This window comes from Battus philenor, unplaced genomic scaffold (genome assembly GCF_028537555.1).
Source record: "Battus philenor isolate CCGP_79_NKW_IND1 unplaced genomic scaffold, ilBatPhil1.0.hap1 SCAF_20, whole genome shotgun sequence".
NCBI lineage: Eukaryota > Metazoa > Arthropoda > Insecta > Lepidoptera > Papilionidae > Battus > Battus philenor.
Genome location: NW_027181683.1, coordinates 4322718 through 4466896, shown reverse-complemented (window position 1 = coordinate 4466896; position 144179 = coordinate 4322718). Strand labels below are relative to the sequence as shown.

Below are 144179 nucleotides of genomic sequence, written 5' to 3'. Positions count from 1 at the left end.
AGCAATAAAATTCTTACTTATTTACTTAATAAAGATAGTGATAGTAGTGACTCTCGCCCACTTGAAATTGAACGCATTGTCCCTGAGATCACTTTTTATACAAGCTGCTTGAAGAAAACTACCCGCCTTGGAAATACCGATTTGTTCGATTTTTTTGTGATTCTATATTACTTACGTATAACTTTATACAAGTCAATATTATATATCAACTGTCCTGGTTTCATTACATCAAAGTAGAATACAATGTCCCATAGATATGTACTTTAATATATGAACAAATTTTCTTACTTATTAATTAAAATTTAATACTTAATTATAGTAGATATATCATAATGTTTTAACATTATGGGCGTTCAAACTTACGTTTTAAGATCTTAAAAATGTTATACTAATTTTCCTTGGTTTAAATAGTTGAACGCAAGTATTTTCAACAATTTATTCGAAATTACTGAAGAGTCCATTAGCGAATAATCCCAATTCTCTTACTCCGTTATGTATTTCAAATACCCGTAAATGTCAGTCGTCTTGTGTAAACTAAATCTTAAGTAAAATATACTAAATCTTAGTAAATATTTGTTTAGAGTAAAATAGATCATGGTTAAATTTTAATTATATTCAGAATTTGTAAGATTTCGCATGCGAGGTTCCTCCTAAAACTATTTGTTCTATGTCTTATTTCTAATAAGCATTAACGTAATGAGAATTAAAACCAGTTTTAAAACAATATGTTGCTTACACGACAATTTTTATTTAACTTTATTATGAAAGACAATGTCCCCATCTAGTTATTATTGATTTACAATACTTTTCTTTTCTTTTACAATCTTTGCATATCATATTATATCTTTTAATGTAATAGTTCACGAGTTGAGTAGTTGAGTGTAGACCAAATAAATAAAATTAAAATAAAAAATATCTGTTCGATGTTAGAATATTATTTACAAAATAAGCAGTTATAAACACAAACCCATAGTATATGTTATTTTGTACAGAAAACGCTAACGCTTTTTATGACAAATTAACAGGTAATTATTATTCACTAAAGTACAATAGGGTATATAATTATTACCTCGTTTCAAAATCATAAAATATAAAATGTTATATCTCCTATAGCTTTGTAACTGTGTTTAACTTTATTTATTAATTTTTATGATTATCTACTTTGGATCATTTGTAGTGGTCACTTAAATGCGTCATGACAGAATAGATCAATTTGTTAGAAATTAGAATCAAATAAGGTTACTCTATATTGAAATTCCTAAAATAAAACTACGAAGTATTTAAACGAGTAGTGATCTCTTAAAAGTCCACAACAAAAGAAATTTTTTTACAATCTTTTTTCACATGTCCTTCATAAAATAAATCAAACAAGTTGTTTATTGAAATTCTAAATATCTTTATTCGAGTAGGCATATTTTTTGCCACGCACAACTCTTCCATTGATCGGAAGAGACCGTTACATGTAATTGTTAACATGTTGATGATTATTGTTTTTAACAAATTTATTTGGTCTTCGAAATACATGGTGATGTTGTCGTTTCAGCTCGTAGACGCCCACAATACCATAATAGTCACGCTTGTCAGGCGGGTTGACGGTCGCAGTGTGGTATTATGGGATACAGGGAACGCTGATGCCCACCGCCTGAAAACTTATTTGTGAGCAGAGGCAATCGTAAATAATTAATGCACAAAGTGTTAATTATATAAGATTGAATCCTGAGAATCGAACTTGCGACCTAAGATCGCAAATATCAATCTTTACCGTAGTCACTACTGCTGGTGCAAGGTGTATATACCAGAATTTTTGAGATGTTAAGAGTTTTGGTATTATTAAGTATTCCAACACGTTACTATAACACATGTGTAAAATAAAGTATCGGTTGGATTCGTAATCTATTTTGATTTTTCTATTTTTAGTTCTAGTTATTTTATTTTCATTGTACTTACATACCACCTAGTCTAGCCATAAATTCTGTTACTGGCTGTTTACATAATATATACATTTAAAAATATATTAATTTGAATTTCGAACATGAGCTTCACGATAAAATTAGACTTCTTTTCTGCTATTATTGTATATTTTTTGTTTAGAAATTATTTGTTTTGAAAATGGAGTGAGGAGGCGTTGAAGAGAATAGGATTGCAGTAATTGCATTGTACGAAGTAGGTAAGGAGCCAGCCGACATTTTTGATGCATAAATAGAATAGTTAGGGATTAGCTGAATGTTTGTGTATGATACACACTTGAAAATCGTAAGAATAAATGTTAAGGAGTTATGTGTCTGTCATTTCTTACATTAATTTAATAGTGTCGTAAATGTATGCGTGCCACGTATACTCAGATGTCAATGACATTGGGCATAATGACTTTCGACTAACATGATGATCATTTCGTGTTATGGAAGATTTTCAAAATCATTTTATATTATATAATCTCTGTTTTGTTTTTAATCACCACTTAAATAATGATAACATAGTAACTTATATTACAAAACCTAATTACCTTACAATTATTTCGTACTCCTTACTTAACATATCTACTTTTTTTTTAAATATTTTATGTTTACAACCATAACTAATGTCATTTGCGTCTATGGCACCACGACCCTTTCCTGACCAGCTTGTTCTTAACAATACGCTTGCAAAAAAAGCATCATCATAGATGTTCGAATCTGCTAGAAGATGTAGCTATAACAAGTAGGTATTTACACTAATGAATCGTCAATTATTTCAACATTATAAAAAGGTTTGTCAGTGTTGACAGTCCGTAAAATAAATAAATTCCATCGGAATGCTGATCTGCTGAGAGGACATGCCAGAAATTCAACAGTTTTTCAACAGGCTTAAATAAAATATTAAGGATTTTGACAACTTTTTGATTGGTGAACAATTTTAACGAAAAAAATCGTTTGCAACAGACTTGAGATTGAAGATTGCTAAGCGATGCCTGCCTTAAACGGAAGAGCTATTGTCGCAACAATCACGCCGTTACAAGCATCCGGCACGGGGTCAGTGTTTACCGGCGCAGTATGGCCGATCCTTTCCGCTCCAAAAGGATTCGCGCTTCCCAACATTTTGTAACAAAATTAATACTCGTATATGTTTTTTGCAATGAAGGATACCCCGATAATCATATAATAGTATTAACCAATCGTGTCTAGGTCCGGCCCCTTCGAGCCTCCTCGTCCCTCCTGAGCCGAGGTTCTCTTTTGAGACCCCTGCTATCAATCAAATGAAACATCAACTTAAACGAATTAAGATCTCGGCGACTTCCTTAGAAAACATTTTTGATGATTCAGTAGACGCATTTAGAAAAGAATTACACTCTATAGTAATATATGAAGTCATTTAATTTATTTTTTCTATCGTTTTTATGACAGCAAAGTAGAATCAAGTACCATGAAATAATATTCCAAAGAAAAAAATCACGTATCAATCAAAAAAATGAAATGTAAAAGGTAATTTAGTATTACGGGTGATGTAAATAATGTATTGGCCCCAATAATCCCCCTTGTGTTTAGATACTGTACAGAGATGTAGGCAAAATGCCTTCAGCCTCTTTTATTTTTGTCAAATACACTAAGAAGCATAATTGAGATTTTAAATGACAATCAACTATCGCATCCATCATTTATAATGTGGCGTGTACCTCAACGTATGCTATTCAATTAACAATGTGAAATCAGTTTAAGCAACATACATTTGAATAACATAGATTAAATCAGTGATTTAAAAGATATATCACAAATGATGATCGTTAATTTCATTTAATATTCCATTTTCTAATTTTATTATTCATTGTCACTCTGATATCGAAACTTTTTGTTAATACAGCAATGCAGCCTGTACAATTATTAGTGTTGATTAGTTTGAAAAACGATAACAATTTTATATTCCAGAATTATTCAGTCTAAAATAAATGTATGTATTTAAATATGGATCTCTGATTGTAATCTAAGAAATAAAATTAAATTTGCTGTACTAGCTATAAGCCTTCATAAAGTATCTTAGTCGTTCTTAAGTCCGTGAATACGATTCTATAACAACCTACTAAACGTGGCAGCAATGTCATCTTTTTTTTTAATTCAAGAATTTTATTAAAGAATATTAAAGAAACTTATTTAAGCTGTGTGAGTTAGCTCGGCCAGATATATTACTCTATTTCAAAGTGTGTTTACGATAAAGAAGTTTGGATTTGAATAGTTCTGATTTTAAGGAGAAAAATAATAAAAAAAAATTGTTAATATAAATTATTTAAAAAAAAATTTACAAACATGTCTGATTTTTTTTCTGTTGGTTCAGCTCAGTTGGTGGCTCGTTATGAACTAACATAAACCTAATTTTAAGCTGACGATATTTGTAATGATATTATAAAATAAAAGCTTTTTTTGACATTGACTTTGCCTTTGACTAAACCATCTCCTTAGCCTTAGCTTTAGTCATTTTGTGACATTAATATTTACTTAAACACTAGTTATATTTCAAATACCTTGGTCGCTGGATCAGGTCAAATAATGATATTACTTCACTCAGATATTGCAAAGACTTACCTTAATGTAATAATATTAGCTTTATATTGATATCATTTTGTAATAACTAATTCACGCTTTTGAAAAAACGCTTTTGAGGCATCTCTGACATCTGTATTTTACGTTCTCCAATCCTTACAGGAATGTTTGCCTGGTGAACTAGAAATCGCCACCTAGGTGAGGTACCTATATTTGTAACGTTTCTATCAGCAGGAATCTTTTAAAACTAATAAAAATATTAAGAATTATTATATATCATAATTGCTTCACACATTTAATAATTTTTTTCCGTTTACTTGATTTGGCTCGCATTTAATTACATTAACTATGAATTAAAATCCCATTTATGACAAGTATCTTGCATAATAAAAAGGCATAATTCTTGATATAAATTATAGTTGCGAGTAAACACATTTTACGGGAATTATAGCGCACATGAAATCTATAGGTAATGTTTTTGTTTAAATATTTAATAAAGACATTTGGATGAACCTGGAATATGATTCTTATATTTATCGATATAGGACCTAGATTTGTATGCGTATCGAAAAGCTGTATATAAAACATTTACTTGAAAATGTTAGCTATAGTGTTAGTTGCTGTAAGGCACTTTGAATTGATTTCGTAAATTGTCTTAGTCTCTTTTTATCCAACAATTGCGTTACTAAAAAAAAGCTTAACGCAAATCCGGACGGTGCTGAAGTGTGACAGTCATTGGGTACCGTAATCAGCCCGCTTTGGGCTATCTGGAACAAGGTCGTCCATCGAGTCGACCTCTGAGATTGGCATTAAACACTCGGCGCGTCAATAGTTCAGCGTTGCCAAATATAAACCGATCAACAGTGTTACGGAAGCCGAATGACCATATTTTTCGGGTATTAATTTTTGTTCATCGTCTTAACTTCAGCTACAGGATGTGCGGCGCAGCTGGACATAGCTTACTCCAAATATTTCCTATAACACCATCATGAGAGTGGATGTCCTGCATAGTGGGTGCAGGTTCGTGGTCTCCACTCCCAAACCTTAAGGCCCTTTCGGTGATCTGTTCTACACGTCATGTGACCTGGCCACTGCGAATTCAATTTCCTTATCCACTGGACCATGTTAGTTAATTTTGTTCGTCTATGAATCACCTCATTCCTGGTTTGATCTTCAGCTTAGCCATCTCAACGGCTCGTTGAGGGGCTGTCAACGTGCTAATAAGACACATCGGTTGTAGACTTTCGTCTTAAGGAACTGAGAAGGATATAGATACAAGAGGATTTTTTGTAGATTCTTGAACGCAGCCTATTCATTTACGGACATTTTACACAAAATCAAGTGACTGTAGTGAAACATTAAAAATGTTGATGGAATTCTGGTTTAAAAACTCAATGTTCATGAGGTTATCTCCTAGCTAACTGATTATTATATACAATTTTAGAATCCTTAGTTGCGTATATCATATAATATTTAATGTATACTTACGAATAGTCTTCGCAAACGTATTATTTTGATAGTCAAACATTTCTTTAATATCACCGCTATTTATTATGTAGACATTAGTGGAAGAAAATATAGACAATCCTTCTTTTAATATCTCGTAAGGACTGTATTAAAAAAGAATCCCGTTTTTGTCTTGATCTACACTGTTATTACCTTTTTTACCATTAAAAGTTTCTGCGGGTTTCAGATAGAAGAGCGTAGACGGTGCTTAACCTCAACCATGATATACATTACTTAGCTCGAAGTCACTATCTCACGTACTTTGGGTCGGTTTGTAACATCGTATCCTGTCATCAAACCCTCGCTTTAAAAAGCAATTGCTCCATTTCTATTATCCAAGATTACACTCCTTATCGAGCTTCGCTGTAAAATCGAATTACAATTGAGGACATCCGCAGGAGGTCCACAAGGTCACCGATGTACCTTGTAGAATTGCTCGTCAGAAGAGAGCAATGAGCAAGAGCACATCTGTCGCGCAACCGGTGATCGTTGGGGCAGAAACTTCCTCCAATGGCGACCACGACCCATAGACGCTACGTGGGTAGGCTCCTATACATAGTCCGAGGAAGTCCTTTGGCTTGCAGTAGACGTTTAACGGCTGATTTCATAATAATAGTAATGATCCTCCTTTTCTAACCATCACTTCCAAGAATACCATCATTTCTAACACCTGAAACTCCTTTCATTTCACAACATTCGAAAACAAGAAGAGTTGAGATTTTATTTTTGTATAAGAAATAAAGAACTCAAATAAGGGCCAATATTCATTAATCATAGTTCATTGACATCGTCTTTGTTTGCAAATTTTTGCAAACATTGTGCGAACGGTGTAAGGGTTAAAGTTGAATGAATTGTTGCCGGATTTGACAGCAGGTTCTTCCTTGTTTGCATTTGACCCTTGTACCCGAGTCAATTCCTTTCCCGTTTACAAAATATTTACATACTCATTTCTTTATTACTCACAAATTGTTTAATGATTAATGGTTTTTCCATAACCAATAAAAAATACATAATAAGTAAGTACATATTTTTTAATGCCGTGGTAAATAAAAATAATTTTCGTTTAAATTATTTAAAAAAGAGCACCGATTAGTTTTTAAAATGTGTAAATTAAAAATGGTAAGATTTATACAAAAATTTTCCATGACCATTTCGGTATAATGTAATGGTAAAAAAATAAGAATCCTTTCTAGCGAAGCAACTCTTTGACCTTAGTATCGATAGCTAAAAGAAACTAAAATAAACATTTTTAGAAATGCATTGGGCGAAGTAGAGATGTAGGTGACGTCTCTTTCCATCTTTCTAAGAGATGAGACCTAAATCTACACACGTAATAAACTGATATTCACCATTATTTCGAAAGAAACGAAAGTTATACAAGACATAGATATAGTAACCGGCATTTGTTTTGACATTTCGGGAGTATTAACATTTTATAAATACCATCAGATGCATCTACTTTAGCCGTCGTTTTAGGCCATAGACATCCCCTGTGAGGCATATGCCTTACACCAAAATATCTGAAGGAGGATATACCACCATAACCTATATGCTTGTCAGGCGAGTTGGTGATCATACTGAGGTATTATGGTATTGAGAAGACGCTCTTGCCCCTCCTCTGGTAACTTGTGAGCAGTGGCAATTCTACATAATTAATGCATAAAGCGTAAATTATATAACATTGAATCAAGGGAATTGAACCCGTGACCAATGATCACAAATCTTATTCCTCTGTCCCTGGGACTACTGATCATCTATTCTATTTATATATACATTAAAACGCACAAACGATTGATTGACACATTTATAACATTTTCCAATCTTTAACCAGAAACAAAAAAATCTTTTATGGTTTTAACGATGACTCTAGGGATAAATGTAAGAATAACAGCAAGAGTAAAATAAAGTGGTATGAGTCGAGCGAAACCTAGTGATTTTTTTTACTTAGTGTTTAAAACTTGCCTTGATTGTGAGCCAGCTACTATCACGCTCGTTGTATGTTGAAGGTCAGTAGTCCGTGCCCTTATTTTGCAAGTACGAATGCAATGAATCGTAAAAGGAAAACCAGTTTATTGAATTCAATCCATGCTTATGTATTAATTATGTTTTGTAACTGAGAAACTATTTTATAGAACAACGTCTTTGTACAATTATATGATTCACTGTAACTGTAAATTAGTTATATTGTATCTATGCTATAAGTATTTAAACTTAGAGTTTAAGTTCTTGTTCTTGTATCTATATTAAGAAATTAATAAAAAATACAATTGTTTTCTAGACGTGGTGATAATTTTACGAAATAACTATCATCATTATCATTTCATCCGTAAGTCATCTACACCTGGAATAGGTTTCTTTTAGATTCCAATAGGACCGGTTTGTATCGCGAAGAACACGTGACCGCTGGGACCTTAAGGGTCTGAACTCTGATACATATCCACAAGTCTACCCACCTTGTGGATTTTCTAAGTCTACCTTGTTACAGATCATCGAAACGCTGGATGCCATTTACTACCGGCCTTATTGGAAATTGTTATTGTGCAGGTAAATCCTGTTAAAATCCTGGTAAAAATCTTGTTATAAATATTTTAGTAGAATGTAAGTAAATTCTCATATGTATGTATATATTTTTACATGTAATATATATATAGATGTATATATTTTTACATATATATATATATACAAATTGATTTTTACATATTTTGTATATCAATCGATAAAACGTTACAGTTTGATCAGTTGGTATAAAGGCTAGTTTAAACCAACACGATGTAATCCGTTTGTTTTTTCGCTAATAAATCAATGACGCCAAATGAATAATCTATATTGGTTGCTAAAACCAGCCCAAGGCAAGAAGACAATACCAGAAGATTATTAAGATAATAAGAAAATAATCAATAACAAATCTGATTTTATTACAATTTCGTACCAAATTATCTTTTGCCTTTAATTTAGTTTTAAATACGGAAAGCCAGAGAAATACACATAAGTTATTCTTGACTCCTAGAGACATTGCAACATATCATTATAGATTCCTAACGACAAATGTACACCAAAGACGATTTTGACTTGCAAAGATATATCGACAAGACAATCTTGAAACAATGAGATGTAGCGGCAGGAGATTCATGACTTCTACATTTTTAAGACAATATTATTGACACTTCGAACGTAGCGATCAGACATACTTGATCCTCGATACGAAGCGGCTTCATGACTCCTGGAAATTAAATGACAGCAATATTTACCCTTGGAACAAAGCATCAAAACAATTCTGACTGCTCCAGACAGCGAGACGAAGATCTTCAAGAGATAATGACTATACACGTGTTAATTCTTCGTAAATGTTTTAGGTTATTATAATTACTAAGCTTTTAGTGCACTACGTCTTATTATACTGACACAATTATTAATATCAAAAGTGCAACGATTAAGGCCATTGGGAAGAGTCAAGTCGCGTGACCGCTAATTTTGTAGAAAGTAGGTTATGCGTTATATAAGTTACAATTTGTAGGTAAGTAGGAAAATAATAACAAGGCACGAGCCAACTACCCCGCTTTTATCCCTCATGCGTGCATGTGATGCCTCCGTCGCTTCTCGGTGATCAAGTGTGACAAACAGCGTCACCGCTCCCAGCTTTGCATACACCGGGTTTACGTAACGCGTTGTGAAAGTTGCGTGTTCATTTGCCAACCTAAATGAGGTAATAGCGTTAAGCAAAAATCGTTTCTACTGCTCGCGAAATAAATCTCCGTTTAGGTTCGCATCTGTGTAAATTACGCCAGCGCCGAATCGTAGACGGTCTAAATCAAACTGCAGAATTGTCATCGATATAGACGTGTGAATGTGCATGTGTGGAAACTAAATACACAATACAGAGCTTATTATTTACGGTGACTCCTTTAAAAAATTAAAACAATTATTATTCGGGGACGGGTTAATGAGGATAGGTTTGCTTTATAAACATAATCTGTACATTCAAATATACTACTTAAAGATATATGTGATGTATTCTCAATTTAACAACTATAAAAGAAATGTGTAATTTACTTCATTCTTCTATAGCAATGATTACATTTAAAGTTATAGGAAACAGATATCCATTCAGTTTTTTTAGGTTTTTCTTCCATTATCTATGTTCTCCTTACAGTCTTTTAGTAATTTTGCTTCCTAGGTAACCGTTTTCATTATTTTAATAATTGTGAATCGGTAAGTTAGATGATTGTTATAGTTTAATGGTAAATTTTAAATGTGAATATTGTTCTTCGTTAAATAAAACTAGTATCAAATATATAATAAAATTCATAAAATATACCTTAGACGTGAAGAATGTAATTATGTAATAATAATTAATAATCGATAAAATATAAATTAACTATGAACTTACAACGATTATGAAACTATAACGAGGTCGTCTGAACCAATTAGACCTACGAATAACAATGAGTAATTCCGCTTCCATTTACAGAAGCTATAGCCGTTTTGTAAGTGTCTCTTAAACCAAAACATGTAGTCTTTTTTGTGCCAGCAAGTGACGATATGAGAGAGCAACTACCTGATGGTAAGCTGTATCTAAGACATTAAAGTCCACAAGGCTATATTTATTTAAGGCTACGTACAAGTGCGAACTAAACAGTTGCGTAGCACGAAGGCGTTGTGACTGTGACATGACAGTACAACTCATTTAGGCAGTTATTTCCCAAGATAGACTCTCGAAGATAAACACAATATTCCTTATTCACATACGATGGGCGTATGAAGTATATCTTTTGAATCTATGATACTTACCTAGACAGGCTGTTACAAACGAGAATGCCTTCTAGTTACTCATTCAGTTTCGCAATTTGACTAAGACGCACGTACTAAGTAGTAAGATTGATGGATTACACGTTTTCTTACAACGTTTTATATTTTACATCTTTTTGTTTAATATGCCTCTCGAGTATATATTTGCTTTCATATATGTAATTCAAACTTGTATTGAGCACATTTTAAACACATTTTATTTGAATGCTAATGATTTTTTTGTGTTTTGTTTTAAATTACTTTCCTAGAAGGAAATAACTTAAATTTCCTGCATGTTAATAGTTTTTATTTGCATAAGATTGTTTATAGTGACGTCTTGTCATAATAATGACGAAAGATGAAGTCATGAGAACATATAACAGCACAGCCGAGGGACTTCAAGACTAAGTCTTGTTTTTGGGGGTATATAATAGACTAATAATGTCTATTTATAAATTTTATTTTATGATAATTTTCAATTTCTCTATGTAAATCGATAAAAATATATTTTTTAAAATTGATCGAACTTATATCATTATTTAAGTATATTGTCCGATGTATCTAACAAGACAACAAGAAATTTAATTATTCTTATCACTAATTTTTACACTAAAAATGTAACTTGTTAATATGCTAAATAAAAACATATTTAACAGACTTCAATTGGATCTGGGTATAAGATCGACGTTTAATCTTTATATTAAAAAGGTCTTTAATTTTCAATAAATCGAAAGTTTTATGCGTTAAGAATACTCGGAATCATTATATAAAAATTACATGTGACGTCGTCAATAGCGCTGCAGCGACTTTATTGCCAATTAATTTTACATTTAGGAGCAATGACGTACCTTATCGGAACACAAAGAGAAGTTTTACCTTCGATTATATAGTTTTTCATTGCACGTTCCACGAATTTCAAAAGGGATTCGATAGGTAATTACTCAATATTATATAGGATCCCTTAAAACATTTAAATAGTACATTATTCTGAAAAATAGACTTAAGAGGCACTTTTTTAATAAAGGCTTTTATTGATAATATAACTACAGGCTCATGGCTATTATTTAGTTTAAGTAAAAATTAATTCTAGTGAAATAATAGTATAGTTTAATAATAATAGTCTGGTAAAAATACTTCTCTGGTTTCTGTTAGATGTCGGCGCTGTTAGCTTTGTAGGGCTGTTACAGCTTCGTCGATCACAGGGCTAAAAATTTAAGTATATATTATAAGAACGCTTGTTTTCGACAAAAAAGCCGTGTGTTTCGTATATACTGTTAATTATACAGGATAATTGGTTATAGACTGTCAATTAATGCGTTTTCAAAACTCAGATTACTACATCTTAAACAACTATTGTTTACTAGAAATTATTGGCCTGTCTTATTGTGATAGAAAAAATAAATTAATGTAATATATTTCAGTGTGACTACTTTATATAGAGTAATTGATAGTAGGTGTAAAATTTTTGAAGCTTTTTACCGAAAAATGAGCATATGTACATACCATTTAAAGCTTTTTCACCAAGCCTATATGTGTAAAAACATTATGTTTGAACTTCTCAGTATATGGACAGACAGCTTTATTTTATTTTTTATACATATAGCAGTATTCGTCTTTGTTACTACTTTGTTACAAAAACCCCAATTACTTTTTAATCGACTGAATCTGTGTCAATTACGAAATAAAGAACTAGACATAAATGGATATTATCTAGCGCAGTATTTTAATGGTAAATGAAGATGTGTTATAACCTTATAATGATTTATACTGTTGGGACTTAGAAAGAGAGGGAATGTTGGTGATCTTTTAGATTTTGTTCACGAGGCCTATTTGCTTACGACCTTTTACTTAAACGTTCGTCAACAATAATGGTGTGTAAATACATGGTTCATTTGCCAGAAAAAGCTTTAAAGATTTTAGCCCTATTACCTAACAACCCGTGTAAAGGAAATGATTTAAAGCTAAACTTGCAATACAAGTCGCTTATAACTTTACAATAGTTGATGAAGAAAAAGTCCCAATTCAAATTTCGAAAACAATTTTTCTTACTTTATTATATTTATCTTATTTATTCTGTTATTATAAATAACATATATTTTTTCTGAAACAATGTACATAATTGATTTTAGATAAGATCTACCATATAATATTTGACAACAAATAAGTTATAAATTTACCCTTTAAAAGTATTGACATTATTTCCAGTCAACCTGTATAAATGGCACAAAGATAGATCCTTTGTTAGTAACTTATAAACAGTTTTATGATATATTTATCATAAAGAATATCGTATGTATTTATTTACATTTATTTATTTTATCTGATTTTTTTACTTTACTGTTAAATAATCAGGTAAAATAGACAAAAAATAAGTACGAAATGCGGTCTTATTGTACAACATCAATTTCTTTCAGACAAAATTGGATGGATTTGGTTTATAAGGAAATATAGAATAAACATATAGAAATCCTAGCTCTAGCGGTTTGTCAATGAAGTGTTTCGTATAATAATATTTTCTGAACGTAAGTCATTTAGCTTTGATGGATATACTTACCTTATACAGTTACCAATATTGGTTAAGTGAAGACTTTTGAATTATAATCACATATAGCAGCTACCGATGCGTATCGAGTGCAGTGTTGCACAACCAATGTCGTATAGCAGTAGGTAATCGTTATTTTTTTTCAACCGGACAAATATCCGGGTTACCCAGTTACTTGTTCGTCGATCAGTGTAATAAAAATCAGCGGCTTAACTTACGTGAAATTAATGTCTTTTCGTAACGTAAAATTTACTTATAACTATCAACACTTATGTCATACATAATGATGAGAATTTTAGCGGTCGTTTCAATATCGCAGAAGACCTTGGTTAAGTCAGCTCAGTCGTTATAAAGCATAAAATTTTGTTGTAACATTTGTATGCGTTGAATGAGTTCCGACTGGATTAATGTCAAAGTTCCTTCCGTCATCGTGCTACACCTTAATTCCGAGGTTTGAGAGCTCATTTATAATTTAGCGTCGTCATCATCATTTTAGTCGCAAGACTTCCATTGCTAAGCATAAACCTCCCCCATAAATTTCCAAAAAGACCGGTTATCATCCGACGACTTCCTTAACAAAGTCGGTGTTTTCCGCTTCAGAACTTGCCTTGTAATCATATATGTATATACATATATATATACATATGTATATACACACAATGTGCGTCACCTGCATTTACATTTAAAAAGCTTAAACTATTCGAAAGAAGCATTCTGACCATGATTACGAAACCAGATATGACTGACTTATCCAAAGGCCATGTACACCAGTAAATTAATTTTGTATTTCGAAGCTCATTCCTTTACTTAGGACAAATCGACGTATGCTCCAAGGAGGTAACGTACCAAGTTCTTCGTTCCATATTTTCTTTTGAATATACAAAAAAAGGTCCAGAATCAAGGTTTACGTATATATGAGGAATATCTTCACGCAGATCAAGTTGGTTGTGCAATAGTTAAAACGTGAAAGGTACACAAACCCGTTTCATGGAAAGTGACCGCAGTTGCCAAAACTTCGAAAATGAGAACACAAGGTACTTCGCAAAATAAACATAATCGCTATGATTTTATACACAGTCCTTATATAGACACTACAAGACACATACAGATATATATATATATATATATATATATATATATATATATATATATATATATATATATATACATATAAATATATATATATATGTAAATGAAACCATCTTTCTCTTGTCTACGCTATAACTAAAGAACCACTTTACCGATTTTGCTAATTTTTAATCTTCCTTTAATTTCTAGAGGGTTCTTATGGCAAGAAATCTTTTTCACCAGATTGGGAGGTAGCCACGTTCTGAACACCACCGAAAAGAAATCTACGTTTGAGTTTTCACTTCAGCTACGTTTAACATTCTGACTCGGGGATGCTAGAATAGCCAGAACCTCGGTCGTAATCTGGTTCTATAGTCAGATTATAAAATTACCGGCCGTAACCATGCGAAACTTAGACCGTCGATCTCAACATCAGGATCGAAATTTAGATGACATAGAAAAACAAAAACAAGTTTTCTGTGCATAAAATTAAAAAATATTAGGTAAATAAAGTAAAGAACATTAACTTTTGAAAAGGACGAATCTATGCGATGCTCTAATTTTTCAATGAAGGCTAAATGTAAGCGGGCGTGTCACTTAGGTCATAACAAAGGCGACAGATGGAACATAGGTGGTCAGGACCAAGAGGTACCAGTCCAAGAAGACGACCCGAGGCTATATGAGTAGAAAAAATTGTAGGGAGCGCAATTAAAAGTTGCCTAAGTATTGCTTAAGATAGAAAAACGAGGCTTTCACCTAAACAGGATCCACAAATTAATTTAAAACAATAATTAACATTGAATTTAATAAAAAGTAAAATAAGAATCAAACTCGTTAATTTATAATATTAATAATATATATCGTTTATTTGTCGTATTGTTGTCATATGTGTAAAATTAAATTAAGGCTTTAATATTGTTATTATTATTTTAGAGCGTACAGCCAGATTGATCGTATAATTCTCTAGAAAAGAGTAGGTATGAGAGCGTAAACAAGTTTCTAAGTTTGCGTTTACTTTATCATCTCGTAGTAAATTAAAATGCATGCTTAGTGCTTACATCTCGTTAGACTTCTATTCTTGGTTGAGACGGTACAGGTTAAACGAGTTCCAGTAAACGCAATCTACTAACTGGTATCAGTTATATAGTACGAAAACAACTTCGGAGCCAATCGAAGACCACATAATCTTTTTAATTTTTTTTATTTCGATACGTCTTCACTTTTTGCTCGTGTAGCGACCGGACTTTATTAATATACGAGGATATAAAAGGAAAATTTAATGCAAATTTAAATGGACGTATACAGTATTTTTTGTAACTAAAATTGGCATGAGTTGTACATGTTTTTTAATCTTATATGCAAGGTTATGGTATAGGTATAATTTAATAGATTAACATTAATTAGAATTAAATAAGTTTTAGGAAGTCAAAATTTGTGTTATCTGTATTTGTGCGGTCATATAAACTGACGAACCTAACTTTCCGAAATAATTTTTTTTACATCATTATTTTTCTTTGATAATTTTTTTGTTGTCGTCTCAGCCCATAAACAAACACTGCAAGGAATAAGTCTCCCTCAAACATAATTAGAGGGGGATATACCATAATCACCACGCTAGGTAAGCGGGTGAGCATCCGCAGTTTGGTAATATGGTATGAAGACGACGCTGCTGCGCATCCTCTGGAAGCTTGTATGTGTAATAGCAATCTTATGTAATTAATGCACAAAGTATGAATCATGGGAGTCGAAACCTTTACCACTTGGCTACCACCCTCAATTATTTCTTACATAAGATTATTTATTAATCCTAAGAGTATAATTTTGAATAATAAGACACAAAAAAGTCTATATTACACAATAATAAACTACAAAGCGTGATCGTCTTAGCGGACTGACAACATAATCGAGGATGCTTCCATCACGGCATGCTATATGACAACCAGTCAAGGAAACCTGCGGCTAGATAATTTAAAATTACTCGTATATATTTATTACGTTAGTCGTTTTTTTTCATGCATACGCGTATGTATAACATTATGAAATTATTTTTTATTAAGCTTAGGTCTAAGGCTAACGTATATTTACGCTTTTAATACTAATAAGGGTAGACAGCAATCGGTTATCGAGATCTGAACAGCACAGTTAATTACATTAATTTTACTATTTATAAAAATACGTAGAAAATCAGTTACAATGCATTACTATATATCGCATAAATATTTTAGTAACGTTTTCTGTTATCAGCACTTTATTTTCAGTCTCTTGTTCATTTCTATAGAACGAACCCATTACGAAACGCTGTGACGGAATCGACAAGAAGCTCTTTCCATACTATCCTATCCTCTCATACGCTTTCCTCAGGCAGTAGTAATAGAGTCCAAGCATTGACTTGGTCAGACCAATGAGTAGGTGATCGTTCACGTTATCTGTTACCGTCCATTTTCCGTACAAATAAAAATTTGTCAAAGTTATCTGATTGGCTGCGATGTAGCCAAAATAGATATAATGGGCACCATAAGGTCCATTTAGACTTCTTACTTACGAGCTTTTTCGATAGCATCGTTATGAAGTTAGCCATAAGTTTCTCCCTCCATCTACGTTTTGTTTCCTTAATACGGTATGTTTTACACATGGATGTATTTAGTTACTTTAAATTTTTATATTTGTATTTTATTTAAAACAGTATTTTTAAACACTATCGCGGGTTTTTCTAAAATATATTTTTGATTATCCTTTCTATAATTTATGACCATCTTATATACAGACCATATTATAACTTTGAGACGGCTCATTCGATATTATAACATGACCTCTGATAATGTCAGAAGAACTGTATTTTATTAATTATCATTCACAATATTATTAGAGAATTTCGTAAAACATGTTAAAAAATTCGAACGTAATTAAGCAAACGACCTTGAAACCGTCAAGTGACCTGTTCAACCGTTTATGTGTACAACATACAATCAACTTGAGTTTTTATGAAAACGAGAAGTTTAATAATATTGTGGCCAATATGGTAACTTTAAGATAGTATATAAATGTTTACAACTTATGTATAATGATAATATTGTATTAGAGCTTAATAAACTTCCATCATTTCAAGACAATGGCTGCTGTTAGGTATAGGATATTAGCTGGCACAATCAGCGAGCTATACAAAAGAAATGTGCGCATCCAGTGCCTTCTGACGATCTTACAAGGTTGTCTGTTTGCATTACTCAAGTTTGGATTGTGGTGAGACTTAATAACACACGGCAAAAACTACAATGTCTTTTATAATTAAATGGACACCGTTAAAGTAAAGACCATTGCGAAATTGTATATTTAAAAATCCTGAGCACATCCTCAATATAACAAATAGGAGGGTTCGACGCACTTTCGTATCGTCTCTGTAAAGATAGACACCTACGAAAATTCATAAGAAGCTATATTCAATTAACAATTGGACTTTATCTTAATTGCATTTTAATTATAATAAATTTTTTAAACGCAATTTATCTAATAAATTAGATTTCGATGTGATTGAACAGGTAATCTATTTGAATGTTGGGTCGATATTAGCCGTTTTATTATATAAATGACGCGAAACAGCCCCTTGTTATGTATTTATTTCGAGCGATGAATCAAATGTCAAAGTGTATTTTGATATTCTAAGCTAAATACCATTCATAACAACGTCATATAGTATCTAGAAAAGCATACTAATACTGGGTCCTCGAGGATAAGGAAAACAAAATCTGGTTATCCAGGGCTTTAGAAAAGCGATGGACGTTGAACGGCTGAAGTGAAAGAAATCAATACGTGTAGATAGTATATCGGTGGAAATAGAAAGTTAAAAATAATGTCTTAAATTCATTATTATCCACATAAATAGGCTAAACCTTAACCTTATAGGGCCTGTATGATGTTTTGAAACATAATAAACTTATAGTATAGGCTATGTAGCAAATCTCATATTACATTCATGAACAGTAATACTGTTACAGTTACTGTATTTTTCCGAATGTATTGGAGATAAAGGTTCATTCAATTTCTATTAATTTGCTACAAAATATATTTGAAATGCACTAATATATGAAGTTTAAACCAATTTCGCAAATATTGGAATTGCCATTTAATAATTAATATATAAAAATATTCTATTTATTTAAATCAATTAAATAAAAAATAATATTTATTACATTTAAAAAAAAGATTATTTTTATATGACTACGAATTATTATTATTAGACTTCATCGTTAATAATTATACAGAACGAGATATAATCGTTGTAGCTAGTAACGTTTAATTTTCCTATATAATTTTTCTTTCGTTGCAGGACCGGCGCACACGCATGCCAACGCTCCCATTGCCTCAGTCTACGTCAGAACGCCGCACGGAGGGGACGTGGCGCTCCATGTTCCCTTAATTTCACAAATTATAAACAAAAACTAAATGGAACGGCACTAGTGAAATAAGTGTTGTGATTGTGTGTGACGTGCCAGTGTGTGGTGTGTTAATTTTCTAAATTAATTTAATAATAAATATATTGACAGTTTAAAATGCAGGGCCGCGACAAACTATACGCGAAGCTCACCAGCGCATTCCTCAGAAAGTGGTGTAAGTATAATATTTTTTTCATTGTTATCTTTAAATGTTTTTAATTCGGCTTAACTTCTACATCACCTCGATAATTAGGATTACGTCGTGTTACAGCAAGTTTAACCCAAGTAGCTTTCTCTTTTTTATTCGAGTAACCGTGTTTATCATATTAAATGAAGGGCAACGGAAATATTTCTCGTTTGCGAACAGTGCTAATTTAGTAATTTCATATGATATTATTTTACCTACTTACTAAGTAATAAATACAAATAGTTAAAAGGCTATAAACTGTTCTTATGTGACAAATTTAGAATAAATGTTTTTAAAAAGCTACGTTCCATGAAGTTTGTAATGATAAACGTTTGAAATAAAAATTAGCGTAATTAATTACAATATATCAAGAAGCTAATATTTGTTAAGAAAATAAAAGTACGCGATTGTAAACAGGATTCTCAGGAAAAACATATAATTTATAGCACGAAATAAAAATTATAATCTTTACAAATCGAAGATTCAACCTTCAATTTTAAATCTTATAGCTTAGAGTTACAATTTAAATTGAAGCTTATTTTTTGTGCATTGCTGTAACTCTAGACTTTTATCTATTCTTTAAATCTATTTTCTAGGAAATGCATATGATTTCATAAATACATAAATTTTACATGAAGTTCATATAAAGGTGTAAAACATTATTTACAATAGATCAAGATTAAAATGTACAATAATGTAAATTTTGTTTAAATAAAGATTTAATGTGCTGGGGTTTCCCACCTTTCTACATTTTCACTTCTTATATTGCCATAAGATTATATTAATAGATATTCAAATCTCCGAATGATTATAAGTTATTAAAGTTTCAAACAGGCTGAAATTTACATACTATCCATATAGCAGCTTTATACAGAAGATTATATTAAAATACATAATTAATACGATAAAAATATATTTTAATCTGTTTATAAAGATTAAAACTAATTGCCCAGTGATAAATAACAAAAAGTACAAGAAATTAACTCAAAACGTAATTAACTTCTGCAAAACTATTCAGGTTAATTCTACGAAATAAATTTGACTATTTCAATGTAATTCCAACAAAAAAATCTATATTAATTTCCTTTTACGATCTAATGAAACGATTTATTAATCACCGTTAATTAATATGCGGCTATAACAAGCCATACTCTGGTAACAAATTTAGCTCTTTATATGTATTACTTTTTTATTCATTGCGACTAAATAAATTAATAATACAATAAGTTACTGTTATAACTAAATTATCATTAATACAGAATATTGGGTATACGCCATGTAAATACTAGAACGAAAAACTAAATATTTGTACTTTAAATTTTATAGGTAAATCTTTTAATGAATAATTATAGGCTTTTACAATGGATGATTTATTTTGGACCTCGGAAAATGTTCAAAAAAGCGTTTATTACTAAATTTAAAAATGTTAGAGAACATTTGTGTGCGTCATGATCATTTCAGCCATAGGATGTTCACCTCTGGTAATAGGGCTCAACTATAGCTTTCCAAGGTAGGCAGCGTCTATGAGCGAGCATTCTACGCTGCGCTTGGCTTGTGTTTCCATGGCCTCTACTCCAGAATCTTAAGGCCTTATTATAATATAAATGATATCATAAAAGATAAGCAGCACCTTTAAGGAATAATGTTCTCTTCCAGTCGATCTCAATGATAATTAAATATGTAAATTTTAATTCTTTTAAAAATTGTATAGCACTACTGAACTTCCCTTTCCTGTTCTTCTCACGTTTGAGGTTTTTTATTTTCCGAATAAGTAGTAAAATCATTTTGACGACAAAAAGAACGAAATCTAACTCTATATATAATAGATAAATAATATTACGTAACTGTTTTGAGGGAAACGCACTTTAGCATTTATAGTTTCGAGTCAAATTCAATAATCTCCTTGAGAATAAAACCACGCTATGTATTTCCGAATATCACAAGCCTATCTAAAATCATTAAAATGTCATTTGGTTGTCGAATGTATTAAAATAAATAGATACAAAGAATATAAAAATATCTGGTCAAATTTTGTTAAATAATCAATTCAAATATTTTTAACGATTACTTGACCGCTTTAGACTAGCAACTCGTCTGATGACACTTTTAGTGACCTGAGTATAATTCTTGGGAAATAAGGAAGCCGGCAGATTGTTTCATACTGAGGGTATGCAGATCAGAAACGCTTATTACTCCTCCAAGGAAACTAAACAGTGTAACTGGAATGGTCAATGTAAGGGTGGACTACCGATGACGAATATTCATTATGCGACGAATAGGAAATCCCGTTCTGTTAAAAAACTCACTTATTAGACTCAAATTTAATGTTGAATATTTTGCGTATTTACATCATCGTCATATTTTCAGCCCTAGAACGTCCATAGCTGGACATAAGCCTTTTCTATAGATTTCATATAAGACCGGTTGGAAGCGGTCTGCATCCTGCATTTTCCTTAACAAAGTTATCTGTTTACCTTGTGGGTTTTACGCTGCGGTCATTGGTCCCTAGTCTCCATTATCGTTAAGAATCCTGTCCCCAGCGACCGCCATGAGACCTGCCTACTGCTACTTCAACTTGCCATTCGGCTGGGCAATGTCAGTTAGGTTAGTCCGATTGTATTCGGATCTCCTCATTCGATTTCTCAAGTATAGCATCCTCATAAGTCCGATGAGCAACTGCGAGCCCGCCTGTGAGGCCCGAAGTGAAAACTATATACATATTTTAAACATCAAATCGCATTAAAAATAGGGACAGTGTTTACTTAATATGAAGTGAATTAAAATATATATGAACATAAAATAACATTCCGATTACAGCCAAGTTATGTTTTTCTTTTCGCGTCATCAAAGACACGGAGCGTAGGATAAGTTCCGAGAAAATTACAGGAAATAATCGATTGAACGCCGCCGTGCGTCCTTGTGCAGCAATCAGTGGTCGTCAGTGATTCGCAAAAGCAATTTCAATTATTTAAACAGCGTGAATCTTATAATAAATTTGCATGTCCGAAATCACTATTACTAAAACAAACTTCTACAGCTACCGTCATTTTGATATTTTTAATCATTTACGGCGACAAGCGTTTACAGTTTAGTTTTTGATATAAATATTATAAATGAAAAAAATATAGCACTCCTACGCACGTTGGAATCTCACTTTGTTGTTTTACGTGTTTTATGTGTTGTGTTGCCTTTGCATAACTTCGTAATCCGACATATTCTTTTGCGGAGACAAGAACAGGTTGTCTTGGAATTCACACTGAGTGAAACTTATCTTCGCCGTCTTATAATCGCAGGAATGAAAGAAGATTACTCAGCAGACTGTCTTTGGAAAATCTGTCTTGACCTGTCACTCTTTTGAAGTTTGCCGAGAATACACCTTACAACGTCGCCACAAATGATCTTTGTTATTGCCGCTCAGCCATGCTCGCAAATTGTAGCATAAACGACGCAAATTTAAATACACATCTCGACCTTTTCACCAGGGTTTATCATAATCATCATATCAACCAGGCAACGCCCACTGTAAGGTATAGGCCTCCACCAAATATAGTCACGATGACCGTTCTTGCGCTGCCTTACCTATGTCGTCGGTCTACCTAATGGGGGGTCTACCTTTCCCTTCTCCAGGATTACCACCGGGAGAAAAAAAATCGTTTGACTTTTGTCCTGATCCTTCTTCGGAACGGACAGTTTGAATGTACCTGGTGAAGCTACGTAAGGCAAGCACCAACACTCCACCACAATACATAGATTCCCTAGTTCCCCTTGATTGGACCTTCGATGAATAGACCACTCGGTGCGCCGCCACGAAATACGATCGACTAAAAAACAATCCTGAGATACATAGATATGCAGAATTTACTGATTTAGCCTTGTAAACATGTTTAATATCCTCTAAAATTTTAATGAGTTGACTATTTAATTAAAATCTTTAGTAACCTGATTTATTTCGCTATCAAGTATTAATTAAAAATTAATTCATATCACTATGTCCGTTTTATATCATATTTGACGTTTGCTAATTTACTACGCAAACAAGCTGCCACAAGCAGGGCTTGTAAATGTTTACTCTCTTCGTATGTCATTAAACATTATATAAATACACCTGTGTTATTTGATACTTGTTATTGCTTACAGAAATAATCATGAACTAATTGTATTAAATACGATTATTATTCCATTTATATTTTCTGGATCCTCTCATTCTAGAACAGTATTTACTTTTTTTGCAATTTAGTAAAACATGTAAACAATAAATTTACACATTTTTAGTCACAGCCCATATATGCTCGGTTTGAAAGCGACGTTTGACAGTAATTGAGACATCTTTGAAATAACTATCCCACAAGGTCTTTTCGAAAGAATCGTCCGAGTCCGTCTTTAATATATCACTTGATTTGTAAACCAACAATCTATAATGTCGCTTAAGCGGACGCTTCATGGTGTCTAAACGCTAGGCGGCCATTTCTTAGGCTATCATTCGAATCTATGGTACTCGTCGGAATCATTATCTTTTATATATTAAGCCATAAGATGTCCACTGTTGGATTCAGACCACAGGAGACCGGTTGTAAGCCTTCTGGATCTAGTGTCTTCCAATAACCTTAACAGGATCGTCTGTCCACCTTATATGTGGACGTCATGTGCTGCACTTGTTGATCGCCACTCCCGAGAATCTTTAGGCTCCAGCGGCCATCTATTCTGTGCGCTATTCCTTAACATAGAAATTAGTAATCTTTTATTAATCTAATATTTGGTACCCATTGAATTCCATAGCAGTGTATACCTTTCTCGAAAGGCTGTTTTGATATCTGTAAATGTTGACATTAGATAAAGAAATTGCTCTTTTATGCAAAACCATTAGTATGATATTGCATAAACATCGCTGTAGTTATTGGGGTAATGAAATTACTGGGATAATAAAACTATCAAACATATATCAATGCAACGGGGGAAGATGCATTGTGTGCAGTATTATGAAATTCACAACTTTAAGAAGCCGCGTGTCCGAATATAATATGGAAAGACAATTGACTAACAGTTATTTCGTGGACAGACTTATTGAAACTACCTTTGAGACGGAACTGGTACTATTTGTATTTAATTAAAATAGGTTTGGATATTATTAAAAATAAAACGCCATTGCTTATAAAAGTAGTCAAAATATCGCTTGTATCAGAAGGCCAAACGTCCTATCGTATAATGTCCAAGGTGTCAAATAAACGATTTATTTATTTCACATATTTATTACAATAATCCTTTCGCTTGACTACAGTTTACCTTCTTTTTAGGTTACCGCTTTAAAAAGTCAGGTTATTGTATGTGTAATTCAAAGGTTGCCATTACATGGAGAGTGTCATTCACATTCCTCATCGATGGTTTGTGTTGATATTTGGGTGGTAAAGAATATTCAATGTTAAAAAGAGATTTCGTACTGCCGTGTAATTCAAAAGAAAAAAACATACGTATTATAAGTATTATTTTCTGACTTGTTACTTCTTTTTATTTATTTAAATAATATTTTTTTATCATATGAAATAGGCAAAAGAAGATGTACAAACGTCCGTCTTAAAGCCAACAGCGATTTTCTACAAAGAACAATCAGATGTCCGGCTGAGTATTTTTCGCCTGTTCTACGTCAGGTATAAGGTATTTATGGTCTGAACAGGTGATAGACTCATCTTGACGACAATAAGAGATGCATTTCTTTTCTCAATAAAGAATTGAATTAGAAATTTATTTTGATCGACTTATTTACCTATATTACCTATATACCTAACTTGTTTGAACTTATTTGGAAGCCCGATGTGATGCCCATATAAGTAAAGATACACATGACAAAACCGTTACTTACAACCTGTACCGTATTTTTAACTCATGTGAACTGTTTGTGTACCTAGGTATATAAATAAATGAATAAAACATATATGTGTATATATATATATATAAATCTAAGCCTTTGTTCGATCCAAATTCTAGGTCCTCCGATTACCTATTCCACCAATAAATCAATAGAGACCCTCCACCATATTTCCTCTTACCGACTCGTGAAATAAAATAAAAAACTTAAATTGTTTTTCTTCTTGTTTAAGATTTAAGAAAACTAAAAAAAAAATTATAATTTAGCTGAATACATTGAAATTGTACGGTTAAAACTTTAAAATATCACATGACCTAGAAGATTTCGTATGTAGTTCCTGTACTTGTCGATGTATTTTTACTGGTTTTTTTTAATGTTTGCACTTTGCTCGGCTGACTTCCTTGATGTTGTGTATTGCTTTAAAACTGGTTTTCATTTGAGATAAATCTGGAAAAATACACAATTCATGCTCTGACCGCACGTATCATAATAATTGTCTGACTTTGTGGTTTTTAATTGTCTCGCAGATTAACGATAAAACTCCAGAAACAATTTTTTTATTCTTTCCTCACTTTTTATAATAACTTACGTAATATTATTGAGCGTGATAACGGAACACTTGCGAAAACACTAATTAGTAACACTATTCTACCGACAAATTTACAGTGCTTTAGAAATAATTTGTAGTAATTTTCTAATAAGAATTTGAATCTAAATATCAAAAAAACGCCCACTGCAAGGCATAGACCTAAAATCTATGGGGTAACATACCAAAATCGGCACGCTTGGCAGCCGTATTGGCAATCGTATTGTGGTATTATGGTACGAAAAGAACACTGTTGCATATCCTATGGAAACTTGTTTATGAGCAGTGGTAATCCTTATAATTAATGCACAAAGTGAGTTATATAAGATTGTATCTCGGAAATCAAACCCGTGATCTACGATCGCAAATCTCAGACCCTACCGCTGGGTTACCACAGTGTTTCACAGTGTTTACACCGTAGCAATAAAAATAGCTATGACTATTTTATTTTAGCCACTTGTAATCATCGGCCCCTCAATTGACAGAAGTTAGATAGTTATATGGGTTACATTTATTATCCTTTTTACTTTTCATTATTTTTCTTACCGCCTATTCCCTATCTTATTGTCTATAAGACCGATGTCTATTCATTACTCCCTTATTATTATCCTAGATTGCTTATTGCTAAATTTAATCTATTTATATTATTTTTTTACTTACTACCTTATTTACAATTTTCATTTCTTATCAAGTAATTTAGTTTTTTTTTAATTATCAACTAATTCTATGTATCTATATGTACATTTTGTGTATGCATTATATTTACAACGAACGGATGGCATTGCGAAACACTGTTTATCTCTAATTCTTACAACTTATTTTATTTTATATTACATTTATAATACTTATTCTAATTTAACGTGTTAAAATTGTTAGGTTATGTACGTACCGTGATGTATTGCTACTAAATTATATTCTTAAGTTTAAAGTTTAGTTAACAAAGCTACTCTGAAAATTGTAATGAATTTCTGAAGTAACAACTAGTAAACTTGTTAACATTGTTGATAGTATATAACAACAGTGAATAAAAACTGATCACACTTTTTTGTTATAATGTACGAGCGGTGTGCGTCAGAAATAAAATGAACATCGAATACCTCTTTTTATACTTGTCTCTGCTCACGGAATAAAGAATTCAGACAGGGTATTGAAGATAAGGCGAAGTCATGGCATTTTGTTTATGTAAAAAGTCAACTCAGATCTCAAAAATATTCTACCCATGGTCGCCTGCTTGTTATGCGAAACCTCGTTTATGTTTAAATATACCTTCATAAAGTGCATTTTTAAATTTTTTTTTTTATGTTAGATAATAAGATCGTAGATAGAGAATAAGATCTTGCATGTATAAAATAATATTTTTTTACTCGAATTGTGAATGTGCAATAGTAGCCAAGCGGTTGAGGACTGCGACTTGCGATAGTAGGCCGCGGGTTTGATTCTTGTATTTACACGTGCATTAATTATATAAGATTACCGGAGGCTGACTTATTGCTCAAATGTGAATTACTGACTAGTCAGATCCGATATTAACAGTTTTATTGAGCAGGGGTAATCTAGCGGTAGAGAACTAAGATTTGCAATCGTATGTCACGGCTTTGATTCCCGGGGAGTCTTACATAATTCACACTGCTCACAAACAAGTTTCCAGATGATAGACGGCAGCATTCTTTACTTATCATAACACCATACTGCGATCGCCACTCCGATGTGCCAATCGTGGCGATTATGGTATATCTTCTCATAGATATCTCTGAGGAAGACCTATGCCGTACATTAGACGTCTACGGGCTGAAAAAACGATGTTAGATTTAAATAAAATATTTTCCTGTATACTGCATCACAAACAGCACAAGTATTTCTTATGAACAAATCACAGGCCGTGCTTCATTCTGTCAAGACTGACTCAAGTATGACGGGTATTTCCTATTTCCATATTGATGATAGAACGCTTATTTAAACATAACGAGACGAACTAAGTTGTAAGCACAAGATGCGTCCAAAGATCAAGATTTAGATTCATAAGTTTAACATTCGTATATAAATATGAAGAAAAAACGATTTATTGATATATGTGTGAAATAATAAATGCTTTTTAAGATTATACTTCATATCACCATCACAATAGCAGATTTAAATTAAAAATATTGCGCAGCATAAAATCTATTTTAAAATTGTCTTCGTATTAGTATATTATGGAAAAGGTTTAACAGTAAGTACTCTGACAAAAAATGCCGTAATGTAAATTATATATTTATATATACATACATGTGTGTGTATATATATATGTATATATACGCACACACACATAAATATGTATCAAATACATAATGTATACGCCGTCATGAATGTTGAAGATTGTATATTAAAAGGTAGACACGTATTTTGTCAACACCCGATTATAAAAGGTAATTATAGAGGGTGGATTAATATAAATAAGCTTTTTGACGCACTGATGGAGCAAGACAAGCAGATTCTCGGAAAATGTGTTTGTGTTGGAAGCGTGTTGTACTGACGTCAGATTGCAGACGTCACATTGCCAAAAGATACTTCTGAGGCAATTTTCCGACAAACATACACACACACATATTTATGTAATATGTTTATGTAGATAAATAAATACATAACTTTAAAAGAGTGAATCTAAAATTATATACATTAATAAGGCTTACTGCGGATGCTTCAGAAGCAGCGGCTAAAAAAATTGAAAATAAATTTCATTAATCGTTTCGTTACGCCATTTTCTATGCTTTCTATCACTACGTTTAATCTCCAAAAATGCAAAAAGTAGATTTGTAGTTACCGCTTCTCGTTGGGAAATATAAATAATAAACATTTAATCTTTTTTCATAAGATTTTGTGTTTCACTTACTTCGGTCGAGTCTAAAAATATGTTTTTAAATCTCTATTTAAATTTAAAACATTGAAACTAGGACAAGGTGTTAGTTACAAGACTCGTACGTAGGTCATTTCCTCTAAACTATTAGGTAACTACACTCTTAGATAAGTATGACGAAAATCATACTCCGGTAATAGTGTTTAGTAAGAACACAAGATTAGCTCCCAGCTCGCACGAACACATTGTAAGTAAGTACTCGATGTACAATGTTGATACAATTTGTCACGAATATAATTCTAACTCTAATTGTATTTTTTTGTACGTAATATTTCTCACCACAAGTATTTTTTTTAAATATAACCTGAAAAAACTTGTATTAATATTTACTAAAGAGTAAAAGTACCATTAAACAGCAGTGAAATATTTGACATTAGAAAGCGCAGTTTTTCCATTTCAAATAAGTTCGAAAGAAGCTTCTGCCAATCGTCAGTATGTTTTTCCTTAGCCAGCTAGTATTCTATGCAATGAAACCGTTGCAGCATTGGGGCTATAAGGTTGTATGAAGACTACAAACTACCAGGGGCGACCTAGGATATCCACAAAGTAGACAAACAGCATTGTTATCTTCGTAAGAATACGTTCGATGCAGGTAGTTGCATGACGGTAAAAATGTAAATCTGCGTGCAAGACTTATGTGTCCACCAATGGACGTCCTGTAGCTGAAATGATGAATAATATCACAGGTGACTTGATTAATTCCCAGTTGTGAGAGAACGGTGATAGAATTTCTTAAGGTATACGGAATATACAAAGATATTTACAACTAAGTCTGTGTGGTGGATTAGGTCCCGTACTTTCTTAGTGAACGCTCGCACAACAATGGGAATATTACAAGGTTAACTACAAACAAACAGTTTTACTGTCATACATATGTCAAATAGAAGCAAAAATAACTACACGAAACAAGTAATTAAATCTGAATAATTATTGAAATAAATAGATGGATGTTATTTGTATTAAGTAATATAGGATGAAACAATATCCTTGGGGAAAAAGCAGTGATGTCTTCCAGACTAGGTTCATTTCGATTTTCGAGAACATGGAAACATATAGTACTAGTACAACTATTCCCTGGGAAACCTAGTCAGCTAAATAACTAGAAATGAAATTAAAGTGAACTGTAAGCAGTAGGTTCAACGGTGGAATGTGTCTTATAAACTACTGTAGGATTTCTGATAAGATAAGAGCGAGCATCAGGTCATTTCCGGAATTGGCTTCCAAGTTAGCATCATTTCTAACTTGCTTAATTAAGGAGAGGAGACTATTGATGAAGATCTAGGCCAATGCTTTGCAAGGCTGCCCTCTCTGCATCTGGTACACACGTGATGAATAAACGCGATGCTAAGAACTTACATCTACGACGATTCGAAATTACAATGGAAAATAAGGTTATTAATTATTGGTTACATTGCAAAAAAATTTTATTCAAGTCTAGATATAACAAGGAAACGCTATGTTATTAAAAACCAAAGCAAATTAACGTATGAAGCGAATAAGTTGGTCCACTTGAATCATATTACAAGTAAGTTATCTTAAAACAACACAACTTTATAAGACCGCGCGCAAACCAAAATGTTTACGTACAACTTCGTTTAAATTACCATGTCAAAATCGTATATAACAAAAAATACTACAAAAAAGCAGATGCACGAACCATCCAAATAACATTATCAAACATACATATTATTGTGAAGACAGCGTACATATATTTACATACCTCATTTAAAAATGCTTTAGTGATTTTTACGTAACTCTGAACGAGGTAGGTGATTAAGCAGTTTATGGATTTGAATCAACAGAAGCGGCCAAAGTTTGCTTTTAAATCTGTGCCATTATATTTAATTTTGTAAGTGGCCTTGGTTACTTTGGTAATTTGGTGTTAGTAACAATAGTCGGCAATCAAAATTCACATTTTTTCCAGCTAGATAATATTATAGACACCCATGCAACTGTAAGTTTTTGACCAAAATTTGTTTTGTTATGTATTTAATAATTTCTTATGTCTATGCAATGAGTTGTTGCATTATTAACGCAAAAAAGTTAGATTAGAAGTCCGCAAGAGCCCGTGTGCGCCAGACCATCGTTATTTTATTTAAAAAACTGAAATTTACTAAGCGCATACTTCAAAGCAATGGCCGATTTTAATGTGTCAAAAATTATAATCGGCTGACTTTTACATATCATGGTCAATTTGGTATGCCAAAAGTTTAGACATATTTTGTAATTGTCAAAAATGCTTAGTTCCTGTGTAAACAACTTTTAACGGCCCCTCCACGGGGCATCTTCAGGAGTTATGTTACACCGATTAGTGCCAAACACAGAGTTCTGTGTGATTTGGTGGTGGCGGTTGTGTGATTCGCATTGTTTGCCGCATATGCATTTATCAGCGGGCTGGCGGGCGGTGCATCTAATTGCACGACTACCACTGAATGTGCGGAAGTGGCTAAATATTGGTCCTTTTCTTATCTTACATACCATCTAGTTGTTGTATACCTTGCAGTTTTTGTTTGATTATTAATTAAATCATTTAATACTTAATAAATCTTTATGACTTTGAAAATTTATGTCGTAACCTAGTAACAAAATTATAAAATGATGATATGTAAACCTTTACTGTATTTACAATAAGAAACGCACGCCATTCATAGAGAAATCTCTAGTCAACAATTACCGATTCATTATCTTACTCTTCTGTAGATATTGACGTTTGTAAGAATTTCTAATTATTACGTGAAGAGTCGTTAAAAATCGAATGCAACGTTGCTTAACGTTTTCACCTACTTTTCCGACTCTTGACGATAGATGTCGCTACTGTATCATAAAATATCGAATTTGTTTTTTAAATTCGTTTTATTTTTATTTTATATTATTTTTTAATAATAAAATTAAAAAAAAACTTCTATAAATTTTATTGTATTGGAATTGGACTGTAATGTGTTATTCACTTCCGCCGAAATATTACCTCTTGAGTGCAATTTTCATATTACCTGTTAAAAACTTATAGCAACCCCACTATACGGAAGCGTTGCTGGAGTTTCTTCCACAATTTCTTCTCCCAGCGTTAACGCTTTGCAAAGTAGAAGTGGGTAGTGTTAGGTAGGCCATATACCAATAGTAACCGTCCAAATCGAGGGCGGGCCTCTCGGGCGCCTTTAAGTCCAAAATTGAGATCTTGTCTCGGGGACACTGGCACCAGGTCATCTAGAGCTTCCCACTAAATCTTGAAGTAATATATGTGATGTAACTGCCCAAGCCACGTAGTTATAACCGAGCAAAGTTACGTTAACTAGGTTTAGACAAAGCACCTTTCGGGTTCTACCACCTCAAGCTTGCGGAATATGTAAATGTTCAATAAGGCAACAGTGAAAATCCAGAACGAATTATGTGACCTCTTCATAGTAACCACGAATATTTTTGAAAAGCTGTCTCTCCTAATCTTTGTGCGTGTTTTTCCAGGTGATATGAAACCAATACTTCGTAACACTTTTATACTGCTGTTTCTCAGTGGCGTTCGATTTCACAAACACGCAGGCATGTTCATTACTCAATTGACCAGATCATTAGCGCTACTGAATGTTGATGATTCGTAAATTGTTGGACAAACCTTTTTTTCAATAAAATTATCCTTTACGTCAAGAAAAAGTCCATTGTATTGTCTGTCAATGACTCAGTTTTAATTTAATACTGTGAAACTTCACACAAAAACCATTCTTGTTAAACTAATTTGAGGTGTATTGGCGTCATCACGATCAGTCACTAGAGATCGGTTTGAATATTCTAATTATTTTTGGGGTAGAGAAAACAGTAACAATTTTCGCAAAACGAATGTTTTAGTGATTTGCAATTAATTTTTTCATTCATTCTGTATGATTTTAATGAATGAAAGAATGGACTATTACGTTCATGTTCGTACGACATAGATATAGATGGTAAAGAATTTTCAATAAACATTATCAACGGCGAATGAGTACAAAACGCCAATTAAATTAAAATATTTACGGTTTTAAACATCCTTTCTTCAGTTATTTTCTTTTTTTATTTCTTCTTTAAAATTAAATAATTTCACTTACATTTATTTCGTAATAATCTAATTCCTTAATAATGAATTTGTCAACATTATATATATATATATATATATATATATATAAGCTCCATCATCCATGTTGTTGTTTTTGTACGATTTTTTGTTTTATCTGCTTGACCTTTCGACTGTACCTGGAGTACGTAAAATCTGTTTAAAGATTTGCTGACCATCCAAAAAAAATGTTTAATTTATACTCAGTTAAAACATTTTGATTTTAGTTTTTGAACTGGATCCCGTCCTAAATATTAAATGTAATATAATATAATTATTCTTAAAGGAATTTAAACGACTATTCTGATAATCAACGTTGAGACATAAATAAAACTGATACAAAGCAAAGGTGTCTATAATAAATAAAAGAGTAACGTTCACGTTCCGTATTACTGGCCACTACGGCCACAATACTTTTGATTTAAATAATTCTTGCATGTTCGAATTCAAATTCGAACGCCGATTTGAATTCGGAAGCCATTTGTGATGTAGCCGCTTCCATTGCGTTTAAAGTCGAAATTGCAAATTGTGAACCGTCTCTGTATACATTTAATATACAATACAATCGCGCATACAAGCATTACATACAATGGCACACATATATATAATGCTGATAAACATAAATATATTCAATTAATAGATTAGATAATCAGGTACGCCATTTATTTTTATAAAAAATAATCGATCCAAAAGCTAACCGAATCGATTTATATGTATTTTTTTTGTCTTGCACAATGCCGTTTTATTGTTTATACCGCCACCGAGTGTTAATAACAGTAACATTACGTATTTTATCGGATTGTGAGGCCCTTGAGGTATTTGGTAGACGCTTCATAAAGTAAGTGGGTCAAAGGCTCCCGGGGTGCCCAAGAAATCATCATAATCATTTCAGCCGCAGGACAATTATTGCTGGACATAAGCCACCGCAATATATTTCTGAGAAGACCGGTTAGTGGCGGCTGATCGTTTATTCACCATTGTGAATGAATGTACATCGCTAGTGATCCGTGGTCTCCACTTCAGAACCTTAGACCCTAACACCGATCTGTTCTGCGCACTACGTGGCCTGTCCACTGCCAATTCTTGCCAATCCGCTAGGCTTTGTCAGTTATTTACGTTATTCTACAGATCAATTAATGAAGGATCTATTTACCAATAAACATAAATTTATCGTTACATTTTACGGCGCAAAAAAAGTTCGGTGTCAAATTACAGGACGTTGATCAAGAAAGGAACCTAAATATCAGTTTATATTACTTTAAAACGAGCACAACTAAACCGGTTTAACTTGAAACCATTACTTAACGTGAAACATAAAAGAGTTTTATTTGCTGATGAACTTACAAATACCATCCTACTCCGCGACTGACGTCAAAGTTAAACGATAACATATATAGTTAAATGTTTATGTTTGACGGTACATTATGTAGAAGTAGATCAGTGGTAGCCCAGTGGTTAATGACTGACTTGCGATCGTAAGTCGTACGTTCGATTATTACGATCTTATATAATTCACATTTTGTTCGTTAATTATATATAATTACCACTGGCCACAAACAAGTTTTCTGAGGATGGGCAGCAGCGTCCTATGCGCACCATAATACCATGCTATGATCCCCAACCCGCCTGCCAAGCGTAGCGATTATGGTATATTCCTCGATAGATATTTAAGCAGTAAGCTTATATCTTGCAGTGAGTGTCTATGGGCTGAAACAACCTGATAGACATTATTGCCTCCTTGAGTGTAATTAAATGTTTATGCTCACCAAATTTATAACAAAAACATCGATAATTTCTGCCAAACAGAAGTCAGAAACATAAGAATAATATCGTAAGCCAAAGCTCCTCGAGGAATGTTTTTGCTGAACTTATTTTAAAGGCAGTATAATATTGCCTCGCCAAGTTCTGGTATAAAAATTCTAGACAGCTGCATCTTCTTATTCAAATCTCTGTACGCCAAGATTCCTGTATAATCTGTGAATTTGATTTGCACTTCAAATATTCAGTAGCAAGCAGTGACGGTATTTTTTTGAGAATACGACCATAAGTGCGGTTGAAGGAATCGCTATAATAAATCTGTTCGGCGGATATAGTGTGGTGTATCCTATAGTTTTGTTTGTATCTTGTTTATAATAATGTACATTAACGAATAAATAAGTAAAAAAATATGTGTGGATTGGTTACAAGATAATATATTCGTTTATAGTTGTACATTTGAAACATCGACATTAAAATTTATTTTAAAAATGTTTATAAGAATAACACTATTTTCTACGCACAAAGTAAGAGAGTGTAAAGAAGTAATAAATTGTTTTTAAAAGTGCCAGAAGTATGTTACGCAAATTTGTTAGTAACAAGTTTGTGCGTGCGTAATTGTCACTCATGTTTTTAATTACCTTGATAAGAAATCTAACGAGTAATAACGAATTAAGTTTAACTATTAGCGGTCATAAATGACCGCTTTCATTTTAACCGTGCTCTAGTCTAAAAGTCGTAAGTGCTATAAAATTTTCGCAACAATGTAAAATACGCACGGAGATTACCTATGACTAGTTTATATTATTCATTACAAAGTTGTTTATGAATATTGGTTAATTTATAGTTATTGTAAAAATTAGCTTAATTTTAACTTTTTTGTCCTAAATTCAAGTTTAAAGAAGTCTTCCACACTATGTAGCTATAGCCTAACAGGTAAAATATGACATTAATGATGATGATGATGATAAGTAGACATAAGAGGCCCAGAGTACCATTCTACTAAGTGAACTGATCTCACACAAACGCCAAATGTTACTGGAAGTGGTGAATAAAAGCGGTTGATGGTTAAACATAGCAATCAATAGATATAAACTAACAGTTATAATAAAGACGAGTAATGGTAGCCCAGTGGTAGAGGACTGAGATTTGCGATTGTGGATCGCGATTCGATCCCCGGAGATACAATCTTATACAAATCTTACTTTGTGCATTAATTGTATGGGATGTGGACATCCTCACTGACATGCTCACAGACACGTTTCAAGAGGATTGGCAGCAGCGTCCTCAGCGTACCATAATGTCACAATGCAATCGCTTACCCGCCAGCCAAGCGTGGCGATTATGGTGTATCCCCCATAACTTTTTGAGGGAGGCCTAAGCCTTGCAGTATGATGACAAAAAGGTGAAATAACCCGAAAATAATTTCCACTAATTCGCTCTAGGTAACGAAGACGTTTGTGACTCTTTAAAAAGATGTAAAGGATAATAACACCTATGATGATGGAAAAAAGATATGTGCAAACCAAATTAATATAATACACACGCCATAAGCTTCAATAAACGATCTAAATCCATCAAGACGGTAAACAACACTAGAGGCTATATAAACAATAACGTGATGCGAACGGAAAATGCCCGTTGTTGCAGTGATTTATATGAGCGCCGCGGCGTATTCCACTGTTTCATTTAATATTTGCTCTATTTCAATAGTATTCTTATTGTATCGTATAAATCTTCTTTATCTTTATTATATAGTTATATAGTTAATTATACATGCACTGAAGATCCCAAAACTTAATTGCAGAACCCAAAAGCAAATGTGCCGTGGTGTATACGTTCACATAAATCATACGAGGAATTAGCTGTCGTCTGCCCGGCGTGGGTCGAAGGAGAAAATGAAGGTCGTCAACCCTCTGCGGACAAAATTTCATAAAATCCTTAATTATCCTCTTATCGTCGGAAAAAAATCCTACCAAGTCTCTATGATTCCAGAGTCATCCTCCAGTCACCAGCCAGTCCATCGTGAGTCAATATATAGATGGAAATGCAAATACATAAGTTTCAAAAGGCATTGCGATTGCATTTAGTCTCTAAATAAGTTTAGGTTTTTGCTTTAGTGTGAAAAGTAATAATCACAAACACGTATGATACATGTCCATGACAGTAAAGGATCAAATTTTATGATTACACGGCCAGTTAACAAGTACGTCATCCGAGCAGAGAGTAGGTACAGAATTGTCTGCGTTATTGAATAAACCACACGCAACTAGGGATAAGTACAAGATTACTCTCTGAGTAAAATATTTTTTAAATAAGTGTATATCTAAATAAATTCGATTAAGAGTTAACAAAAGCGATTCTGTCTTAGCATCTTAAGTTACTTGTATTGATTGCTTTAAACAGTGTTATTTAGATTCTTACACACAATATATGTCGTGTACGTAAGAACGCTTCATATTGCTGGCCACTACGGCCACAACTTTTTTTTTTAATCATTGATGTGCGTTTCGAATTCGAACGCCGATTTGAATTCGGACGCCATTAGTGATGTGACTTGCTGTCATTGCATTTGTATTGATTTTAAGAAATAGATACGTGCTCGGATGGTAATCTATTAGAAACGTATTTTGGGATTTTCGGGTCAGGAAACAAACCCAAGTCTCCTGGGAGAGTAACCAAGTAGTCGTAATTGCCAGCAATACGAAATTTTATAATTTATGTTCTATAGGTGATAGTAACTTCCAGAGATGGTTAAATATATTTGGTAGTTCTGTTTAAAGTTCTATATGTTCGACGTAGACGTTCATATCGTAAACATACTATACGTCAAGGTTTCAACAAGATTTCTACCTGCACCGGTGTATACCTGTAGACAAGTAACTAAAAACAAAGGAATCAATCACTCGAAAAATATTTTCAGAAATATTACGATAGTATTAAAGTGACAAAATTACATTAATGGTTATGTTAGCGAACAAGAAAACACTATAATAGTAATAGTATCAACCAGTGAAAACTGTTTACCAGAAATTAATAACAATATATAGGAAATAGCAGTTATCAAATTTTAATGGTTTCATTAATAATGGTTAATTTGATCTTTCTTTTCGTCAAGTTCTTTATAAATTGTACAGACTACAAAATGCTTAATAATATGGGATGGGGCACTACTGTTCATTATTTCAAAGAACATAAAAATAGTGGACACAACAATAAGTCCTCAAAATCCAAAATAAAATTTCGATGCATTGATAATATTTGACATAAAATCTCAACCTGTGTTGTATTAAGTTGTAGAAGGTATTTTCTAACAAACAACAGCACTTATGCACGTGAATAATCAAAGTCCATCGTTAATAACGAAGTACATTCAGGCTCAAAACATTACACATTATTTTTACTGAGAATTGAAATTTTAGCTTATGCAACAAATTAATCATATTATAAAATGAATATATATAAACAAAAATGAATAGTTAAATATCGTGCTATGCACAACTTGTAAACGGCTCAACCAATACGATTACTTTGTGTTATTTTTTGATAAAACGCCAAGTAGGTTCTTAAAAAGAAAAATATTAAAGTTTGGGAGGAAAATAGTACAATCAACACTTAATTTTTGAAAGTAATTAAGACATTAAATCGGTTCGCTCTGAAATATTTGTCAAAAACTTTTATTAATACAATTTTTGTCAGGGAAGCAGAGGAAACAATATATGTACTCACCAACTTATACGTTTTTGACGTTTTTAAAATTCTTCACTAACTTTGCTTTTAAAAAATATTCTTTCACGAACTACTAAATACTTATTGCGAAGTTTATTACACGTTTAAACATGTCACATATAATTATCTCACGTCAATGTAAACATGTCAAATGCAATCAATTGATTATGCACCTTACATGAGCTTTATAATTTTCCTCTCGCGTTAATCGAACCCGTGGCACTAATGTTGTAAGCGTAACCTTTGACTAATGTAGATAGCGCTGCGGAAGACAAATCTTTGTCTTACAAAAACGCACACTCAACACTACGAGCGCGGCTCATTTGTCACGCACGAAAGTATAAAAATGCTGACTGTATATTTATCGTCACTCATAACTATACACGAACAATCTGTATGTTTGTCTAGATAATTTACATGGAACTCTCGATTGGTTATAAAATAATAATGAATAAACATTTGATTGGAAATATAATAGTTTTCAAAAAGTTGATAGTTGTGTGAATTTTTTAATTTAAAAAACTGTATGTATAATTAAATATTCATACATATGCACGTTATATCTATGTCTTGGTTTATCGAAGATGCTTAGCAAAACTTACAGAAATGAATAAATATTTTATTTTTCACACTTATGATCGACCAAGTGGTCGACCAAAATGGACAAGAAAACGACCAAATGTATTATTCTGTATTTTTAACCTAATACCTTAATAAAATGTAATTACGAGTGCGTCTTATGAAATGCACGGACAGATAACTTACTCGGTCAAACGGCGGAAAAAAAACAATTTTCACGAGTAAAACCTACTTGCACGCCGCACGCAGACCAGTCGCTCTCGCGCCGGCGCGCCCGCTGTTTGAAAATGGCGTTCTGATTCCCGCCACAATCAAAAATCGAATTCTATAAATCGGTTAAATTGTAACGATGGCGTTGCAAATCTTGCTCTCGCGTTGTATGGAACGTGTGAAGGATAACCGAGGGATAAGTGAGTGTGCGACGTGTTAACTTTTGCGTAATTATTTGCGCTACGTACTAAATGTTGCGAGTGCCCAGTTGCGGTATCGTGAAATAGAAATTGCAACCTTCGAATTTAATTTGTCCGCTCTAAACCTGATAACTTAAGTGTTAAAAAATAAAATAAATCCCTGTGTGAATCGGTATTACTTTAACTCTTCGTAAAAAAAGAAACTCACTCTCTCTTCCACGAAATTTTTTAGACCGGTCGTTGAACAAATTTATACTTGAAATGATAGTAGAGATTTATTTACATTACAAACATATTAAATTAAATCACAAAAAAACCTTAATTAGTATAAAAAATTTCGACTTGGCGCGAAGGTCGTAGTCAGAAATTTATAAGAATTCGCCGTAAGGGATAAGTGAATGTACAACTTACGCAACCCATCTTCAAAATATATTCATAAAAATTTGTGTGTTGAAATTTATGATAAACAATTGCGTTATTGTTACTACAAATGTGCCATTTGTTTATTCATTATATAAATTAACTTACGTATTAAGCAGTTTCTGTAACTTAAACATAACTACGTAATTTAAATGATACAGCCGTGAAATAAGATACAATTCCTAGAACGCTGAAAACGAACGAACTCGTCAACGTCTGAAATTGTGCCTTTTCAGTATTGAATCATCGCACAAAGCATTACTTTCTATTATTTATACAGACTTTTGTAACTTGTAATATCTTTTTAGCAAGTACTTTTATCGAACAAAGATTACGGTAAATAAAAACAGAAAACATGCAGCCACAGCTAGAAACTACGATGTTCTAAATCCAAACAAATTAGAAATTCGTTGACAGAGATCGGTAGTTAGAAGAGATGTCTTTGACATTGACGTGTTGCATGAAAACAAAAAACAGAGCAATGTCTTCATCAAACGCATTTATTATTTTAATTTCGAGATATCTAATTAACTACGCCACTTGAAACATTAATACGTACACGTAAACATACATAGATAATGTTAAAGTATTCCTACATTTTATATCCAAATCAAAATTTGAATCAAATTGTACCGAATTAGTTGCCGGCCTAATTTCATAAAGTAATAATTTTTTCTTTAGTAAAGCTATGTGTGAAACACATTGACCAACTTCCAACTAATTCGAATATAAAAAAACTTCCTAAAAAATTGTATCAGTAACGTGAGAGGAACAATGGTGTATCTGAACAATCGCCATTGATTGCATCTGCTCGCTTGCGCAGCTGTAATGTGACAGCACCTTTGTCTGTATCCGGTATTATACAACTATGTTTTTTAAGTAAATTCGGTTTAGACTACATAATTTACGAGGACAGAATTGTCCCAATCTCGCAATTATATGTTTCAAGCGTAAAATATCTGTGATATTAACGATTTAAAGGTTTGCTAATAAACATTTGCTGTCGATAGTGAAGGGACCTGCAATTTACTAACGCGTTGCTCTAGGCAAATAATATCAGCCTACCAAGTCGAGGTTCGGCCCTCTCGGGCGTCCTTGAGTAGGAATGCAAAACGGGTATTATCGACGACTGGTAGATAGCTCAAGACAAAACGCTAATCACGGTCGTCGTTGCGATCTTTGGAGGAGGCCTATACCTTGCAATTGGGCGTCTGTCGGCTAAAAAAGAAGAGGAATGTAGTCTAAGTTGATGTCCACTCAAAGAGGTGCTCTTGACCCCAGTCTATCCGTGTAGCGTCCTCCCAAGCAAGTGAGACTGTAGTATGTAGCGGTTCGAGCCGGGGCTTCTCAGCGAGTTACCGAACTTCGCTACATTAACAGAGGTTTAGGCTAAGTTCCCCAAGCGTCTTAACTTAACGAAGCCGCAGAATCTATAAATTCTACTTAGTTATTAGTTTAATAAAGGTCCAAAAAACGTATTGATGTACAAATAAGTCGAAAGTTTTCGAAAAAAAATATATCTAATTATTAAAATTAAATAAAACACTTATTACTGCGTATTGTTAATATACATAACATATTTTCTTTTTACAATTTTTATTTTATTTCTTGTATATAACAATAATATTGCGGCCAGGTTCTGACTTACAATAGGTCGTAGGCAGTGAATTGAAATATCTGATAATATCTGATAATCATCGGTATTTAATCTGTGTGTTTTTTCATTACAGTTTTACGTGCTCTTTAATTGTTTAACGTTCAAAGTACTATATTCTTATTTATCGTAGATTTTTCATAAGATTTTACTAAAAGGTTGAATGTAAAATTAATGCTATGTCACCTACTAGGAAAAGTCATTTTTCGTCTTTAAGTAATATTTATAAGCTTAACACGTGATTTGTTAGATTAGATATTCCCGCATTCATTATTGCATCAGTGACTGAATCATAAATTGATGATTTTGAATCTGTTCAATTTCAACTAATAAGTTACATTTTTAACCATACTCGTACATAAGAAAAGATCTTAAATAAATTAAATTGCAGACATAGGGTAAATAATAAATGTCGAAATGTAATATTTATGCGGTGAAATAGTATTATTGAATTGTTATCGAAAAACTTTCACGCAATTCCGCTAATCCATTATCATGCAAGGAAAACACCAATTTTATATTTCATTGCTAGTTGCCCCGACAAACTCCGTACTGTCGAAACTTATCGACGTGTCGCAATCTTATTGGATTAAAATAAATAAATAAAGCGTTTATCAGAGTGATCACTTTTTTCATCATCATTTCAGCCATATGACGTCCATTGATGGACATAAACCATCCCTAGATTTCTACTCGATCATTTTATTTAGCCTTTATGTTTTAATAATAAACGTAATACGTTTACTTATAAAAATTAGTTTACTATTTTGTACGCTGCAACATTAGTAAAAATGTAATAATATTTTCATGGTCATGCTTTTATGGTAAACGATATGTTTTGTGTGATTATATCCTAACAGGACTTTGAGTGATTTTAAACTTTTGACAGCTTATGTTAATACACTCGTTCTTATAGAGAGTATATACTCTGCGGTTTGTTTAGGAAAAGAATCGTTGTTTTAGTTAATTTGTTAGCAATGTCTTAATTTTCCAACCATAAATCATATATCTTGTCGATAATGAAACGTTATTAACTGTAATAGTCAAGTCGTTTTTGAGTTTCGCGGTTTACTAGTTATACGGCGAATCGTTTTTTTTACATATAAAATCACTTTAATGCCAGTTAAAGTCACCTTGCTGACTGATTTTTGAAAAGAAGCTTTATATATTTCATAAGTATATTGATCTTCAGTCAAAGATTTATATTTAAGTCCTGATATATACCATAAAACAATATAAAACTGTTTAAATGTCAATCACCGTTGTCTTATACATATTTGATTTTCTATTTCCTTTAAGAGTTGATTTAGTTCACATTACAATATAAATTTACTTAATTTTATTACTATATATATATCTTTTACCAACAGCAGTTTAAACACTACCCACTGTGTATTCATTTGCCAACACGTTGCGATCGTACGGATTTCATAACATCCTTTTTGGTGGAAGGCATTTCATTCAGACGTAACTTCATATTCGCTTGACAGCAGAATAACGCGTTTCGAATAATAATACGTCTCAAATGCGTCTTTAAACGTAAAGTGGCAACGTGTGTTATTGCGTGAACGTGAATTGGTGGACGTGTTTTCCAAAACATATTCGTACCCGGAACGTTTGTGTTTGCAAAATATTGTCACGTAGTTGCTTTCAGCGAAGCGACTTCGCGTGGAAAACGTCGCGCTCGCTGCATGTGATTAATAACAATAAAGCTTTTCCCTGTTTTGTCTATACACTTAATATTGATGATTCATTCCATTTCTGAACCAATATAATAAAGCAAGAGAAGCGTAAGCGATTTTGCATTACACCGTATTTTATAGCTGTAAATTTGTTAATTAATAGTAATAAAATAATAACATTATATGATGAACATCCGGAATATCTAAAATGAAGTAACATGTTCCACTAGTACCCAGTTTCATGACACAATTTTCAAAGCACATTTTCCTATATTTTGATCAAAATTGTATTCCCTTGAGCTGGCCTTTAATTGTATGAAACAAGAAGTCACGTAATTTTAATTTCGTAATATAGATTCTAAGCTAAGAAGACCTTTATTCTAGTAAGTCTTCCCACTTATCCACTTAACTTTCCCACATATCCAGCAGCGGACATCCTACTGAAATTATGAGAGGGATGTGTCCTTATCTTAATTGACAAGTTATATTTCTTTATCATCGCAAACCTACAGCCATGAATTCTCTTAATTAAACCTATTCAAGCCACCTTATCATCACAGTTTTTATATTCACCACTTAAGAATTAGGTCAAGTTACGGTTATGTTATGGAAATTAATTAAATGGAATATCAGATTAAGTAGGTATTGTCGTGAACAAAAGCGAATCCATGGATTCTAAGATAAAGTAGTCTCGCTGGATGGCGTCATGCAATGTTATGTCTACCCTAGAACTTTAAAACCCAGTTATAAATAAAACTTAAAAAATCTCATGTAACTCGCAATAATATAGGGATATTATCTTTTAAGAATAGACAGTCTTTGAAAGGGCTACCTTCGTACAAATAAAATAACGTCACCGGCATTCCAGCCGCAAGACCTCTATTTTTGGACATAAATTCCCCTATATTTCCAATAAAACCAGTTGGAGCAACCTTGGTTCCTGAGTCCTTGGTTTTCCGAGGACCTTAACAATGTTGAATGGACGGCCTGACGCAGCCTACGCAGCGCTTGCCGGTGTGTGGTCTTCACTCCAGAACCAAAAGAGCGCAGCGGTGATCTATCCTGCGAGCTATGGCCTGTCCACCGCCACTTCCACTTGCAACCGACATATCTCAGAAAATATATCGGTTACTTTCATTCGTCTCCGGGTCTCGAAATTTTTATAAATAATCCTAGGGTCTAAAACAAATTAACAGTGTCACACTGGTTCATTCATGTCTACCGATATGTATCCGCTGCAAAGTATAGGCCTACCCCAAAGTTCATCATAACGACCAGTCTTGCGTTACCCGCATCTCGCAACTTTTATTATGTAAGAATGGCTGATTTCATTAAAGCCACTTTAAGCCCGTTAATATTGTTTACATAACTTATCCCTTGTATAAACTATCTGTATACCTACAATAAGAAAAACTTCTTACCCATAGACTCACTAATTTTTATCATATTGTTTAGAAACTAACCTAAATTTTTTTTTGGCTTCTCGATAAGAAATTACAAATCTGTCACCTCTGCTATTGTGTTGTAGTTTTAATTCTCTCCAAGGGTTCCTTTGTGTTGTCGTTCTGTACTGTATTTCGTGTCTTTTAAGTCTTTTATTTCATAAATCTTTGACATGCAAGTAGTATTTTCCAGAATGTTAGGTTTTTTTCATTTACGTCTTTTTTCTGTCAAATAATACGTAAATAAAAAAGTGATTTTTGATTGCAGGGTTCGTGCTGGCGACGGCAGTGGTACTACTGCTACTAGGCATCATATGCGCAATATTCTTCGGAACATGGGTCCAAATGTTTATTGATCATGTAAGTACATTTCATTTATTATTTTTAATTCAAATTTGACATACTCTAACAACCGATCACTGTTTTTTGACATTCATTTACTGGAGATTTATAAAGCAAATGGTCCTTGAGACTAGATTCTAAGAAAGGATCTAGAAGAAGAATTACACGATTTAATTAAAAAAATGATTTAGCTAGAGGAAAACATAGTTTAAAAAAGACACACCAAGTTTTATCATATTATGTCTAGAGCAATTGCCATGTAACGTGCTACTTAATTTGAAAATCGGATTTTGTCTTGTGTGTCTCAAAGGGCTGGTTTCCACGACCACGCAAAATTGCTTTTATTTTGGCGTCAAAAAATTCGGGTAGCTTTTTTTGACGGTTCTTTGTTCTCGTCGAGAAATAGAATTAAAAAAAAACTGTACTGAACGTCTATGTTATGGAGGGTTATAAATTTCACGGACTGCAGGGCTATTTTTACGAGATTGATGTACACGTGTATGTTAATTTTTTTTAGTCCATCTCTTTATGAATACTTATTTTAATACACCATTGTATCGGTAGAAATACTAACCACAGTCATTTAAGGAATTATTGACAAAGTATAATTCTGTTAATAAGAATATATGCTACAGATCATTATACACGCAAAGTTGGAAGCTGTGTAAGGATTCTATTGTCTTTAATATTTTAATCCTATTACGGCTTTAACATAATAACTCTCGTAATATAAGTAATTATATTAATACTATTGACAATCGTCTGCGCGCAACTGCGGCCATGGCCTCATGGTCGCCCGACCCATACCACGGAGTCCAATCATTGTTACATGAAGACATATTTTCGCCAACCACAAAGCCTCATTATTATTTATGAGTCGAACTACAATGATGCGTGGAAGACTGCGTGGTTAATCATAATCTTAGCTTATTGATTTTAATTTTGTTTCTGCTTCTTGATTATTAAGCAATTACTCATGACAATCTCTTTATTCGCAACAGCCACATGTCAACAAACGTGGCTATAGAATAGTTGAAGTAACTGACATTGGTATTATATTTATTTACTTTTATTTTTGAAATATACTATTTACGATGCTTTTATTATTTTAACCATTGCCCATAGTGAAGGTAGTTTTGTAGTGAAGTATTATAGAGTTGCAAATAAATAAGAGTACATACATGCGATACATTTTCGTTTATATTTAAATGAAATCACTTTCACGCTTTTTGCTGGCATTAAATTGTCGAATTGTATAAATTTAAAAATATATGTCGAGATTTATTTACTTTACTATTTATATTTATTTACGTATATATTTAGTTTAAAATAACTATTTATTGAAACTGTATTATTGATCCGTGCATTAATATATCTGATACGTACATCAATTTTTGTATTAGAATTGAATTTTTATAAAGATCTCTTTTAATTGTGATTTTTCATTACAATGAAATCGCGCCTTAAAAATGAACAATAAATTTATAAATCGAAATCCTATTCATCATTTACATTTTCATTTATTTGACAAATTATTTACGAAATATTCATAAGAACATTTCCTTTATGGTATTAACTGTGTGGTGGCGAAATGCTTTCAATTTTAATCTCTAACGGTCATAAACCTAATACGGTATCAAGTTAGCCATGAACTCGCCTAAAGCTATTCATATGCGAATTGCTTAGCACGCGAGGGATATCGTTTCGTACAAATTAAATAGCTTTGTAGGTTAATTGCTAATTATAATGCTAGTTAAAAATGTGAATTCTAAATGCCACTATAAAGTGTTTAGTATAAACTTTATTTTGATAAAGATAGATAAAGAATGTATGTCACAAACACAAACTAAGCTATATTATAAACAGTACTGTTACCTCGAAGTAAATGTACTGTGACGCAAGATGCAATAGTTGTTTTGCATATTTTTGGATACTCGGCGAAACAGGCCTCCCACTATATTTAGTAGTAGACCCGGCGACATAGTTAAGGTCTTATAATGCGGGCAACGCAAGATCTGTCGTCGTGACCATCTTTAGCGAACGATAATGATGTTTTACGGATTCGTTGAAAATTATGAAATTTAAACTTTAATTATGGAGGCGTATTTTATTAGTTTAAACACCCATTATATGTTATGCAATAACGAATTAAGCTTTCTGTATAGGTTATTGATTGTGATTCATTACCCAGTTTTGATGGAATCGTGGAATTTGCTGTAGTATATACAATGGTATAACATGATGAGTCAGTTTAGCAACTACGATCCTTCGATTTGTCACTCACTGCTGCATCAAGCGTAGAAAGGCATGTCATAATAATAACAATAATCATAAATAGCTATTTACAGAGATAAAAGCTATTTGATTTGAACGAGATTATCTAATCTATATAAAAGGACCAGGTAAACATAGACACAAATTTTGTTACACTGTACATAATATGTAGAAAAAAAAGCAGACAGCGGATAGCTGTTTAACGTATGACACAATCTGAAAGGAAATTATTAGTGTATTCTATATACAAAGCGATTGGTAATAAATAGGTGGTGTAGAAGCTTTATAGTGAATGTACATCATCATTTACTGCCAATTAATGTATCCTCTAAAAATAAACATCCTAGTCAAAAATTAATGGAAACAGAAATAATAAATAACGTAATGATAATACAGTAAAAAAAGCATTCTCAAAATTCGGATTACCATATTTAAATTGAATTGAAAGGTTATTGACCTGTCGCATTCCTGTAGAAAAATAAATTACAGTTACATATTTCAGAGTTATACCTTTACAGTGATAGAAATTAGGTGTAAAAGCTTAAAAACTTGCACAGTACCCGGCGATAAATATTGTACATCGACTTTTGGAACGAGACAATCGGCTAATTTTGGCTCTACTTGGTCTGTGTCTTTTCAATAATTAAACATATATTCTCACACAATTCCATATTCAAATATAAATTTGGTAACTACCGTTTATTCAAAACGATTGTTCTGTGAGATCTTTCAGTTTCGCAAAGCAAAGCGAATCGGCAATTATGCTCGCTCGGCGGTTCGCCTTCACCTAAATATTTACCAGTTTAAAGTTTGTTAAGTTTGTACGTTGATAAACCGTTCACTGACGTAGTTTATCCGCGTAACGGTTCAGATACGACTCCATTCATTCATTTTTACTAGTGATTCAACTAATATGACGTCACGATCTTTTTCTATTATTTATCATCCCTACGGCTACAATTAACTTTACATTTCCCACACATATACATGACAATTGTGGTGTGATAAAAAACAAGATTTAGCAAAACTTAAGTTATCTTTAATAATCGTTCCTTAAGCGACAAATTACTTTAGAGTCGCTTCACGAATGTAACAGCCATTACAAGATGGAATAAACGACTACAACCACTAAAATGTTCTCCCCAGATCGATATACCGTAGTATGAAAACTGGAGTTTAACAGAGTGCTCATTTAGGTGCTCACGAGACACGGGTTGTTTTCTGAATGTTTAAGCATAAACGTATGGACATTCCGGCGTGTGCCACGACACAAATCAAAGTATAATCCACATAATAACCGAGTCTCATGTGTACAATGATGTATCAAATAATTTAGAAATAGAAATAAATACGAGATAGACGTAAATACGACAAATATACACAATGTAAGTAGCAATAGAGAGGATTTTGTTTAAATTTATAAGATACTTTAAGTGAGTAACAAGCAAAGTAATTAAGATACGAGTAAACAAATAAAAAATAATTTATGTATGTGGCACATGGCTAGGATCATTATAAAAGGTTTTTACTTTTTAATCATTAGGTATAACGACTGAGTTAGGTTTTAAAACCTAATTCGGTAACCAGATTAAAAAAAAGGTTTAATAGAGAATTATTTTTTTATAAAAAGTTTCATCGGCAATCAAAGATTAATCCCACTTTTAAATCACTCATTATTTGTAACTTTATCATTTTAAATTACTAGAGAGATTGAAGCACGCTACGTTAATAAGCTAGCGGTGAATAAAATTAGGTTATTGGCACATTTCGTCTGGTTTAAAATGTATGTTTGGTTCTTGTAATATATAGTAGGCGTTTCAACGTAAGAAATGTTATTCAATCGTTTTTTATGACCAAAAGGTTCTTTTAGTTAATAAACAAATAACGACCGAAGAACATATTTGACCCTTTTCCATTACCCTCTATCATTCGATTTTTATCTTTTCTTTATCTCTTCATGATTTAATCTTATAACAAATACGAAAAAAATATCTAGTATTTTATTATTATGATCTAGGTCAAAAATGCTTTCACAGTCAATTTCAGTTTTTTATCACCAGTTTCACGAATGTGATATATTAACAGTTTCACTCATTAAATGTATGCAGATGTCGTTAAGAACATCTTAACAATTTTTCTTTACTTTGTTTGAATAGTGTTTGTCTTTATTCGATGTTTATGATACGTATATTTTAAATATTAATAAGAATTGAATAAAATGTAGTAAATTAATTTAAAGAAAAACACTTAAATGGCCATACCATCCATATTAAAATACAGGAGGGTGGTATTATTTCCACGATAAAATAATTGTTGAGAATTTTTGAAAAGTCAAAATTTTTTTTCGTCTACGTCTCATCTCGTGTAGATAATTCAGAAGTATGTGAAAAATTAATATCTTATGTTGAACTGTTGGTTAGTTGTTTAGGCGATTAAGAAGGTTCATCATCGTCATTCCAGCGGCAGGTCGTCTCCTGTTGGAAATTCCGCTCCCCGTAGTTTTGTTCTCGCAATCTTAAACAAGTAACAAAGTTACAAAGTTAAAATCTGACATGCTCTGTCGCTGGATATATATCCAAAGTAGAATATAAGTAGATACGAAATACATATTGATGTTGTAAAGATTCTGTTACCTTAATACAAGGAAGCTTTTGTGAGATGATTCTAATAGCTGATGTTTGCAGGAGCTGGTGCTCCGCCCCGGCTCGATGACATTCGAGTGGTGGGCGCGACCACCGGTGCGGCCGTTCGTCAACGTGTACGTGTACAACGTCACGAATGCGGACGAGTTTCTCAACAACGGCTCCAAGCCCGTCCTCGACGAACTCGGGCCCTACGTATACTCGTAAGTATAATTTTCAAGCATTGCAACCACATCTTCATCATAATTTTAGTTATAGAACGTCATAACACAGAGGTTAGAACGTTTTCTAAGGAGGGTAACCTAAGATTCTAATCATTACTTCCATCTTCGTTAACATGATGTTAAACAAGTTTATAAATAAACGTACAACGCTTTGACCAAAGGCAATATCGGTACTGGAAAATTTAGCCATGGTAGAGTCATTTCAGTACCGAAATATAACTTGGAAGCAATAATGAAAAGAGTTTTACCGAAGTACGAGGGTGGATTGAAAAGTACTCGGCCTAACACAGATCCATTCAATTCTAAAAATCAAATCTACCCACATTATTTAGTTCAGTTCATACCAGTTCATTGTGTGAAGTTAGAAACGTGTGCGATAATTAGTTGTGATTTTATAAATTTATTAACAAAGTAATCGGACATAATTTCCGCGAATGGAGCAAATCGAGCAGCGTGCCGTCATTAAGTACCTCCATAAGAAGGAGCTATCATCAAAAGCCATTCATGATGACATGGTCAGTACTTTAGGCGATTGTGCTCTGTCATATTCATCCGTCAAAAAATGGATAGCAGAATTTAAGCGTGGTAGAGAGAGTGTGAAAGATGAACCCCGCTCTGGAAGGCCTTCGACGTCAACTACTGACGAAAATATTAAAAAAGTACTTGATTTAATAATGGGAGACCGCAGATTAAAATTTAGAGAGATAGCCGAGATTATAGGCATCTCTTATGGACGAACTCAAAACATCATTGTCAACGAGTTGGGTTTCTACAAGGTGTCTGCGAGGTGGGTTCCGCGACTGCTTTCAGTTGAACAAAAAAGGACGCGATTGACTATTTCACGCGACTGTTTGGAGTTATTTGAAGCCGATGCAGATGATTTTTTGAATCGTTTTGTTACTATGGACGAAACATGGGTTCATTACTGTACACCGGAAACAAAACAACAATCAAAACGGTGGAAAAGACCTGGTTCACCACCCCCTAAAAAGGCTAAGTCGATTTTGTCGGCAAATAAGGTGATGGCTTCAGTATTCTGGGACTCGAAAGGTGTGATTATGATTGATTATCTTGAAAGGGGTCAGACTAGAAACTCTGATTACACCTTACTACGTCATTTACGAGAGGAAATAAAAGAAAAACGTCGAGGAATGCTCAGAAGAAAAGTCCTGTTTCATCAAGATAACGCCCGTGTTCACACGTCAGTACAGTCAATGGCTGAAATTCACAACTGTGGCTTTGAACTGTTACCGCATCCGCCGTATTCACCTGATCTGGCACCATCAGACTTTTTTCTGTTCCCTTACCTAAAAAAGCACTTGGGAGGTCAAAGATTTTCGACAAACGACGAGGTCAAAGCAGCTGTAGACGCATATTTTGACTCTAAGGAAGAATCATTTTTTTTCAACGGTCTAAATGTTTGAAAGGGGAGGTGGCAAAAGTGTATTGAACTTGATGGTGATTATGTAGAAAAATAAAAATATAACTGATTTAGTATGTGTTTATTTTCTTGGTTAGGCCGAGTACTTTTCAATCCACCCTCGTATGTTCCATTATTTAAGAGAATGAAATAAAATAAAGCAAACCCATCATCATCATTTCTGTCGTAGAACGTTCACTATTTGACGTAGATCTCTCTTCAAGATTTCCAATAGGATTATCATGGTGGCATTCTAGGTTATTAATAGGTGCACCAGAAAGTACATAAAGTTATTATAGTTGCCAATTTCTATAGCCAAGAAAACAATTGATTTTTTGATAAAGTTTTTAATACAAAAACATGCGCATATGTCGTGTATGAGACAGTACCGCCACCCCAATTCATTACTGTTCGGGAAATACTCTTATGAATAAAGCAGTCTTGCATGATAGTGTTGGAAAATTACAGAAAATAGCGTTACTAATATTGCGTGAATATGTCTCCACGGGTAGCTACTAATATATGGCGAGTCTAGATACCCAATTGCGCCAAAAATATTTCATTTATATACACCTAAATATGATACTAAAACCTCTTCAAGTCACTTGATAAGCTACAACAAATTGACACTTGACATTCAAAGAATTATTTGCGCATTAACGACATTTTTTCCGGTCCCTCTAATAGGTTAACTTTTTTTAAAGGACGGCACTGAGGTATTTCTGCCAAGCAGTGGAGATTAAACGTACTTAAGTTGCGATTACTGTGTTCAATTTATGACGTTATCTCAAATAACGTAATAAAACCTCTGTGATATCAGTTGGTTATAAATCTTGTTTCGTCGTTTTTTAGTTTCAAAATTCGTCTTGTTTATTTCATAACTTTATAACGTAATAGAAACATTGCAATTCATCATTTAGTTATATTTTATTGATACTATTATATAAATATATAGTTTCGAAGAACAAAGTAAGGTATTGAACAAATTTTTAGTATTCTCATTGTTCTGCTTTCAACACAACACAAATTGAACCGAATGGTAATTTATATAATTGTTTCCATTTTATTCTATATCACTATATATTTTAAATCATATAATAATTTTAATTGTATTAGGATAATATTTTAAAAGTTATAAATTCGTAATTTTTATTTTTATTACCGACTATAGGCAAAGCATTTGATCTCTATCTCGCCTGATGTTAAGTGATGACTAGATCGTTGATGCTACATGCTTGACTAGAAGAAACCTATTCACTCTTGACTTGACTTCCCAAGTTATAGTTAGCAGGAAACAACCACGCCTGTATTTTGTGTCATAGCTTGGCTGTTGGCACTAAAAAAAAGTAGTATTAAAAAGCTTATTGCGATTTAAAGAGATTTTAACCGTGTATGGATGTCGTGAATCCATGCGTCTTGTTGTTATATTATAGAAGAAAGGAGGTGGAAAAATTTATTGATGTTACTCCTACGAACACTCTTCAAAATACAATCTATAGAACACCAATAACTGGCAACTTTTCGCCGATGTTCCAAGCATTGAAGCTCAGCGTCATTACCAATGAGCGATATCGTTTATTTATAAGTCTGTATTTGGTTATCGACAACGCTGCCAAGACATTATTACCTATCGTGTATAACATTGCCCAAAGATTTTAGATTTAGGCATATTACATTGCCAAACTGCTGTTAAGAAATATTATCTCGAAACGTATTAGGATAAAACTGTCCTAATATGTAATTATTACCAACACTCGTTTGTTTTTGGCCGTATCCAAATCACATAACATCTACAGTCGAAATAAGATGCTTTTTAACGAGAACCTTGTTTTTCAAATGTTTTTAAAAATAGAAGCTGTATGGAAATCATTTCGGTAGTTTTTGCATTGGAAATGGCGGGGATAAGTAATTATTCGTGTGTAGTGACATGGGACATATATTCATCACCACCAAGCCCGTATAAGAATCGATTGTATAATCTAAATCTACTTCACTTTTAGTCACTAGTCACTTTTTGATAAAAAGGCGACCTATTACAGCGTCATAATAAAGTCAATATAAGGCTGCAATTTACATAACCACGCTAAAAATAAAACAATATCGTTAAGTTGTATTTAACAACTGTATAAATTGATAGTCTAGATGGCCGTGTGATATGTGGCACCGTCCTATCGAAACCACATGTTGTAAAACAAAGTTCTTGAAAAACTGTTTATTTAAAGAAAACTAATAAATATATTTTTAATGTACTAAATATTTACAAAGAGGTTTTAACATAAAACAACTCAGTAGTTTTCATGGACGATACATAAATTCAAATTCCTCTTTATTTAAAAAAAACATAAAAAAATAAAAATAATAAGCTACCGGCAGCTCGGAATGATGATTTGATTATAGCCGACCTATATATGACAACCTGGTCTATGTTCATAAGCATATAAATAAATAAACTTAAGAAAAACAGCGATGTGTATCTGCTTTTTTATACTTTTAGACAGAAGCCGTCATACTAGATTATTTTCCGAACGTCCTTAACATACTTCATGATCGAGTCGAGCCTACAAGTTGGCATATCCCAGCCCCTTTGCTATTACTACTCACAAAACCGCATGCTTAGCCTCACTCGTACCGATCTACTTTGTAAATTTCCTTTCTTTCTTTCTATTTGTACGATGAGACTCTCCCGCGCGTTTTCACCTGCAACAGGGCCTCAAACATATCATTTAAGCTCTATGTCATGTCCTCCTTGGTCGTGATTTTAAAGTGCTCAAATTGCTCCATCTGGACTTTAGCTCCCTGATACATTTTATTAGCTTTCGAAAGCAACGCGGTTACTGGATTCCTCGGTATTTCTGCCCCTGTGTCCGCCCTCTCAGAAGGAGAAGTGGACCTAATGTGGTGGACATCTCTTTTAAGGCAGCCACGTTGCAGGCTTCCGCCTCCGCCTCAAATGTAACTTTTGGGAGGACGCTACTTCACATCGCTCGCTTCCGCGCCCTTCTTAGCCACGAATGGCAATATACTTGCCTGAGCAGATGTTTTGCTTCTTATTAAGATATGGGATGATGGTGACACAATGGATGATCACGGCTATATGACTTAGTGTTGCACTCAACGTTGCGAACTCAACGCTCACCGAACGCGTTATTCTGGTCTTCAGTCCCTTTGGCGGTAGTTGGATATTTTTTTCTCCACCTGGCCCTTGACGTGACGCTTGTCACTCCTCAAATTCCGGGGCTGTGGTATTCTTCAATACGCAGGCCGGTCCGAGAACCCATTGAAATGCAATACTGGAATTATAAGCTATTACGACTATCAATATTTTTTTTTTTCAATTTGTCGTATATTTCGCGGCCTGCTTGTACAGCCCTCTGGTTGTTTAATATCGTCGAGGTATGACATTTCACGTCTACGCTCAGCTGACATAAATATTTTTGCGATTTGCTTATTAACACTTAAGTGGGTGTGTAATTTCTTTAAATTATCTCGTAATAAATTAAACATTTAAAAAATAATTTGTAAAATATTCTATTACAATTTGAATCTTTAGTGATAATGAAGCTTGTGAATAAAGTACACTACTACTGTATTATGGATATAGTAAAAGAGGCCATAAAAAAACTCGACTAAGTTTGTTCTGGGCTGTTCTCTAATAAGAGCGCGTTTGGAACTCTTGTATAAGTAAGTAAGCTATACGATGAAGGGTACCATTATCAAATATTTAAAGCTGGTTCTAGTTTGTTCCAAATAGGGTTCTTTTAACATTCTCATGACGTACACCAGTAGTAACTGTAAATATAAATATAACATAAGAATTTATTTAAAAAAGCCTCTCAGTTTTATAAAACACTTAATTGCTATCATTCCTACGAATTTTATGACAAAATCTTCATCGTAAATGATCCAATGTGATAACAATATATATAAATAAATAGCTATTAAATTATAACATAGACAATGTTTAATAGTGATATATTATTATGGTTTCGTTTTTTCATTTTGTCCGACCAAGATGGCTACGCGATTATCAGTGTGCAATACGTTGATAAATGATTACGTTACAAGAACGTAAAATCGAGCGCAGCCATTATGTCGCGATGCCTCTTCTTAATTCGACGCACCAGTTATGTCGTTGTAATATCCCGTGCAATCGAGACGTTATATCACACGCTTGTGTCGCAATTTATTACCGCAGTGATCACCACCACGAGGGTGTGCTTACGTCACCTCACAAAATACATCTCTTAAACTAGGTTGCTCTGTACGTGGAAATTAATGACACGAAGCCTTACGTGTTATGTATTGAAACTGAGAGTACTGATCGCAATCGAGGTCAGAAATTTAAACCTACTACTATCGCTCAACACTACAACGTCGTCCACTCAAAAAGTTTAGTTTTCTTTCCATATCTACTATTACCTCCTTTTTATTGCTGTACATAATATCTATAAAATTCAATTATAATCATATTAATATTAATTTGCAATTGGCGCATTATGCTCATTTTACTGTCTTATAATGAAAGGTTTCATTTTCATTGGGTCAATCTACTAGTTACAGGATTTTTTTATACTGGAACAAAGCAATGTTTTTATAGTACCAGACATTTTATTTTACACTTAGAATAAAGATTTGAGACTAAGATTGCCTGGATTCTGTTTATTACAGTATTGTCTTTATCTCTTGTGTTCTGGTAGCTTAATACATATTTATACGAGTAGAAAAATCGGATAAAAGAATCTACTTCTTTTAGCGTGATTATGAGTTTACCACGTCTATCTTGCACAATACTTTATTATTGTCAATTCTTTCCATGCAATGTTTAAATTATTTTAATATAATTATATCATTTTTATTACATTTTGAAAACAATTTTTTTTTATTATAATGCCTCTTATTTTGACTCTCGATATTAAGTGACGGATTTTAGCAATGCGATACGTTTATATGTATGTCTAATTGCAATTACTGGCAGTTTGTTGTTTCATATTACGTTTGTAAAACTTATGCAAACTCAAAACAATAATAACATTTTAATTTATCATGTTGCAAATATAATTTACTTAAGCAATAATACAGGTGTATATTTCGTTTTTCGGTCTACCCAAGGCTGATTATACAGATAATTTTTTGTTGTTGTTTATAATGACCTTCTGTCAAGCTATTTTTCATATTTGTACTTTGTGGAAATAAGATCTTTTAACCTTTAAATATTTTTTGTTATCGTATATCATTTCAAATATTTGTTTGAATGACAATCTGAAACATTCAGGGCGTTTGTTAAAAGGATTTAAAGCTATATAGGGGGTAGAGGAGTAGCTCATTTGTCAGCAAAAATCTTTAAACGTTGAACACCTATTTCCAATCACATATATAAAATGATCACTCTGAAATTCTTTTGGAATGCAACAGTCAAATACCACTATAGTAAACAATAATTAATTTGAAAATGTAATATTTCGCATTCCGGAAGCTTCGAAATACCTTTGCGTTCCAACTATCGCAATGTTTTAAAACGAAGGTCTTTGACAAGGGTGTGTTACCATTGATGACCTACGAATCCGAGACGCGATCTCTTACGGCGGGCCTTACAAAAAAGCTCAATGGCACCCAGAGAGAAACAGATAGAGTTATGCTCTTTCTCTCTCTCTACGCTTTGCAGTGGACGTCAATTAGCTGAAAAGAAAAAGGAGAAACAAAATTTTGTAAACGCTGTAAGAAATAGCATTTACAAAATTCAGTTTTTCATGCGCTTTTACTTACTTTATGATCAATTCTTTATTTATTTCCTATGAAACGATTGGTTTTTGGATCAGTTATATCGTAAATTATTTGACAGAAAATGAACTTTATACATTCCCCTATTTAAAAAGCTTTCACACCTATAACTTAGATGTATAATACCCGTCAACATCTTTATTAAACTCGGTGACCACTCAAAATTAGGTGTGTACGTTGGTGATTTATATGAATTTCTGGAAAAAAAATGCACATTTTGCATAATAATTTCAAACTTGTCTGTGTCGGCAAATTGATCGCAAATGTTTTTTTTTATAATACAAATATTACTTAGATAGCCGAGAAGTCAGGATAGTTGCAAATAGTCTCTTGCACGCGATATTGCGTGAGAATATTATTCTTTCTGTCATACGAGTAATTCCAAGTCAGTGCAGCTGTGAAACATAAATCACGTGTCCGGTACGACGCCTCATCTCATCTCTCTCCGTCTGGTTTTAAAAAGAATTCATCATTATGTACAATTATGCCTAATTACTCGCAAAAGTGGTGAAATAATGAGGTATTAACAGATCTTGTTACTTTTTGTTTTATTTTAGTATTAAAGCCACCACTCGCTACATATAATGTATAGTAAGAAAAGGACCAATATTTAGCAACTTCCGCACATGCAGTGGTAGTCGTGCAACAAAGTGCACCGCCCGCCAGCCCGCTGATAAATGCGTATGCGGCAAACAATGCGAATCATACAACCGCCACCGCCAAATTACTCAACACGTGTTTCATCTTCAGGAGTTATGTTACACCGATTAGTGCCAAACACAGAGACTGTGTGTGAACAGAAGCTAAGAGTATTAACGAATAAGTAAATAATCTAATTAAATTCGAATTCAATATATCTTTATTCCAATGGACGTTTATGTTCTCTCTTGAACCGTTAAATTTAGTGAAGTTATCCATTAGTAAACTACCACCGGCTCACAGTGCTAATTTGCTGAAAAGTGCCGACCAGACACTCAACAGTTGTTTTTTTTACATTCAAATATGTTTCATGTTTTATTATAAGGTAATAAGTCAACAAACCAAGATCCACACATTTCAATGAATTAAAAACTGTTGAAAGTTTTAAGATTTAATTAATAATATACTTTTAATTATTGATTTAAAGTTAACAACAGAAAGTTCTAAGAGATACATTGTGGAATTAACCAGATACAGACCCATGGAGAATTTATTGATTATTCGTAAACGAAATTTTGACGAGTCTTATGTTCCCTTATATTATATATCAGTAAACTTTCTTATTATAAATCTATATTTTTGTTTAGGCTTGTATTATATATTTGATAAAAATAAGCCCAAACAGAGATAATTTAAGACAATATAATTTATGAACTATCTTGTTAACAGAGAAGAATGGGAGAAGGTGAACATAACCGACAACGAGAACGGGACCCTCTCCTTCCACTACAAGCGAACTTACACCTTCCAACCGGAACTGAGCGCGGGGCCCGATGACGACGCCGTCGTAGTCCCTAACATCCCTATGTTGGTGAGTATACTTGTATGACTTAAATCTTTGCAATGAGTAACAATTATACCACACGATAAGCTAACAAAGCATATTACAGTGTAGTGGCTATCCTATGAGTTTAAGATACGAAATGATCCTGGCACATTTAGGTTGAAAACGATTTTTAAAGAGATACTTGTTTACACTGCGATTAAACGACAAACGGCCGCTCTATTCTCCACCAAAACAGCTACAAGAAACGAGTAAAAATATTATTAAGTAAATATAAATAAAGTGTTTAATAAAAAAAGAGTGCCTAGTTTATTAACCTAATTACATGTTCTGCTTATAATTACCTTTATAAATAAGATCGTTGGAAGACGATGACCACAAATTCTGACTTTCGTTACCGCCACCTACAATACAATCATAGCTGGTACATTCAAACGCCGCACCGTTCTGACACCAAAGCACGTACTCGAGTTTCCGGACAATGCGACGACAATAAGACAATCTACGTACACTGCACACTGTCATCGTCGCCATTCGATAACCAACCGATCTAATCAGAAACGAAATCGGATCGTATTTCACAGGGAACTCCAACTTTCGATCGTACTTGATAGAAGTGTTGCTGGAGTTTGTTTCGCCTCTTCTTCTCCCAGCTTAAAACTTAAAGCTTTCCCAAGTGGTAGTAGTGATATTAACTAGACAATAGCAACGGACTAATGCAAGTCACTTCCAACCGGTACTTTTGTAAATCTCCGGAGGGCAATGTCTAGCTGTGTCCGTCTTGGCTGAAATGATAATGACAATGATTTTAGTTTTTCATTCTACAATCTAAGACAATATTTTCGTCCTTGTGCGTTGCAAATTACAGTCATTTTCTAACTCTCGTAAATGGATATAATTATATAAATTGACCAGATAGATATGAAAAATTGCATTTTAATTGTAATCATGTTTCCAATGTAAATTACTATTAATATACAATTTTGACAGAGTCGCGTAGATTTTTCTGAAAATACTTTTAAAGAACTTCGGCAGACATATTTTGATATGTGGGCGAGTAGACTGATAGACATCTTATTCTGTTCTATTATTTTTTGTAACTTTTGAATTTTATTATATTTAGAATAACTAGGTTATTGAAAGCGCTTTGTATAATTTTATATAATAGGTATTTAAAAAATTAATAGCGTTTGTAAATAACGTGTCTAAATTTCATAAGCAAATGTCTGTAATATATTTACTGTTTCGAATTTTATCAAATTTAAATCTCACTCAAGTACGAACATAAGTCATTAACACATTACGTGATTTTTTAAAAGAGATTGCACATTTATCATATTTTTATGTATTACGGTCGACGAGATATAATCTTAGTGATATATTTACTCAATTTATTATATAAAATTTTAGTTCTGCTCTTTTTAATGTTTAACTTTCCCGTTTCTCGTGCGAATATCTGGAATCCACTTTAGATAACCGCGCGTTATGTCGTCAATCAATATCAATGTTAAAGGCGCGAACGCATCGCAACACGAGCGCCGTATAAGCGCTGACATCGAGCTGCGACTACACCAATCAACCGTCCCCAGGTTTTAAGGCACGTAGCGGGAGTGAAAGTGGCACACATCGGTTCGCTCTCAATTTGTGTTCGGATTTTAAATACTAATATATTTACCTCTACTTTATGGAAAAATTTTCAATGTCTGTTATGAGCTTTGCCCCCTTTTACAGGTAAAGTTTAGTTTCAATTTCACTTTAGATATCTTTATTATATTTTGACACTAATGCGTATACTAACAGAGAGAACATTAAAATAATTGACTTGATCCAACCTAGCTCAAAATGATATTTACGATTCCTCTTATCATATACAGGATGATTTGTTATAGGTGTAAAACCTTTAAGGAGAAATATATAGCTCATTTGCTAGAAAAAAAGCTTTAAAGCTATTAGTTTTGCCATCATCACCAGGTAAAAGGAGTCATTCTAAAAGATTATTTTTCAATCACTTATGTGCCATGCCCCACCTTGGTCTTTCTAAAATTCTTACGACCCCCCTCCCCTTGTAACATATATATTTTTATATTTAAACGAAAGGGTTAAACTCGCACCGAGTCTACTTTCAAATTGCGCCCTTATAATCAAGTTGCCCCACTGTGGAGCGAGGACTCTAAGTGTGGAAACTCTGCTCTAATAAATGTTAGAAAACATTATTTAATTTTAATATGCAATTAGTCGAAATTTTTTAAACGCTTTTTCTTGCTTTGTTATCATTACGTTAATTATAATTTGACTGGTAATGAACTATGCATACATCATAAAAGCTTTTACACCTATAGCTGATTATTTATAGTTGTAAAAATGTAGATAGGGAGATTACCCTATCTATATATTTGAACATTAATTCGACATAATTAAGAAAAGGACCAATATTTAGCCACTTCCGCACATGCAGTGGTAGTTGTGCAATGAAATGCACCGCCCGCCAGCCCGCTGATAAATGCGTATGCGGCAAACAATGACATAATTGCTGGGAGTCGCCACAAATCTGGTCAAATTTTAAATATAACAGATTCTTTCTTGGACAATATTCTGTCACTATATTTGTAAATGCTAGCCCGTGTATTGTTGTTCGGATATATCACTACAATGTAAGCGAAGATCATCGCGCACTGAGACGGAACCGGCCGACGGACGCCTGCTTACCGATATGGAACTATACAGTTATCTTATATTGCACCTTGTTATAATGCGTTGAATCGATCTATAAACCACAACATCGCGTTGAAGCAATATATGTCGAATAAAGATGCGATATTCCAGAAATTAAATTATCTAGAGATATCTCTAGAATAGATGGATATTCGTAGACGAACACAATTATCAGACCTTGACAGCGGGTAGGCTACATATGGCAAAGCTGACAGCCCCGGAGGCCCTAAAGATTCTGAAGTGGAAACTGTAGACCAGCAACTACAGCGCAGGACTTCCACTCTCAATATGAACTGTCCACCATGTTAAAGTCCTCGGAAGACGCTGGTTGCAGATCGCATCCTACTGTTCTTGTTAGTAATCTATGAGGCAGGACGACTTACAGCAATGACGATGATGATATCTAGGCTACCGCTGCCACAATTATAAAGATAGCAGGTAAAATAAAGCGGCAAATTAGAAACTCAAAAGGCCATGCATTCCATGCTGCTGCTTTTTCCTGGGTTCTCGTAAAACTAACTATAATAAATGTATTAAGCACATATATTTTAAACTGTTTTGGTAATGTTCAGATGTAATGTCCCAATCCGTTAATAAACTGGTTTATAGCGTCCCGAGTTAGAGGCTCTTGAAGAAACCCTCGAGCTTTACTAACAAAATTAAGGTTTAGACTATGCGGAAATACCAATAGTGCAATGGCCTTTTTTGAAGACCTTCAAAAAAAGGAAAGAAAAACTATATAATAAGTAAAAATAACTTTGAAAGGAATTCAGATAATAATATAAAAGAGACATTCTGGACTGAGTAAGTCGGACGGACGGGTTTAAGTGTAAGTCGGCTGAAACCTGCAGTATCTACTTATTAAAAAAGTGCCCCTGACTCATGCAGTCGTCACTCATATCCTCGGAGCAATTAAGATTGATTGTATTTACATGTTCTCTAAATGAAGTCACAAGGATAGCAATATCGACATAAAATATGTTATAAAAGTAAACAAATTACCTTGTAAGTATAATATTATGAGTAGCGTAATAGATAAATTTAGCAAAGGATGGAAGTTTGCAATGGGAAGGAAGATTAAAATGATATTATAAAGTAAATGAATTGATAATCATTTGCGTCAAAGGTCAATCGTTGATATGAATCACGGTTTTACTTGATTAAATAAATGACTCTGCCTTATATTATTTAACATTAAATACTTTAACCATTCTCTTACGAAATCAAATATTTGTATGACAATTTCTATCAAATTTGCTCTTAGTAAAATTTAGTAGTAATTTTGTGAACACATTAAATATCTTTTTTCTATTTTTTTACACAATTTATGACAGATATTTTTTATTTTAAAATAGAAGTGCATTTATCTAACTCTTTAAAATAATTTAAATTAATCATTACTTGCACTACTAAAGATTCTTTACTTCGTATCATAACAGAATTACAATGTAAGATATATAATGAAAAAACCTGTATTTACTTTTCCTGGTTGTACTGTACAAATAGATTTAAGTACAATCTAAACTAATGAGCTATAATAATTACTCATAAATATAAAAGTTTTTATTAGTTTATAGCTCATTTTCATTTATCAGTGATTAAATTGAAATTGTACATAAAAATGTATTCATAATGTTAAAGTGCTAAAATTAAAAATATGTGGAAAAACTTTTTAAAGGCTTGGTAGATATTGCCTTGAAGGTTATATAAACACACATAAGTTAAGTCCGCGCCTATCTGCCCGCTAAATGCCGACTAGAAATCTGCAAAGAAACATCGATTATAACAGTCCATTTGTCAAGCGGTGCGTAACAGAAAACCGCACATTTGACGATGAGGTCAGCTTTGGAAAGTTATGCATATGTGCACTGTAGCTTGTGGCGAAATCATCGACTCCATTGTTTTCTTATTCTACGCAATTAAAGACTATCTAAGTTCTATATTCAAAAGATTTCTTAATACAATATCTTTATGGATTGTTGTTGTAATTTGTAAATGTAATCCTACAATACTTTGTACTTAATATTAATATTTATGTAATTTTAAAACTCAACATAGAAACATTTTATAGATAAGATAAATGCGATATACCCACATTTAATATGATATAGACAAAAAAGATATAACAAATTATTTTTTCTATGAATATAGTTAAAATATAAAATGAAATCTCCAATAAAAGAGGAGGAGGTTAGAAAAAAGATAACAAAACAATAAGGTCAGTTTCTACTGACTATCTTTCTAGATTGTCTTGAACCGTCAGTTATTGTAAAGTTGAGGGTTGTTAATATTTCAAGCTTTTATTAAGTAGCACATCAGATCTCTAATACGTTAAATAATATGGTACTTATATTAATTTTAATATTATACAATAAAAACATTTGTAGCTTAAAACGTATATTTATTTACCACTCTGCACCATTAAATAAATGCTAAAAGTGTTTTCATAAGACTACTTGCTAGAATAAGCTCGGAGGAATAATATTTGTTTTTCCGCTGTTACAAACCGGCTAGCACTAATGTGACGTGTCTTTAAATAGTCTTGCTAAACCTCATCTCTCAAACGATTTAAAAGCTTATTATCTACAACTGAAATCAACGTGCGTTCGTCATATTCTCGGACGTCTCTAGAATTATCATCCTCGCATACATAATATCACTATCAAGGGGAATTAATCCTTAATACATATACATTTACAGTTTGATTTGCATATATAGTGCTTACGTGTGGCCTATCGCATGCTGGCTACCTGTGGCCAACAACCCATTAAGCGCAAATAGTTTTAATACTCGCCATATCAGTTTTGCTACCTAGTCTTTATTTTTGCATTTGTTTTCTATTTTCTATTTATATTTAAGTTAGATAACCTCTACATTGTTTTTTGTATTCAATATATCTTATCTATTTTTTTACTATTTATTATTAATGATGCGACATTATTTTCAATGCTAATATTAATATCTTTTCTGTGTTTTAATAAATCCGTTTATTAAATCTAATTTTAGCCGGAATATGACTATCTAATATTTTCGAATTTTGTTATAATGATTCATGAGTTTCAGAATGTGACTGTTTAGCACAAAAATACTTAAAAATGTATATACAGGTAATTGGTAATGTTAAAGATTTAAATAGGTGAATGTGTAGTTGATTTGTCAACGAAGAGCTTTAAAGCTATTGCCTATATATCGATGCGATGTGTACAAGGTGATCACTCTGACACTATTAGAATAAAACATACCTATAATTTTTGGCGGTACGATTTCTGCAGGGACAGATAGTAAACATTAATTAATTTTAATCTGTAGTTATACAAATTTTAACATCGCTTTTTCTTATTATATTGTCATTACATTGTTTATTATTTCTGAATCCATTGATTTTTTTAATAAAGTGTACCATATATTAACTTTACAGTAAATAGACAACATTCAACAATTAAAACCTATTTCCAATCAACCTGTATGTATACTGTATGTTAATTAGATAGAATAAAATTTAGAATGTTAGAATATTTTCAATTCTTCGTGGACACTTTAAGTATACGATGAATTATTTCATCTATACAGATAAAATAGAAACTTTATTGTGTTGGTCTAAAGCAGTTTTTGCGTTTGAAAGAAAGAACCAAGTTGAATAACCGGTCAAGCATACTAAGCCAACGCATGCATAGCATTTATTGTAAGTGTATACATTCCTAGTGCATACGTGTATTATGATGAAAGTAAGATAGCGGATGTGTTTGCCTTTTATGTGTTTGTGTATGCTTGTATTCGTGTCTCTCTGTGTTTATTTGCTTATTCATTAATCACCGACGCTTGTTTCGTGATAATTACTCTCATAGGGTTCAAAGAAAAAAAGATCTTAATGACAGTACAATTTGACTGGTTTATTGTCTGTAAGAATGTTTCGCGGGATTTCTTCATTGTGCATTATATTTTATATGACTTTAAGGAAACTTCATATGCTATAAAGCAAAATATCCTCTTATAATTGGTGTAAAAAAGCAATTTAACATTTAATTAGTCCACAAAGTTTGGTTTTATAACGTTTTTTTCATACAGTTTTTGTTTTTACAAAACAAAAGAGAGTTTTTGGCATTTAAAGATGCTGTTTGACCTTTGGCATTTATTTTAACCATGGTCTAAGGTGAAGGCACTAAACCTTGATCGTTTTACGCTACGATTTATGCCATTAGATGGCCTCCAAGCATTATATGTCGCTTCGTAACTTCGCTCCATGAAGCCACAATGCATAGGCCACTTCATATAACAAATTGACTAGAGGTCTGAATGGTTTGCTGCACTAATTTGGAAATCCATTCACACAAGGTCCATAGGCAGTATGATTGAAATACAGAGATTAGAATAAATATAGAATATGGAGCATTTAGCTCCATATTCTATATTTATTCATTGGTTCAATCCATTTACATATTGCGTAATGGCAGAATTAGTACTCTATATGCATTCTCTACCAATCATTCTAATATTTTTAGAATTAATATTTAATTATATAATACTACATCCTACGTACACTTAATAAATACTAAACTTATCTAATTACCTATAAACACATACTTATATGGAGGTATTACAAAGTATATAAAAGTTTAATATACTTAAATTACACATACGAAAAAAATTATGATTCTTTCGCCTACAGGTCTCGAAACTTCTTTTTAAACATTAAACAGTTCGCTGACTCTATTTCCGAGAAAATAACTAATTCATAACGGCTCGATGTAAATTATATGTATTAATAAATCCATTTTGTTATATTTTAATCCAAAAAACCAAGAAGTTGTTTAAGTAAATTGTTAAGTTATTAATTAAAATATCTTAATAAAACCTATTTTAACTGTAATACAATTACATTTAAAAAGCAATAATACTAATAATGAGATTTAAGATTGAATGAATGAATGTTTGCTAAGAATGGAACGAATCGGTCACTACAATGGAATATAACGCGTTACTTCAATTTAAGTGTCTATTTTTCTGACCGATTTCGGTATTATCTCTAAAACTTTAGCACGCGTTTAGAAATCTGGAAATTTTTATTTCAAGTTGAAGGGTGCCATTTTAGGGGACACCAAATTTATTTTAATTTTTATTAAATCGGGTTCAACTGGCATTATTAAGATACAAAAGCGATCACTATAAATGATCTTAAGTGTGTAATAACTGTCATACATATTAGAATTTTATGGTCTTGATGTATAGTTACGTAATTAATAGGATGAAGGGCAGGATATCACTTTTTTAATTGTAATTGCAAGCCTGACATGGCCATGGACATTATTTGTACAGATTATTAACTGAATATAATAGAATAAAATGGCGGTAGGAGTTATTTTATCTAGTAGAGACCACCGAACACACCCACGAGGTTTGTAGCTTAGCGGTACACGGGTCGAATAAATTATCGCCCCTGACCGTTACGCATACAGCTCGACGCCGGGATCGATGAACGGACGGACGGTGATATTTTTGCCACTCAACCTAATATAAATTATCTAAAAATTAATATTACAGAAAATTCTTTACCTTCTAAAATATACATGGTTACTTAAAGGTTTGAGAGCTTAGGTAAAGTTTTAAGCTTTTACACCTATTTCCAATGATGTTGTATAAAATGATCACCGAACTATAAATTAATGTATTTTTCTAATGCGATAGCCACAGATAAATAACTTCTGACAGTACAAAGTCTGCGGTTACAGATTGTAAACAATAATTAATTTTGATATATCGGAATCTGAATTTAAAAAACGCCTCTATTATTATATTATTATTACGTTATTTACTATTTATTTATATATATATATATATATATATTTATATACATATATATATATATATATATATATGCATTATATATCTATGTATTGTAATATACAAACCATTATCAATTTTATTAAAATGTATCGTTTTTTTTTAAATCCCTTACCTAAATTGTTTAATCAAAGCAGCTATAGCGCTTACTATTTAGTCCAGGTATTAAATATGACGTAAGCCAAACCACAAGCGCTTTAAATCGTGTACTTGCTATCTTAATTCAAAGTGTAGGTACGTTAGCACTTAGCACGCCTGAATAGCACGCCGATGCTAATTGGTGTTCGACTATGTTCGCGCGGCCCGAATCCATATTGCTCATGACCTGGCGAGTCTGGTGCTGTTAATCAAAATAACGAATATATATTTTCTCGATGTTACAAAAATATATTATTCATTCTTTTGCAAACTGCTAGTTCAGCAGTAGATAATATCTTGAAACACAGGATGATTGGTTATAGGTGCAACAGCTTTAGTAATCTAAGGAATAAAAATAAATTCGCTGTACCCGCTATTACGCTCCATAAAGTGTCTCACTCATTCGTAGCTCAATGCATACGATTTTATATCAAACTACAAAATGACGCGGTAAATTTATCACGCAGTAAATTAAAAAACATATTATGACAGGTTCTGCCAAAAGGTATATTTTTCTTTTTCAGAGTACCTACACGAAAAAGATGTTCGAAATTGTTTGTTTTTATTTTAAGGGATAATCAATTGTATATTTTGACAAATGAGCTATACATTAACTCCTTAAAAACTTTTACATCTATAAAAATAAACATGTATATGAGAGATTACTTATCTAGAATCAAGATATATCTGGAACCAAAATGCTTAGAAATTTAAAATTTAGTTGTAGAAATATTCCTTTCTCCGATTACAGATCAACTTAAAACTAGGTCGCGTTTATTAACTGAAATGTATTTTTACAAATTGTATCTCATCAGATTATTTTTTTGGCATGTTAAAAATTACCAGCAATTGATTTTATGAAAAACATCTACAAAAGACTGTGCAGGCCATGTGATGCGAGCGGGGAATAGCTAGTGTTCATATACTTGTAAATAAACTATTAATTAAGTAATCGGCAAAGTGCACAGAATGAAAGAAACCTTCGTCAATGTTAGCATTAGCGTAGTTCTCAGGGACCTCTTTATTGTAACAAATGCACTCACACGAATCTCAACTCAGGTCGCTTCATTCTTTTAGCAAAGGATTACGAGGCCGCTTCGACAAACAATCCATAGTGTGACTGGACGAGGTGAACTATGGCTTGTTGAATCGTTTATATTACAACTTTAGTGCAAGAATCGTTTCATCTGAAGACAGGAATGTGACGTGATTCAGTAATTAAATCTTATATTTATCACTTACTTGCAACGTGGAAGGTAGTCATACCGTCGCTTACTTATTGAATTTAATGTTGTCTATTGTATTTATTGAACTAGTAGTGGTTAGGCCACTTAGCGCGCAGAACGCTTGGCTCATAAGACTCGAGACGACCTTGTTAAGGTCGTCGGAAGACGTTGAATGTGAGCCACTTTAGAAATTTCTAGACCTTTGTCCAGCGGTCGTCATCTTACAGCTGAAATGGTCATGATGATTGTATTTATACTATTGAATTACTAACTTCTCACCACACTGTCCTTTCCAAGAATACTGCGTTCATTTATATTTTATTGATAGTTCACACAAATTAAAATAGCTTTCCTAAAAATAGTTCTGACCACAAGCTGTTGTTTCCACATGATATTTATCGAAATTAAGAGACAGGTCACAGACGGCTCGAGATTCGTTTTACATAATCCGCGGAAGTAACAGCGAACGAGTGCAATACCGCAATTGACCCGCTTCTGTTTCGCAGTACTGAGAAATTAGTTAAGAACGTTTTCTTAATGGCCATATGGTACTCGCGTAGCAACGATTAGATATGCAACGAGTTGCCACGTCCCGGCGCCGCATATGTTAATTTATGTTGATAGGTCAAGGTTTAATTGTAGCAGTACTCTATTGAGTTGCTGATTTTTCTTCTTCCGCTTCTCCTTATTCTAACGCTTTCCGAAGTGGTTAGTTTTAGCTACAAAACTTTTTCCCAATAATCCATAGCAACAGATCGAGCTGTGGTTTAGTGCTTTGAATAAGATTGCTAAACTTCGAGTTACAGCCCACGCCAATGTGTCCCCTCTAAGATGCCGATGAGCAACTTAAGAATTTGGGATACTCTGTGAAATAAATAATGTAACAGCCCATACTTAGTTTTTAAGGACAAATAGATTACTTACTAAAAACGAGGCATATTCCGGGCATTTTTAGCGCGCGGTTTTGTGAATATCAGTAAGACAAAATGTGACCTTGCGCCAAAACATAAATATTCTTTTGACAATCTCAAACAACACTCACTGCCGGTATTACGGCCAAAGTATTTTACTAATGGCTGTTTTTTGTTATTGACAAATTTCGAGTAGAGTTCTCAAGCAAGGTAAAGAGATACAAGGCTTTGAAATTCAACTCAATAGCCAATGGGTATTGCCGGTAGCACTATTATAATTATAATTCACTTATAGGTACATTCAATAAAAATATCTGAACAACTGTCACAGTGAACTGAATGAGCTTTAATAGCTTATGTAACCTTTAAATTAATAACGAAAAGGTCATACGTTATAATTGATGTACAAAAAAGGCTAAATGTAAACCACTATTAAGCTCTACTGAAAACGGTACGTAGAATCAAGTCATCCGTTTTTAAAGGATCGAATAAAAAACGTATAACACCCGTAACCTTCGCATTAACGTGAACGACGCATGAGTCAAGGTGTGAAGTCAGGAAGTCATGATCAGCGACTCGTCGACCTCAGTACACGATTTTTTATTATTACTACTTAATAGATATATCGTGAACTTAATTGATACTTGTGTTCAACATTCATATAACCACTAGCATAATTTATAGATTTGCATTATTATAAATTAAGAATTCATTAATTTGATCAAGCCACTTTAGCAAAGATTAATATTAAACAGTTATCGAATACTTTATTCGTGAAGTTCATAGTAAATAATAGCTCAAGCATGTGCAAGTTGAAGTGGAAGTGATCACGTCTCATAGTTCACCGAACTGATGGGTGCTGGAGGTTAAAGATTCTGGAGTAGGGATAGACCAAAAAGCACAGCGTAGAACGTTCACTGATAAAGCGGTTAGACTTTTTTAAAGTCGCCAGAAGACACAGGATGCCGACCGCTTCCAATCAATTCTTTTTAGAATCAACCAAGATCCCAATCATGAATAAAGCAAAATAGATTTAGTAAATAAGAAAAGATAATAAATACTTATAATGGTATAAGAATAAAGGTAGAAATCAAAATTATAACAAATATTAAAATGTAAATGTGACAACTGCGATAATGTAGCAAACTTTAGTCTATAAAAGAAGATAAGGGAAGGCAGGTGATGCACGGGAGACGATTTGAATGTGAAGAAAAATAGAGAATGTGAAGAACAGAAGAAGATTGTTGTATTAAATTGTGAAGGAAGAAAGGAAAAAATAAAAGAGTAACATGAAAAAATACTTTACCCGAGTTTTAACTTCCCTTGCCCCGTACATGGCAGGGGGAACGAGAATTCCTCAAAAAAGGGGCATAAATAAAAAAAGCTGATCCTTTTGAAAATCTATGATGACTATTATTGTAATGCTAATGATGATGACTATACAATAAGACTGTATAAAATTATAAAGCTAGATGTATACTAATAAAAGTTACGTTTTTTTTTATATCCGACTTTACTAGTTTTCTCATTTACTATTATATTATGGTTATGTTTATTTATATTTTAGGTACATCGAAGTTGGTGATGGAATATATTGTTAGTTAGTATTAATGTATGAAACACGTACTCTTAAGAATCACGTACACAAATCGTGACGTAGCTTTTTCTACGAAACCGTGCTGTGCAGGGGAATGACATGGATATGTGAAACAAGAGATCCGAGATTAGTGCAATACGAATATTGAATTTAAAAATACATTTTAACGTATATATATACAATATAGTAGAATAACGAACTTTTCATACGAAACACGTAAAATACGCGAATTGTTGCAAATTGTTAGTAAATATAAACAATAAGGGATTTGTCGAATAAAATGTTTTAATGAGTGATTATTTTTTAATAATTAAAACACTATGAATTTCAAAGGAAATTATATAAATTATCCTTAAGGAACTGTTTGTTTATTAAAAAAATTCATTAATACCTTGTACTTTACTTCCAGAGTGCCACATCACAGTCTAAACACGCAGCGCGATTCCTACGTCTCGCTATGGCCTCTATTATGGACATCCTCAAGATTAAGCCCTTCGTCGAGGTCTCTGTGGGTCAGTTGTTGTGGGGATACGAAGATCCACTTCTTAAACTCGCGAAAGATGTCGTGCCTAAGGAGCAAAAGTTACCTTACGAGGAATTTGGACTTTTCTATGGGGTAAGTTGTATTTAACTTTCATTTAAAGAAACCTTAACAAGGTGGACAGACATTATTAAGATCGTCGGAAAACACTGGATTAACAATCGAAACGGGAGGTCATTGTAAAGTAAAGCAGTGGACGTCCTATGGGAGAAATCATGATGATGAAATTTCATAAAAATAATTGTTTGAAATACATTAATAGTTATTACTTTTATTAAACGTCTTCACGCTATTTTCAGAAAAACGGTACGTCACCGGATATTGTGACCATGTTTTCGGGGGAAAAAGACATCGCCCATTATGGCATCTTTGACAGGTAAGAGATACGATATTCGTAAAGAATACTTCGCAATAAGTGTGTAATGAACTCCAAAACAGTCATAGTTACAAATTAAATATGAAAAAGCCGAGCCAACATTCTAAAAGAAGCAGCCCGACTACAGCTGCAGTTCAAATCGATATTAAGCCCTCTGGGACACCTTTGTATTAAAATATCTGTCTTTTTTTCATTACATTTATCTATTTTAAACACGTTAATGTAACTTTTTATAATTAACAACACCGATGTTTAACGGGATATAACAAATTAAATCTTGATTCAGCACAAGGCACAAGAGTGTAAACATACATGTAAGGAAAATTGTTACATTTGCTATTTCGAAGCGATCATTGTTTGCGTAATGAAGCTTACTTAGTTACAAGCGCAATGGCTCTATTGAAAACCTCGACTCTGGTCGTTACAAAGATTTTTCAACGCCATAGACAGACGTTGTAAACTTAGGTTGCTTAGACAGATGTTTCATGAGGTTCTAGAGAAGCCCTTGTGTCTAGTAAACCTAGCCTTTCTGAACTTTTGCCCAAGCGACGGCTATGTAAAGGCCTGAGTAGAGGCAACAATGAGAACACTCGAGCTTAGTTACAAAAAAAGTTATCGGTAGCATACAAGATGTTTCCAAAATATGTACAATAAAACATTTATTATGTCACAGAAAATTATTAAAAAAGAAAAATTATAAATCTTGAAAACCTTGCAGATCGCTTTGCAGATTGCAGATAGACCTACCTTGAAAGTTATTACAGATCTTATTAAACATAAGTGTTTATTGTGATAGCGTGACATAATATTTGTATAACAACCAGGTATAACATGAGAGAACGCCTCCCGCACTGGACGAACGACGAGTGTAACAGCATCGCCGGTTCCGACGGTTCAATCTTCCCCCCGCATATCACAAAGAACGACACTCTGATGGTCTACGACAAGGATCTTTGCAGACTGCTACCGTTGAGGTGAGTACATGATAAAAGCTTTCGCATTTTTTAAGAACTTTAGATATCTTAATCAATATAGATTTATTCACATTGTTTTCCGTTCTAATTAGTTTATAGTATACAAAAAGAGGACACTGCCAAAACAGCTCATTTCTATGGAAACTAGCATAAACTTAAAATAAAATTGTAATAGTTCAAAACGCGTCCCGAATAGAACAATAAACAGTCGGATATTTTGTAAAAACTTTCTCAGATTTTTTCATTATTACCATAGTAATCAATAATGATAAACTAGAGCTGTTATATCACTTAATCATTTTTTTAACTAGTAAGATATTTACTAGTTTTTGTATGATTATTATTAAAACTTATTTCATGATAATTCTGCGGCTTAATAAGGGAGTTTATATTATATTATTATTATAGTGAACTGCCTACAAAGGAGTTACTAATTGTATGCAAATTACAAAAGTACAACAAGCTTATCTTTATTTCTAGTGGTAACTTTAATAATTTCTTGATCATTCATATCCAGTAAAAAGCTCATAAATGCTACAGATACAACTGGCATTTTTGTTACAAGAAATTCCGTCTAAATGTCATATGGTTATAGTAAAACCAGGCTTATAAAACATACCAGCTTAAACAAAGTGCAGCGCCTATTTTGTATTTTAAAGATAGAAGTACTAATAATTACAGGTTAACCATTAAACATCCGATTTATCAAAGATAGAAAAGTATGTATAATGTAAATAAGTTTTATTAATAGAATTAGGAACGACACATGAATCGAACTAAAATTGATATTTAACAAACACATTGTCTTCGTACGGGCGCCATTAGTGCGAAAGTCATAATAAGGCACAAAGAACAATGGCCGGCTCATATAACACCGTGAGATTGTCATTACATAAATCTCCCCGCACGTAACCCCGCGCCACACACGAAGAACTAACGTTTTCACAGCGTCGGGCAAAAAGACGGATTCACTGTTCATGATTATATAGCTAGTTGGAGGAAGAAATACTATTGATTAACTACCAATACAATTCACATTCGATAATTATCTTCCATGTCCTACTTATTTTAATAAATTTAAGTTAAATGTACTTTCACTTAATTAGTTGTGCGCTTTGGGCACCCACGAGTGAGAGTCGCGTCCGCGTCGCCCATCTTCATCCAATATGTGTAAACTTAATGTATTATCATCCTTATATTTTTAAGCTCAAATTGAAAGATTTACCTCTTCCTTCTTAGTAACTACATTCTTCGTCATCACAGAGTTACCTAAGAGCCTCGATCTTAGAGTTTAGGCTAAGCTTATCTTTATCTCTTGCCACCGCAAACCTACTGAAGCTATAAATGCTTACTGGCAAACAGCATTTTTCAATGATAAACTTAAATTTCATTCTATCGCAGTATTATACAATTATTATTGTGTACAAATGTGAATATGCACTCCATTTTGTAGACTTTCTTACCATAACTGTATATATGCTCTTCATGTAGTAGATTTTATATAACAATAAATAATAACGAAGTGTTAATCAATGTTTCCAAATCTGATCGCGCATGCCTGTACCAACAGTTCAAAAGAAGAAACGTTCAGTTTTTTTTTTTATATTTCTGTTATATCGAAAAGAAGTTATAACATCTTTTGTGTACAAAACTTAGTTTAGTTACTTTTATAAATTGTATTCGGATTAGCTTAACATTAGCTACTGATTTCGCAACCTATTTTCTCGGGGTTTCTACATTTTGTTAATTTCATATCAATTTTGTATTGTACAATTTAATGGAAAGTTTAAGTAATTACCTAAAACATAATTACATATTCTTATTGAAAACATTTTTATTTATAAAACAATACAAATATTTTATAACTTTTGGATGCTGGAGTTTTAATATTTCGGATTAAAAATGAAAAAAAAAATATCGTAGGTATAACTTTGTAGATTTTTACTTAACAACTTTAAATGTTTAGGTCGATAAATATAGACAAAGCTCACTCAAAACAATAATACCGTCGCTTAAAGCGTCGTGAGTCAGGCTACAGGGCTACAACACACTATCGTTTCATAACCACAACAATGGTTTCTCAGGCCCATTGTACGCTAATGCCCTTATCCGCTTACAACTGTTTATTACTACTGCGTACTGGGTACGTAGTCTCGTTTCAAATATCATTCGTATTGCAATATTACGAATTTAATTTTCACACGCAAGTAGTGGTTGACTGTATATTTCCCCGAAGTAAACTATGGATTAGTTACTTAGATATCAAGTGATGTGTTGTTAGTTTACCGAATAGATACAGATGAATCAGAAACGCTGTAATTAATGATTATAAGAATCAAATAAAAATAGAGGGGCAGTATCCAGCAGAGGTATTAGTAATACAGTCGTTATTTAAAGAATATCGCATTATTATTACATAACACATGTAATTCAACTATAGTGTACCTTTTGGTATTAGATCCGATGATCCGACGAGCCCAGCAGTAGATACTAGAGACTTGCGATTGTAGGTCGCGGGTTCTATTCCCGGGATACAATATTATATAATTAACAAGTTGTGCATTAATTATATAGGATTGCCACCGCTCACAAACATATTTCCAGAGGATGGGCAGCAGCGTCCTCTGCATACAATAATAACACACTGCGATCGCCAGTCCGATATCTTTGGGAGAGGCCTGTGCTTTGCAGTGGTCGTCTATGGTCTGAAACGACGAAGGTTTTTTGTAATTACATAAATATATAACGTATAAACGTTAACCTGTTAAATATTGTGAGGTGTAATACCAAAATAAATCGGCTAATGTTCTATTAAATCGAAAAAACTCAAAGTTCAATCAAAAAGCAGTAATTAATTACTATTTAATATAGAATATTTTTAAGTGATAATACATGTTGTGAGTAAATTGATTTAGCTGCTGTAATAAGGAAGTTTATAAAATTGATCACAAAAAATGACCTTGATGTGGGCTTTTATCAAATAAAAGCCGGTTAGCAATCCCCGTAGCTTTAAGTTGCAGCATGGCATTATAGATGCATATACTTAACTTGATTCTAGTTTCTTTTTTGGCACGTCTAGCATTTTCCTTGACGCAGACAAGTGATCTTTGTAAATATTCCAAAGTGCAAAATAAGAATTATTGATGAGGTGCTGAATTGTCTGACTTATGAAGGTTATAATTGATGCACCATCTGAATTTTATAGGGTTTAAACTTTTATCTTTATTATTAACGGTGTAATGATGATATATGTCCGTTTCAAATACTCGTGTTATAATAATTTTTCTTGTATTGATAAGACAAAAACTCAGAAAAAAATTAGTCCACTATCATTACCAACTCATGGATATATACAACACTGGTGTACATATACAGATTGATTGGTAATAGGTTTAGAAGCTTTAAAAGGTGAATTTACATCTCATTTTCTGTCAATTAATGTACATTTTTCAAAATTCGGTACACTACATTTTAAATAATTATTTTTTAACTATCTGCCCTAGCAGGCTTTGTACCACCAGAAGCTGTTGGTCAGTCAGATTTTCGAATGAAAAATTAATTACTACTTTACAGAGTGATTAGAAATAGGTGTAAAAACTTTGAAGCTTTTTGCTGACAAATGAGCTATGCGTTCACCTTTTTAATACTGTATAGAACTCTTTAATAATTATAAATTTATGTTAAATAGAAAATTGTGAAAATCACAATCTTGCAGGTTTTTGGAAGAAGTAGAATCGAGCGCGGGGGTACAAGGCTACCGCTTCACACCCCCAGAGGACGTGTTCGCAGCGGACGAGCACAACAAGTGCTTCTGTCCTGCCGGCCCGCCCTGCGCCCCCAACGGACTCTTCAACGTGTCGCTGTGCCAATATGGTTAGTAACTACAAAATAAACGTTCTTAATCCTATCGTACACAAACGTTTTTCGCCGAGAAAATCGATGGTTAATTCGCCGTATCTTGTAAGCACGGTTACCGGTATTGTATGGACCACTAAGAGAGCATGTCGACAAAAATAAACGGCGAAACACGATGCCGCATACTCCGTGTTGGCCTCTCGACGAGCCACGTCTCTTTCTCTTTTATATTTATACATTAATTTTCTGTATGTTAGTATTTGTTTCTAATTTTAAAATTTTCGAAAAATAATATTACATTAACTTAATACTGCATGTTTCTAAAATATTTTAGTTAAATAAAACATCAACCCTGCTTGATGTCTAAAGACGAACAAAAATGCTATATTTTTTTGTTATTAAAAAAATAATTTTCCCCTTAGCATTTACGTCATCATTTCTATCGTTCTAACGTCCACTACGGGACATAGGCTTTATTCAGGATCTTCCGTCGATCATGAGATGCTTGGTGGAAGAGGTATAGACCTCAGCTACTCTGTTGTCAAGGAAGCTCGAAGGCTTCCAGATACCTTAGCTCGGGCCATATCGTTCATTTCATTACATTACAAGGCCGCTACGTTCCTGGGCCGCTCAGACGAACGCTCCATGAAGTAACTGGACACTAAAACTCTCGAAAGGAAATCGGTTTTGATTCAAAATTTGTTTTTATTAAATGCAGTAAGTTCTGAACATCATTCCAACAATTAGCGAATTATTTTTGTTTTAGATTCGCCCATTATGCTGTCCTTCCCCCACTTCTACTTAGCGGACGAAAACCTCCGGGAGGCGGTAGAGGGTATCTCGCCCCCTGTACCCGAGAAACATCGCCTTTTTATCGACGTGCAACCGGTATAACTTTCAATTAACCTTTTACGACGATTACTGAGAATCCTGTGAAGAAATAATTAAAGTAGGTTAGGTTGATGGAATAAATTCTTTAACACTTTTTTCAACTCATAGACGACCACTGCAAGACATTGGCTTCGCCAAAGATATCTATGAAGAGATTTACCATTATCCCCTCGCTTGGCTGGTTGGCGATCACAGTGTGGTATTATCGTATGCAGATAATACTACAACCCATCCTTTGGAAACTTTCTATGAGTAGTAGTAATCTGATATAATTAAAGCACAAAATGTGAATTATATAAGATTGTATCCCAGAAATCAAACATGTGACCTGCGATCGCAGGTCTCAACTCTCTACTGCTACCACTGCTCAGTATCATTATAAGTATTATTGGAACGATTCAAAAAGAAGATAAAGATGTGCACCAATATACAAAAGTCTCTGTCACAATAATTTAATGGCTTCCGATACAACAAAGGCATATTAAAATTATTTAATAGTTCGTTATAATAACGTTCATAATACAGATTAGTAATATAAATTCTTAAGGTTACCTATACAAATAGTGATTAAATTAATTACAAATCCAAATAATTAATTTATTTTCCGTTTCTGGTTTTATAACTGCCGCTCTAAAATATTTTCCACTTTAAGGTTTTTCTTACTTACGAGGGTCAAACTGAAAGTTCTTAGAAAATCAAAAACTAAGCATTCTAGCAAGTTATTAGTTTTATTATAACTTTTCAAAATAGCGTCCATTTACATCAATACATCGCTGCATTCGATGGAACCATTGAGAAAAGCACCTTGCCCACTCGGCCTTAGGGGTCTCTTCGACGGCGTTTTGAAACGCAGCCACTGCTTCTTCGGCGTCCATAAAATGTTTTCCTCGAAGTTTTTCTTTTATTTTCGAGAATAAATAAAAATCGCAGGGTGCGAGGTCGGGGCTATACGGCGGGTGACCCAGTAATTCCACGTCTGAGGTCGCCAAATAGTCGATCGTTTGCCTGGCGGTGTGCGACGAGGCATTGTCGTGATGAAGGAAGATCCTGCTGCGAGGTCGTTTCTCTCGAACTTTTTCCAAGACAAGTGGCAAACAGTTGTTAGTGTACCACTCTGCATTAACCGTTTTCTGATCCTCTAAGACAACTGTCGCGTAATGACCTGTCTTTCCGAAGAAAGAGGCCACCATCTTTTTTCCAACACTTCGACCTCTCTTCACTTTAGTTGGTAACTCTTCGGAAGGAAACACCCACTGAGCAGACTGTCTTTTGGTTTCCGGATCATAACAGTAAATCCAGCTTTCGTCACCCGTTAGTATGTCGAACACAGCATTTGAGTCACCTCCGTTAAATTTTTGGATCATTTCTCGGCACCAATCAACACGGCGGAGTTTTTGCCTGGTTTTTGCCTGGAGCCTCGGTCAAATTATGCGGTATCCAGCGGGCACAAAGCTTCCTGACCGCTAAATGTTCATGGAGGATTTTGTGCACTTGACTCATACCTATGCCTAGACTTGTCCGAATCTGCTGATAGGTCACTCTTTTGTCAGTCTCTATCATACGCCGCACAACACTGATATTGTCTTCAGTCGTCGCTGTAGAAGGCCGTCCCTCACGCAAATCATCGGTGAGATTAGTTCGACCACGTTTGAATTCATTAAACCAGTTGTAAACTGTGGCACGAGATGGGGCTTCATCGTGAAAAGCCAATCGAAGTCTATCATAACTTTCTTGTTGACTTATATGACATCGAAAGTCATAAAAAATCATTGCACGAAAATTTTCTCGGCTTAAATTCATTCTGACGTGCACTGACAATTTTCAATTTGCCGCCAAATCGTAAAACTAATGACAAATGAATGAAATGTATACTCAATATTATTGGTAAAGAGTTCTATTTTCAAAATTTAAACTTATTTTTTTAATATAATGCTTTTAAATTGCCAGTTCTAAAAACTTTCAGTTTGGCCCTCGTACTACTGGAATGTTTGTTTTGTTCTAGAATTTTTTTTTTATTCTTGTCTGCGTCTTCTAATTTACTACCAAAATAGAAACCTTTTGTTAGCCTTATTATATGAGTGGGATTCTTCCTAGGGCCGGTAAGTCTGAGGTGGCAGTAACAACTTTAAGTCGGAAGTAGAAGTGTGTGACATTTTTATTTCTATGGAATTCCCCCTTTCGATGCGCCGCTGATAATGACTTAATGTTGCTGCTATAATACGGAAGTAAATAAAGGATTATATTTCTGTGGAATTCCCCTTTTCGATGCTCTGCTGAAGATGACGTAATGTTGCACCTACATATGTTTAAATATTCACATAATAAGTTATCAAATTTTGATCATTGTTGGTTGCAAAATGAAATAAATACAAAGGAATATGAGAGAGAAAAGGGGCGTCACAAGCGTGTGTCAAATGATATTATCACAGTCTTTGGGAATGTAATAATATTTTTTTTTTAATTAATGATGCATCTTTTGACCTCGATTGAATGTAAGCTAAAGTATTTATAATATTTGATTTAACACAAGATAATAAAACGGGAATGATTATTAATTTAACAGGAAATGGGAATCGCTATGCGGGCTCGCGCGAGGATCCAGATCAATCTTGCCGTATCTCAGGTTGTGGACATCAAGCAAGTAGCCAACTTCCCAGACATTGTCTTCCCCATACTCTGGTTCGAGGAGGTAAGCAAAGCATTAAGTTTTTACAACTCTTTTTACTTTAAATTAAAATATCAGCCTCTTACAGGTCGCTGCTTATATAAGTACGAAAGTTGAAAAGTTACCAAAATAAATAAATGAGACCAGAGGTTTATACATATATAATTTTAACGTATATGTATATATAAATATACATATATGTTATATTGTCCATCTTATCTATTGCGGCGTCTGAATTATTCAAAATATGTCTAATGCTTTCAGTGCCAGCATTTGACTAGGCATATCGAGTCGAAGATTAGACTTACGGCAAAAATCGGTTGAGGGGCAGAATGTAAAGCGTAGTTTTTATCGTATATTGCATCAAAAGATTTGTATATACATAGAGTAGTTATAACTGATAGCGTTTATAAAAGATAAAATACTCACACAATTTCTCTATATATTTGACACTTCCATACTCATCACCGGGTTAATTTTTAAAGTTGTTCTTAATACGATGATTTGGAAATATAGCAAAAACATATTAGACACAAGAACCAAAAAATAAAAGTAATGGTTGTTACAACGCTATAGTTATATTATTAAGTAAAATCGTTTATACTCTCCGAAAATTAAGGTGCATCTGACGGCATGATTTACAAAACCGAACCATGGCATACATTTAACTCTTGTTCAATGTGCCATATCACATGACAGGTACTATACAATCTTATTTCTCAATATTTTATAAAGCAAAGGCTCAGATAGATATTGAAATGGTCAACGTGTTCAACTGATGACGGTACTGTGATGTTAAACTATTGTTCAGGGTATCAACGAGCTTCCTGATCAAGTATCATCACTGCTACGGTTGGCCACCAAGGTGCCGCCCATCGCCCGTTCTGCTCTCGGATGGGGGCTATCTGCGCTTGGCGTGCTACTCATCCTTTTAGCCGTCACCTGCCTCATCAGGTAACGAAGCTCTGCACTCATACCAAAGTTTTCGTCAGGTAATAAAAATATTATAAACGGCTGATAAACGCCCACTGCAAGAGGGATCCCAAAAGATTCCCGCGACGACCGGTCTGGCGCTACAAGCATCCAGCGACATTGACTGTGTCATTAGTCCACCTAGTGGGCGGCCTACTTCTGACACGTTTACCGGCTCGTGACCTTCAATCGAGGAGAACCTTTCGTCCTCAAAAACGGTTGGATGCACAAGTGATGTACCTCACCCACCGCCTCTTCAGACGAGCAATTCTTCGAGCAACTCAAAAGAAATATTTTTAAATAGATCACTGTATTGGGTATGAGGATAAATAGCGTTCCGGCCTGATGGTGTCTCCGGTTATGCCTAAATCTTAGACCTCATTGCGTTAGAGAACCTATTTACTAGGTCTTGTTATGAATGGCGAAAGATAGTTCAGTTTCTTATATTATAGAACAAAAAAAGCCAACAACTTAGAGGTTCTCTCTGCGATTCCCGCCCTATACCTTAGTTTTGGGTCAGATAAATAAGCTATTTGAACTATATATCTTTATAAAGAAAAAAAAATTATAATCATACACTATAGGCCATAGACCTCACAAATAGATTTCCTATAAGAACGATTGAAACATATGTGACACTCGAATTATGAATTAAGAGGTTTATAGGGAACCTTGTATCAATTGATCCAATACTTTTAAGCAATTGTTGACGGCGGACCTTATCAATATCGCTAATGTGTGTGCCAATTAAATACCTTAGGCATACGAGTATATTGATGAAATTATACCCTTAGATTATTAAAATAATTAATAGTTAATTGCGTTGCATTTTATTTAATGGACAACACGATTTTTTATCGACAAAATACCGAACTATGTTCCACGGGGTTCTGTACTAGAACCTTTTTTGAATTTATTACACTCACTTATCTGAATTTGATGATTCGCTTAAGTTATTAGTACATTATATATATGTGTATTAAATAAGACCTCTAATTGTAATTCTACACTGTACTTAGTATTTCATTTATTAAAATTAAAATTAGGTTATAAATTAACACATTCCCGTCCATAGATCATCACATAGACAAAGCACGCTGAGGCTGGAGGGGCACGCGGTGGCGAAAGCACCGCCAGCAAAGGCGCCGGGCAAAGAGAACGGCTACGAGCTGAACAACAGAAGATAACTGGCACATCACTCTTTAACCAAATCACAACTTTTTCACACAACTGTCTTGAGACTGATAATCACAAAAATGTTTTAACGCGCTAACTACATACTCTACCAACGAAGCCACAGCAACCGTTATCCATATTCAATATTGTTAACGAAATTTAAACATGTGTAATATGACAGTGGAAAGTTTATTGAATGACATTTACAGAAGCCCTTGCTCATGAATTTGACAAGTCTTAAGACAGTTATTTCATCATATTACACTAAATAATTTATAAAAAGAACGATTTATTATTTGTTTTTGATAATTAAATTTGACAGCATCGCATAAAGTTAAAAAAAAAGCTTTTGCCTTTTCGGGTTTCGTTTTGTACGTCGTTGACATTTATTAAAACTGTGCATCTTTGTCACTTGACGCATCTGTATCAAAACACAATAAAATGCGGCTCAATCGGTAATTAATGTGATGGTATTTGTCTATCCGCGCACAGTTCTAAAATTGACTTTGTCAAATATGACAGTTGAGTAGGTATCTGTATAGCCGTATTTATCATGGACTGACTATAGCCACAATTGCTATTAACGCGTTGGCTAATCTGCGGTATCGTAGTTAGCAGTTTGGGATTAAACAGTTAAGTAATCTTTAGCATTTTTTATTCGTGTAGGTAACACATTATGATTGTACGTTTATTCCTTTTTATTTTTAGTCTCTTACATCGACGAATGTGATAATTTAATATTCCCGTAATAGATATTTTTAAATTGAACAAATTGTATAATTGAAATATTGTCAGCGTCAACGATGTTTTTGACATTTAAATTTATCCGCCGCGATTTTATCATAAATTATTACATTTTCCAAGCGTCTAAAACGTACGAAAATGGTCGCTGGCGGCATAGCATGAAAATGGACTTACTGTAAATATTATGATAATAGAGAAAACTGATTTAGCGGAGCTGCCAATAACGAAATTACCACCAACATGGGAATTTGTCCTCAGGTAGTCATAAGTACGGTATCCTGGGCCGAATGTATGAGTAGCGTAGATATAAAGAAATCTGGATATTCAAGCCCTATTCACGCCGCTCATTCCATAAACCACGACTTGATTTTAAACGAGAAAGTTGTTGAAATTATACATTTAGTAAATCGCATTACCGATAGCTACTAGTCTAATAGGGGGTCCGTCCTTGTATGTTAAGAATATACAATTAACTCTTCCATTTTACCAATTTACTATTTTCATAGTCTTAAATCTATCGCGGATTGGTTAGCTTATAAGTTAGTCATATATAATATAAAAGTTTGTACGAGTTTATATGGCGCATTACCATAATGCCAAAAATGTTTAAGAATGAGAATTTTCAATACGCATCATGTTTAGTATTGCTTCAATGAATCTCATAATCCGCACGAAATAAAGACACTATATTTTTGTTCGTTTTTGTTTTATAGTTTTTTACTTGACATACAATTTACTTTAGATAATTTGTTTAAACTTTTCATTTATATAATTCGTTGCCGGGCAAATTATAAATATTTGTTCTTAATCAAGCAAGCAAATTATTTGTTGTGACTATTTTTGAACGAATTTTTTGACGACAACACTTACATATCAAGCCAAAAAGGCGAATATCGTTTGGCTACAAATTATTTGCCTACATGTTAAGTGTTGCCAATATGACTATTGCTCAAATTCTGTACTTATTGTCTAATAAATTGTTTAATGAGTGTAAATGTTAAAATTATGCATTAATGTAAATAAAGAAATAAAGGTGTAAGATATATAACTGTTCATTTTATTTCGTTGCCTAAAATTCCAACTAATGAATCAGTGTAATGCCTTATTTTCTACTCTTCCTAACTAAAACCCGTGTTTTATTACATTAGTCAAGGTCACTGGTCACTGTTTTTATACACCGTAAACTTGTTGGTAATGAAGCTGCTTGTTGCAGAAGAAAGACATGGAAAGAAAAAGAAAGTTCTTCATGTCTAATTGAGGGAATATCAGCAACGCACCACCTCGAGACGTCGTATTCTCTACGACTCCCATGACTATCGCGGTAGCTTCAGTCATAAGAGAAAAATAGAACAGGCCATCTTCCACCGTCGCTGAATCTGTTAATAGATTTGTAATTCTTGGAATTTCAGTTTTTTTTTTTCGTAATGAGCATTAACACTGTCTCTTAACTTTTTGTAGTCTACGGTATATTTTATAAAAAAAAATTGAAATTTTGTACAAATTTTAATTACTGGAAGCAAAAATTAGTGCTAAAACATGAAGATCATTGTCGCAATCCAATTTCTGACAAATGTTTCATTTACATAAAAAAATAAACCAAATAAAACACCCAAATATTTTTGCTTTCGTCGAAGTAAACACAACTGGTTTTTATTAAGATTTATATTAAAAATCTAACTTAGCTTATTTTGCAACAAGAGACAGAGTGTTAACCAAAAAACTACTTTGTCGTGTCCAATGACTAACTCTATACCTATTGACTATCATTTAACATTGTGCCGGTTAAAACTTGAATAGGCGTTGAATGCAGAACATTTTGTTAGGTCCATGATGAGATTGTTGCCAATAATTGCGTTCATTATTCTTCAGTTCTGTTGTAGATAATGGTTTGCTCATCTTTAAAAATTATTTAATATTATGGGTGTGTTCCTTGTGGGTGCCCTTCCGTGACATTGAATGATTATCGGACTTCATTCAAACAAAAATACATTACATGTAGGAGAGAAGTTAATGGAAGAATTATTTGGATAATGATTTAGCAAAACAAAACCATGGAATTACATTAAATCCTATAAATATTTTAAATAAAAAGCCTTTGTAAATTGACGGAAGATTCGAAAGCAATTCGAAGAAGGTCGAGCGTGTATTTACCTCCAGAATAGCGAGTGGACTGGCGAGCCGGCGACGGGACGCAGGCATCACACGCTTCTATTGGTTTTACCTCATATGGTCACGCTTTGGAATGAACGCATCAAACGCGTCATGCGTACATGCACCACACAGTTTTGTATAAGAATCTAACCTGGGTTTGTTTAAAACATTGGTCGGATAAGACTGAATAATCATTCAGGTGAAAAATATTGTGCCTAGTGGTATAATTTTAACTTTATATAAGCTTCTAATGTATAAGAAAGGTTTAAATTATAAAAAATAAAGTAATAAACAAGTAAAAAAAGAAAGTCTGGCGAATGATAGATGAAGCATGATAAGATAATGTAAGAAATGTAAATGTAATGAAAGTAGCAGAATTACAATAAATAATAAAATAAAAAAAATATTTATAAAAAGCCTAAGGTCCTGTCCAAAAACAAAATAAAGGGAACGAGAGGCCCTCAAAACGTGGGCCATAAAAAAACAGGATTTTTCATTAGAATTTTTATGTTGACATTATTTTGACTAACACACCTATCCCCCGATTTGCACAGTACATGTTTACATGATTTTCGAAATAAGTTGTTTTTGGTTTTTATCGCACTCTAATAAATGCTGCTGTGATTGAACACGTCTGTGTACACATTTCACGGGGAATCCCGAGCTTATGTGCTGTCTTGGCTCAATATGAAGAAGTTTACAAAGATTTTACAAAAAATTCGAAGCAACTGTTAATAACCGATTTTATTACCATCTCTCATAATGTTAATATTTCTGCTTCAAACATTGAATCGTCACAAATAACTTCGAGTGATGAAAGTTAATTCTAAACTTCGATTCCGAAAAAAAGAATGAGAGTAATTTCTGACAGTGATAAAAGATAATAAAACACCTTTGGTTTTATTTTTTGTTCTTCTGTTTAATGTATCGTAATTAAATTAAAAAAAAAAACAGTGTTTCGTAATATATTAAATATTTTAACTTGTCAATGTATTTTAATTTTATTTCTGTGTACACCTAAAAATATTTCATAAATCACAGCTGTTAAATAGCAAAATTATGTATTTTCTGCAAACTTTTCGATTTACACGGTTTTGACCTAAAAATTTTGTATTTTCGATTTACACGTTTTTCTCAGGAACGTATCTACCGTGTAAATCGGGGGATAGGTGTATGTAATATTTTACTAAATCACTTATAAATAATTATTTACATCATTATCGGTAACTAATATGGGGTCCCCACACTCCATTTTTAACATTGTGTGAACATTCGCATGGTCACATTTGGACAAAGGCAATAAAAAAAGACTTAGAAATCCCCAACTGTAGCAGAAATTCCTTCCACCTGCACTTGCGTTTTGCTAATGCTTTGATTCTATTCCTATAGAACAATCTATCAGCATCATTGCTTTCAGGCAATCATAACTTAGGAGTCTTCAAGACAGTAAATAAATGTAAAAATAAAAATGACAGCAAATAAATGATTTTCTTCTGGGCAAGCATATACCATCTTTAGACTCGTCATCGCGTAAGAGCAGGCCAAACAGAAGTCATAGGCTTTGCCTTTAAAAGGACAAAAAACGCAAGTGTTTTCTTTATTACAATAGTCTGGATTATCTTGTAATAAATAATACATTAAAACCAAAAACCTTTATATCGTCCCATTAGTGTGAGGATTTTGCAAGTTTTAAAGCTTGGGAATGAATTGCTCTACTATTGTAGTAAGGATATTATAAATTATCTAAAAAAAATACTGCCATGCCATTATATGAACTCGATGTGATACTACTTTTCATCAATTTTGACTCTCCTCTTATTCTATACGTTAACAAGTCACTGCCAATATAATATAAAAAAACCCTGTAACGCCTTTCAGTTTGATTTCATAAAGCTTTATTTGGAATGCTTCCTACAAATTCTAATCGTTTATCAACGTGCCATATGCAGTGTGCCTTCCAAACATCAGTCAAAAAAATCACATTTATACTTCGCATATATGTGTTAAACGACGCTATATAGTGCCATCAATTTAATAATCTTATCCAAAATTAGTGGATATTTTAACCAATTTTTTACGTTATGTAAGTCATAAAATGTGCCATTTTATTTGTTATAGTAAATTTTAAATGTAAACAATATATAGCATAGCTAATTTGAAAACTGAAATTAAAAATGTAACCGGCATTGCTTAACCATTATTTAACCCTTTCGTTACTAGCGCCGGAGTTTACCGGCGTCCACTGCACGATCCGTGTGTACCAGGCGCCGGAGCTAGACGGCATCCACCTTGTAATGTGGGCTTATGTGTAGATCCGTGTTTTAAGATTTATTACAGCCAAATAAATTACTAAGAATTATCCGAACTTCTATTTTTAATTAATATACCAGTAAAATCTTTAAATATGTAACACAAATGAGAAAATTCGAACATCAGCTTACCGCCATACAATGTGCGCACTTCGCGGCGCACATGCCCGGTTCAGTAGCGTCAATTCGGCGGAACGGACTGCCGTAAGGAAAGGGTTAATACTTGCGACTATTTTCATGACCATTATGTCAGCCGATAGATACAGGGAATTGGCCTTGCCTGAAGATTGCAACAAGTTGCCCCGCATTCAACGACTTCCCGCTATCTTCACTATCTGTCTTCGGTGTAACTATTATCCTGCGGGTAATAACTTATTATAAAAAAAACATTTTGTATAGCACATTTAATTTTTAAAAAAAGAATTCAACATCAGTGGTGAAACACTAAAATATATCGGCAGTAGTGAATTCATTACAACTAAGTTTTATATTATGCTAAAATTAACTACAGTTAAAAATACATAGTTTTACTCAATGATAATTCCAGAACACATTAGTCGTGAAGATAAATAATATTAATTACAACCAATAGAAAGCATTCTTAACCCTATCGCTGCGGAGCGCTTAAAAATACATTACTCGAACGATACATTGATTATGTGACAAAATATCCGCACAGGAAGTGTATGCAGCTTTAACGTTGGTAATAAACAAATTAATGACCGTGATCATGCAATCATTGACACGATAATGTAAAACAAATGTACGGCGCCAGAAGGCGTTGTTCGCTGTGAGAAAGCATATATAGCCGAGCGCCAGAAGCTGCTATTCGCAGCAAAAGAGTTAAATCACAAAATAAACACTATGTTATTAAGAAAAATTATCTAATAACATTAGGTAAAAAATGAAAATTAAAACAGTTATTAAACATGTAAGATTTATATTTTATCTAATTTGCTTATACGAATGGTATAGTTGTATAATATGTGTAACTATAGATATTAAAATTAATATTTAATTATTATTGTTTTACAATTAATACATCTCAATAGTACATTTATTAAGTAACATAAAAGTAAAATTCAGTGACATAAATTGATTGAATTTTAGTATTACGCATAATCGAGAGATACTAATAAAAAAATACCTACATCCACGAATTAAATAAAAGTTACCTTTTTACCCGTAATGCATTGTTTGCCCGATATCTATGTAAACTAACCGCCGATCAAGTTTATATCATAAAGTGTATTTATAAAAATAAAATCGTAAAGGAATCATTAAATGACATATAACAACCTTTAATTTCATTAGGAAACTTAGAAGCATTGCTATTTACTTTAATAACAATCACGAAAAAAATAAAAGATCTAATTAAAATTTTCTTGAATATAAGTGGTACGTTAAATATTTCACGCATACTTTTTAAATTAAAACATTAAAATCAGAATTATAAAATAGGTGCACGAGGGAAAGCCGTTCACCGGCGTAATTTATAACTGTTTCTGTGCTTTTTAAAGAGCATACTATGAAACAAGTGTAGGTATATTGCTACCAAAACCGCTTTACCTTGGCTTAGGAAAGCACGGCAAGTTGAGGGCTGGAGAAAAAAAATAGTGAGCATCAACGCCGCGACCAGACCGACTCAACGAACCAGCCGATACTCCCCCATCTCCCGCGCACCGTTACCTAAGGTACAGCGGTTTCGGAAACGCTATAGTAACGTAAAAAAATTAACACATATATTGATCAATATTCTCACGACCGACTTTAAGTTATTATTCTTCATCGATAATTCATAGTAAAACATCACATTTTCCAACCAATTGTAATTCACAGTCGACCACCTGTCGGACACCTTGTTTGAAGAAACTGAATTTTTCTCTTGGAAATCTGTTTTCCTGCAGCCGACTTTCGCAAGCTGGTAATGGAAAACAGCCAACTGTTATTTGTCTAGGTAATCCCTTTTTTGTTTCTTTATGGGCACACCGCGTGAATTTTCTTTCGAATCGAAATTTCTCTTTGCCGTCGTACTTTGATTAGCGGCGTTGCTTTCGATGGTAGACAAAGCACTTGTACCTGCGACTGTATCAATATTAATCTTACTCTTAATATCAATTTTAGACATTTTGATCATTTTGGGATTAATGGCTATGATTGTGTTTGGTTTTATTTTATTGCTTGTAAAATTTTTATCAACGGATATAATCTTTTTGAGGCCTGCTCCACTAGCAATAGGCAATAACTTACATACTTTAACATTTTGCGCTTTTTGTATAGTTGATAAGTCTAACTTTTCAGAACTCTCTTCATGTTTTACAATATTTTTTGGACAAATAATGATTTCAGAGGCCTTCTTTTTTTGGGCCACTTGTGTTACATTGCTTATAATTTGGCTTTTATTTAATGTTACATTAGAAATGACTTCAGTTTTTCTGGTGTTTTTTGGGATATTCTCACTCGACTTCTCTGTTGTTCTTTCAGTTTTTATATCTTGCAAATTAACATTACCGCTTTCGTCTTTTATTAGGATAAAATTTCTAAAATCTTTGTTCGCATAAGATTTACTGTGCGGGTATTGGATAGAGACGATAGTGTTTGCAATTAGAATGGAGAGCTCTGCAATATTAAACTCGTTGCACAGAAGGTTCACATTACTTCCAGAATTGTTCTCCACTGCTGGATCCGCACCGTACTTTACTAAAATTTCTACAGTTTTAAGAAAATGGTCAACTGTTTTCGATTTGTTTCCGTTTTCTGAAATTAATAAGAATTAGTGTACTAAAGTAGGAAAATAATTTATAATTAGAAATTATATTAAGAAAACTTGAAAGAAATTACCACGAAATATTTAAGTTTAACACATAAAAATTACAAGATAATTTAAATTCAAAATATGTTTATTCAAGTAGGCATTTACACACGTTTGAATAATTGATAACTTTAAGATTATAAGTGAGCTAACTTTGGCTCGAAATGATGATCTGCTAAAAAGAGCCGGCCAGAAACAAGTTGTTTTTTTTTTTAATCGAAATCAAAAACTGTTTGATGTGTATGTTAACAACAAACACGTGAATGAATTAATAAACTAAGTTCCACAAATTTCGATCAACTAAAAATTTAGAAATGCTACAAGATTTATTTAATGTCATACTTTGAAATTTAGATTTTAAACTAAGAAAGGAAAGGTCTAAGATATATTGTGGAAGGATACATGATATACTAACTAAAAGCGACTTTAAAAGCAAATTTTAACTTACAAAACATAAATTGACACGGTGGAAATATTTGAGTATTTTAATATTTCCATAATTCGGATTATCACATATTAAAATTAATTATTTTTTCTGTCCGTGCAAATTATTTTACTGCCAAAAGTTATTAGTCTGTCGCATTTCCATAGTTTCAGAGTGATCACTTTATACAGAGCGATTGCATAACGGTGTTTATTTGCTATCACTTATTATACGGTACACCCTTTACAAAAATTAATAGTTTCAGGAATATTAAATAACGTAAGAATAATATAGTAAAAGATCGTTTTAAAGATTCAGTTTAATACACATTATTATTAGTTTTTGTTTACTATCAGTCCTTTGTATTACTACTAGATGGCGTTGTACTACCGCATTCCAATAGATTCTCAGAATGATCACGTTTTACAGAGCGATTAGGAAAGCTAGGCTATATATTTATGTATAAATTTTAACACTCACTTCCAACTTCTGAGCAAGTCGCAGCGACGGCTACATAGAGCGCAGTGTTGCCGCTGTTAGGCATGCGTAAGTTCACGGTACTGGGGTCGGCTTCCAGCAATATTTGAACATTGTCGTAGTGCCCCTGTCTACTGGCAAGCATTAATGGATTATAACCTGAAATAAGAACTTTCGTAATTATTAATTATACAAACATTGTTGACAACCTTTGATACACTTATGTTCACTAAACACAAAGCACCCACAGTTTTTAACTCTCACAAACAACAAAACTAAAATGTTTATTTCATCATTTTCTTATAATTACATATATTGTAACAATACACAGCGAATCTTTACCTTGGCTCTCGTATATTCTACAGATATGCGATAGCAAATACTTAGCAAGCTCTTCATCTGATTTCGTTTCCAGCTCTTCCCTCCATAAATCATTGTCGTAAAGGATATTTCTGCAAAGCAATATACATTATTAATTTTTTAAGTAATTGCAAAAATTCATAAAATCGTATGCTAGTCATTGTCATGATTGTAATACAATTGCAGGTGAATTGATTTTCGACGGACATCAAAAAGATAAAAAAGGTGAATGCTGTAATTTGATTTAATGTATATTTATAAATAAATACACAGAGTAAATTGATTCTGAGAATTGTGATGATGATAGAGAAACAGAGGAGACCACGGAAGATCGAAAGTGAAGTGAACGCATGTGAAGCCTGGAAGCTTAAATCTAGTATAAAGAAAAAGATAAGCGCATTTGAGACGTGGTGTTGACGCCGAATATTAATAATTCTAAGGAGACAGCGCGCCGCAGTAATTTGAGAGAGCAACAACCCAACGTCCACAATTCGCTGGCGTGGAATCGTCAAATTCTTCGGTCACATTGCACTGAAAAGCATACCAAATATGGAGCAGTTAAAAATGCTAGAGGCCGGTCATCTACTTCCTGGACTGACGAAGTTATAAAAGTAAGTAGCATCACCGTGCACGGCTAGCACAACACTTTCCAAAAACAAAAAAAGGCTGGATATAACAGGCAGAGTAGATGAAACGACTAAAAAAAGCAGCCGATAAACACTTACTGCAAGGCATGCCTTGTTCTAAGATCGACACGATGACCGGCCTTGCGCCGACCACATCCAGCGAATTCCCGCAACCTTCACAATGTCGTCGGTCTATCTAAGGGACTGCCCATCCCCATTGTATCTACGGGCTAGTAGTAGATACTCGTGAACCTTGCAGCCCCAACCAGTTGCACGAGAGACCTTCATTCTTCATCTTCGATCTCTGTGGTATTTTGGATTAGATCTTTCGAAACTTCCCAAACGCGAAGAAAATTGATCAAACCCAATTATTTCGATCAATAAATGTAAGTATATGATATCATTGTAGTCACGTGTGCCAACCACCATTTTTATTAGAATCGCGAAAGTGCCGAAAAAATTTAAATTTAAATTTATCTATACAAAAATTCCTAAGAATTCTCAATACTAAAATAAACCATTTCCTTTGCCCTTTCATGATTCGGTGGCTTCAGTGACAAAACAGTTAAACTAATTAGTAATTTAGGAGTTTATTTCGATTTACAGTTAAACTTTTGTGTAATAATAATAGTGAAACTAAGTTAGGAAATCACCGCCAATTTTTTTATTTTAAATCGGTTTTGTAAATCTTAATACGTTTATCTGTGAGGCGGTTTAACTTTCAACAGTGGGAACATTTTAAAACTAAAAATAACAATTAATGTACAAAATTATCATATAACTACGCAGCTTATGACTTATTACAAAATTCTTCATTAAAGAAACTGCATTGACTACTTAAAATCGAAGGAAAAATGAGTTAATTTTTAATTCGACTTATTGATTGATTTGTCCTGCAGTGGAAGTCCTATGGCCTAAATGATAATTAATAAAACCATACACAAAACGAAAGTTCACCATGCTTTCACTTTTTATAGTAAACAATAAGTGCAATTTCCTGTTGGTTAAATATAACTGAACAAAATTTTAACAGTTCATGGAAATACATCCTCGAATCGAGTGACTACAGGCCGCGTTATCGTTTATATTATTGGAAACGGGTTATTCCCCGTAGGCAACAGCATCATAAAGTTAACGTTTGAAAGAATAACATTACTTTTTTCGAACGTTATTTTTTTTTTGGTTAAAACAATATTTTCTATAGTTTATCCATCAATAATTGTATAATAAAATGTTTTAATTTTAATCCTTAAACTGTCTGAAATTTATAAAACTAATTAAACGATGAAATACTCGGTTTTGTTTTACTTTCCGAACAGTAAAGGCGAAAAATATAAAAAACAACCAATTACAATAATAGAATAATAAAAACGAATCTTTACTTATTTTACTTAATTTATAAATAGTTACATACCAACTGTATTAAATTGTCATATGACGTACGTAACGTACATTTTAAAATTTATTGTCGCCAAATTATAACTAATAAAAACAGACAACAGTTTAATTGGATGATTCTCAAAAGACTTAAATATCTCAAATAGAAATGAAAATAAAAACTATGAAGAAAGACCTTGCCTAATATACGTTTTAAATAATACATGTCACGATGGAGCAAATGATTTCAGATTCAATTAGAACTACAGTATGCCTTCAAATGTATCCAAAGAACGAAATATATAATTGTCCACGTATAAACGTAACTGATATTTTATGCGCATAATTTATTATTTAGTCGTCTTGTTTACATTGAACTCGACATAACTTATATCGAAACAGTACACACAGTCAAGAATACGACTAAACATATGAGTAAATAAGAAAATTAAACATACACCAAACTAGATACAAAATATAGTAACTACTAACTAAACGAAACAAGCACTAAATCTGAGACGAGTTAAACTGGACAGTCTAATTTAGGGACACAAACCTAGGACCATAAACATGGTCATCCAGTAATCATAAGGTGTATATTATAGGATAGATTCGTATGATAGTATTTCCAATAACCTTACCGCGTACTATTTTTGTTAGGGCCGTTAAAAGTACTGCTGCCTTATTGGCAATTGTAGATTCAGTTGGTTTCAGAGTTCCTAAAAATTCTTTTAAGGTAGCATCGCTTCAGCGGACGCTCCGTGAAATGACTACGCTCCAGGCCCCCCTCGAGGAGTAAATACACTCATCGATAAAACCCATTTACAATTCCAACACAAAGGCACCCAAGAAAGAAGAAACTGCTTGATCGCTTGCTATTGCTTGTCTAATATATCACTACTACCACTTTGAAAAGCGTTAGCGGTAGGATAAATGGCGTAAGAAACTCCTGCAATGTTTCTATCCAGTATGATCCAAGGCTGACGTTCACTAGTGATCCGGACTAATTTCCTAAGAATTCCCCTAATTTATTTTTGGGACAGGGATATATTTTTCAATGATTTTATCTTCTTTCATTTTTCCCTCTTTCGTTATTCACATTATATTTCACATTCGACACATTTTCACATTGCATTTATGCTTCATCTTTCATCCTTCGTCACATTTTCTGCAATTTTACATTGAATTTTTTGTTTTTTATATTTTGGGAACGTTTGATTATCGAATGGTCTTACCGCGCATGTTTCCGACAGTGATCAATGATCGTTCTCAAGTGTTCTGTAGTCATTTCGGCTGCCAGGTGCACAGCTGTCCGCTGCTCTTCATCTGTCAACAGGGGATTGGCGCCGTGCTGCAGTAGCACAGCTGTACATGCTGTAGTTCCTTGGGACAACGACATGTGCAACGCGGTCTGAAATCAATTATTTATTTTATATAGAACTTATTCAAGTATTTCTAAGATTCCTGAAACAGTAAATCTTCTCGTGGTAGATTATAACATTTAAAATTTAAATAATCACGAATATTCTTAGTTGCACGCTCCAAGGAGTGAGTCTTGAGTTCAGTAATTTTAGTTAATTGATCACAACTATAATATTTAATTTATAATAAGGCAGAATAAAGAAAATAGTATTTATCCGTCGAAAAATACGAGTTGATACCGACTTACACGAGTCGAGGTTCGACCTTCTCGAAAACCGTTAAATGAATGCTAACTCATAACGAATGACAACCGAAGGGCATTGGAGGTGCTCGTTCACCTGATCATTCCATGAATCATCCGCCCCAACAGTCTAATAGCTCGGTAGTCTTTGAATCCAGCGTAAATATATGTTATCAGCCCTACCTCAGGCACCAAAATGAGCTCTCAAGCTTAACTACTAAAAACTAGGTTTATGATAGATTCCTTTAGCGCCATGTCACTTCCATCAAGGATTTGTCAATATTTAAACATTATTGGTCAATGGATTTCTACGTTCATGATTTTATCTTTCAATACTAAAATGGGACATTTTGTCAATATTGCCATAAAAGGATTTTACTTATGACTGTTTTATAAGCTTTACCTGGTTTAAGATGGACATACACGGAAGGCGCTTGGCGTAAACCTCTTTCCAATAACTAAACTTGAGTATTCTATAAAGGAACCGCCTTTAACACGGACTGTTTACTTTTTTATTTCACCGACTTGTGACGTCATCAAGCTCGGATTTAGTTCTCACTTAACCGGACTATTGATGAAGCTCAAGGGTAAGAGGATTTCGGCTTTTTATGTCAGTCACAACGACAACCGATTGTGTAAATTAACTATGAAAGCAGATATATGTAATTGGAATTTTAAAGACACCATTCCCGTAATAAATGTAAATGTGGAGACATTAACACATTGTTTTTGTCTTTAAGCACGAAACTCAAGAGAAAAATTTGGCAGAGCATACTTGGAAACACAACAGATATATATTTATACTGTTAATTAAGATAAATTTATGTAAGCGATGTATAAGCTATATAAGTACAGTTAGAAATGTGTTTACTAAATATATAAACAGATAACAAAAACAACACCGACCGAATACAACATATTTATCCTAATCAACGACGACACCGTTAACATACTGGAACTTCCTTATTTCTAAGAAAAGTTAATGTATTTTGTACATATGTTTAAAAAAACTTTACTGTAATTTTTAAGTACGATATGGGAAAACTTTTTTAAAAAAATGTGGGTTAGGTAAAGCCGCGATAGGAACATGTGAAATTCTGTCTAACGCAAATATGAAACGTAAATTTAGTGTTTTTTTTCTTACTCAGGGGCGGCTCTAGCTCGTGTAGCGCCCGTGTGCAACGAAACCTTAGCGCCCCCTAGGCCTCAACTTTAAATATGTGAAATAAGGTTTATTTCGGGTTGAAACAAAATGTTCAAAAAAGAAGCCGCCCATAGGGCCCTCGCGTTTGATAACTGCCGCTACCGTGCATGTTGGTCGCTTCTGTCATATCATTGCTATACCATGATGATCCAAGACGATGCTCTTAGCTGTCTCAGGGAGCGCCGCGGCGACCCCTAAGACGGCGACGCCCGTGTGCATTGCACACCCTGCGCTATAGGTTAAGCCGCCCCTGTTCTTACTACAAAGGAAACTTAATAATTTTCATCCGGCGACTTGCCGCGACCTGTTACTATCTGCAAGTGTATAAATAGAACTTCACCTCCCTATCCTCTTTCAAAGAACGGTTTTGGACGCAAATCGCCAATATCAGGAATCCAACGAATTATAATGTGTCAGCAATGTACTGGGCTTGCACTTGCATTGACAGCGTTGGAAAATTACGTAAAATAATATTGAAGCGATTTTCAGGATCTACCTTTAAATATAGTTAATATTTACTATTTAATTGCGATATTATGTTTTTGTTTTTATCTGTATTATGTGAATGTGAAACTTGCCTTTAAGAGGTTGTTAAGCTTACGTAAAATATCGTCTACACACTAATCATACCATCACTTACTAGGTACTTTTAGGTATCATTACCATAGCAGGTCAAACGACCCTTCTATGTTTTCTGCTTGAATGTATAAAATATGATTTATCGGAAAGAAATAAAATCTGATAGTGCCAAACACAGGGTGACTCTGTGTTTGGCACTAATCGGTGTAACATAACTCCTGAAGATGCCCGTGAAGGGATGAAACACGCGTTGAGTAATTTGGCGGTGGCGGTTGTGTGATTCGCATTGTTTGCCGCATACGCATTTATCAGCGGGCTGGGGGGCGGTGCACTTTGTTGCACGACTACCTGTGCGGAAGTGGCTAAATATTGGTTCTTTTCTTACTTAGGATGGACTTCCGCAAGGTATCGCCTGATTCCATTAAATAAATAAAATAAAATTTATTATAATTAAACAAAATAGTATATTGACGCAAATATCAGAATTTTAGATCCATTGCTCTTCACATTTTTTTCAAAGCAAAAGATTAGAATCGGTCGTTTTCCTCACTATAGTATTTTATTGTTAAATTATAGTAAGCAACTAAAAACTAAAGACTTTAAAATAATAAATAAATAAATCGGCGTTTCAGCCCAAAGATGGCAACTGCAAGCCTCCTCCAGAGATATCTGGGGGATATACCATAATCGCCACACTTAGTAGGCGGATTGGCGATGGCAGTATGGTAGTAAATTTGTTTGTCAGCAGTGGCAATCCTATATAATTAATGTAGTGTGTATTATATAAGACTGTATCCCGTGAATTGTACCCGCGACCTACGATCGCAAGTCATAGTCCTTACGGCTGGCCTACTACTCGAACATAAATAAATAAACGCGAGCACGTAATACAGGATAATGATATGGAAGCGCCCAATTTCATAGGAACAATAAGGAAATATTCTGCGCATTCGTTTTAACACAAAACGCTTCAACAACAGATTTGTAATACAAGATGTAAGTTCCTTGGAATAACGTCATCGGAAATGTGATAAGTGTACGTAAGGGAAACATTGGCTCGTTTCAAATGATAAGCAAAGGTTCATGTGCCACTTTCAATAACGACTATATGTGCTTAATACAATATAACTTTGTAACTTATTTTTCGATGTCAGATATCTGGATACTTCACACACACAGTGAATTTAGACAATGTATGGCAAGCCCCCCTCCCTCCCCTCCACTAGGTGGACTGACAACGAAGACGAGGGTCACAGGAAGTCGCTGGACACGTGTAACTCAAGTACGGTCATCGTGGCAATCCTCCAGACCTATACCTTGCAGTGGGCTCCTATAGGCTGACCTAGTAATGACACACAGTCATTGTCTTTCGATTCCGATATTGCTTATTATACGATAAAGGCTCATTTATGCCAACTTATTTAACATCAACTTAACTTGAATAATGCTCTCAGTAATGAATACCAATATCTAGCTTAGTTACGTTGTAAGTGTAAATTATGTTACTGCTGCATGTTAACATGACTTTATCTTATTTAGATTATTTTAACACAATTACAATTGTGTTTTCTCCACTAAATAAAAATAAAGAATATAAACAAGCCAATTCCGGGGCTTCCCCGTGTGTCGTTATCTTAGTGACGTCTCAATGCGTACACCGATCGTGTATTGTAGGCGCGACTCACAATTGAATGCAGAAAAATAGATGAGAGTAGCGATTTCCAAACAATAATAAAGTTTTGTGCAACTTTTAAGTAATCAAAAAAAAGTTTAGTACTTCTTTCAATTTTTATGCAATTAGTCTTAATATTTTAATGTACGAATTAGAACGTAATAAAATTCATTAATGTCAATATGAGTTTGTTTTACAACAAAACTTACTAAACTAGGTATTCTGAGCTTCGTAAGGGAGTGCGTCATTGCAAGCAAGCAGGCAAGTATGGCAAAATCTAAAGTCTAACGTCAAAAGTCTTCACGATATAAATCATAAATTTAAGAATTTATTACACCACTGTAATTACTATAAATATAATAATGTGTACAGTTGCAAAACATTTTGCATCATATAGCTTATTTAAATCGTATGTTGTGAGTTAGTAAGAAACGCAACACACATAATCAGTGGTCCGTTGATTATTTTCATTTGCTGTGGACCGATGACATAGTCAAGGTGTCAGAAAGTCACTGGATTTAGGTAGAGCAATACCGGCCATCGTGACGATCCTTGGGTAAAGCATGTGCTTTGCAGTGGGTGTCTATCAGCTTAAAAAGACAAAGAGAAGAAGACTGCATATAATAAATAATAGATTTTATATGCAATCTTTCTTTAGGTTTATAATGTTGACAATGTAAGGCAACAAGCTACTTCTTAGAGAGAGTTAATGATTATGAAAATATATTTGAAAAAAAATAAACAAATTAAAAACAACTATAAATCTCAGTTTTTTTTTTAAATTATACGCAATAAATTCTCTCTAATTAATGCCGCAAAAGGTTACTATTGTCTGTAGAAAGGAACAAATAGGGGAATACTCCTCAGTCAACGACCAGTCCCTAGAAAAGGAAATTATATAGTTTTGATATATAAGTGGAAATCATTGCCCGGTAAATATTCAAAGAGCCAGCTGCTATTTAAATGGCAGTACACAGCACCTTAGCCATTAATGAGTATATGAGGAATTAGTGAAGGCATATTACGTATGTTTGTTGTCTTTATATTCACATAGTTCTAAGAACTCTTGGGTGAAATTCAACATATTAAAACGACATGATAACAGATGACGCGTTTCAACAACTCTTCGAAATTGCCCTTGTTTCGCTGAAGCCACGAAGACGGGCTTACTAAGTATTTAACACGTTCCGTGCCACGGTAGTTTTTGAAGATATTCCATTATTATGGGGCGTATACAACGTTTAAGACGTATGCTTTACACTTTTTCAATACTGCAAAACTATAATTACGGGAAAAACTTATAAATTTTAATATGCATTACGTACGCGCATACGGGATGTGAAGTTATCTTTATTCGACCCTACAATTCATGATTTAAGAGTCCTTTATTTTTCAAAGAGAACTGCAAATAGCCTGAACTGGTAAGTGCGGGGGTCGTATACGTCCTACATGGCATAGATGTGTTAATGGCTCATCGTCTGTATTCTAAATTTTATTAAAAATTCATGTTGAATTGCGTCAATTGAGTTATTCACTTCAAACTGTTGACGCGTAAATTTAGATTTAGTTTTTTTTGTTTCTTTTTTATTATTAATTGCGATGCAAAGTAATTTGCATATTACGCCAATTTTTTTTCCTCGCATGAGTAAATTTAAAAAAAAAATAATATAAAATATAGATTTCAAATTATAACAACTGGGTATCATTTTATAACTACTTGTGCACGACATGAATCTCTCGTCTCGATTCCCCAATGGCCGGACGAATGCCGGAACGTCATTACGACGAATTTAATCTGTGAGGTTACGCCCCAGTTGCGCAAGATATGGCCCAGTACCATTCGTTTAATTATGAAATAACTATGTTTACACTAGAACTTTATAAATATCAAGTAACTATAACATTGTACAGTAGCTAATTTCGTCACATAGGTAGTGTGGGAGAGAGATAGTGCTCTACGAAGCCGAAATTAACCGATTGTCTCTTTCCAAAGGTCGATGTGCAATATTTACCGCCGGATACTGTAGTCGTATATTTTTTTTATTTGATTCTCGTTATTTATTTTTATCAATTTGACTTTGCTATTTCCAAATTTAATTTTTAATCGTCCTTAATCTAATTCTTCTAGTCTTATCTAACAATGCAAACATGTTCAAAATTTTATTTCTACCTAATTACTTCTACACAGGTTCTGCCAAGTGCAAAATGTTTTGTTAACCACAAATTTTATTGTCATTATGATGTTACGGAAATAAGAATTATTATTATTAGTTAAAGATAGTTTACCTAATTTAAAATAAAATGAGCTGAATTTATTACTAACTTAATTTGAATTAAAACGAAAATTTGGCCAAAAGGCACAAGACAAGTTTTATTCAAAACAACTTAATGAAGAGACCCATCATCTCTTCTTCTGGGTAAAGTTTCATAAAAACCGGTATTATTAAGAAATATACCTTCCAAATTTTAAGTTCCCTATATGTTCTAGATATCGCAGCCCCCACTGAATAAAACGACAACGACAATCGCCGTTATCATTTTATCGGGGATTTAAATATTTAAAATCTACGACTGCCAATACCACTTTATCAATTTTTTTCCATATTTTCTAGCTTAAAATGGCGGAGATAGGCAGTTTTTTTCTCTCCAAATAGACAAGTTAAAGTACAAATAAAAATAAGCAAAGCGTTCTTTCAAATATAAATATTCAAAGATTATTGGGTATATAATAAGCTTTCAAACTATATAAATACTTTAATTTTAAATGTTTTAATTTTTGAGATATAACCAATATTTAGTTTTTCGTCTCTCCTGAAAAGTTGCATTTTCGGATTTATCATTTTATTCGAAGGGGGCGGCGATGTATCGTTCTTTATAGTTCCACATGTATATGATTTACCTTTTCTAACAGTAAGGGTTAATCAACAAAACCAAACCAAGCATATGATCCATTTATTTTATATTAACTAGAAGATTAATATCTTACTTGCGCCGCACATACACCTCACGTCTACTTAAATGCTGTATCATTATCAACCGGAAAATAGTAATTTCGGCATGTAACGTAAATCGATAACATATATTTATTGATAAACTCAACGTTTAACAAGCATGGGTCGTAAACGACCCGGTATGGAACGAGGTAACAGACACTAATATTGCCGGACCATGTTAATAAAGCGCTATTAACTCCAGTTTCTGTTAGATGTCAATGCTACTTAAGTTGTTGGGGGGGAGACGAGGGGTTGTAACAGCTCATGATGCTCGCATTGGAGATTTGCTATCTAAGAGAACTACTACAACAACATCTTTATAAGCAAGTGAAATGGACATATGATTTCACTGGTTGTCTAATATCATCTATAAAGAAATTTAACACTTCGTGCCATAGCAATTTTTGAAATTTTTTTCATTCGGGCCGCGTGAGGCGTATATGACCCACACTTTAAAAATTTTAAATAGTCGTTTAAGACATATGCTTTACCCTTTTTAATACTGCAAAGCTACAATTAACGGGAAAAAGTTGTAAATTTTAATATGCATTACGTATATACGTGATGTGAAGTAAGAATCCTTTGTTTTTGAATGAGAACTGCAATTGCTGGCCTGAACGGAAAGTGTAGCGGGGGTCGTATACGCCCCACATGGCATAGAATGTGTTAAAGATGCGTTCACACGGGGACATTTTTTAAAAACGAACGTAATAACAGGTAAATTTTTTTCACTCATTGTCAGTGTCAGTTTATTTCTCGTCAGGCGAAGAAACAATATTTTCATCACACGTCATATACACGGCAATATACTAACATTTTACAAAACTTCAGTTTTCATTTTAAAGACTTTTGTTTTAATCATTTAGAGAAGTTTAAACACATTTTATAAATTACTTTAGCAATAACTTGTTGAATTTCATCTTTTCAGAAGTGAAAGTAATTTTCGTTTTTAAAAATGTACTTTATGATAAGTAATTACAGATGTCCCTATTAGCATCATCACTGCGTAAACTAATGCTTGAAAATGCGCCATTATTACTTCGTTATAAATAAGCAGTGTTTAGGAAATGTTTAACAGCGTTGGACATCTGCCCAAGAGGTAGACATTTTAATAAAGTGGTCACTGTGAAATGTGTTTTATCTATTTATTCGATGCACAGACGATATTGTTAAAGTCGCCGTGTGACGCTGGATACTGGCCGCGTTCAACTGGTTTGTTTGAAAAGCTATGTCGGATGCAGACGTCTTACGGCGTGAATTATGATTACGATACATTTATATTTATCTATAGAGCAAGACAGTGGACAAGTAATATTGAGATGCAATGTCACCCACGTTCTAGAATTTTCTATTAATTTGTGCAAGCTTTAAATATTCATGTGAACAGCTATGCACTAAATTTTATAGTAGTTAGTTGCACTTTACATCAAACTTAAATAATCAAATGTTTGGTATTAATTGATTTAAACTTTGTTTGCGTGTAAAAGCCTCATATCTTATCTATGGATAATTAAAACGCCCAGAACTGCGCAACTCTGCCAACATTTACAAACACATGCACACTCACACATATACGTATGAAAATTACGCAATTTGTAACTGATAGAAATGACGTATTTATAGCGAAGTGTGTAGGTGAGGTAATAGAATATTCGGATGAGTATATACGTAATTCGTATTTACATTGAGACAATGATGGGCTGAACAGTCACACTACTGTTTCACTAAGAATTTATAAAGGCTTTTTTGCGTCGTTAATTCAGCCGTAGGATATCTACAGATAGGCACAGACCTCGCGTTTAGACTCCTTATTAGTTTTAAAGCGGCTTGCATACATCTTCCGACGACGTTAACAATATCGACTGTCCGCGTTATGGATGGACGTCTAGAAGGCCCCAAGCCACTTTCCGCGCTATGTGACCTGTTGTTCAACTTTACCAATCCACTGAACTATGTTGTCATTTCATTCTTAATACGATTCGTAGAAAAATCCTTAGTCTTTCTATAGCTCGTTGAGCGACTGTAAGCTTTAAAATTTGACCCGAAGTAGAAGACTAAGTTACAGTGCCGTAAATAAATTTAAATTTATCAAATTAATAAATATAATAATTAGATTTAAGAAAAGAAAACTTGTGTACTTAATATTCGAATTCTTCAAGAATAAATCTTTTATCGGTTATGTGGAACGCTTGTATAATATGATCGCAGATATTTTTAGTAAACTCCTTATGCTAACATAAAAAAAACATTGAAGTTCTAGGTATAGTAGTGTACTTAAATGACTTCACAAAAGGTAGCAAACATTGGGATTGATGAGATCGTCTTCGTGCTATTTTTATTAAAAATATAATTTTACATTCTTTTAAATATATGTGTATAGTCCCGCTGAGTTTCTTGCGCCCGTTCTGCACAAATCAGAGGCATTTATCATCCGAACAGTTGAAAACTCATCTTGATATCAATAAGAGAAATAACTTATATCACATTGTATAAAGCTTAATAAAACTTTTGAATATGACCTTTTGAAATTTCCACCGGTGAATAAACAGATGTAATTGCGAGTCTTACTTGCATAAGTACAATCGGGCCTCCATTGCCCGTCCGTAAAATGGATTCAAAATCAAAATACCTTTACTTTATAAAATCATTACAAATATCTATAATCATCAGCTTGAAATAAGTTCGTAATTCGGAACCGACTAAGAAAAACTAACAAGAAACTCAGTTACTCTTCTATTTTTCTGATAATTTTGTTAACAGAACAAAATTTCTTTCTTAAAATTAGAACAATTCATTCCCAAATTTTATCGTCGACATACATGAGTAATATGCCTTTTGGCAGAGCCTTTGTCTTTAAATTTCTTGCAATAATAAATGATTAAATATTTAATTAATACAGAAAATGTGAATTATATAACATCGCATCCCGTACATCGAACCCTTGCAAATTTAAAAAGTAGTATATACTAGTTGCAAGATTTTAGTATAAGAATATCCCCACAAGTAAAAAACAAGTGTCGAAGTTTAAACTGTTTTTCTTAAAACGTAGCAAATGTAATTTTAGGTTACATTACTTCTGTTATCTTAGTCTGTTACTCTTTTAAAATTTTCCATTCAGAAAGCTGTTCTTATCTGGTTGTGTATATTTATGTATAAATAAAATTAAACGCTAAATGTGTTGCCAAATTCAAAACTTAAGAAAGGCAAAAACAATTCGGTATTTCTCTTTCATACCTTCGACAATATACGAGAAAGCAAAAACAACACAAAGTAAACTTCACTTATTATACAATCACACGCATATAGTTTACGTTCGCTAATTTCATTTTGTTAAGTACGTGGGTTCTTCAGTTCCGCGAACTCTGTTCCGATGAAGCTGCAAAAGCCTCCGGGTTAGCAGCATTAGCCATCAGATAAAAAAAGTTTTATTATCCATGTCATGTGAAGCGCATACGATCCTCGCTGCACTTTCCGTTCAGGCCGTTTGCAGTTCAAAAACAAAGAATTCTTAAAAAATGAATTGTAGGGTCGAATATAAATAACGGGACACAACATCACGTGTGCGCATACGTAATGCATATTAAAATTGATAACTTTCCCCGCTTATTATAGCTTTGCAATATTGAAAAGTGTAAAGCATACGTCTTAAACGACTTTAATGTTTAAAGTTTGGGTCGTATACGCCCTCTACGGCCTGAATGGAAAATCTGCAAAAATTGCCGTGGTACGGAATGTGTTAAGGAACATAAACAACAAAAAATATCAATCTTGCAGTTTGTGTAATAAAACACTTTACTTTTACAACTAATCATTATTCATAATTATATATGTTTATTGAAGTCTACAAGCAGCTAGTACAAAATAATTTAATGTACTAACGCTTGAATGAGTATCATATGTTGTGATACAATTGAATTGTCATATTGATAAACAAAAAAACAATATTAAAAGTGTTAAAACATTATAGCCAAGATTCATTTGAAGTAAACTGTTTTTTTTACACCAGAATGTTATGAAACCAGCTAGATGTACTTTTATTATTCTGATGGTAGCTTTCTTTATTTCGGTTATAGAGTGGCAGTATATTACCCTGCGCTAAACACAAGTATTGGTGAAGGTGAAGTGTACTAGATGTATACCTCTATAAACTTGTAATAACAACTGAAGTCACAATGGTTTGACTTTTTACATTAATCTTAAATATATATTGCCTGACAACACTTGGACCCTAATCAACCTAGAGTAAAAGCCGGCCTTAAGAAAGAGACTTACTATAACAAAGAGAAAAGTAAATGCCTTATTATGAATAACTTTTGATGAATTTAAAACAACCATGACTTTTAAACAAGGTCCCTGTTTATATTAAAGCTTTAGGCGGTGAATGTATAGCTAATTTTGTTAGCAAAAAGTCTACTTTTTTTATTTACAATCATCCTTTACAAAGTAATAATAGTAAACAACTATTAAATTTAAGATGTAGCAATATTTTTTTTTACTATATTATTATAACGTTAATTATTATTTCTGTAACCATTAATTTTGGGATAGGCTGTACCATACATTATTTGACAGCAAATATACTTAATATAAATTCACCCCATTAAAGCTTTTATGCTTATAACCAATGGCTGTATATTCAGCTGACACAGGAAAATGTCTGGTCTGAATGAACAAAAATACAATTACTTAATATTTTTATGTTTCTAACCAAGAGCATAAACAAAATAAAAAAGGAATTATCACAAATATTGTATGGTAATGCCCAATGGTACACACATTTATTATTAAAAGTGCATTAATCAGCATTCAGTTATAATGTGTAATGTAAATTGAATGTGTTAAACCACCCCAAATGGTACTACGTGTAAATAAATGATCAGATAAACTAAATAATGATGGAAAAATTTAATTAAAACTATTATTATAACATTTACATACATATTAAACTTACCAAATATCCTTTGGCCGGAATATCAACTGATTCTCTTCGGTTCTTCAATACTACACACTGTCTTCTCAATAGATCAACATCATTATTTAGTACTGCTACATGTATTGGTCTAAAAAAGTATAGATTATTATTTATATACACATTAGTGAATATTAAATCATGGGCAACAAAGCAAAAGTTGCCTATGTACTATTAAAACTAGTGTGGTGCTTGCGGCATAAAATTAGAATTGGATATTTCAATACTATCAATTAACAAAAACATCAAGAATAATATTATTAGAAGCAACAGAAGTGTTCATGAATAAATTTCAGAAACATTCTGGAAATCCACTGGTGACAAACTATTCCTAATGTGGTGATGGATTTAACATGTGCTACAAAGAATGATTGTGCTTTGAGAAGAGCTTTGTCATACTTTTGCTGGGGTTAAATTCAAATTTCAACTTTCTAAACCATCATCCTAGGATGATGGCTGAAGTTTAGAGGTTCCTGGTGAAGGTGTGGTAGTGACAAGAGAATTATTTATACACACGTTGTCTGTGAAAAGGTTTAGCTTTACACCTTTTTTGCATGATTGATGTAGAGCATGCATGGAACTGACCCTAGGACCGATCCTTGGAGCACGCCTGTCACACAGGGTGTGATCGGGAGCAGACTTCCTAAACGAGATACTGAAAAGTTCAATAGCTCACAAAGTCTCATATTATGCATGCAAGGAAATTCTGCATACCAGTATCATATAACTTTTATACAAACCGTTGAACCTCCATGACAAAAAGTACACTAATGAAAAGACTGTCTGATAGAATGAGAATTGTAAACATTAGAAAACATACTAAAGCAAAGAATATTATACAAACAATTAAAAATCTTAAGTGGCAGTGAACTGGCCAAAAGGTTGAAGTGAAAAACAGACAAAATTAATGAAAAAAACACCTTTTAAAAGTAGGACTGTTGATATAAAAATGAGTAGCAGGTGGCACCTGCACAAGAGTAGATAACAACAGAAAGAAATGGTACCTTTTGTAAATCAAAGGCAGCAACATCCTCTGTGTACTATAAGACAACACTTTGATCACAAATCCGCCTGCCAAGTATGCATATTATGGTATATCCTCCATAGATATCTGTGAGGTACTAAAATGATCGCGACTGTCTGGATAATAGCTATAACAACTATTATATGAGGACTGAAATAGTCTGTTTGGAACTGCTATACCATGCATAAGGTTCAGCTTAGCATCAAACAAATAATCTTTTAGAAACAGTACAATTCTTGCAAAAGACAATCTATCATAGATTCCCAATGAAGATGATACCGCCTTCTATGAGGTACTGGAGCTTTTCACAGGGGAGGTAGTAGGTCTAAAGATAAATAAGGGAGGTGTTTCAAAAATACCTCTATTTTCATTAAAAAAAAACATTTTATCTAGCCATATAATAGGGATCATAATAGACAAAATTATTTTAACTAAGCTTTTTGTACAAAAATTCAAACACCATATTTAAATTACTTTCTTTGTAAAGAGGATAATAGCCAAAAAAAAGATGGGAACCTGTGATTATCACTGCAATATCTATTTCTACAGCTAAACAATTATGTACAGTACTAATGTGAAATTAACTTATAAAATATTTAACTACTGCATTGATGTTAGAATCATCGAAAAATTGATTTTAGTTAAATCAAATTAATTCTGAATTAATGCTGGATAGTATGAAATGTTTCAGAACTCCAATTATAGCCCTTTTGTAGTGTGCCCACATAATGAAACTCCTAAATTAGTTTCTGTAAATTACAGAGATAGTTTACAGAATAAAAATGATAAAAAGGTGATAACGCTTCTTGCTTTTTAAAAAGTGTAAGAGATCAATAGAAGAGAAGAGTTCAAGTTAATACAAAATTAATAAAAATGTTTGTTAATAAACTTACAACATGTCATATTCATCTCTTTGTAAGCAGAGTTTCCAATCAACATATGCCTGGTACACCATCACTTTGGTTCTCGCTTCAGGATTTAATGATTTTAATATTTCTGGTGTCACAATGTGAAAAACATCTTCAGGTTTGCCCACTATTTGCACTTGACTTCCATCTAACATTGTAAGAGGAGTAGTAACTGGACTAACCACAGATTCCTGGGTGTGTTTTTCGATATCATTTAAAAGAATACTAGGGTTCTCTAATAAACTAGGTATTGCAAAGCTTTCAAGTGATATGTTACCACAGCTTAAAGCTGATATGTTACTGTCTTCATCTAAAATTGAATTTAAGTCTGGAAAAGTACTGTTGTTCTGCACTTTGTCAGTACATTCAACTTTAATATCCTTAGGTGTGGTATTTGCTAAATCAGTAATAATAATATTTGATACAGGTTCCTCTAGTATTTGCAAATTATTACTGTTAGAGTCACTATTTTTATCTGAAGTATTTTCACTAATTTTGATACAATTTTGGATATCATCAGTACCACAATTTCTGTCAATTAACTTTGTAGTATCAACAAAATGACGGGGTTCTATAACAACTTTTTTTATAACATTACTAGAGCCTTTTAAGACATAAGGTTTTTGTTGTGGACGTCTAATTTTTTTTCTCAATTTATTAAATCTCTTTAATAGATCCGAGCACGTTTCGTAGGTTTGTGTTGACGTATCAGTCAAATCAGTTTTGTGATTAACAAATTCCGTCTGGCAAGAATTGTCTTGAGTGGATTTCTTGACCGTCAGCAAAGCAAGTATACCTTGTACACGAAGTTCCTGACTGATAACTGAACATAAAGCAGAAAACACAGTATCGTAATTTTTCTGCCCGATGAGTTTTGTAACATCATCAGATGTTCGCTCAGAGGAGCCTTCACTGCCACTAGAAAACTTAGCAATTGTGCGACTACTGTTGGCTAAAATGTTCAGCCTGTTCAATATAGTTAGGTCGGGGTATTCCCCTTTCATGAAATCACCCGTCTGTGATTGGTATATAACATCTTCTTTTACAAACATTGGCTGGCTGACATTCACACAACGCAATAACGCCATATTATCATTGTTAAAAGAGTCAGGTTTCAACCTAGATAAATTTTTCTTTTTCAATATCAACGGGGCTTTTTTTTGGATATCCATGTTATGTAGTGGGTTCTTGTTACAAACAAAACAAGAACTAATAAAGGTAAAGTTACAAACTCATTTTGGTAGCATTAATCTAGACATTACATAAAACTTTCATTTCATCACTTTGCACATTGCTTTCATATATATTACAATGTAAGTCTTGTTATAACTTTAGCTACGATTGGAAATAATTACACAAAAAATATTTTGCAATTTCGTACTGTCAAATAGCGTCTAAATCACTACACTTACAAATGAAGATAAAATAATTTACCAGGGGTAACCCCCCAAAGTGTGTATTAAACGGTCCACAGACAAAAAATCCATAAGCAAGAATTTGACGTTTCTTTCATATGAATTGTTAGTGCCATCTTCACAGTATTACACAGAGTATAAAAATATAAACCAAACTAGAAAAAAACTGATTGATATTTTTATTTTGGTTTGTAAAACAAAATATAATTTATCGATTTAATTACAAGAAAATTATGGTTAAAAAGTACTTTCTTAATAAGTTATGTCATTTTGTTCTTTACTTGTTTAATTGTTCAATGTTACAAAAATATTTCCTTTAAATGATGTCTATTTCGATGTTAGAAATTAACTTGATTATTTAAAAAATCGTCAGGTGTTGTCAGATCGTTTATTCGAGAGAATATTTTTAACTATAGCTTTATATATATTTATACTTATATAACTTTTTAATATAACCATTTGGTGTTGTGTCTTTTTTGCACAATTTTCAATACCAAAGAATAACCTCAAAGACCTACAATAATCAATCTGAAAACAGCTATACTATACGATGTATGGTAAATAATGCTCAAAAGTTTTAAACTAATAATCGTCCATATTATCTTGTAATATTTGAAACTGATTAGAAGTTCCAACGAAAATATCTTGCGTCCTATAATTAATTACATTACACTACATTCGTCTACTAACATAATAGAATTATTTAGTACTAAAGTTTACATCTTGCCGCAAGCTTAGTTAGAAATATGTATTGAATCAAGAGCTATATTATTGAAAACCGGCATTTTAGTATTTTGTTTTTATGGCACAAACAAAATGAAAATTTCAAGTTTTTTATTCATATGTATCTCTATTTTTTTCCTTTATGAAGAGCAGTAAGTACTTAAAGAGTAAAAGAGTGGTTACAATAACCATTACAATCTCTTTTTAAATATTTAAGTAACTTCTATGAAGTTAAGGGGATTTCTAATTTTGTTTGTAAAGAACTAATTTATCGTCGATGTTGAACCATTTGTTTACATGGTGTTTTATTTCAGAAGCTGATACAAGTCCTCGTTAATAAAATAACGCAAAAATATATTAAATTTTCAAATTTTAAAAATTTGCATAACACATTTCGTTTAACACTGCTATTATTAATTTTAAATATCGCAAAATTTTAGTATTTGCTAACCTAACCTAACTTATTTTAATTATTTTTATATGCTTTATTTTGTCAAGATTTTTAAATAGAATGGAGTTAATACCAAATTTAATAACCTATCACAATATTTATGAAAAATACTCTTTAAATTGAATTGGTACTTTTCATCTGAATACAAGATTTTACACTGGAATTAGATATGTCAGAATAGAAGTAAATTAGCATAATTAGCAGAAAATTAGAAATGTACAGTGGTCCAGTAAGCATCGTGCATTCGCCGTCGAAGCATTTTTTAAGAGTAATGATTCGAGTATTACTGCTCGTCGATAATTTTGTGCACACTTCGGTATTCGACGGATAAGTGATGGACCAAGTTTAAATTAAATCGTTCAAAGGGTGCAGAGCAACTGCTTCGGCTTCGAACCCCCATGGCCAAGATCCAGATCTTCAATAATTTCGGAATACATTAAACTGGTTGAAAGCAGTTTACATGAAAATCCACGACTTTCAATACGGCTAACAGCAGCCTCACTGGAACTTTTAAGAGCGATTATTCATAAAATTTTAGTAAAGGATTTGAAGTCCTATCCCCTTAAAATTCAAAATATTCAAGAACTGAAAGAAAGGGACTTAGTTTAACGCAATAATTTTTGGCAAATTATGTTACACCAATTTCGCACTTTAAATTCCATTTCTTGCAGTGACGAGGCTCATTTTCACTTAAACGAACCTGCAACGTTAAGAAACATCAAAAACAATTGTATCGCCCACGGCACGCCGCCTTATCGACGAGTGGGATATTTGGACCATATTTTTTTATGAAAATGCTCAAGTCCGTCGGGATTGACGGATGAATGTCAAGTCCTCTGGATTTTTTATGGTGTTGCCTGCAACAATAATCGCTAAACTCTTGTAAATTTTAAAAGAAAATATTTGTTCAAAAATCAGCTCAATTGAACCATGTTTACTGCAGACTATGGCATAGAATAAAAAGCTCAGTTTTGAATAGTATATGCAACCTAATGGAAGACATGCTCTTTAAAAAATGAAACGACATTCCTATCCTGTTTCTTCTCCTTTTATTAAAACTGTATCAAATATTACATTTTTTAAAGTTTGAAAATATAAATCTGCAACCAGGCAGGCTATATTGGGTTTGTGCTTAATATTAATCATATAGGCCTCCATAAGTAAGTAGTCCATTTTAACTATTAAATACATGGCCTTCAATAAAGTAAATATTTTTTATTACGAAAATGAATTTACAAACTTTCTAAAATATTCCAATGCTATTTATAATAAAGCAATAATAAGACTGATTTGAATGGAGACAAGCCAGTACAAAGCGTGGGTAGGCCTCCACTGCTAGATGCGTGCAGCATAATACCGGTCATTTTGGTTATCTTTGGCGTAGGCCTATGTCTTACAGAGAGGGCCTATCGGCTGTAAAAAGACGACTAATTTGGCAATTTTCATATTAAGCAGTTTAACCAATGTCAACAAAACTTAATTTTTAACGATTCTTTGTAATAGCTTGGTACAAGCTCACTGTCATACCAATTAATGGCATATTGTATAATTATTACAGGAATAACAGAATAAAACCAAAATAAAAAACCTTTATTTTCATTTTCAATACAAGTTATAGATCAAAAAATTTTCAAGGATGTAATTTTTGAATTGTTTCAAAAAAGAAGTCATGATTTTTCAACATAAGGTTTTTTATATATGATATAGTGGCAATTTATTACCTCCATTACAAATTTTGAATGCAACATACATTACCCATTGTAACAAATTTAAATTCAATGATAGATCCTTAATGTTTGTACTGCATAACGTATTATATACAGTACCCAGCGATAAATATTGCACATACACCATTGGAAAGAGATAATAGGCTAATTTCGGCTTCGCAGAGGGTTATTTATGTCGCACACTACCTATGTGACGTTATGTCAGTATATAAAGGATCAGATTTATTTTCTTAAAATTTTATTTTGCCAAAACCTGTAATAAATGTCTAAAATATTTAGCCTATCGAGATCTTTGAAGTGCTGCGAATATTCAATTAAATTCACTATTGATGAATTCAAAATAGTCAAACAGTATTTATAATGTACCAACGAATATATATTTTTTCAAATTATATTAAGGTAAGCGTGTTATAATTTTTACTGATTTAATAAATTCTCGAAATTGTATTTTACCAATTTATATCACATATTTATTTATTAAATAAATAGGTCATAAATTATTCTAACCACACAATTTACCAAATATATATACTAAAAAAAAACAATTATCTTTAAGGCACTATGTTACTTAAATTAAAACTCAAAATAGCTTAAGATATGTGTATTAAAGAATAAATTTAATAGACGTTTCCCATCGGTGGGTAAAATAAGTTTGATTATAAATGCAGTCTTTTTTTTTTAATCAGTCCAACCTTAAAGAGATTTATATAAACATTAATATATTTATAAATTTACAGAAAATATACATTTAATTTATAAAGGATCCTAATTTAGTAGTCTCATCTTTTACAGTAGTTACAAATATCTTAATAAATATTATAGGTAAATACCATGTTTATTATTTTTGTTTAAATCTAAAACATCTAGATTACATTTGTTAAGATTGGTACACCTAGTATGCGAAATTTAAACAATTTTTTTCCTTGGTAAACTGACAATGATGTAAGTTAATATAAATAAACTTGAGAAAAGAAATTATTTTAAAACATAGAAATAGTGTTTTTATCAGTGAAAAATTCACATAAAAATTATTTAAATCTATTATGTGTTACATATTATAGGAAAGCATTTAAGTAAATATTGTATCATTAGATGTACATTTAAAATTGATTCATAATTTAAATCATTTCTCTTAAATAAATGGACACCAGGTTTACAGAATTTTACAAAAATAGCATCTTTTACAATTTTTTCAATGTATTTGAGTAAATATAAACAAATATCTTATTAACCAATCACTGATTGTAAGGTTTGAAATACAAGTCACATTCACATTTTATCTACCGCCGTTCACATTTTATCTACCGCCTGTTATTTTACGATTCTCAAGTAACGCCAAAATAATTGTTTTGTTAACAAACAATGAACCACAAGCAAGGACTGATGTGCTGTGCAACTGTTTATGATATTATTCTCTCAGGTGTGTAAATATTCATGTACTTTTCAGAAATACACAGTTAACTTCACATGAGTTTTTCAGTACATTTAGAATAGAGAGAATACTCCTAAGGTTGTGTATTCTTAAAGATTTCTACATAATGTGTATATGAAATATAATAATCATTACAAGAGATATGTTGACATTTAAGTATTGACAATTTTACAAAGGGTCAAAAAAATGTATTTGGAAGTAAAATTACTCAAAAAATTGGTTGCGATGCAAAAGATGAGGACTGCTGATGTTACCAGTAGTGTAGTACTGAACTCTGTGCAGTATCAGTATCTCTGTCATTTATATAGGGTATAAACATTTAACATAAATCATCATTAAACCAACGAAAATTATAAAAAGGAAATGAATATTATGCATCATGTGATGTGATGGTTTGACATTGATACATGGGACACTACTCTATTCTTTTTGTAATGTTTCAGTATGAAAAGAAAGAGCAAATTTCACAGCCAAAACAGTTACATTATAGTTAAAAATGGTAGCCAATTTGACAGACTTTTATATATACACCCAAATCTCTTTTACCACCGTCATAAACACCACTTACTGTAGCTTCTCTGTACAACAATAACACACATTTGATATGCACATCTGCTCTATTTACTGATCACAGTACTTTTGGTCAAGGCCATATAAAACATGCAGACTTTTTCTCGTGTAATGTGATGAACAGTTACAAAATTGCTTGCTATTCCTAATTTAAATTTGTATTTTTTGTACTTACGGATTGATATTTCACTGTACGGAAACAAATTATACAAAATGAAGTGTTTTCAATGAATAAATGTTATTTATTCTACTGCAAGCTCTTTAGGAAAATAATTTAATTTTTTCATCTTAAACGATTTTTTTTACATTGGAAGAAATTTTCAAATTAACTATACTTAGGATGTCTACCCTATAAAAAAAGATTTGGATGTCTTAAAAATCTCTCACAGTTATAAAAGGTCCTTCAAAAACAGGAACTTCATAAGAACAAATTATAAACTCACACAATAGGTTAGCAAGATTTGCCAATGACTTAAAAGACCTTTTTAAACCTAATTTTCGTTGCTTAGGTACACAATAATTAACTCACAAAAAATTATCTACACTATGTATTTGGGAATTATATGGTGTGTATATATGCACTATATTACATTGAAACACGTCTTATATAGATGATGGATTGCTTTATGAACAGTATTGTAAAATTAAAACTGCATCATTGTTAATATAATCATAAATGGATTTTACATTCACTGTGATAAGCAAACAAAAAACATACACTCTTCTGCATAAAATAAATTTCATTGTTATATTGAGTCAGTTATTATATAATTGCAAACTCTACTATATTTACATAATGTAGTTACAAATCAACTATAATAAAAATAAAGAAAGAAAAAAAACTTAAGCTAAAAACTATTCTATAATCAGTCAAAAAAGGCGGGTAAGTGACGTCATAAGATCGGGTACCTGTGCTTCATTAAGCACAATTAAAATAAATGTTTATTAAAAGATATACAAAAATATTAGCCCTAAATTTTCGTAACTAATACTAACCTTAAACCTCAATATCATACAGTCAAATCACATATTCAAAAATCTTTTTCTTTAGCTAACTACTTGAGTCAATTGTTTCTATTAAGTCTTTCTTATCACAGTTTGCATCAAATTCAGGCTTTATTAAATTTCTTTCTTCTATCTGTATTTGCTCTTGATTACCAACATCTTTCATTTCTACATTATTCAAACATTCTTCAGAATAATTGTTTTCTAATCCATTTACCGAATTATCAGATATAACATTTTCATTACTTTCATCATCATTCAATGATGATTGTGTTATCATTGAAGACAAATTTCTGAAGTAGTTTTTCATGTTTGAGGAAACCGCTGCCATTATTTGATTTTCTATGCTTGCAATATTCCTACAATCGTTTTTTAGCTGAGTTTCATCTTTATGAAGCATGTGGGGCATTCCAGATTTTAGCAAATTAGCTAAAATGGGATTGGCTCTTAGTGTATCTTCTGTAGAATTGTCATTAACAGTTTTATTAGTTATGTTATTATCTAAGTTCTCTTTTTCACTAAATGCATTCTCTGATAATGTTTTTCTTAAGGCTTCAATATCTGCATTTGGATTCTTTGGTGCATGTGTGCGTTTGTGCAAAATGAACACATCAGGGTCCTTGAAACATTTTGAACATTCTATACATTTATAAGTTTGTTTTAAGTGAAAATTTTGTGCAGCTTCACTTACACTATTAACATTTTGTTCATTTGATTTGGTCATTGAATCTGTTGTATTTACTTCATTGCTAATATTATTTCTATGCAATAGACGTTCAATTTGTGACAGAGTTTCATTAAATTGGCCTGAGCTGTTACTTGATCCAGACGTTGAGTCTTCCATGTTAAGAGAAATTGCTTGGTCTGAAAACATTTATATATTTTTCATTAAATTTTGACACATCATTTTTCTATATTAAAAATTCATTTAATAAACAGTGTTCAAAAATATATATATACAACTAGATACCATTGTCACGGGACACTGATGTGTAGTGAAATTTGGCATAATTTGATATTTATTGTAAGAAAAGAATCTGTTAATTTTAAAAAATATAACAATAATAATAATCCACTTAAACATTGACACTAAGTTATAGATAGTTATTTAATATTTTGACATCTTCTCATTATGTATTTTTATTAAAATCTAATCTTCACAGATCTTCTTTAAATTAATACAAAAGTGTAAATGAATGTATGTACCGATTCTCAATTGTTCCAATTTTAACACTTCTGACATTTCATTGCCCTGAGATAACGAGGCCTATTATTAATATAAAAGTGTAAATGAATGTATGTTGTCAGATTCTCAGTTGTTCTCATTTTAACACTTGTGACATTTCATTGTCCTGAGATTATGAGGTCTATTTGTAAGCTATATATCAAGCCTATAAATTTAATAATTGATGATTCAAAAATAAGTGCAAATGCAATTGTAAATAAAGGTAATTTGAATTTAAAAATTTTATGTATGTGGGTTAGTTGAAGAAAGAGTTTACAAGAATGTATTAATTTTTTCCCACTAATTATACGGCAATAACATTTTGAAGGTTATTAAAAATGTATTAACTAAAAATGAAATTGTGTTTTTTTACACACTATTCACATACTTTTATATATACTTATACTTATATATACTATTATATACTTTATTCTTTAATATGACAAATTTTGTGCTATTTCTAGCTACAGAATAACAGTTAGTACTAAAAATCGGACTGTGGTAGCCCATCCACAGATGGCTTAGTTTGCAATTGTAAGTTTCCAGAGCATAGGTAGCAGCATTTTCTGCATGGTATCTTAGCATACTGCAATTGCCATCCTAGCTGCTAGGAGTGGTGATTATGGTATATCCTCCCATAGATATCTTTTGGGAGGACTATGCCTTGCATTAGGAGTCTATGGACTGAAATGATATAGCCATTTCAACTTTTTTTTTACTGATTCTAAACCAAGCTTCAAATACATTGTCTCAAACTATTTGTTCTTAGAGAATGTTAGGTAGTTATTATTCTTTTTAGGTGAAGCAGTTGATCTCTGTCTCGCGTGATCTTAAGTGATGACAGGCTCTAAGATGGTACATGCTTACCCTGAAGAAACCCATTCACTTTTGTCTTGAAGACCTAAGTTATAATTGCCTGGAAACAATGATACAGGAGTGTTCCACTTTTAGGTTGTTCACACTATAAAAGTATTAGTAAAATGCTTAGTGTGACTGGAAGGAATTTCAAAAGTGTATGGATGTCGCGAATCCATACAACTTGTTGTATGGATTCGCTCAGACGCTATCTCTACGAAATGCAGTCTATAGAATACCAATAAACTGGTAACTTTACACCAATGCTCCAAGCTTTAAAGAATAGTTAATTAACCTACTAAGGTTTTATTAATTATCTCACCGCTATATATGTTGTTCATGCCAAGATCTCCAGCTCCTGAAGCAATAGCCAGCATTGTCTGGGTGTAAAATGCTTGGGCTACTTGTTGCAACTGAATAAAAAAATGATATAATCTTTAACACAGCAAACAATTTTTAAAGATATTGAAGTAATTTGGCAAAAAAAAATATTTTATATATACATCTCATAATCTGATATAAGCCACTAATCAAGTTATAGGAATAATCCATGTTAAGCCCTGAAAACTATTGCTGACAAATCTTGAGAGTATCTAAGTTAGAACAGGTTGAGAATCTCCCACTCTTCTGTTATCCCCATATCCGATGTAGTTGTATAAATAACATTAGATTAACAGTATCTCTTTTTGATTTAATGCTTTAAACTAATGATTTAAAGTGGTACAATGGATCCCATAACAAGCTTTTATTACCTTAGTGGTTTATTCAAAGAAGTCTAAGAACCTCTGTTTTATACAGTCAAGTTTCTAATGTTATGCAATGATAAAAAAGTTAATCAACAGAACTTAGAGACTCTACTTTTTTAAACAAGAATTTGATGTGTTTCATTTCTATTAGTCATTTTCATCCTTTCATGCAATTTTTTCTCAAATTGTAAAATTTTTATTCCTATACTTTACTGATAAAGCTCTAAATAATTTAATTTTAGTTAAGATATGCTGAAATTATTAAACACTGAATGAAAAAATAATGCCATAAAATGTGCTATTGGGAGCTTCAACACAAAAATGTTTAAGCACAAATTACCATGCATTCATATCTGAAGCTTAAAATAATATGGCTTCAGAAAATACCAGCTGATATTAAAGTCTGTTTATAATGAGCAAATTCTTAGATACAGTAACCAACAATGAACCATAATTTAGGTTATTCCTAGTGTCAGGCAAAACTTTATAATAAGTAAAATTAAATATTGATTTAATTAGTTAGTATCTAAAAATGATAAAAAAACCTGAGAATCCATAATGTCAGAGGGAACATTTATAACTCTGGAAACTTTATTTATATTTCTTTGGCAAGGTCCTGGAGACTCTGAAGGTAAATTTTGAGATGGGACTGCGTCTTTACGTAAAGTTCTCCACTGACCTGGAAAGAAAAGGTTATTGATATATATTGATTGAAAACTCTTTTGTAACCTTAGTTGATTTTGGTTATAGATTATTTAAATAACATATAGTAAACGAAATATGGCGTAGCTCGCAATTTCAGATATCCATTGAACTTTAAAAAGCTTGTTTTAAATCAAACGCGTCAAACTATACAGACCTTTGTTTCTGCCTAAGCCAGTTATAGTGTAGTCTTCTGGTTTAAAATGTAAGCTGCACACTTTAGAATATTTTGTATAAGGTTTTCCTCTTTTCAATACATCATTCCAAACTTTTGCGAGTTCTTCATCCCTTGGAAATTGATGAAAGGAAACGTTTTTTGCTTTGCCGGCCATGGATGTACAACGCGGTACAGTACAGTAATATGGCATCTTTGAAAATATCATGTAATTCGAAAAAACAATAATAATATCACTAGAAGTTCATTATTTAATTAAATTTGTAAACAAAAAGTTATAATAACAAACAAAAATTGGCGTGACAACACACAAACGCCGACATGTTTCTACCATAGACAAATTCTGTAACATTATCGTTTGAACAGCGTTGTGTCTTTCTACACACTAAGTATAAGTTTTGTAAGATTGTTTGTGCTAAACAAAGATTTAATTATTCCTTTTAATAAATTACTCATATTCTCAACCTTCCAACAAATTAAATATGTTATTAGTTGCTTTAGTATTTCGTTTTAATCTGACTTTTTTGACTATGGTTTGTTTTCCTGTCGATTTACAACCTGTATTTTTTGGTTTATGGTGCAAAGTAGCCATTTTCCGACAAAGTGGGGAAGGGAAAAAAAGGTGAATACATGTCAAATATTTCAAGGCTGCGGTGCGATGTTTCCGATTTTTGCTAAAGTGATAACGATTGCAATAAATAATCAGTATTAAAGACACGGCGGACATATTTAATTTTATATTTTATTAATGCTAAGAAGTTTGCGCGTAAGCGGGAGCCTGCACCGCTGCAAACAATTTGGTTTTCAACAACAAAGGTTGCAGCGGATTCGCGATGGGTTACTACTGTACAGTACCACAGTGCACGTCTCTCGCCGGCAAGACCAAGAATGTTAAATTCCACCGATTCCCGCGCGACATTACAATGGCCGACAAGTGGAATATTATTCTCAAACGCGGCAAACCATATACAAAATACTCCAAGGTGTGCAGCCTCCACTTCACCCAGGCCGACTACAACGTCACTACAATGGGTAAGAATAAAGGTATTTGGGTTTTTCCATCTCTGGTTCGTATGTTGTAGTGTTTTAACGAGGACTTTAAATGAGTCATCTTCAATGATTGTATACTTTGTTGGGGAAAATCACCAATGATCACTCCCCGGATGTAAATGGTGACAAGTTTTTAGATTTAGTTACATGTTTATTTTTTATTTAGTACTATTTTGCGCTTATTAGAATCTTATAGGACATGTTTCTTATGCTTAGTTGTTTATTTATGTATTGTTTACAAACAACATTGCTTTTTTAATTCATAATATTTCTTTTAGTTACACATGCATTTCTTCTTCATTCAAACATTATTGATCATATTACATTTTATTAGAAAATCATGTTTATCATCTAAAGTGCTTTTCCTGTAAGACACAAGGTTATAGTATATTGTACTTTTTTGTTACATTATTTCCATAATCTCCTTAATAATTATTACTGAAAGCTTTGAAGTTATTATATAGATGAATTGTTATAAATTTAAAGAGTGATTTTATATGTATTGAGGCTAAACATGTAAATTTAATTTCCCTCTTTAAAAGAGAAATGCTGATGAAACTTAGACTTTACCTCAATTACAAGACAGGAAAACATGCAGTTGGAATTATTTCTTTTTTAAAACATGCAGTATCAGTTGATACTTTTTGCTAATATCATTTTTTTTTACTATATAGTTAACTAAAATGCTAATTAGGTATATATATTATCATCATTTCAGCAACAGAACATCCACTGCTGGACTTAGATATATCCTATACATTCCTGTAGATTCCATTATATTTATATAAACAGGGATGGAATAGTAGGGCATTTAAATTTTTACCAAAGAACATTCAATCTTGTGTGGTTGCAATATAATTTAAATTCCACTGTTTTGAATTGATTCTGTAGCATAAAAAATGATTTCTTGACACTGCATTGGAGTGTGTTAAGTGATCCTGTAATCAGATGCAATTGCACACTAAAGGACATTGTGATATTCGCAGGTTGAGGTTTTGTAAACAGGGTGGTTTGTGCACACCACATTTGTTATTATTTTAATAGGCCACACCAAGAGATACTTTGCAATGACAAAGTGTCCAGTGGCGCTTTACGGGATTACCTTTGCTGGGGTTACCAATCCTTCCTAGTGTGTGTAGACCCTTAATCCTTATTTTAAGAGCATTATACTCCATTATACTTTAGCTTAATTAAAACGGATTTGAAGTTATTTTAAGGTACTATTGTCTTAATCATTTTTTTTTAATAAGAGCCGTTTATTTGATCTGTGTTGCATTTAGAATGTCAATATAGGGCAATATTGGGCTAGTCTAGAATACTTGTTCTTTTTGAACATCAAATACATTACCATGTCATTAAAAATATTTACAGGTCACAGACAAACAGAAAAAAAAATTATAGCCTAAGAGACATCACATTATTTATCGGTTTAAATAATAAGCAGTATTTACTTTCTTATTTAGACTGCGAGACTTCATTTGCCCGATTTTCTTTTAATAATTGTGGTTTTTTAAATAAGACTTATATTTTATTGCTACTTGTTTGTATTTAATTTTATCTCTGTTACAACCATGATTACTTAAATTTGAAAAAAATTATTCTCAAGTTTTACACTTTGCAACTTATTTAGTCCTTCATTTCATCTATATAAAAGATCACATAATTATATCCTATATTTAATAATCTACCTAAAATTAAATTAAATAAATGACTTTCTTTTGTAGTTTATATTTTGTATTAATACAGAATTTTTTTTGATCAAGTAAAACATTAATTTACAAAATACTAAAATATGTTTCTCCTTTAGGAGCTACTAAAAGTTGTTTTACACTGTTTGCAAATAAATTCCTAAATGTCTTGTACCCTTTGCGCACATGCATGTGTACAAAGTGTATGCGCATAATCTAATCTGAGTTTAATTAGAAGATGATTTACTTACTGATTTATTATTTATTAAATTGTTTAAAATCTGAGAAAGTATCTTTTATTCATAACAAGTTAAAAAATATCATAAATTGAATTTTTCATTTGTATATTTAACTAACAGTTCGCCTCTGATAAATTTTGTTTGAGGTTTAGAAAAGGCAGGACAAGCATCAATCATGTGCGAAAGTAGTTGAATGAGACCATGGAAATGGATAGGGAATGTATCTGATCTCTCACTCTACAGCTATAGTGAAGAGCTAGTGAAAGCCATTTTCACATTTGTAGCCACCTATATATAAAGGTTAGGTCAAAGATACAGTACTACTTTTAAACAAATAGACTGTGGTTATTTATTCATGCTTCCTATAAGCAACTGTTAAAAAATACAACACAAAGTGATATATCCGGTCAAGGAATACTGTGTAGAGTTGATCCTTAGTTGATTATGGTAGCGACTGAAATAATTCCTGTAGGTGAAATTTATGATACTACTGAAACTTAGTTACATGATTAAATTTAATCCTTGTGGTATTTTCCTAATGGATGAAAAAGTATTTCTAGGTGAAAGATAAGAATATTAGATTATTCATCTTTGTCTACTCGAATTTTTGAAAAAAGAATGCATTGATTATTTAGTGTAATGTTGAGTCAATGTTATTCATATGTTTATTTTTATATGATGATGAAATCCGGTTTTTCATTTTATTTATTTTGCTTGATCGTCTTTCCTTTGGAACTGACAGAGTAGGCATATATGCATATTTAATATTTGTGATTTTAAACTTTCGCGTAATAAATGTACTACTGTACGTAATAAATTAAATTGTACTATTAATAATATGACTAACGAACTGTTCTATTGTGTATTCGAACTAGATCTTTATATTCCGGTTTATGGTCGTCGGTGTGAAACTTAAATCAAACCTATAATTGCCAAGAAACGGAATAAATTCCTTGTCATTCAAGGACTATCATCAATATTCTGGTAATTGTGTGACTCAGTCACTCCGGCAATAATTCTTTAATAATATAATTTAAATTTGGACTTTACTATTGAGTTATTTTTGACGTCACTACAGTGTTAAGGAAGGCAGATTTATATTAATTAATTGGATCGAAATTTATAACTTAAAACGGACATCGTACTTAAGTCTAGTCGGAAAGAATTACACATCAACATCAACCATTATAAATTAACCGAAGAATTTCATTAGTAAAATTAATAATACAAAATACTTTGTCCCAAAACATTAACTTATAAATTCATTTCTTCGAAAAGGCAAGTCAGATGTGATACAATTCGTTTAATATTGTTGGTAACAAAAAAAAATATTTTTTTTTAGATTTAGAACGTACCAATATGATGAAAACCACTTCTAGACTAAGAAGCCCACTGCAAGGCGTAAGCCTACCTCAAAAATCGCACGATAATTTAAATCAAATGCCTCAAGAATCTTACCAGTGACAAAGAACATTTGTAAAAAGCTTGTTTTTTAGCGAAAACTAGTTCGCGGGGTTTTTATTTTTCCTTTTTTGCGTAGGGAAAAATCTTTTCTATACCGGCGCGGCGGCACGGACTGGTTATAACAGCCGTACGGTGTTCTATCATCGTGTATTTCTATTCAGATGCCAGGGTGACCACTAAAGCAAGTGTAAGATGATCACCCAAAACCGCCCCCCCTAAGAGGAGTGCGGGTATTGAGATTCGTCCTTATCGTCCGCGACTGACTCTGATTTTCTGATAGAAGCGTTGCTGGAGATTCGTCCGCCACCAATTCTCCCAGCACACCCTTTTCGGAGTGGTAGTAAAATTAAATAGTAGTATATTAGCCGTCGCAAACGCAAACGACCAAGTCGAGGTTCGACTCCGGCACAAGTTAATCGATATACTAAGCGCGTGTAGAGTGACTGTCCTAGCCTTGGTTCCCTCTTGAGAGTCCTTGCTCCAGGTTACTTCTCAAAGCGGCCCACCTAAGTCATGTAAAAGCTCGGCTGCCTTTCGGTTATATTCCCTCCCAAGATCGGGGAATCTGTAAATGTAGAAATCTGCCTTTACTGCTTAAGTAGAGGCAGCGCACACGTCTATTCTCTGTAGTCCCTTTTGCCTCTGAAATTAGCCCGTCGCCTGGCTCGTTGAGAACGGCCTGGGGCCTACTTTATGACTCGAGCTGATCATGTAGATTTCAGCCTTCATGATGACTAGATCACGGTTAATGAAAAACTACTACACTTTTTGCTCTCAGCTACCTTGAAAGTTAGTGTAGCTATTAATACTAACGAATAATCAGTAATTGAATTATAAAGGGCGTTTGGTTATAGGTGTAAAAGTTATAAAAGGGTGAATGTATAGATCTGTACTTTTCCAACCAACCTATGTAAAATAATTACTTTGAAAAATATTATTTTCCTTTTTTAAACCAACTGGTCAGTAATGTCTGACAGAAGAAAGTCTGCAAGGATAAATAATAAACTATAATTATTTATTTAAACACTTTTTCAATATATGTATAACGGCAAACAGAATGCCGAGTTAACATTCGTAGAATGCCTTTTGGTTATATACGCACCACTTAAAAGCTTTTACATCTATAACCAATTACCCTGTATTCTTAAAGATGATCATCTGCGATCTAACATGACTGTTTATATCTCTAATCAGAAGGCATACAAGGAAAACAGCTAATTGGCGTCCAGACGCTAATCAGCGAGACGTAATTAGAAACATCATTGTTACACTACAGTCACATACGAGCTATAGCTAAATAAAAAAACTCTAGGTAATGAAAGAATGATTGTAGCTAAACTTTCATCAATTTTAAATTTAGAATAAATTAAAAATAAATTGAAAAAGTACCTAACAGATTTGTTCAAAAAGGTGCAAGTAATTTTTTTTTCTCTAAACGTATTTAAATCAATATTTATTTTATCTGTATCGGTTTTGAATTCACCATTATTTACGTTTATTATGTATACACTGGTTTTTTTGTATTGTTAGTATGATTGCAAAAAATGCTCAACATTTAAAAAGCGGTCTTGTTGGCTTCTGTGTTGTCTAATTATAATATTATACGAGAGGTAACATTTCAGATAATATCTATAATAATAGCCTGAAAAAAAATGATGGCAAAAACAGACCTGCTGGGCCATGACCCTCAATCATGAGATAATAACGAAGACACTTAAAAGTTTTAGAATATCAAATATTTGTTCTACATTTATAGATGGTCTTTCAAAATAGTCTCTTTGAATATCGTTCTTCCTATAAAACTATTGTTGTAAGTAGTGTGCCTACTCCTCTTTGAGGGACTTTTTTTTATGGCGTTTTCGGACGCAGCTACTTTTGGCATCTTGTAGATGTATTCCATGATTTTTTTTTCTTTTATTTTCGGGAATAAATGTAAATCGCTATATAATTTCTCACCTAGCATAGTCTCGGTTGTTCATTAGGTCGGCTAAATGTAGCGTTATACAAAAGGAAGACTGCAGTGTGGATGCTTTAATTAATATTTTCTAAAACAAGAATAAACAAATATTAGTGTACAACTCCGATGTTACTGTTTTCTAACAATGTTGAATAAAGAACGAGGGGATCTTTCATATATGCTTAAATTCCTTTATTTTTGTTTGCAATTCTTCTTAAGGAAACATCCACTGCGAAGGTTATCTAGATTTCGGGAACTTAAAAATATATTTAAGTTTCGTCACCTGTAACAGTGTCAAATGTTAAGTATTTGAGACACCACCGTCGATCTCCGATACCATTTAACATGCACCAATCAATAGGATAACGTTTTAGAGCCTTGGTCAATGTATCAAGTATCCAAAAACCTGACTGAATGTTCGTGAAAAATATTTTTAATTTGATGCCCAATGCCCAATCTTGATCTCGATTGGTAACATCGTTGTTAGTTCCAGTAGTTGCTGTTAAAGGACGTCTATCTCGATTATCACTGGATTTAGAATCCACCACTTTTGATAACTAGTTCAAACCAGTTGTAAATAGCACGAGGCAGAGCTTCATCACAAAAAAATAACGAAGTCTGTCGTGACTTTATGGTTGGTTGAAACTTCAAGTAAAAACGTTAAAAATAAATATTATCACACGGTAAATGGATTATCCTGAAATAAAAAATGATTAAGTTGTCTCCAATTTGTGAATATTAACCCTTTCAGGACAATAAGGTTACGGTACCTTATTTAATCAATTTAGCTAGATGTAATGAATTAATAGGCATCCTAAAAACATAATTTATACTAAAAATTCAAAAAAGTTTTACATTTTTTTTGGAAATTTATGGGACAAATATGTCCCTATGGTCGCTAAGGGTTACTTTCTACTTAAACTCTAAATTTTGGTTTACTTATTGGTAAGTCTGTTTTGTTGTAAATAATGTACATTTGTTACTTAGTGTACTTTTTTTTACTTGTTTATGAATAATATAAATATAATAGGGCAAGTTATTTGTGGTACTCGGCGAAACAATTCCTGTTGTTAATGATTAGATGGATTGTTTTTTTGAGACGTTGAAGGTTCAGGTGATTCTTGCCGTTGAAGAGTCGTCGTTTCTTCAACCTCGACATCAAATACCCCTTGGTCATCATCCTGTACTAGAAGTCTTTGGTCTTCGTCATCAAGCACTAAATCATCTTCCTCATCGCTATCGTCACCCACAAAAATTTGAAGAATTTTATTTTTTCGAAGTTCAAAAACTCCACGTCCCTTACGAAACATATTCTGAGAAAAATATGAATAAGAAAATGATAGTATTTTGGTAGATCACCAAACCAAAAGTTAAGAAATTCCGTATAAAAAGTATCCCTTTACGCCGACAGGGACATCCGTGTCCCATAATCTTTATAACGATTTATCACAAAATACAACATAAATACATTACTACTAAATATTTAGAATAACAATTTACTTAACAGGTAATGATAATTTGACACTGTTAAAACTTGAAAAGCACTTTTACAATATCAATTATTTATTCCAAACAGCAGATCATTCGCGCCAAAAGAACTCTGACGTTCCGATGACGATAAACAATAAACGGTGTTAGTTATCCTATATTGCCAGTAAAAAATAATAAAAAGGTACTTTCCGAAATATTAAAACAAAAAAATAATTTACAATGGTTACGTAAATATTTAATTAATCCATGATTTTTGCTTGGGACACCGGCGTCCCCGTGGTCGTGAAAGGGTTAAGAACAAAATGGTTTAATGTAGGTACTTGAAAGAATAGGAAGAGTTCTGTTTTCTAATTTTAAAATATTTTTTATTAATGTTATTTTTTAACTGGAGAGTTTTAAAAACTGTGTGAGCAACATATGATTTAATAAAAAAAAATAATGTGAGAGATTAAGACAAAATGAGAGGAAGTTTATAATAATTATCGCATATTTCCCGGAGTGCAATAGGCAGTTCGATATTATGTCATGGAACGTAATTAGAAGTGAGCATGTTGTGGTAATATTGACTTTTATAACATATTATTTATTACGTCACATAAATGATTAAATGATTTTGTAACACAATATTGGGTGCACCTTTTAAAGTAATTTTTCTAATTTGTTTTGAAGTTTCTTTTTAAGTTATTTCTAGGTTGTGCTTTAGGGTCTACATCCTGGTGAAATAAATATTATTCAGGGTGATACAGAATGATACATCAAAACTTTAAACCTTTTGCATTTTCGATTCGACCCTGTATAATGTTATTACTGTGATACTATTGGAAAGCGACGACGGGGCAATAATTTCGAAAACTCTTTTTCTTACTATATCATCATTACGTCATTTATTTTTTCAAAAACATTTCATTTTTGTACAGGGTATATACTATTTATTAATTGGCTTGGCAGCATATGAGATTTACATTAACACATTGAAAGTCTTCTCATATATTTTTAATCAATCTGTATAAAATTATCCATCAGGAACTCTTTCGCAAATGACAAGCTAATAATATTAAAAATGCTTTTTCTTACTATATTATCATTACGTATTTTATTCTTTCTGAAACCATTGATTATTAAATAGGCGATACAATTCAATAATTGACAACGATTGAGCTTTACAACATTTAACCCTTTCCACTCCAACGTCGAGTGTCACTCGACACTGATTTTGTTCCACAAGCTCCACTGTCGAGTGATACTCGACATGGTGTAATACTTTTTTTTGCGGAAAATTTTAAAACAGGAAAGATTTTTGTTACTAAAATGTTTGAATCACGAATGAATGAAACATATTTTAGAATCGCAAGATACTATAATTCAATTAAATTTTATCGATGCTACCTAACAGCCTTTTAGTGGAAAGGGTTAAACCTTTTACACCTATGTTATATAAGTCTTAGTATTATAATACACCTAAGTATTATATAACTGATGACTGTATAGAAGTCGAGTAGATAATAAGTAGTTTAAGTAGACTAGATACGGGTAGCGCACGACCGGTCATTGTAACGATCTTTGGCGGAAGCCTCTGCCATCAGTGGGCGTCAATCGGCTGAAAAATAAGAATCATTGACTAAAATTTTCCGTGTTGATGTTCCGAAAGGAGCTGTCAAGCTTAATTACTGCAAAAAGGTATAGACTACTGCCACTTCTAACCAAGGGAAGGTGTAAAGACCGCTGCGTTAAACGTGTTTGTTAATGAACTTTGTTTAACTACTTGATTCAAGTAAAACTTAAGTTTAATTTATCATTATTTATAAGTGAAGATGTTTTGCATCTAACAGCACTGGAACTAGAATAATGATAGCTGTAGAAATAAAGATAACCTTGTTATATCTTTCTCCGGGCTTATAATGTCGAACAAAAACATTGAAAAAAACTTGGTAAAGTAAGTCTGTCGGTTATTAAAGAGATAATAAAGTTTTTGGGAATTCATTCCTCTCGTGTTAAAGATATAAAGGTGACCACATAAAACACATTTGTTTGTTGAGGATTCTTCACAGACTATAGGGGAGCTCAATCCGATTCTAGTTTTTATATAACTCATTGTAAATGTTTCTATGTAAATAATAACATATATTGGTGGAAAAGTGTATTTTATTTTATTTTTAAACTGTGTTTATTTATCTTAACTGCCACATTTTATTAACGTCTAAATATATTTGTTATCAGGCCAATGGAAAACATTAAGCAAAGATGCAGTGCCATCACAAAATCTTCCCAAATTGAACCCTGATGGTTCCGTCATGGTCATACGTAAAAGTCGCACAGTTAAATACAAGGAGGGAAGGAAGGAGGATATTGTCAGGTAATAAAACTGTTTCCGTTAATATTTTTTGGATTAACGAGTAAACAAAATAATATTACTTTATATCAGGGGTGGCCAAACTGTGGCTCGCGAGCCACATGCGGCTCTTTGAACGATTATTTTTGGCTCTGATTGATTGTAGAATTATTCCAATATTTAAAATTATATAACCTATGTCAGCTCCTGGGTAATCGAAACAAATTCTTGTTGTAAATATTTACCATTATTATTCCACCTTAAAATTGGCAAAATCCAAACACCGATCATAATTAACTAACCGGCATCTCAAGTATTATTAAGAGTGCTGTCATATACGTATACCATTATATCTAACTACAATACACATATTTTGTACTTTTGTCATATAATTTCAGAAAATATAATTGTTGTAAAAAAATCCTTTGGGTGTTTTAAATGCGTATTACATTGCGGTTCGCAAAAAAAATTTAAATTTCGAACAATGGCTCCAACTATTAAAGAGCTTGGCCACCCCTGCTATATATATACATATTGAAGTAAGCGAATATGTAAGTGATGAAAATAGGTTTAAAAGCTTTAAAAGGGTGATTTGTCACTAACCAGGAAAAAAAATTACACCCATTTTTAATCCAGGGTGATTAGTAGATAGTGAACATTCTGAAATATGTTATTTTTTTTTTCTATTGGAATGCGATAGGACAATTACTTCTGTTAGTACAGTCTGTAGGAATATAAACAAAACAATAATTTTAATATGTAATTATCGGAATTTTGAAAACCCTTTTTCCGCCTTCATTATTATGTTATTTATTATACCTGAAACCACATTGATTTAAAGATAGATTCTCCACGACATTGAATCAGTTATGGGAAGATTCGTGGACAAACGAAAGTAATCTAAATAGCCTAGCGGGTTGGCAAGCTAAAGTGACAGTGGGCAGGCTACATAGCTGGTAGAACATATGACCGCTGAGGTCTTAGAGTTCTGGAGTTGAGGCCTGACCGGCAACCAAGAAGCTAGATCCACGATAGATTCTTTCGTTTATCGATTTATAGAATTTATTGTGTGTTAACTAGTGTCGATTTCATTAATTATAAATTTAAATATATATATTTGAATTTACAATTAATTCATTAAGTACATCAGTAATATGTTTTTAGTGACAAAACAGAGAAATGGTGCTTAAATAGTCAGTCTACAGTGCCCGTTGCCACCACACCGGACAGAGTTCTACTCGCAAATGATGGTTCAGATAACGTGAGTGAATGTGTTTTTATTTATTTCAGGCACTCATCACTATGTATCCAAAAATATATTTTATAAGTTCACATTACAACATGCAATAACTATTTATTATTTCACTAAGAATGTACGTATTTCACTAGGTGGACCGGGCTACATGGTATAAGTCGGAACCTGTCGCACCCACACTATGTAGTTGTATGTGTTGTAGCGAAAAGTCGCTGAAAACAAGCAACGCAAGGACGGTCACTGTGGTGAACTCTAAGGAAGGCCCTGTTCCTTTCAGTGGGCGACTATCGGCTGATAAATGATGTTGATTTCACGCAGTAATAAGAGTACTTAAGACTATTCATATTCTGTGCCCATATAATTAGTTATTTAGTATTTATTAGCTACAGTTAAAATAATGTATAACAGTAAAATAATATCTGTAAAGATTATATAACGGGGACGAATCGACTAGTCTATATTATTATCCTTATTAAGGAATGAGAAAATTTCTTATGAAGAGAAAAAATCTACTATCTTCGTGAAAATTTTTACATACATATATATTTTTCTATACAAACAGGAAGGTCGTCGTCGTCGTTTCAGCCCATGGACGCCCACTGCAAGCATAAGCCTACATATACAAATATATTAATGGGGGATATACTATAATCGCCACGCTTGGCTTAGGTTGGCGAACGAAGTGTGGTATTTTTTAATACACTGAGGACATCGACTTGGAACTTGCTTGTGCGCAGTGGCAATCCTATATAATGAATGCACAAATTGTGAATTTTATAAGATTGTATCACTGAAATCAAACCCACGACCTACAACTGCAAGTCTCAGTCCTAACCGCTGGACTACCACTGCACAAAATATTATATGCAACAAAAAGATGCACCAAAAAGCTTTCCATTAAGAATATAGTCCAATTATTAGTCTTGCAGTGCACAAAAAAGAAAATTAATTTTTGTAAGTCATCAATAAGTAGAATGACTGTTCTAAAATACGTTTTATTTATTTATTCTATTAGACTACCACAACTTTTGTCAAAAGTTATATATACGTAGTTTTTGGAGACAGCTAGTTTTTAATACTTGATGAACCGAATCAAGGAAGTGTTAAAATTGATAATGTTTGTAATCAAATTTTGTATATATTACTTGTAATTTTACAGATTGTGTATCGACTGCAGGCGCTAAACGCAATTGCGAACAATATTTCTCCGCTTCAGCAGCACGACGATCAGAGCCAGGGTAGACCTAAGAAGCAAGACGCGTTCATGCAGACCGACCCCATCCTGTCGGAAGAAGACGACACCCAACCCAACAACAGTTACAGCGAGTCATCTGAGAAGTCCTTCAGCCCGGATCACCTCGACTCGTTCTCCAACCAAGTGTCGTTTCAAAAAGACATGGAAACATACGAAGGTCAAATAAAAAAATACGAAATGCCCGAAGATTACACTGAATCGAACGAAGACTACATCCCGCAAACAAACGAGGAGTACAATAAGGAAGCAGAAAAGTATGCCTTGGAAAGGAAATCGTTGAACGGTTTCGAAAAACCAGCGATCGATCCAATGTACCAAAAACCGGTAATGGAGAACGGGTATCAGAAAATACCAGAAATGTACACATACGAAGAGAAACAGGAGTATACGAACAGGAACGATAACTATATCGCGTACACTAACGGATATCCTGACAGCGCGGAAGTGCTGAGGAATCAACAGCACAACTTACAATTATTGCAAGAGCCTCACAGAATCACAGAGAATCAAAACTTTTTTAACGAAAATCACATAAAGCAAGAGATAGACTTTGGAACGGAGGACGATAAATTTCTATATGAACGGTCAAAAGATCAGATAGGTAATTACATCTTAGATTAATTAAATTCTTACGCAACTTAAAAACACCTTTAATACAATATTCACCTCATTAACATCATCATTTCAGCTGAAGAATGTCCAATGCTAGACAAAAGCCTGCCATGTTTATTTCCAAAAAGAATCAGTTGGAAACGGTCTTCATCCAGCGCCTTCTAAAAACCTTAACAGGTTGTCTGTTCACGTGGTGTTGGGCATCCTAATCTGTGTTTGACATCTGTGATTTTCCGCTCCAGTACCTAAAGGCTCCAGCAGCCATCAGCACTACGGGCACAGCAATACTTTTAGGAGTGATGTAGTCTTTACGTTTGCGTCGAAATTGTAGCTAGGCTCTATATATACACTACAGTTATCAATGTTGGTTATTATTTTCGCTTCTGACGCAGTAATAAAATATGTGAATGGGTGGTTTCTCACCAGTGGTGGTTTCTCCTAAGTATGTACAAAACGTATGTTTCCAATGTTACAGATCCCAACGCCCTGTATAACGAAGGTCAAAGGCATGTAGAGCAGCAAAGGCTTCTGGAACAATTACAGCATCAGGTCAAACAAGAGCCGGATGTAAATAATGGTAACTTTTGACATTTGCTTAGTAGTAGTAGTTTGAAATACTTAAATTTTAGTACATAAAACAAACCAGCTAAACAGCTACTCAACATCTGTTTATTTCATTGAACATGCTCTTTACAGGCATTGTTCTACCATGAATCAGGTTAATATATTTAACTTTTGGATTCAGGAGATGCAAGTTCATTTCGGATTAGGGTATAAAAGCCGCAAGGTTCTTCTCTATATGGGAAGGCATAGGCCACCCCCCCAAAATCGCCATGATGACTTGTGATTGATACTCGCCTCATTTTTGTAGTTCGGAAGACATTACTATTGTACAATATTGTGATCAACTTATCGCATTTTTGCTATTTAATTTTTTTTTCGATTCTCCTTGTGACATACCCGCCCTGATCGCTGATTATTGACTCTAGATATATGATCTCCTTTACATTCTATATTCCACGGAACGCTGCGGTCTGTGCGGCCTGTGAGAGAAATAAACAATCATTGTTTATTATTAAGACGTTAATTTCTACTAATAGGCTAATTCAGTAGATGTTTATCATGTATTGAATTGACTGTATTATTTAAATGCATATTTCAGAGAAATGAACAACGTGTTTGGGGAAAAGACGCTACAACATTAATAATTGAACTCTGTTTTCAGGACGTGAAAATTTATTGCAACCGCAGGGAAGTCCCTATTATCAGGCAAATGGAGGACATAATGATACAAATGGTAAGAGAAAACCTATATGATTTTTTTATTAGTTTTTATATTTAAGATATCTACGTACATATATGTGTTGTTAAATGACATTTTCATACTTCTTTATTAAGAAAATAATTAAATGGTACGACGACATAATGAAGGTCGCGGGAAGTTGTGAATGCGGGCAGCGCAAGCTTTACAGTGGGCATCTATGTGCTAATAAGTAGAAATAATACCTATCTTTTTGTTGGCCGTACTTTGCACTGTCAGAAATGATTGGCCAGTGCAGTCCTATATTATAGTTAAAATAAACCCAAATAAAACGCAATTCAGTCATGAGTTCATTTATTGATTTAACGTGTTAATAATAAACAACAATTGCATACAAAAATAAGTTTCCTTATACATATAATGCAAAACTTCATTTAGCGGGATTATATTTTCTTTGTAATGCTTAATGGTATACTACAAAATTATTTTCACCTATCTGTGTTACTTGTGGTTTTAATTGTCGTGAAATTTCAACAGCTGACTACTATTTTAATTTATTCTATGGTTTGTATGAAAAAAAAGCAAAGGAGATTTAATTATGGCACACAGTTTTTATATTTTTGTGTCCATAGGAACATAAGTCTTATAAATAAAATTTTTGGCCTAATTAGTTGAGCATTCCTCCTGTTTTGAGATTGGCAATGCTTTTATTTTTAAATTCTTACCACAGAGTAAAATAAAAAACGTTCCCAGTTTGCCAAAAAATGTGAAAGGATGTAATCTATCAAAAAATATTCTGAACTGCAAAAATACTAGGAAAATATAATTACATAATTATTAAGGATTTTTCTCTAAAATTCATATTTAGCAAAAAGAAATCAGTTAAGACAATCATAAAAAAAAAAACAAAACAAAAAAATGCTAACCACGCTGAGTTTCTTGTCCTTCCCAGTAGGAGGCGCTTCATAAATTATCGTAAACTTTTTAAAAGTTTTTTGAGTCTTGCAGTGAAAAAAAAATAAAAACTAAAGGTTATTTTTTTAATAGTTAATGGAAGTAGAACTACTACATCTTTTGACTGTAATTTTTATTTATTTTGCAGGAGTGTCAGGTTACTATGAGCAGGTATCAAGACCGGGCCCCGAGCTGCTCATAGCCAAACAGAACGCGTTAGCAGCTCACACGCAGTTATGTAAGCTGAAATTCGACATATTTTAAATCGGACAAACAGTTAATGTTAACGGTCTTGTGACACTGATCTTAATTATGCACACAACTTCATAGTGCTTTATGTGCCAGACAGAGTCATAAGTCCAATAAAGTTGCAAAAGTCAATAAGACTAACAGAGCACAACAACAGTTAAATTTAATGTCTCTAAACAGAGATCATTTAATATTTTAGATTGAATTTGCACATAAGTTTGCAGTGTTAACTTATAAATACCGCCAGTGTTCTTGAATTTTTAAAAAAATATATATAAACACTCATATATGTATATATACATATATATATATATATATATATGTATGTATATATATATACATATATATATATGTATGTATATATATATATACATATATATATATGTGTTTATATATGTATATATACATATACACACATATATACATACATACATATATATACACTTTAAAAAAAATTTTGTATATTTTTTTGAGTCTATCTATGAGTAGAGATAAGATTTTTGGATTGTGGACGAATGAGACAGATTAACGATATATATACCTATGAGAGTGAGACAACAAATTATTAATAGCCTAAATAGCTACTCCGAACATAGTTGCTTTGTTAAGTTATCTATTAGATTAAGACAATCTTTGAAGTCACTTTCTCTAAATTTCTTAGTTTTGCTTTCAAATGATTTTAGGCAGATATATCTGATAATACGACCTTTTTTCTTTGTAGCACTTTTTGGAAGAAAGTCATAATATATATAGTTATAGTTGTTATATAAATGTATAGTATAGTCTAGTTATGTTACCAGTTTTAACTTTATATTTATTGTATGTTATGTAAATCAATATTTTTTCTTTAATTTCAGGGCAAAATACTATGAAAAGACCATTCTTCTACAGTGAAACCTCACCCTACACCGGTCCTCAGGTGTTACACAGATATGAGGTAAAATTTTTTTTAAAGGTTATTATTATAAAATTTTCCAATTCGGAGAGGCATCATTCTAGAAGCTTCGAAACATCTCTTCAAAAATACCACAATGGTTGAAGACCAAGGTCTTAACCAGTGGTTGTTGTTAGTGATGAATTACGTATCCAAGACATGGTAGCTTACTGTGGTGTATCGGAAAGGTTTAGTTACTTAGAGAGCAACCGAAATAGCTATGCATGGAGTTTCGCTGCGAGATCGAAATAGAAATGAGGAGATCCGCAGAAGAGACGAGGCAGTATTGCTTGTCTGAAGTGGCTGTGGTGGGTGGGGCACATCGCTCGTGCGACCGATGGCCTTCGGGGCTGAAAGGTTTTCGAATGGCGACCATGAGCCGGTAGAGGCGGTTTAGATAAGCCTACTAGATGGTTCGACGACATTAATTGGGTTGCGACCGCCTGCATCTAGCAATTACCAGCGGGTAGTCAGCGCAAGACCGGTCATCGTGGCGATCATTGGGGGAGGCCTGTGTCTTCCAGTAGGCGGCTATCGATTGAAACAATAATAAAATTTTGAACATACGTAGGTATTGGCACTGATCGTCCTAAAGTTGAAATGATGAAGATGATAAGAGAATTAATAATTCTGATGATTTTCAATAATCAGAATAAAGTAAAGTGGTTAACGAACTAATAATTGTTGCATACGAAATAAAAATTATGTCTCTTCAGCTTGGGCAAGTGTGTCCAACACTTGTTTTCAGTTATTATACATAATAAAAATAGGAGACTAGAGCAGTATCGATAAATATCAATAAATAGTAATAAAAATATAGATATAGTTATATATATATACACACATATATATAATGCAGTTTGTATGAACTTTAAAACAGAACTAGGTCGAAAACGAACAGTATTTTAGTGTTTCAGGCAAATAATGATTGAATTTTATTTTCAGGATATAACGAGAATTCTTCAGTGAGACGAGAGACATTCCAAAGTAACAATGTAATGTAATTGTATAAAAAAAGATAAATTCTCTAAACGACGACAATCTCTCGACGGTGTATGTTTTTATTGTCTTTATTATTATTTGAATAAAGTCCCTCGACGATATGCAATAGCGTGTAATGGTGCATATAAAGAGGAAATTAGAACCAGAATAATTTCGTGATGGATTTTATTCTTTAATGTGTTTGTTGGCGATAGCCAGTGAAGTACACGAGGATAATGTATGTATTATAAATTTGTACAAATATTTGAATTACGTATTCGTTGTCGGAACAAATGTCGAGTACAATAATTATGGCTCTCATTCACATGCGGTATGATTTGTTTACTTTTACTTAGCCTTTGGTCAAATAGTTTTGACGAATTTTAATATTTTTTTTAGTTGTTTTGATCATAGCTTATGTAGCAGCCTGACAGAGTTAATAGAGATTTTTTTTAAAAAAATGTAATTAATTTAAAGAATTTATATATTTAATTATTTTTATACTCTCTTTTAATATTATTATAATAAAAAAAAACATATTTTTTCATTTTTTTGCATTATAATTTTATTCTTGGACTAGAACATGTTAAAAACAATTTTGCTATTCGTCACTTGTCAAATTTTATAATTATTGATTGTATTCGGTCGGGGAAAAAACTACTTTCGTTTTATATGTACATTCAAGACATGTCTTTTCAAAGTTTATTATCATTTAACTACAATACAGACGTCATTTTTTAATGACTATCATCTCGTTAGTAAACCTGACACTGCCTAAACAATTCTGAAGAAATCGAAATAGGTCGATATGTGACGGGTGTTATATTACCTCCCTGCCAAACTTTATTTTTTTCTGAGTGGCTAAATATGTAGTGTGGTCAGCGATATCACATTGAAATACTGTATATTTTTTAATAATTAATTCCAACCGTTTTCTCTGTGTAAATTCAAATCGAGTGTTCTGCACAGCGGTAAAAGCTCATAAAAACAATATCCTTTCAATCCCTCTGTACTCACAGCAACACTTTATTACAATTTAATCTAAGTTTTGCTACAGTTTCAGAAGCCTAACATAGTTAGCCTTATCGAACGGGATTTACTTTTCATTACCAGTTATCAATCTCCCCAAAAACGGTTTGGTTTCATTACGTTTCATGAGTTCACATTTCATCAGATTTCTTTCAGCTCATGTGATGCTCAAATATCGAGTTTTTTTGTATACCCTATATATAGCTTTTTCCAAATGAGTCAAAACTATTCTTAGGTAATTTATAATTCTTCAGCGACGTTTTTTTTTCTTCTTTTTATGACCCTATAAGAGAAGTCTCCAATAACAGGAGACTTCTCTTATAACGCCATCTGGTTTTGGGCGGGGCTTTACATTAGTAGTAATTCTTTTCACGTAATCTTTTATTGACATATTCGTCTATCATACGTAATAAGATCTCTCTTCCATCATCAGCTACATTCAACTACGTTGTAACTTGTTACAATTCTCAATCTCTTGAGATGTGCCGATCTTGATTCGCTTTTACGAAAATGGCGTCCATTTTATTCGAAGCTAGATGACCATATCATAACGAGGTGTATTATTCACATCAAAATAAGCCGGATTAAACCATCTCGTGGTATGCTCTACGTTAGGACCATAAACGTAAAAAAAATTCGTAGCTTGTGTTGCATTTTTACTTTTCCTGAATAAAATTTTATGAATTTATTGTATTTCTTCATTAAGTTCACTCATAATGACAAAAAGTGAAAAAGGAATTTCAACAACAAACAAATAGCTTGAAATAAAATTACACTAATTTGTTTATTTGAAAAGTAAACTTAAGTCTCATCAAAACTGACCAATAGCACAGCGACAGAATTTTTATTACAAATTTATATATAAAATTTGCCAAAAAAACTTTTCCCCGCCTAATATTTTGTCAAAGGTCTGTATAATTTCCTAAAAAAATATTGTTGGAAAAATTTCTAGGGTAGTTTTGTTGTAAAACTACCCGGTGTTCCTTTTAAGTGATAAAACAAAACAAATTATATTTAATTTTCCAACAGAGGAGACTGACATTTTTCCACCGGTGTAAACGCATTCTTACGTCCTTTCTGAATAACCAATGAGATAAATTGTGAATTTCTGTTGTTAGCTCTGTTAGGCGTATACAGTTAATTATAACTTTGTAATGGGTAAAGCATATCACTGTTCATTACATTTACTTTATATGGTAACTTCGGGGATATCTAATCGAATGTTCGTCAAAGATATTTGTCCTGTGCTAAGAATATCGTACATCTGTCAACAGGGTATGGAAACTACAAAATAAATTGTTACGTGTGAGAGATGTCATAAGAAATTAAATTTTTACTTGCGAATGTGTCATAAAAATATATAATAATAAAATTTTAATCTGTGCAACATTTGGGGATTTCTGATATGGTTATTTTTTTATTTATGTTTCCATAAATAAATGAGTCTTGAACATTTTTTATTTACAGGATATATCAGACATTTTCTAAAAAAATTTCCGATGGTACGTAATTACGTAAATTTAAGGCAAAAGTATTTTAGGAAATCATTTGGAAGGTATGATTAGCTTAGCTAATTGACGAATGTAAGCGGTGCCAATTTTTTTTTGGTAATTACTGAGAATTGTTGCACAGACTAAAAAATCTATAGTGTATGTTGTTGCCATTTTATGTAACTTCAGGTTAAGGTTTTTTCTTGCTGGTAAACGATTTTCTATAATTATGTTCGATTCACATTGATCAAATGGCTCTGTTATGTAAAAAAAAGTTTTATTTTGTATCATATTTATGTTTTTAAAAACATAGTTACCATTAAGTAATTTTGATTTATTTGCATATTCTTTATATTTACAAATTTTATTTCATTATTGTGATGCAGACAAAAATTATATAAAACTATTTTAATGTTTTAATTTGATATATTTTTATTCAAACGTTAAATCTACGCATTCAGTAGGTTTTTACGCGGCAAGGCTAGAAAGAATATTTCCGTTAACAGCTGTTAGAAATATTTTTCTTACATCGCCATGTTGTTTTATTTTAAAATGAACTTGTTGTTTTATTATTTAATTTTTTTACGTTCGTGCTAAAATGTATAAAGCAAAGATCTTCAAAAATCTAACGGCAGGATAATTATGTTAAAATATATTTAAAATCAAGGAGAAATGCGCGTTGTGATGGTTTGGCGCTCATTTTTTTATATACATTACGGACACAGTGCGTAGATGTTCAATTTGGGTCATCATAACTATTTGCGTATACATTATTTCGTTCAATATTTGGTACACAAAATATGTAGCTTTTACGGAATAGTTTTTTTTTTTTATATTTGTTTCATACAGATTAAAAAGGGCGCGAAGCGATAATCAAACGGAGATGTTCAGACGGTGAGTGTTGCAAAACAATTGGGGAAGTGATATTTTATCGAATTTATGTGGCAATTATAACATTGACGATTAAAGCTTAGCATTTAAGGGACGTTTAAAACAGTTTCGTTTCGTCACAATTTAATTATCATTTTTTGTTAACTTGAAAAGTTGGTCTTGCCAAAGTTTTGACGTTTCGGTTTCGCGGATATTAATGAAAACTGCGTCAAAGTCTTAATTGTATTTTGGTAGTCAAAAATAGGATCGTTCTTAAGGAAAAAAAGACTTTGATGTTACTATTGTATCTTAATTTTTTTGGTGCTCGTTATGTTTTCCCGAATTCTCTTGCATTTTTTCTAGTTATTTTGTAAAAGATGTGTATATGATATTTGAGTACAATGTTTTTAAAATCGTAGTACGCACATATTGTAGATGGAACGCTAGAGGTTTTTTAAAGTTTTTTTTTTCTAGTTTACAAACATTTTATTTACCATAGATATTAAGGTATTAATAAGAATGCAGGACAGTTAGGACATTTGAATAATTCGAAAGCGTGCACAATCAATTATATATTTTTTTAACAATTCTTTTTATACATTTGTCTCGAAATAATGTTTTTTTCCTGTTTTAATGAATTTTACGATTTTATTTTATTTTTTGATCCGTGGAAATTGTAATTAGAAAATAAAATCATAGAGATATTTAAAATACGAGAGTAATGAAAATGTTTATATTTTATAATTTGTACGCTCTAAACAGACCAAAGCTGTGAATTAATGTAAAGATCGTTGAATAAGAAATAATGCTTATGCACACATTTAATTCACTCTTAATTTGTAGGAAATGAAGATTAAATCACGTTCAACATATACCCAGTGTAACCATATGAATATGGATAATTAAAATATGTTTTTATTTCTTAACACACATGGTACAAAGATGTAGAAAGACTAAAAAAAATATTTGGTGTGTTTGTGGCTTTAAAGTTGAGCGATATAATTGATTCGATTTGTTTAAGAGATTAATTGAATGTGTGCATTGGAATGTCATTCGCGATTTTTATATGAAAATTTTAAACTTAATATTAGAACGTGTTTATTCCTTTGTATGTGCCCCTTTAAGCTATGTATACAAGTAGGCGCATATTTACAGAAAGTTATATCTTCATTTTATTCAATTGGCAAGGAGGATTTTTTTTTTCGAAATTTGATAATAGAGCATTAACACAATAGTCGTTGAAAAAAAGGCACTGTTTCAACCAACCTTCTGTAAGCAATTCGCTGCTACAAATGAACTATAATTAAAATAAAGATGTGTTTACAGAGTTTAAACGTGTGTGATTGAGAATATATGTATTAAAATTACATGTATGAGGTGGAACATCAGAAAAACTTTATTAAATCGACTAAACATAATTCAAAGAAAAAATATTTCATTTTTTATAACTCATCTGGTTCATTGTTAGTTTCACTAGCGGCTTTTCTTCTTTTTATTTAATGTAATTAACAAAAAATCTTTCTGTAATATGTCATGCCACACATAAATTTTTGAAGTTTGGCATTTGGAATTTTTTAAGTTTCATGACTCAATTGTTTAATGTCTGCGCCGTACAAGCATCTGACGTAGACTGACATTTTGCAGCTGTGTACACACATCTTTACTTCATTATCTATTAGATAACTTGTGAATTTTCTGTCATTAACTTCGTCCGGCGATAATAGAACGGTCCAGTACGTGTAATGTAAGTTCAAAGTACAATTTTATTAAACTCAATGGCGATTTACTTAACAGTAGCAACGTAATATCTCTAGAATCAGTTTATAACTTTCATATAAAAATCGCGTCCTAGTTTGTAAGGAGAAAGATGTTAATTGCTAGATACAACATTTTTGTTTATATATTTTTTACAGCTGTGGCCATTTTCAAATAAAAAATAAGTGGAAAATCATATTGACGTTTTATTTATAAATATAAGATTGGGTTCACATTTTCTCTCATGTATTATACATCACTTTATAGTAGCTCTAAGGGGGTGTATGTCATTTGTCAACAAAAAGATTTAAAGCTTGTGTACCTATTATCAATTAACTTGAATAAATTTTTAACTCTAAAATAAATTTTCACATTAATTTACTTTTTTATTGGAATGCGTGCCCCACTTCATTTGCAAAACCAATAATTTCTAAACAAAAAACATACATTAATGGCGGGAAAGAAGTCTATTTTTTAATCATAGAAGCTAACGTTCGAAATTCAAATTAATGTTTTTTGTTATTAACTTTCAAAATGGTCTTATAATGATTTTTGAAAGCAAATAAGCTTTACTGAATGTATACATTTAAAGCTTTTACACCTACGGCTAATCAAGGCGCATATTTTAAAAATTGTTAATTAATGTATAAATTAGTACACATAGCAGTAACAAATATTTTATGAAATAGAAAAAAAAAAGAATTATTCCTTTTTAACAAGGTTTAAGGTAGCATTAAGAAAATATGTTTTATGTACACATATTCATTTATATTAATATACTTCTGCAGGTAAGGTAAATAGCAACTGCTTCTTAACTTAACCTTCAAACTGAATAACGAGATTGTTTCGACTACTTAATGAAACAGTTAATAAATAAGCTTATTTATTAACGAATGATTTTGTGGAAAATCTCGGTCGATGAATTGGTACAGAATGTCAATACAGTGACAGGTGGCCGTGGTTTTACGGCTCTACTTTGGTATAAAATATGACTGTAACGTAATAAATACCTTATTCTGACCATGAATGGTTAAAAATAAGCTATATGATATTTATAATCATTTCCCTGTGAATATCAAGAAATTAACTGTTCGAATCTTGAAGCTCTGTTTACGACAAACAACTATTATAAATGTGGCGGAATTTATTTTAACGCCATATAGAATGAAAAAGAAAGTCGTCTTACAATGATAGCGCGTCAGATAGAACTAAAAAAAATATGTATATAAAAATTCTGGCGATTGGAGGTAACACAAGGCTCCTTTCTGCGTAACCCGACACCTCTAAATAAAAGACTTGTGTGGTAAACAATAGGACCGTTTCCAAGTTATATGGCTATTTAGTCACGCAAATAATATTGCGAAGATTCTCCACAGCCGCGCGGAGCATGAGTGGCAGTTCTTTTACACTTTAGCTGCTATTCAAAGTCCGTACCGTAACTTCTCCTAGCGCTAATGCTTTCTAAAGTGGTAGTAATGTTAGCCAAGTCATTCCTATCGAACAAATCGAGGTTTGAAACTCTCGGATGTCCTTGAGTTGGAATGGTAAATGGGTATTATCGACGAGTGACAGCCAAGCCAAGGTATGCTCGCGTAGGCTCGTCACAGTGAATAGTTGGCCATAGTATGTAGCGGCCAGAGCTGAGGCTTCCCAGGAAAGCCTCAAGTCTGATCGAATCTGCAGAAGCAATAAATCCCAATTTGACAGCAGTGTAAGCCAGGATAAGAAAATCCGTAGTATGTCAACAGAAGATTATTTTCTCTCTGCTTGATATGTGACATCGGTCAGGACTCACGGATAAGCAAGTGAGCGATATAACATGAAGGTTTATATATGCTTTAAGGCACAGTTG

At 32.8% G+C, this 144179-nt stretch overlaps 4 protein-coding genes across 5 annotated transcripts; 2 read left to right on the top strand and 2 right to left on the bottom strand.

Annotated features, from left to right (window-relative positions):
* Positions 1-38783: 38783 nt before the first annotated feature.
* Positions 38784-83922, top strand: emp (epithelial membrane protein). The gene is made up of 12 exons (XM_068765822.1): positions 38784-38913; positions 44380-44471; positions 49412-49572; positions 58160-58301; positions 71106-71312; positions 71537-71613; positions 72438-72587; positions 76303-76460; positions 77209-77330; positions 79897-80022; positions 80810-80952; positions 82046-83922. Exons 1-12 carry the CDS (start codon positions 38853-38855, stop codon positions 82155-82157), a joined length of 1551 nt encoding a protein of 516 aa, XP_068621923.1. The 5' UTR covers positions 38784-38852; the 3' UTR covers positions 82158-83922.
* Positions 83923-87754: 3832 nt separating this feature from the next.
* LOC137922825 (uncharacterized) lies at positions 87755-109851 on the bottom strand. The gene is made up of 6 exons (XM_068765911.1): positions 108424-109851; positions 106489-106597; positions 94662-94837; positions 91406-91515; positions 91067-91222; positions 87755-90107 (listed from the first exon to the last, which is right to left on the bottom strand). Exons 1-6 carry the CDS (start codon positions 109608-109610, stop codon positions 89296-89298), a joined length of 2550 nt encoding a protein of 849 aa, XP_068622012.1. The 5' UTR covers positions 109611-109851; the 3' UTR covers positions 87755-89295.
* A 5441-nt stretch (positions 109852-115292) lies between these two features.
* Positions 115293-119786, bottom strand: LOC137922835 (uncharacterized). The gene is made up of 4 exons (XM_068765923.1): positions 119447-119786; positions 119133-119266; positions 118164-118254; positions 115293-116625 (listed from the first exon to the last, which is right to left on the bottom strand). The coding sequence occupies exons 1-4, from the start codon at positions 119670-119672 to the stop codon at positions 115808-115810; spliced, it is 1269 nt and encodes a 422-aa protein (XP_068622024.1). The 5' UTR covers positions 119673-119786; the 3' UTR covers positions 115293-115807.
* A 295-nt stretch (positions 119787-120081) lies between these two features.
* On the top strand, positions 120082-137613 carry LOC137922787 (uncharacterized). Of its 2 annotated transcripts, none has more exons than XM_068765854.1 (9): positions 120082-120496; positions 129571-129706; positions 130847-130943; positions 132097-132793; positions 133280-133381; positions 134030-134101; positions 135168-135257; positions 136126-136205; positions 137148-137613. In XM_068765854.1, the coding sequence occupies exons 1-9, from the start codon at positions 120298-120300 to the stop codon at positions 137169-137171; spliced, it is 1497 nt and encodes a 498-aa protein (XP_068621955.1). In that variant the 5' UTR covers positions 120082-120297; the 3' UTR covers positions 137172-137613. The 2 variants fall into 2 exon arrangements, with proteins under 2 accessions (XP_068621955.1, XP_068621954.1); XM_068765853.1 differs by having other exon boundaries at positions 120082-120508.
* Positions 137614-144179: the final 6566 nt, after the last annotated feature.

Bases quoted from the DNA above. Each gene is read 5' to 3' on its own strand.
- LOC137922835 (XM_068765923.1), bottom strand. From the start codon at position 119,672: ATGATATTTTCAAAGATGCCATATTACTGTACTGTACCGCGTTGTACA. The intron at 119,267-119,446 runs GTCTGTATAGTT...TTTTCTTTCCAG, and splicing joins TGGCTTAGGCAGAAACAAAG to GTCAGTGGAGAACTTTACGT. The intron at 116,626-118,163 runs GTGAGATAATTA...AAATGTTTTCAG, and splicing joins CATGAACAACATATATAGCG to ACCAAGCAATTTCTCTTAAC.
- LOC137922825 (XM_068765911.1), bottom strand. From the start codon at position 109,610: ATGGATATCCAAAAAAAAGCCCCGTTGATATTGAAAAAGAAAAATTTA. The intron at 91,516-94,661 runs GTAAGACCATTC...ATTGCTTTGCAG, and splicing joins CACTGTCGGAAACATGCGCG to AAATATCCTTTACGACAATG. The intron at 91,223-91,405 runs GTAAAGATTCGC...TTCTTATTTCAG, and splicing joins TAGAATATACGAGAGCCAAG to GTTATAATCCATTAATGCTT.
- LOC137922787 (XM_068765853.1), top strand. From the start codon at position 120,298: ATGGGTTACTACTGTACAGTACCACAGTGCACGTCTCTCGCCGGCAAG. The intron at 130,944-132,096 runs GTGAGTGAATGT...GTAATTTTACAG, and splicing joins CAAATGATGGTTCAGATAAC to ATTGTGTATCGACTGCAGGC. The intron at 133,382-134,029 runs GTAACTTTTGAC...CTCTGTTTTCAG, and splicing joins AGAGCCGGATGTAAATAATG to GACGTGAAAATTTATTGCAA.
- emp (XM_068765822.1), top strand. From the start codon at position 38,853: ATGGCGTTGCAAATCTTGCTCTCGCGTTGTATGGAACGTGTGAAGGAT. The intron at 71,313-71,536 runs GTAAGTTGTATT...CGCTATTTTCAG, and splicing joins AATTTGGACTTTTCTATGGG to AAAAACGGTACGTCACCGGA. The intron at 80,953-82,045 runs GTAACGAAGCTC...TCCCGTCCATAG, and splicing joins GCCGTCACCTGCCTCATCAG to ATCATCACATAGACAAAGCA.